At 34.1% G+C, this 141920-nt stretch overlaps 15 protein-coding genes, 1 long non-coding RNA gene and 1 other non-coding gene across 20 annotated transcripts in view; 10 read left to right on the forward strand and 7 right to left on the reverse strand.

Moving 5' to 3' along the window:
- Positions 1-1246, forward strand: part of LOC136062304 (uncharacterized) — a 5990-nt gene extending 4744 nt beyond the window's left edge. The window contains exons 2-3 of the mRNA XM_065761196.1: positions 140-259; positions 732-1246. Coding sequence (XP_065617268.1) covers positions 140-259; positions 732-1246 — 635 coding nt within the window. The remainder of the gene's footprint in view (positions 1-139; positions 260-731) is intronic.
- A 7175-nt stretch (positions 1247-8421) lies between these two features.
- On the reverse strand, positions 8422-11470 carry LOC136062115 (iron-sulfur assembly protein IscA-like 2, mitochondrial). The gene is made up of 4 exons (XM_065760805.1): positions 11127-11470; positions 10466-10596; positions 10245-10353; positions 8422-8751 (listed from the first exon to the last, which is right to left on the reverse strand). The coding sequence occupies exons 1-4, from the start codon at positions 11286-11288 to the stop codon at positions 8686-8688; spliced, it is 468 nt and encodes a 155-aa protein (XP_065616877.1). The 5' UTR covers positions 11289-11470; the 3' UTR covers positions 8422-8685.
- A 13260-nt stretch (positions 11471-24730) lies between these two features.
- LOC136062118 (glucosamine 6-phosphate N-acetyltransferase-like) lies at positions 24731-27550 on the forward strand. The gene is made up of 2 exons (XM_065760811.1): positions 24731-25175; positions 26861-27550. The coding sequence occupies exon 2, from the start codon at positions 26903-26905 to the stop codon at positions 27374-27376; it is 474 nt and encodes a 157-aa protein (XP_065616883.1). The 5' UTR covers positions 24731-25175; positions 26861-26902; the 3' UTR covers positions 27377-27550.
- Positions 27551-32613: 5063 nt separating this feature from the next.
- LOC112027329 (glucosamine 6-phosphate N-acetyltransferase) lies at positions 32614-35709 on the forward strand. Its single transcript, XM_024060011.2, has 2 exons — positions 32614-33369; positions 35054-35709. Exon 2 carries the CDS (start codon positions 35096-35098, stop codon positions 35567-35569), a length of 474 nt encoding a protein of 157 aa, XP_023915779.1. The 5' UTR covers positions 32614-33369; positions 35054-35095; the 3' UTR covers positions 35570-35709.
- Positions 35710-38147: 2438 nt separating this feature from the next.
- On the forward strand, positions 38148-42814 carry LOC112027060 (uncharacterized). Its single transcript, XM_024059735.2, has 5 exons — positions 38148-38542; positions 39738-39873; positions 39971-40711; positions 41239-41428; positions 42316-42814. The coding sequence occupies exons 1-5, from the start codon at positions 38466-38468 to the stop codon at positions 42339-42341; spliced, it is 1170 nt and encodes a 389-aa protein (XP_023915503.2). The 5' UTR covers positions 38148-38465; the 3' UTR covers positions 42342-42814.
- Positions 42815-45134: 2320 nt separating this feature from the next.
- LOC112024247 (uncharacterized protein At5g03900, chloroplastic) lies at positions 45135-54817 on the reverse strand. Its single transcript, XM_024056889.2, has 14 exons — positions 54280-54817; positions 53474-53581; positions 53269-53372; positions 53055-53138; positions 50827-50899; positions 50661-50726; positions 49611-49700; positions 48341-48406; positions 47904-48046; positions 47697-47783; positions 47526-47589; positions 46549-46692; positions 46036-46199; positions 45135-45678 (listed from the first exon to the last, which is right to left on the reverse strand). The coding sequence occupies exons 1-13, from the start codon at positions 54667-54669 to the stop codon at positions 46056-46058; spliced, it is 1563 nt and encodes a 520-aa protein (XP_023912657.2). The 5' UTR covers positions 54670-54817; the 3' UTR covers positions 45135-45678; positions 46036-46055.
- A 1835-nt stretch (positions 54818-56652) lies between these two features.
- LOC112024246 (external alternative NAD(P)H-ubiquinone oxidoreductase B2, mitochondrial) lies at positions 56653-62389 on the reverse strand. Its single transcript, XM_024056887.2, has 10 exons — positions 62229-62389; positions 60688-60958; positions 60053-60259; positions 59690-59940; positions 59355-59574; positions 59135-59239; positions 58297-58563; positions 58083-58204; positions 57276-57395; positions 56653-57194 (listed from the first exon to the last, which is right to left on the reverse strand). Exons 1-10 carry the CDS (start codon positions 62324-62326, stop codon positions 57107-57109), a joined length of 1749 nt encoding a protein of 582 aa, XP_023912655.1. The 5' UTR covers positions 62327-62389; the 3' UTR covers positions 56653-57106.
- Positions 62390-64457: 2068 nt separating this feature from the next.
- LOC112024248 (pentatricopeptide repeat-containing protein At2g36240) lies at positions 64458-68836 on the reverse strand. Its single transcript, XM_024056890.2, has 3 exons — positions 66641-68836; positions 64919-65042; positions 64458-64812 (listed from the first exon to the last, which is right to left on the reverse strand). The coding sequence occupies exon 1, from the start codon at positions 68753-68755 to the stop codon at positions 67274-67276; it is 1482 nt and encodes a 493-aa protein (XP_023912658.1). The 5' UTR covers positions 68756-68836; the 3' UTR covers positions 64458-64812; positions 64919-65042; positions 66641-67273.
- Positions 68837-73350: 4514 nt separating this feature from the next.
- LOC136062129 (1-(5-phosphoribosyl)-5-[(5-phosphoribosylamino)methylideneamino] imidazole-4-carboxamide isomerase, chloroplastic-like) lies at positions 73351-81841 on the forward strand. Its single transcript, XM_065760837.1, has 8 exons — positions 73351-73482; positions 73607-73799; positions 74223-74430; positions 74999-75084; positions 76355-76456; positions 78064-78197; positions 78475-78523; positions 81407-81841. Exons 2-8 carry the CDS (start codon positions 73611-73613, stop codon positions 81581-81583), a joined length of 945 nt encoding a protein of 314 aa, XP_065616909.1. The 5' UTR covers positions 73351-73482; positions 73607-73610; the 3' UTR covers positions 81584-81841.
- Positions 81842-82891: 1050 nt separating this feature from the next.
- On the forward strand, positions 82892-87613 carry LOC112006463 (heme-binding-like protein At3g10130, chloroplastic). 4 transcript variants are annotated; one of them, XM_024038737.2, is made up of 9 exons: positions 82892-83166; positions 83282-83368; positions 84109-84179; positions 84577-84678; positions 84773-84877; positions 85231-85366; positions 86295-86404; positions 86505-86605; positions 87306-87613. In XM_024038737.2, exons 1-8 carry the CDS (start codon positions 82956-82958, stop codon positions 86577-86579), a joined length of 897 nt encoding a protein of 298 aa, XP_023894505.2. In that variant the 5' UTR covers positions 82892-82955; the 3' UTR covers positions 86580-86605; positions 87306-87613. The 4 variants fall into 4 exon arrangements, with proteins under 4 accessions (XP_023894505.2, XP_065616915.1, XP_023894506.2 ...); XM_065760843.1 differs by lacking the exon at positions 87306-87613 and having other exon boundaries at positions 86505-86725; XM_024038738.2 differs by lacking the exon at positions 87306-87613 and having other exon boundaries at positions 82893-83166; positions 85234-85366; positions 86505-86725.
- Positions 87614-92239: 4626 nt separating this feature from the next.
- LOC136062306 (uncharacterized) lies at positions 92240-94402 on the reverse strand. The gene is made up of 4 exons (XM_065761202.1): positions 94192-94402; positions 94008-94105; positions 93135-93857; positions 92240-93058 (listed from the first exon to the last, which is right to left on the reverse strand). Exons 1-4 carry the CDS (start codon positions 94400-94402, stop codon positions 92240-92242), a joined length of 1851 nt encoding a protein of 616 aa, XP_065617274.1.
- A 2194-nt stretch (positions 94403-96596) lies between these two features.
- Positions 96597-102949, forward strand: LOC111998359 (uncharacterized). The gene is made up of 12 exons (XM_024030461.2): positions 96597-96985; positions 97537-97601; positions 98281-98353; positions 98540-98558; positions 99089-99208; positions 99929-99998; positions 100377-100420; positions 100517-100558; positions 100890-100949; positions 101117-101184; positions 102519-102576; positions 102693-102949. Exons 1-12 carry the CDS (start codon positions 96675-96677, stop codon positions 102783-102785), a joined length of 1023 nt encoding a protein of 340 aa, XP_023886229.2. The 5' UTR covers positions 96597-96674; the 3' UTR covers positions 102786-102949.
- On the forward strand, positions 101863-102011 carry LOC111998369 (small nucleolar RNA snoR145). Its single transcript, XR_002881456.1, has one exon. It is a non-coding gene; the product is annotated as a small nucleolar RNA snoR145 (small nucleolar RNA).
- A 9435-nt stretch (positions 102950-112384) lies between the features above and the next one.
- LOC111998365 (alpha carbonic anhydrase 1, chloroplastic) lies at positions 112385-120286 on the forward strand (the record flags this gene model as incomplete). Its single annotated transcript, XM_065761205.1, has 5 exons — positions 112385-112618; positions 118694-118800; positions 119409-119511; positions 119640-119822; positions 119932-120286. Coding segments are annotated over 5 exons (762 nt in total), but the record flags the coding sequence as incomplete, so codon positions are not given.
- Positions 120287-123557: 3271 nt separating this feature from the next.
- Positions 123558-124827, reverse strand: LOC111998367 (uncharacterized). The gene has a single exon (XM_024030470.2). It carries the CDS (start codon positions 124710-124712, stop codon positions 123867-123869), a length of 846 nt encoding a protein of 281 aa, XP_023886238.1. The 5' UTR covers positions 124713-124827; the 3' UTR covers positions 123558-123866.
- Positions 124828-137561: 12734 nt separating this feature from the next.
- On the forward strand, positions 137562-139290 carry LOC111998366 (uncharacterized). The gene has a single exon (XM_024030469.2). The coding sequence runs from the start codon at positions 137689-137691 to the stop codon at positions 138895-138897; it is 1209 nt and encodes a 402-aa protein (XP_023886237.1). The 5' UTR covers positions 137562-137688; the 3' UTR covers positions 138898-139290.
- A 1368-nt stretch (positions 139291-140658) lies between these two features.
- The window catches only part of LOC136062398 (uncharacterized), a 5225-nt gene continuing 3963 nt past the window's right edge, over positions 140659-141920 (reverse strand). Inside the window, exon 3 of the long non-coding RNA XR_010624155.1 lies at positions 140659-141086. This is a non-coding gene — a long non-coding RNA (uncharacterized LOC136062398). The remainder of the gene's footprint in view (positions 141087-141920) is intronic.

A 141920-nucleotide genomic window follows, 5' to 3' on the forward strand; every position in this document is an offset into this window, starting at 1 on the left:
GTCTTTGTAATTAGTTTTTCCTTTCTGTTTCTTCTTTTCTTTTCTTTTTGGTAATTTCTGTTTTGTTTTGTGCTAGTTTGCATAAAGTAGTTTATTGAATATACTTCTTTCTTACTTATCATTGATGATGTGACTGCAGGTGAGTTTTCAAAATTGGTCACTCATCAAGAATCCTTGCAGTCGGTTAATGAAACAAAAGCAATCGTGAAGTTTCAACTCAAAAAGGTTCTTTGTATGGGGTTTGCTGTTGGAAATTGCAGTATGGAGGAAAGATCTTCCAGAATGTCCACTTTGACATATTTCTTTTGTTTTCATAATGACTGTTGTTATTGTCAAAATTTGTAACATTATCTACACGATTTCTTAATTGCACCTATTTTCAAGCCCTTATTCCATATAGAAAATAGGCCAAATCAAGGTCCATGGCGAATAATAATAATGGATGCATGTCATTCTCATTTCTTAACAACAACAATAATAATAAGAACAACTACACATTAGAAAGAATGAAAATGACAACTTTTAAGAGATTTTTATAGAGATAACAAACAACAATAGAACAGCAATCAAATCATAAATTAATTCCTCGCATATAACATGTGAGATACTTCAAAAGCTTGAGGCCCTTAATTTTGAAATTTGATTGTAATACAGCCAACACAATGGTTTATTCTTCTAATTTTTTTGAATATTGCATACCTTGTAATTGAATTAAACTATTAACTACCTAGGGAACTTAGACTATTCATTTGTAGTTGGGATTTGGGGGATTGAGGGAATGGTTGGCAATGTCGGTTTTGGTAGAGTTGGAATAATTGGGATAGACGGAATTGTGGGTTTTGGGAGTGTTGGCAATGAAGGCAATGGCGGAGGTGTTGGCAATGGGGGCAAAGGTGGCAATACCGGCTTTGGCAATGAGGGCAAGGTTGGCTGTGTGGGAATGACTGGTAATGTGGATTTTGGAAGAGTTGGGATAGTGGGAAGAGGTGGAATTGTGGGTTGTGGGAATGTTGGCAATGAAGGTAAAGGCGGCAGTGTTGGCTTTGGCAACGTTGGAAATGAAGGCAAAAGTGGCATTGTTGGCTTTGGCAATGAAGGCAAAGGTGGCAATGTTAGTTTTGGCAAAGTGGAAATGGATGGAATTGTGGTATGTGGGAATGTTGACAATAAAGGCAAAGGTGGAAGTGTTGGAAACAAGGGCAAATGTGGCAATGTCAGCTTAGGCAAGGTTGGCATAAAGGGTTGATCAATAGATTGTAAAAGTACACGAGTTGCAAGGCTAACATTAATGTTTGAGATGGACATTGTAATGAATATAAAGAAGATGAAGTACTTGAAAATTGTCATACTATTGGAGTACTTTGTGTTACAAGATTGGAAGAAAAAGTCTCAGTTGTGTAACAGCAAAGGTAACAACAAAGGAGGTAATGGTTGGTGGGGGTGATAATGGTGAGTGGTATATATTGAGGTACCGATAATAAATGTGTACAACTTGCAATTTATTTTTCATTTAATAAATATGACCATTGAATGGAAAGTTACTAAGGCCTCTTATTAAAGTTTCAAATGTATTTATTATTTTAATCTTAAGAGTTACAAAATTTTAAATTCTGCTTGAGACTTATTCAATCCGCTTAACTCATGTAACTCTTTAGCCCATAGTGCCTATTAATACTCTTTAACTTACACACACCCTCTGCCAAAAATATGGTGAAACTGATGGTCATTTTTGTTGTTGCACTTTCGCTAAAAGAATACAGAAAAGACTATCTGACAAGTGTAAATTTGCTGTAAAATATAGAAGAACTTGAGCACGCATATTAAATGGACTAGTAAGAGCATTCACATCAGCTCGTCTAAAAGATTCCGTTTATTTTACACAAAAAAACCTACTTTTTCTATTTTACACCATCACTTTTACAAAACACCCACATCAGTTTGTCTATTCTATACCTTCTTTTATTTAAATAATATTTTCTCACATTTTTTTATTATTATTCACAACTACCGTGGCCCCACCAACTTTGACACACACTATATCTGATCTCTATCTCTTTCTTTTTCTTTTTCACTTTCTTCTTTTTGTCTTTTCCTTCTCCTTCTTTCTTCTTCTCCATTTTTTCTTCAGCGTCTTCGTCTTTCTTCTTCTCCAATTTTTCTTCTTCTTTCTTTTTATTTTCCTTCTCCTTCTTTCTTCTTCTACATTTTCTTCTTGTTCTTTTGCAATTTCGGTCTGATTTGTTGCTCTTTCTCTATACCCATCTCTCTGCCTCTATACCCATTTCTGAATCAACTCTCCCTTTCAGTCTAAATCCACACCATCTCGATCACAAGCTCCGATCCACACCATCTCGGTCACAAGCACAAGCACCGATCTCGGTCACAAGCACCGATCTCCTTAGCTTCGATCAGGCTCCAATCAGGCAAGACCCATATCCACAAGCTCCGATCAAGTGAGACCCACGATCGTTCCAATCAAGCACTGATCGTTCCGATAAGCACCGATCTGTCTCTTTGTTGTTTGTCCATTTGGGTTCGTGTATCTCTGTGTTTTTTTTTTTTTAAGCAAGTGTATTTCTGTGTTGATTTGTCTATGTGGATGTGTTTGTGTGTGGATGTGATTGTGTGCATCTGAGGAAAAAGAAGAAGATGAGAAGTTAGTTTACTGAGTTTGTTGAGTCGGAGAAGAGAGAGAAAAAAAAGGAGCGAACGAAAATCATTAAAATAATCTTTACACGAGCTACAGTAACCGTGTAAATGTACACGATTACTGTAGCTCGTGTAAAAATATACACATTTTTACACAATTTTAGAAGGACTGATGGAGAGCATTTTTGAGCCAAAATGTATAAAATTTGCACTGTAGATCTATTTTAGAAAAGTTTAACTGATCTGATGTGAATGCTCTAATGGCTGCTGTTGTTTACTATACTATGAAGGAAAGTTGGAGTCAGAATCAGTCTTCTTAGGCAGGTTGGTTAGAAAGAAAGACTGTCCCTTTTTTTTTTACAGCTAAAGGACCATTCAATGTAACTCCTGTGCTTCTTGTTTTAATGAGATTTCTTCTCTATAAAGCAAAAAAATAAACAATTTCTCTTAATCAAGCAAGCGAGAGAGAGATGCTACATGCATCTGATACATAAGAAACCACCTTCTAGTCTAGGCAATCTTTTTAATCAATAGTTGGATTTCCCTTATGTGTACAGCCGATTGCCTAGTTATCTTAAGTTTTGTTCTGATGTTGATGAATGTCACAGCAAAAAAGGTATAGCTTGGAGAATGACCAAAGCTAGTAAGCTACCAAAATTAGCAACATAAAATGGAATGGCAGTCATTTTGGATTTTTTTTTTAAATAAATAAATTTCAATAAGCCTAAGGACACATCTAATTTTACATTTAGCTAATGTGTCAAGTTATGATTGGTGCATAATAAAATAATGTCAATGGTGGATCTATGTAAAAGTGATACTACTCTTATCATAAGTTGACAACACAATAATATGGTTTGAAATTGGGTGTGTATGTAGAATTGTTGAATAAAGCTCAATAATTTCAATGTTTTTTTGTGCCCAAATTATGTGGTTTGGATTGGATAATTGTGTTTTGTGTGAGCGTGTGTTGAATCTATTAGTTGTTTACTAAATTTAGCTATATAACTATTTATGAGAAGTCTCAATTGTTTCTTGAATAGTTCTTTTAGGATATAATTGTGGTTATGGGGATGCCAACTTAGGCTAATTGCTTACATAAACAATGGGGAAGTAACTTGGAAAAAAAAAAATATATATATATATATATATTTGACTTAATCTAATCTAATATAAAAAAAAAAAAAAAAAACAAAAACAAAAACAAAAACAAACAACTTAAATGGGGGTAAAGAACTTTTAAAAAACTATGGGATAATTACAGAATACCCACTAATGGTTTAGCCCAAATTTAACTTACCCATCCATGGTTTCATTTTTGACACTTTACTCACCTAAGGTTACTCCCATTTAGTCTTTGTTACCCACCTCTGTTAAAAAAAATGGGTAAATAAGTCTTTTTACACCCATTTTATGTCTCTCTCCTCCCAAAACAAGAAAAATAAAAAATAAAGCAAAAGAAAAACAAGATTAAAATATGGTATTAGTTTCTCACAATTCACAAACATGAAGAATATACACTCAGAAAACAAATACAAATCAAATCAAGCAATATCATTGTTGAGAGTCATTTCTGTAAAGCCAAGCCCAACCCAGCAAAACAGGCAATAAAGGTGGCAAGCATGAAATAAGACTGTTAGGCCCAAGCGGCAGGAAAGGTAGGACACAGTCCCATAACATGAATAAATGGGTCTTGAGGAAGCAAGCGGGCCCAATGGGCCCGGAAAGTAAGAAAAGACACCCATGGGCAACGTATGTTATGAAAAAGTAAGAATGGGCCGCAGCAGGCCCAAAGCAATGTAAACAAAGAAAGTAGGGGATAATGGCAAGCCCATGAACCCCAAGGATGAGAACGAGGAAATTGGGCCGAGGAAGCCCAATTGAGTTAGTAAATGCCCATGGGATACAAAATTAGTAAATGGACCAAGGGAGTCCAAAAGAAGTAAAAGGGCCGGATAAGCCCAAGTGAAAAGAGAGGGACGCTGGAGCCCACGAGCAAGGATATCAATGGCCATATTAAGCCACTGGGGGAAAGAAAGGAACGGCAGGCCTGAAAAGAGCCCTAGCAGGAACAAATTGCCATGGCAGGAAAGGCCAAACAACACGGTGGGAAAAGAATTGGGTTGAAAAGGAACACAAGGCCCAGCACACGGCAAAGCCCAAGCCTTATGGGGATAGGAAATCAGAGCAGCAACTCGCGGGAAGCCAGAAGCGGACAGCATGCAAATGCAAGCAATGTCTCCAGCCCACGGCAGATGCATGAACAGCAAGCAACCTTCAGACGTAAACCACGCGCAAGACCCAGACACCACCAGCTTGTACCCAGCCAATACAGGGCATGGTAAGGTCATGGGTCAGAGGTAAGAGGGCATGGTTTGGAGGTGGGGAGAGGGGAAGACCTGTTTTGAGGTCCCTACTCAGACTATTTTGGGGAGTACATCCTGCTGGGATGGCATATCACCCAAAAGAGGCAAGGCTGAGTGGGGACCAATGGGTGCATGCCGTGAGGGATAGGAGAGAGAAACATCACCGCGGCAGGACAAGGTGCCGCGGCAGACTAACAGACAAATCGTTGTCTGTGTCTGTGGCAGAGGGGCTCGCAGACAGCAGTAAGGGTCTGCGAGTGCGCCCAGATCAGATGAAAAACGGTTAGAGGGTAGAATAGTAAAGAATCAATCTAGGCAGGCTCTATAAAAGGGCGCCTCTGCCATGTGCAAAAACAACTAGAGTCAGGAGAGCAATACTATGCAACTTAACAAAGGAATACTCTGTAACTTGCTTAGAAAAACAGAGGAAGGTAATACTAAAAACGATGAAAGTGGAAAATCACTAAGAAAGGACTAGGAAAGAAAGAGCGAAAGAGAGAAAAAATGGAGCGAGTGAGAGTGGCATGCACCGATAGGCCCCTTCCCTTCTCTCCCTCTCGAATCACTGCTCTCTTCTACAGTTATTTTGAGAAGTCCCCATTCAGGCCCGCCTCTCTCAAACCTATTAACTTCCACGGCAGGAATCTCGTTTTCCTTTCCTCGGAGGTTAATCGCGTTGAGAAGGGGCATTCTTTCTCTTTGGCCTTACTCCTGCGGGCCAAAACTGAATTTATTTACATAAACTATGGATTAAATCTTCATTACTATTTGCCCTTACTGTTCATTTGTCAAAGATTGTTGAATGTTATTGTAGTTTGGTCATTTCTTGTTAAAAGAACTATCTGGTCATTCCAGAACATATATTTTGTTTTGTCAATTGTATCTGCCTGTCGCAAACTTTTCTCTGAAACAGCTCAGTCTGCGGTAAGTACTCTCCTGGCAGGCGAGGCATTAGTTCGCGCACAAACCAGCCAAGTTGAGTTTCAGTTGGCCCGGTCTCGACTCCTGCAACCCAAAACACTTGGGCCTACATTCACCAAGGACCAGCCTAGCCCAACATAGCAAAAAAGACCCCTACAATCATCAAAGTACAAATCACAGATCTATCAAAAGATAACCCCAAAACCCAAGTCAAAATACAAACATCAACACACCCACACACATCCAAACCCACGGATCCATCAGTAACCATGCCTCAAATCCCATTTTTCAAACCCCAACAACCAAAAGAAACTCAATCCCTAAATCAAATAAACAAAGAAGAAGAAAAATATAGCACAACATTTGATTCCACGTTTTATACCAGATTGGCTTCAAAATTAAGCCCACAAAAAAAGAGTCACAAATTGCTAGCAACACATTGAAAATTAACATGCAGAGAGAGAGAAAAATCACAATTTCAACTTCTCTGTTGAAAAAAAAAAAAAAAAAAACCTTAGAGAACTTTAATGGAACTTAAGAACAAATGAATTCAAACCCAGGCATATATTTGAAACCCCAATTTCAAATCTAGACATATATTTCAGGGACTTCTCAAACCTAGAAAAATTAAACTCAAATCAACCACTCCATAGATCTCATCCTCTCTCTATCTTCCCCCTCTCTCTCTTTTGTCCATCCATCCAATATATCATTGAAATATTTGTAAATAGTGGAAAAATCCAACCATCAAATTCCAATTTACCCTCAATACATATATTATTAGAGTGAGTTAGCATTGGGAGGTAGAGGTACTGGTGGGCAAAGAAGACGCCATGGCGGAGGAATACGTGGGCGCTACGGGAGGTAAGAAGCTCGACGCGATTGATGAGGGAAAGGTCAAGTCTTTGACAGCCAAACTTATCAATGAGCTTGTCATAGTCGATCTTGCCTCCGTCTTTGTCCAACACTATGCTCCTATCTCCGCCGCTTTTCTATCCATCAATCCCAAGACCCACAGTGAGCTACTACCCACGGCCCCACGAACTCAGGTCCACCCACAACACCACGACCCCACGCTGATTTGAAGCCCACCCAATAGTGAGAAACACAAACGGATTAAGACTGAAAGTGTTCCCAAACATGAACAAGTTGGTAATGCTCAAAACCCAAAATCTGTAGGTATCCTTCTTCCTCGATTTCCTTGCATGATGAAAACCCAGATGATTCGCGGACTAATAATTCAAGTGGGTGCCATTGTAGCATCTAAGATCTCAGGTGGGTGAGCAAGTGTTAAAGAGTGCGTGGGAGAGGAGTGTTTGATCTGATTTCTTGTTTTATTTTTTTATGAAACTTGTTAGAATAACGGAAAAATTAGAGGTGGATTACGAAGCATAAACGAAATGAACCACGGGTGGGTAAAGTGTCAAAAATGAAATCACGGGTAAGTAAATTAAATTCGGGCTTAAAAAACTCAATTTTGAAAGCCAAAATATTGTTTCATTTTCATCATTAAATAACTTTTACAACTGCACTTGAATTTTCAGACACCTATGCAAAACGTGACACCAAAACTTAGCCTCAACTGCATCACTCATGGCATGTAAGATAATTTATGACACCTTATAATCATACAAAGATCAGCATTAAGAAACATAGAAATAAATGGGGGCAAAGTTTATCGTACAAAGTAGGTAATTCTCTAGAAATATCTCATGCAATCATGCAATCTACCACATTTTAGCTTACTGCACAATCAGAACCACATAAAGTTTAAGTGACCTAAATAAAGTCAAGATTGTGAACCTTGAACCTTGTTGAGTTACACTTTCAAAAATAGGGTTGGTATAAATAAATATTAAAAAAAAGCACCGTAATTGGAAAAAAATTCAGAAAGACATATTCTTGAATTTACTTCTCCTAGGTCCTTTTCAAGTTTCAAAGATATCAAAAACCAACTTTTGTGCTATGAACAAAATTTAAACTTTTATAATTACATATGCCTACAGCAAAGAAAGGCTTTAGATTTTGGTATTCCAGGATCCAGGTTGCCCCTTTACATGGGCCAGAATGGTGCCTTGCACCATGCTAAATGCTATCAAAGACGCAAGGGAGGGCTTAGCATGGTATAATTTGTGAAATTGTGTATCAAAAGCACCCATTAAATGTGTAACAAGCATTTAGGGTGTTATTTGTGTAATCATCTATCAAAAGCACCCATTATATGTGCAACTAGCATTCTTTTAAGCATTCATACAAAATAATAATAATAATAATAATAATAAAGAAGCATTTAAGTCATTACAAAATGAATAGCAAAGACTTGAGAGATTAGATTTATTTATATTTAGTATAGCTTGGAAAATGACCTAAGCTACAAAAGAATGCAAAAGATAATGGAATGCAATCATTTGAATTGCTTCTCTCTTTTTCTTTTTCTTTTTCTTTTTTTTTTTTTGCATCAAAGCAAAAGTTCTTTACAAAAAGGTTCTGCAAGTACATGTATTCTTTATTTATTAGAAATTGTCAAACCTCCGAGTAAGATGAAAAATACAAGAGGAGCTCAATGACGAATGAGTGGCTACAAGTTACAACTATGTTCTTACATGATTAATAGTATACAGAAATAGATATTCCTGTGAAGCCAAATAATTGTTATTGAAAAGAAAATAAAATTAGCAACCAATTGGAGCCTAATGTAAATGACCTCTGAGCGCAGGAAGAGAATATGGGGAAGGAACTTGAAAGAACACTACAGTTTCACCATGAAAGAACTTTTACAACTGCACCCGCCCACTGCACTTGGATTTTCAGTCACCTGCACACAACACCAGATGGTAGCCACAGCTTTATCACTAGTATGACATAAGATATTTGTTGACACCTTATGATCAAACAAGAATCAGCACTAAGAAACAAAAATGAAATGGGGTGCAAAGTTTATCATAGAGTCAAGACCAAGAAGGACCTTGAAACTTGTTGAGTTACAAGCTAAATACCTAACCCTATGGTTTTTAAATTGGCTCCAATTTACTGAAGGTTCATAATTTTGTGCAATTCTATTGAAAGAAAAGGATTTGTCCCTTCAAATTATGCAGAAAATAAATAAAGACCATTATTGTATCACTTATTCACATTCAAAAATTGTAACTTTGTAAGTTGTGCTTTAGCAAAGTCTAGAAATAAAATTATTCCACATCATTGAACTGCATGACATGATGCTTCTAGAATTTTGTGGAATCCGATTGCTTAAGAGCATCTTCAGGAAGACCAAAACCAGTATAATGAACCACGTCGACTTAGAGAGTTAAGTTTTTTCTCTGAGCCAATTAAGATAGTACTAGGACCCGAATTCCAAGTCAAAAACAGGAAATGGTTATAATTTTCTTTTTCTTGATAGGTGGAAATGGTTATAATATTCACTTTTGTATAATCCAAACAGCCTCTGCAGATGAACTTCGTTAGCCTTTCTTAGATATCTTTTGGCTACTACTGCACACCTAGTAGAGTATGAACTTAAGCTCATAATTTATTAAATAGTTTTTTTTTTTTTTTGATAAGTAATAATTTATTAAATAGTTTAGGTGATTATATGTTATGTATAAAATGTTTATGCTATCATAGATCAAGTCTATCTTGTACAAGGTCCCAAAATTTCCCTCAAAACTCATTGCACATTTATGCACTTCAATAGATAATATAACAAGAAACACTGAACAAAGAATATTTCTATCAAAAGATATTTCTATGGAGCTTTGTCTTTAGAACTTTTGGGATTTCATGGGTTCCCTCACGATCAGTGGCAGATTTCCCCTTTTGGTTGGTGGAATTGGTTGGGGAAGCACTCATCTAACATTTGAAATTTAGTTCTATTGTGTTTGATGGGCTGTATTTGGAGGGAACGTAATCGGCAGACCTTTAAGGACTTAGATAGATCCAATGATCAGCTGCTTGCTCTTTTCACTGGTTCCCTTTTTGATTGGTCTAAGGCTTGGGGACTCACATCTAGTGATTCTCTCTCTTTGTTCCTTAACTCTCTTTGTCTTTGTAATTAGTTTTTCCTTTTCGTTTCTGCTTTTCTTTTCTTTTTTGTAATTTCTGTTTTGCTTTGTGCTGGTTTGCATAAAGCAGTTTATTGAATATACTTCATTCTTACTTATCAAAGTAAAAAAAGAAGATATTTCACAATTATTATGCTAATTCATTGATAAAACCTCTCCAAAACAATGAGTCACCCTGTTGTGATCACAAGTATATATGCAATGTGTGCATTCAGATATCCAAAAACACAACAAAACTAAATTGACTTACCACAAAAGCCGCTCGGATCAGCTCCTCAACATAATCAACAGTCGCTCCTTTTATGAAATCATATGAAATATTATCGACCACCAACTTAACTCCTTCCTTCTCAAAAACTCTACAAACATTTTTAGATAAGAGATTAAAGTGTTAAAAGTAAAAAATTAAATGTAGTTATTATACTAGTTTACAATTAAAACCAAAAAGGTAACCAAAACGCATACGCATACCGGTCATCTGAGTTGGCTTTGTCATCCAAATCAAATACATATTGGAACCCAGAACAACCACCAGTTTCCACACACAAACGAAGCATCTTTTCATTACCCGATGCTTCACTAGCTTGCAGCTCTTTCATTCTCTGCAGAAATTAACATCTAAAGGCATCAACTTTCTGACAACAAATATGGAAAACCAAGAAATTTTTGCCTCAGGAAATTTCAATTCCTACATTTTAAAAAAGAATATAGGTTCTGAGTTCCATTGATGCTTATATAAAACTCAGAATTCCCTAAAACTGTGCAGTAACTAACATCAAAAATGAAAAACCCAGAAAATTTTCTCCTAGGAAATTTCAGTTTCAACGGTTATGATATTAATTTTTTGTTCCCTACTTTTATTATATAGAATATATGTTCTGGGTTTCATTAATGTTTTAATAAAACACATAGACCACAAAAATCCCATTTCATATTCTTCTTCCAAAAACTCCACACTTCCAATGTTTTTTGATGAGTCATTCATATCCATGAAACAGACAAATCCAATAAATATCACAAATTTGAAAGACCCAATGCATAAAATTGAAGCAAAAACAAAACCCAGATCGCAAATTTGTGAAATAGACCAAAAAAAAAATTTGAGAGAGAGAGAGAGAGAGAGAGAGCATACTCGGACGCAATTTTCGGTCAAATGAATATCATCAGGGGAAGGAGATGGATCAGAAGGAAGGGGTTGTTGAAGAGCAGAAGAGGAAGAACTGAGAAGCCTTTGGTTCTGTCGGATTCGACCAACCAAGTAAGGTGTTAGACGCTGAAACAGTAATCTCTGCATCTCTTTCTCTCTCTCTTTCTTTCTTTCTCAGAGACACATATGTTATATGTGTAGCTAAACTAGCTTTGTTTTGCTGATTTTCTATTTTTGGGTTCCAAGAATTTCGGTGCTGAGAGATTCTTGACCAAACCCTTTTCTCTCTCGCTTTTACAAACACAGACACAAATCCAAACCCAACTTCTTGTAGTTTTTGTGGCTTGTGCCAAACAAACACCCTCACGCCCATGTCAGCAAAACATGTCGTTCTTCTCGCTACTAAACTGCTTGTCGTTCTTTATACTAAATTTAAAAACTTTCCATTTTCGATCCAGGACCAGACCGGCTTTTAAAAAGAGTCAGGTATAAACACCATTTTGGTCCTTATATTTTGAGGTCACAGTCAATTTAGTCCTTACATTTTGGTAGCAGTCAATTTGGTCTCTACTGTTAATTCACTAACAAAAAATGCTAACGTGACTAACGGTGTGAACAGTAGACACATTTAATACTGATGTGACAAATAAAATAATAAAAATAATATTTAATACATATTTTAAAATGCCACATTGGCATTTTCCCAATTTTAATAAAATAAAAATAATTTCAATTTTAAAAATGAAAAATGAAAAATAAAATCTCATATTTTCTTTGTATCTTCGTGCACTTTCTTGGCAACCAAACACAAAAATACCAATATCAGATTACTAAATCAACCCAAAGACTCAATTCATTCGAGACACCACAACACTCATAAACCTTTTAACGTAGTTTATACCTCACCATCTCAATTACAAATGTAAACAACCAAAACTACAGCCAATAGACCCACTATGTTGTCATCAAACCAATTTTGAAACTCAAAAAACCCCCCACACTCTAATATCACCAAACAAACTTTGAGACTAAAACGGCCCACACACCAGTTAGAGCCATTTTCTGTAATGACTATGATAGGAATAGTTTTCTAGGTTACCAAATAATCAATGAGAAAGCATGGATGACGACATTTTTCATTGTAAGCGGTTTTCCTCAAGAAAATGTATCTTTCGATAAGAAAAACCAGGTGTGCAACGACACCATTTGCGGAATCACTGAACAGAAAAAGCATGGTGGCTAAGATAAATCCCATGATTTTGTGTTTGGTAGCCATGAAAATGAAACAAAATCTAGGATTCCTAATTTTGTTTCCCAATTTTAAAATTGCGAAATTAAAATTAAAATTATTTGTATTAAAATTGGAGAAATGCCAACGTGGTATTTTAAAATATTTATTAAATATTATTTTTATTATATTATTTGCCACCTCAGTATTAAATGTGTCAATTGTTCACACCGTTATTCACGTAAACATTTTCTGTTCATGAGTTAACAGTAAAGACTAGGTTGACTGCAAGTTGAAAATAGCAGGGACTAAATTGATTGCTACTAAAATGTAGGGACTAAATTGACTATGATTCCAAAATGTAGGAACTAAAATGGTGTTTTCGCCAAAGAGTTAAAAAAGTAGTGGTGGCAATTCGTGTTCAAGTGTTAGGTTTGTGTTGAGTCGACTCATGAATATTTGACTAAATAAGTCGACATTAACCCAACATGTTTATTAAATGAGTTATAATTTCTTGACCCTAGCACAACCTGTTTATTAAACGGATCAATCGTGTCGACTCGTTTATCAAATTTTATTAAAGTGAAAGAAAAAAAAAATACAAATTTAGCATTAATCTTGTTAGAGTCATATTTTCTATGTATTGACTAATCCTTTGACAAAACGCACTTTACTTGTAATTGGATAAATCTAAGTTTGGTTTAATGTATCAAGAAGTGTGTTGTTCAAACATAACAAGTGTTATCATTAAAGACATGAAATTGATCCAATAAACAAGTGAAGAAAAGTTGTTTTTATTAAAACTTGACACTAGCTGCTATCGAGGCTTAATGAGAGAGCTTGACACAAGTTCGATCTATCGAGACTTACGAATTTGAATTCTTAGATCTGAATTTCAGCCCATGATGACTAGAATGATTAGGGTTTCTCTCTCTACAATCCTAGTCATAGATAAGGTTTATTTTAAAAGTCATTAAGTAGGGAAACAAAGACTTAGAACTCATATACTCAGTGAGAAGCTACTGCGTTTGTGCGCCTTAGGGTGTAACCAAAAGCTTCCTAATCTTCAATGTCTATGAAGTGAAGAACTTTGCAACCAATAACAATCAATTAAATTGCTGGAGTTAGTCACATACTAGAATCCATGCAAAGGAGCTAGTCACAGATTGGAAATTTGTGCAAAGCGAAAAAGTCTACTACGAGATCAAGTCCAATTGAGTATCGAAACGAAAGTTCAATTGTAGGTTGGTATTTTGGGATAGGCCAGGATAGTGGTAAGATTCCTCATACTTGTAACCGCTTGATTATTGATTAGTGAATTCTTAGGAGTGGTGACCTAAAATTCACCCGGTGGGGTTTTTGTCTTGCGAGAGGTTTTTCCCATCTGTCAACAAATCACCGTGTTATTTATTTTTCACCACATATTAGTTTATTTGGTGATTTGTTAGTACCTCCACGATTTGCATGTAATTTAACCTAATTAATCAACTTGGGTAATTGAATTAATTAACCGGGGTCAATCTATAACTCAACAAACCCAATTGATTTGAACTATAAAAAACCAAACAAATAGTTTTATTTTTAATATTAAATTCAGAATTAATAAGTAACTGCATCATAAATAATCATTCAAAATTAAATAATATCTTAATATTAAAAATAATTAATCGCAATATGTCAAACAAAAAAACCACAACAATTAATAAGTTTTATATATCTGGAATTTTAAGGGGTATATTAATAAAATGACATTTAAATAAATGGGTCAAACAAGTGTTGTGGGTTGGACATGAACACAACACATATATTAAATGAGCAAGTCATGTCAACCCGAATATATGAATCTAATAAGTCTTAACCCATAATTTATTAATTTTGTGTCATGTTGTGTGAGTTTGTGGGTCATGTCAAGTTCACGAGTCATATCAGATTTTGCCACCATTAAAAAAAACCCTAGTTACCAATGAAAAAGGTTATTTCTCCAAAATGTCTTGGACCTACAGGGATTAGCACAAGGCTCACTGTATTCCCCCCCCCCCACCCCCCTCCCCCAAAAAAAAAAAAATCCAAAACCCAAACACAGGTTGCAATCACTCAGTTCTGTCTTTAATTGTTAAGTCTCTCTCTCTAGCGTATAATCTTGAATGAATATTTCACACTTCCTTTATACCTGACCCTGTCATCTTCTTGTGGAGATGTACAACTGAGCTAAGCTATCTTAGTTGTCTGCTTCTTTTCGTTGAGACTCTGATTGAAAATGAATGTGGGTTCAACTGAATTTGTTTGTACCAAGGCTGTAAGGTAGGTTCCCTTTCCATGCCAAAATAAGTTTGAGGCTACTGCTAGGAACTTTACATTAGCAGTTTGGAAGTGGTGACTGAACAAATGTAGACATTGTGGTTGGTCCAAATTATGTATTATATATATATATATATATATTTTTAGTAAGTTACACACACACTGGACAAGTCTTGAACCCACGACCTCACACTCCCCCTAAAAAGTTATAAGGGAGGAGGTGCCAATTGAACTAGAGCTCATTGGCAGTTGGCAGAAATTATATTTGTAAAAAGGAGATACGATTGCTCTTTTAAGACTACTCTTTAGAGTTCCATTTTTGTGTTTGATTTCTACATCTTTCTAAATTTCTAATGACTCTCTAGTGGCATTTTTAGTTCATCTAACTGAAAAGTATGAAACTTTTCCTTGGGAAAAAGAAAAGAAAAGAAAAGAATAGAAAAAATCTGTCAAGCGCATTGTTTTTATCTGATGTTGTCTATTGGATGTTCATCCTTGTTACTTACGTCGCAATTGGTTAATGTGTTTGATTGTGTTAAGTTACTTTTGAAATGTAAAGTTTATTTAGAATTGGTGATTTTGTTGTGATCTTTTGGAAGTAAGTAATCTTTCACCTTAGTTAGCGACCTTTTGAATTAAACATGTTGTTTGTTTAATGAATAGTTAAATATTTCTCATAATCAAATCTGTGGTTTGATTATTTTAGTTTATGCATCAAATTGTTCAAAGAGAAAGAAAATCAAATTTATTTCATTTATAGATGATGCCACAAAATGAGATGTTACCATTTAAATTAAGGCTGTTCATTCTGCAGCTAGTTATCATCCTCTCTTGACACTTTGACTTTCCCACTCAAATAAGTACCAATTAAATATGTTAGGGCTCACCATAATGCTTAGAGATGAGTTTGTTCGTTAGTATAAAAGGTATCATAGACATTGTCATCCAAACCGCCTCATGTTCCATAGAGCGACTTAATGTTCAGAGCATTTTATTCTTTTGTTTTAATAATCCCACCCCCCTCCACCCCAAATCACTTGCAACCTTTATTTCTTGTGTTTGGTGATTGGGCTAAATGCCTAAACCACTTTAAGCTTGTTTTCTTGACTGTATCGAATTAACATCTCACCTTCGTGGCCCTGTGGGTTTTGATTCTTCAAAAAAGGTTGATATTTTACTCAGACTAATGTGGGATTTCGTTTTGGTGCATGACTTTAGCAACCTGCATGTTGTGTGTTACTCATGTTGAAACAGGTAAATGTAAATGAGTTTCTTTATTCAGTTTATTTTGATTGTATGGTCAAATATTGAAGGGTCAATATTTGATTGTAGATTGTAGAAGATGCAGAGCTTATGTTAATTTCTAAACTCTGCTTTGTTTTGTCTTTCTAATTCCACTTTTAAGTGAATAAGAAAAAAAAGTCAATAAATAAATGGCTATAGTGAGGTATCGGTATTCGGTAGCAATGTGGCTTTAGTTATGGTTTTCCCTCCTTCCATCAGAAGAGCTCATACAAAACATTTTGCTATATCTAGTTTTACCCAAAATCATTCAATTAAAATTAGTCAGCAAATCCATTGCTCAAATTATATCTGACCAATATTTTATTAAAGAATGGTTCAATAATCTTGGGCCAAATCAACCATTTACCACTTTTCGCAGACATTATTAGCAACATAACACTGTTTGCAAAACAAGTAGGAAAATACCACTTTTTGAAACTTGAGTTCATGAAACTCGAGTTTGTTATGTAAATTGAGTTTTAAAAACTCGAGTTTCATAAAAAAAAAAACTTGTGTTGACGTGATTTTTTTATTGAAAAAATGTCACATGGAACTCGAGCTTGCTAAACTCAAGTTCCATGCAACACAATACTCATGCTTAGCAAGCTCGAGTTCTTTGTAAATACAAAACTCGAGCTTAAATGCTCCTTCCCCCACCCCCCTGTCTACAGTAGTCGAGCTTACCAAGAGTTCCTTGTAATATGGAACTCGAGTTCCCTGTGCCTTCTCTTTTTTTTTTTATTTTTTTTTTATAATCAAAAAATAAACATAAACATAAAAATAAGTATTTTTTTTTCATTTGAACGCACAAACATATGTTTTTATTTATTTAAATAGAAGCATTGTAAAATATAGAAATTTTAATTTCAAAATATGAATTTTTAGGCCATTGAGATCCCTTGTTCATTCATTTTTAACACACTCATCAATTTCTAACTTCTCGAAAGCGTTATGGTCAAATTGGCTAAAATATTGGGGTTTACAATGAGAAATTAGAACAACATGTAAAAGAAAAATCTCACTCCATTTTTAGCCATGGGCGCACTGAAAGAAGTTTAAGCTACATATTGTTATTTTTATCAATCGAATTACCGTATCATCAATTGATTGATAAGTATTGCAGAAAGAGTGGACTACTCAGATATAATGAAGAACTTACATTTTACCACATCTGGATATGTAAGTTCTATACTTGCAAAGAGCAAATTTTATTAATGTAGAAATAGATTTTATTAATGCAGGAAAATAGATTCGATTATTGTGAAATTTAAGAACCTATCCAATGATCTTACCCATTTGCATCGAATCAAACAGATGATATCTAACATTGGATTTTTAATCCTTTTCATCAATTTGGCGCAGCAATTAATGGAGTTTTCAAGGAGCACATACCAAATAACTAAATGTGTTCTTCTTGCAATTTATGCAATTCCGTGAGGCCTCTATCTCCGTCAAAAAAATTTGGTATCCAAATACGGAAAAAAGGTTAATAAAGAAAACACATCGAAGAAGAAAGCAAGCATTGAAACATTTAGACAATCTGTCATGTCTGGAAGGTTTCTACTAGTTGGTGTCGCCACTACATTGATAAAATCTATTTCTACATTAATAAAATTTTCTCTCTACAAGTTAGAACTTACATATCCAGATGTGGTAAAATGTAAGTTCTTCTTTATATTTGAGTGGTCCACTCTTTCTGCAATACTTATAAATCATTTGACCATACGCCAATTCGATTGATAATTAACAATACGTAGCTTAAACTTCTTTCGGTGTGCCCATGGCTAAAAATCGAGTGAGATTTTTCTTTTACATGTTGTTCTAATTTCTCATTTTAACCCCCAATATTTCAACCAATTTGACCATAACGCTTCCGAGAAGTTAAAAATTGACGAGTGTGTTAAAAATGAATGAACAAGGGGTATGAGTGCCCTAAAAATTCATATTTTGAAATTAAAATTTCTATATTTAACAATGCGTCTATTTAAATAAATAAAAACATATGTTTGTGCGCTCAAATGAAAAAAAAAACTACTTATTATTATGTTTATGTTTATTTGTTGATTATCAAAAAAAAAAATATATATATATATATATATAAGGAACTCAAACTTACCAAACTTGAGTTCTATTTTACAAGGAACTCGAGCTTCGTAAGCTCGAGTACCATAGAAGGAAAATAAAAAGAGCATTTAAGCTCGAGTTTTGTATTTACAAAGAACTCAAGCTTGCTTAGCTCAAATATTAAACTTAAGGAATACCAGGTTACTAATTTATTCTCATGTCCTTGCTTGGCGTTGGGAATTAATCCTAATTTCAACCACATGTGTACACAGTGGGGAAAAAGGCCTCTGCACATCATAAAAAAGTCATTCCTTATAAGCAAATCTTCATGTGCTTCCTTAGGCAATGTGGAATTCCATGGAATGCAAGACCCCCTTTGTAGATCACTACATGTATAACCTTGACTCACTGTACTATCTCAGCTATCCATTTAAATTAAATTCCTCCACCAAATTTTACTATATAACAGTGACGTGACTAAATGTTTCAATGTACTTTTTACTTTGTGTGTAATTGACTTAGATGGCGAGCGAGGAAACAATAGGAAGTACTGGTCAAACCATTGAACTTACTGCGAGGAAGAATCAGACTATGATTCAGTTGAACTAGAAGATGCTCCTCATATGATGAAGACTCGGAAAAGGAAAGCTAAGCAGAGGAAGACTTCAGTTGCTTGGGCATTTTTTGAGATGCTTCCTACAAAGGGTGATGAGAAGCCCAAAAACAGATGCAAGAAGTGTGGAGTTGTTTATGTTGCTTCAGGTACCCATGGCACTAGAAATTTAAAGTGCCATTTGAAAACATGTCCAATAAGAGACACAAGGGATGTTGGCCAAATTGTACTTGGTTAAAATTACGGACAGATGTCAGTGAGTTCCTCCAAATTTGATCTTGCAAGATTTAGGGGATTGTTGCTGTTGTTATGGAACCTGAACTTTTAATTTGGAACTTGGCCTTGTAATTTTATTTTATGGAAGCACTTTTATTACTTTTTTATTGTTTTTTTTATGAAATTACTTTTTTGTTGTTATGTTTAGATCTCCAATTGTATTTACATTTAATTATTGGTGGCTTTGTTTGGCATCTAGTGTTATGTAATTCATGTAATTTATAAACATAATATAATATATGAAAATTGCTGACAGATTAGATTTTATTTTGTCCAGTAGTTGAACTTGAGGTAAAAGGTTAAAGTCTTGAATCTTACCATGCTATTCTGGTCTAATTGTGAAATTCTTCTTTTTTAAATCCTCGTTTCCAATCAGTGTGTACAAAATAATGATACAGATTCGAAATCATTTGTAAATTTTAGTTTTACATTGTCAGATCACATAATACAAAGTTACAAACACGAACGCTTAAGGCTATTGTTCCATCTATTCCTGTATAAAAAGCAAGGCATGATTCTTTGATAGTTCTCAAGTTATTCTCATATGCTTACTTTTGTAGATTTGAATGAAGCGAATGTTTCAAGAAATAGCATTAGTTTTCAAAAACTAAAGGAAAGTCTGACCTAGCTTAGAAGCCTGGAATTATAATTGTACATTTTTATCAAAGCATGAAACAATTCTAGGACTCACAAAAAACAAGAAAAAGAGGTAGATATTTGACCTGAAATCTTGTAGCTTAATTGGTTGATGATATTTATTTTATAGTGTTTTTAATGGAAACATCTCAGATTCATATCTTTCATCCTGTTGTGACTATCAAAAATAATAAAAAATAAATACAAGGTTGACATTTGAATGGTGTTACGTAACTTTTGTGGATAACTTAGAATCATATACTTGCTTAGGTTTCTATTAGTAGTGTTCCAAAGAGTTTGACAGGCTTGGTATTTGACACATCATCTAGAGCAGATGCAAAATTTATGTTATTCTTATGGATGAATTAAGTACATAATTTTTTTTTCCCAACATTTCTCACATTTTACTGATGCAATAAGTCATGATTGATTGGAAATAAATAACATCACATGAGCCTACACTTTTATTATGCATCAATTACAATATGAAAAAAAAAAAAAAAAATAAAAATAAGTTTTTTTTTTTTTTTTTTAATTTGAACGCACAAACATATGTTTTTATTTATTTAAATAGAAGCATTGTAAAATATAGAAATTTTAATTTCAAAATATGAATTTTTAGGCCATTCAGATCCCTTGTTCATTCATTTTTAACACACTCATCAATTTCTAACTTCTCGAAAGCGTTATGGTCAAATTGGTTAAAATATTGGGGTTTACAATGAGAAATTAGAACAACATGTAAAAGAAAAATCTCACTCCATTTTTAGCCATGGGCGCACTGAAAGAAGTTTAAGCTACATATTGTTATTTTATCAATCGAATTACCGTATGATCAAATGATTGATAAGTATTGCAGAAAGAGTGGACCACTCAGATATAATGAAGAACTTACGTTTTACCACATCTGGATATGTAAGTTCTATACTTGCAAAGAGCAAATTTTATTAATGTAGAAATAGATTTTATCAATGCAGGAAAATAAATTCGATTATTGTGAAATTTAAGAACCTATCCAACGATCTTACCCATTTGCATCGAATCAAACAGATTATATCTAACATTGGATTTTTAATCCTTTTCATCAATTTGGCGCAGCAATTAACGGAGTTTTCAAGGAGCACATACCAAATAAATAAATGTGTTCTTCTTGCAATTTATGCAATTCCGTGAGGCCTCTATCTCCGTTAAAACAATTTGGTATCCAAATACGGAAAAAAGGTTAATGAAGAAAACACATCGAAGAAGAAAGCAAGCACTGAAACATTTAGACAATCCGTCATGTCTAGAAAGTTTTTGCTAGTTGGTGTCGCCACTGCATTGATAAAATCTATTTCTACATTAATAAAAATTTTCTCTCTACAAGTTAGAACTTACGTATCCAGATGTGGTAAAACGTAAGTTCTTCTTTATATTTGAGTGGTCCACTCTTTCTGCAATAATTATCAATCATTTGACCATACGGCAATTCGATTGATAAGTAACAATATGTAGCTTAAACTTCTTTTGGTGTGCCCATGGCTAAAAATGGAGTGAGATTTTTCTTTTACATGTTGTTCTAATTTCTCATTGTAACCCCCAATATTTCAACCAATTTGACCATAACACTTCCGAGAAGTTAAAAATTGACGAGTGTGTTAAAAATGAATGAACAAGGGGTATGAGTGCCCTAAAAATTCATATTTTGAAATTAAAATTTCTATATTTAACAATGCGTCTATTTAAATAAATAAAAACATATGTTTGTGTGCTCAAATGAAAAAACTACTTATTATTATGTTTATGTTTATTTGTTGATTATCAAAAAAAAAAAATATATATATATATATAAGGAACTCAAGCTTACCAAACTTGAGTTCCATTTTACAAGGAACTCGAGCTTCGTAAGCTCGAGTACCATAGAAGGAAAATAAAAAGAGCATTTAAGCTCGAGTTTTGTATTTACAAAGAACTCGAGCTTGCTTAGCTCAAATATTATGTTGCATGGAACTCGAGTTTAGCAAGCTCGAGTTCCCTGTGGAAAAAAAAAAAAAAAATCTCATGTTCTCTGGTATCAATAACTTAAGTAATACCAAGTTACTAATTTATTCTCATGTCCTTGCTTGGTGTTGGGAATTAATCCTAATTTCAACCACGTGTACACAGTGGGGAAAAAGGCCTCTGTACATCATAAAAAAGTCATTCTTTATAAGCAAATCTTCATGTGTTTCCTTAGGCGATGTGGGATTCTATGGAATGTAAGACCCCCTTTTTAGATCACTACATGTATAACCTTGACTCACTGTACTATTCTCTTCTATCCATTTAAATTAAATTCCTCCACCAAATTTTACTATATAACAATGACGTGACTAAATGTTTCAATGTACTTTTTACTTTGTGTGTAATTGACTTAGATGGCGAGCGAGGAAACAATAGGAAGTACTGGTCAAACCATTGAACTTACTTCGAGGAAGAATCAGACTATGATGATTCAGTTGAACTAGAAGATGCTCCTCATATGATGAAGACTCGGAAAAGGAAAGCTAAGCAGAGGAAGACTTCAGTTGCTTGAGCATTTTTTGAGATGGTTCCTACAAAGGGTGATGAGAAGCCCAAAAACAGATGCAAGAAGTGTGGAGTTGTTTATGTTGCTTCAGGTACCCATGGCACTAGAAATTTAAAGTGCCTTTTGAAAACATGTCCAATAAGAGACACAAGGGATGTTGGCCAAATTGTACTTGGTTAAAATTACGGACAGATGTCAGTGAGTTCCTCAAAATTTGATCTTGCAAGATTTAGGGATTGTTGTTGTGGTTATGGAACCTGAACTTTTAATTTGGAACTTGGCCTTGTAATTTTATTTTATGGAAGCACTTTTATTACTTTTTTATTGTTTTTTTTTATGAAATTACTTTTTTGTTGTTATGTTTAGATCTCCAATTGTATTTACATTTAATTATTGGTGGCTTTGTTTGGAATCTAGTGTTATGTAATTCATGTAATTTATAAACATAATATAATATATGAAAATTGCTAACAGGTTAGATTTTATTTTGTCCAGTAGTTGAACTTGAGGTAAAAGGTTAAAGTCTTGAATCTTACCATGCTATTCTGGTCTAATTGTGAAATTCTTCTTTTTTAAATCCTCGTTTCCAATCAGTGTGTACAAAATAATGATACAGATTCGAAATCATTTGTAAATTTTAGTTTTACATTGTCAGATCACATAATACAAACACGAACACTTAAGGCTATTGTTCCATCTATTCCTGTATAAAAAGCAAGGCATGATTCTTTGATAGTTCTCAAGTTATTCTCATATGCTTACTTTTGTAGATTTGAATGAAGCGAATGTTTCAAGAAATAGCATTGGTTTTCAAAAACTAAAGGAAAGTCTGACCTAGCTTAGAAGCCTGGAATTATAATTGTACATTTTTATCAAAGCATGAAACAATTCTAGGACTCACAAAAAACAAGAAAAAGAGGTAGATATTTGACCTGAAATCTTGTAGCTCAATTGGTTGATGATATTTTATAGTGTTTTTAACGGAAACATCTCAGATTCATATCTTTCATCCTGTTCTGACTATCAAAAATAATAAAAAATAAATACAAGGTTGACATTTGAATGGTGTTACGTAACTTTTGTGGATAACTGAGAATCATATACTTGCTTAGGTTTCTATTAGTAGTGTTCCAAAGAGTTTGACAGGCTTGGTATTTGACACATCATCTAGAGCAGATGCAAAATTTATGTTATTCTTATGGATGAATTAAGTACATAATTTTTTTTCCCAACATTTCTCACATTTTACTGATGCAATAAGTCATGATTGATTGGAAATAAATAACATCACATGAGCCTACACTTTTATTATGCAACAATTACAATATGAAAAAAAAAAAATTGTATTTGTTATTTGGCATCTCTCCTCAAAATGTACTTTTTAGGCATTAAATTGCATTTTACAAGAAATTGAGGTTTAGATAATATATTTGGCTCCTAATTATACTTTTACAAAATATTGAAGCAAAAATGAGACATTTTACATTCTAATTATAATTTCTAGTAAGAGAGTTGGTACTCGTTGAAGAAATCCTTTCAAGTCCTAACTGAGGTGGTATTATACTTCTTCTCCACCAAAAAAAAAAAAAAAAAGTAGAATTTTACTATGGGTCCGGTTAATGTGTGCCCTAAGGGTATACGTTAAGCTTTCTATTTTTGAAAATATTTTCTCAAAAATTGAAAAAACTGTCATTATTTTTTCAATTTTCAAAAAAAAATTTTCAAAAATGAAAATTAATGTGTGCCCTAAGGGCACACATTAGTAAAATCCTTTTACTATTATGTATAACATGATGCATGCAAAGTCCTCACATATAAATGGATCCCACACTCATTTTTATTGTTATTTTTTCCTTTTGAAGAATCAGTCTCATACTATTTTATTTGAGAAACAAACTTACAGTTCAATACACGCTTTACTTACACTTTCTTACCAAACTCATACATATTATACTTAACTCAAAATAAATATATAAATCCTAAGTATTTTTAATAAAAACATTTAGATTTATATCTTCCATCTCATTGTAACTATCGAATTATCCGAAAATACATAATAAACCCTCGTGATTTTTTTTTTGTGCCAAAGACACCCATTTCTAAAATAAAAAATTATATATTATTCTTTTTTTTTTTTAATTCTTTGTTATATTAAAAATATATATTTTTCTTTTCTTAAAAGAGTAAGGGGGTGTTTGGTAGAGTAGTTTGAAAATTATTGTTTGTAATTTTTTAAAATATGTGTGAATAAAAAAATATGTTGAAATGTATAAAATGCTGTTTAAAAACTAAAAAAATGTTGTTTGAAAACACAAACCAAACGGGCTGTAAACATTAGGTCCGCGTAAAGCAGCTCTTTTAACCCACATAACCACAAATATCCCAAAACTCAAGTGTATTTTTCTCATCGATCGTCCATTTCATCTCTGTTGCTCTCTCCCTCTCATCAAAACCCAGCGCCGATCTGCTAGAGCTTCTTTAACGGTTGACCAAAGCATTTAAGCTTTATATTCCAGATTCTGACATATCATTTGTGAGCACTGGAAGGCCAAGCACAGATTGCATGTTTCCTTCTTTTTTTGACAATATAGAATCCAGATTGAGCAGCAAACACAATCAACAAAACCCCCCTAATCATTCTGTGCATCTAGCAACAAAAACCCCAACACCCAACCAACAAAAAACCCAGCAAATCCAACAAATTTTAGCAGAAAATAAATTTTTCGCAGCCAACCGACACAAACCAATCAGAAAACGAAAACCCAATACACCAATATGAATTTGAGATTGAGAAATCAAACAAAAAAAAATTACCTTCCGTGGTGTGTGAAATTATGGTGATTCCTTCTCTCTCCTCTTCTCTTTCTCTCGAGTCAAGAAGTTTCGTAGATTCTGTTCGCTCAGAAAGCAAAACCAATTTGACCAAGAAGCTTGAAGCCAAAGATTAATGCATCAGATATATTTGTAATGAGAAAAATTTTCAGATACAATGTGAAAAGGGAGGGGAATTTTTTTGACTCTCTGCTTCCATTTGGTATTTGCCAAAGCTTCTCGAGTGACTGTGTCCTCAAATCGGAGCAAGACTCGGTACGTTCTCTCTCGTTCGAAACTGGGTCTTTCATTTTACTCCATATTTGTATATATATATATATATATTGTTGTAAAATATTTGCATATATTGTTTGTTTCGGTTTGATTGACAGTAATTGATTGATGTTAGCTTCCAATATCTTGTACCCATCACAAGTTTTAATCTGCATAATTGCATTTAGATGAGAACAAGTTTTATTCTTGCATATCTTGTTATTCTTGCTTTTCTCCTCCTTGTGGTTTGCCTGTGCTTTGTGTGCTTATGCTATTGTGAATGGGTATTTGATGGGTTGCGGGTTTTGATGCTTGTTTACTATAATTCTCTGGTTGGTTGCTGAGAAATAGAGGAATGTAATGTGTTTTAAATTTTTAGATATTGGGCCCTTTTGTTATAACTCTGTGTTTGATTGCTGGAAAAAAAAAAAATGAAGGAATATGATGGAAAATTGGTTTTTTATGTGTAAATCTTGGATCCGTCTCTGTCTAATTTTTTTTTGGCGTTGATATGAAGGTATCAATGTTGGTGTTGGTGGTGTTGATAATAGGGAGGTTCACATTACCCATTAGGAGTGAGAGAATAGCAAACATGATTTGGGAATGCTCATTATCATTGATGCACTATATTTATGATGTAAACTTTTCATGATATAATGTTTTTTATTCACAATATTTTACATTTTTATGTTTGGATTTTATGTAATGGATGTGAATTTAAATGCATGTCAATTTTTATGTATCATTTTCCATTCATGACCGAATTTATAAAATATTGGTCAGTGATTGTGCACACATGCAATTAACTACAATTTTCAATTTGTGTTATTTTATGCTGTGTGACTATATATGCAAGTAAAATTGATGATTATCTTTAAAAATGTTATCATTGCCACCCTATTTAATTTTGGTATTATTGGCAAAAAATGCTTTCTACACCTTAAAACCAAACACAATTTCATTCAGCATAATTACATTTTTGTAAATGTTTCAGCATAATACCAAACACAAACTTTTAGAAAAATACATTCATTTATAATACATTTTTTTCTAAATGCATTATGCAATCACAAACACATTGCATTTTTTTATCAATAAAACTTTTATTGCCTATCAAAAAAAAAAAAAAAATTCCCTTATTAGAGTTACCAAATGCAGCCTTATTGATTAGAAATCCCCTTCTAGATATGTTATATTTGTGAATGCAGGTCCTACTAGTGTTCTAGATCTGTTATGATTGCTTGTGTGTTAAATGCAAACTTTGTGATAGTATTGATGCATATGCTATTTGCCGTTTTTTAGAGGAGGATGGTAGGTTTGCACTCCATGCTTCTTCAAAGGGCTGCTTTGAACATCTATTTGTTGATAGAGCTGTTCCCCTAAATAATTTTGCAATTCAACCATCCATATGTTATTTTGACTCGTGTGGTCAATGTAACAGTTATTTGAGTTTTATAGGCCATGACTTGGACTTTATTTTTCATAAACCAGCAGTGCTTAAGCTTTTAAACAGGGGAGGCAAGGCCTTCTTTCTGTACTTAGTTTGGAGGGCCTGGTTATGCTGAGCAATTTGATTAGAACCATGCACTTATATATTACACTCGCTATTTTTGTGCTTCCAAAGAAATATTTCTAACTCTTTACGGATCTAATGCTTTCTTGTTATTTATTCTAATGAATGGTTCCAGTTCCTAATAAGTTAGGCAAAGAACTGAAGTACTTTCGAAAAGATGCATGCCAGTAACTCATCTAGTGAAGAAGAGAAGTTTCAGGTCCGAAAATTACAGATCTCAGACAAAAACAAGGGTTTCATAGAGCTACTGAGGCAACTAACTGTTTGTGACTCTGTATCTGACAAAGACTTTGAAGATCGATTTCGGGAGCTCAGCGCCCTTGGAGATGACCACATTATTTCTGTTATAGAAGATGAATCTTCTGGGAAAATTATTGCAACTGGGAGCATTTTCATTGAGAAAAAGTTTTTGAGGAATTGTGCTAAAGTCGGGCACATTGAAGATGTTGTGGTTGACTCCAATGCTCGAGGGTTGAAATTAGGCAAGAAAATTATTGCGTTCCTCACAGAGCATGCTCATTTGATGGGATGTTATAAGGTGATTCTTGACTGCAGTTTGGAGAATAAAGCGTTCTATGAGAAATGTGGCTTTAAACAGAAAGAAATTCAGATGGTTAAGTACTTTATTTGATTTTTTTTTGTATCACTTACAAACCATTTTGGCAGCCGTTGTTGTCTAATTGTATTTCGAGAAAAAAAATTTTCAATTGGAATGAGGCAAACTCTCTCTGTGCATGGTGTCTAATTCAGATTACTTATTTTATTGCAGTTGATTTTGTTGGGTCAAGAAGTAAATCCGTTACAAGATATAGTTTTTCTGTAGTTATTAGTATCAAAATGCTTGATTATTGGCACAAAAAAAAAAATCACGAGGGTTTATTATTTATTTTCGAATAATTCGATAGTTACATCGAGATGAGAGATATAAATATGAATGTTTCTATTAAAAATACTTAGGATTTATATATTTATTATTTATTTATTTTGAGTTAAGTATAATATGTATGAGTTTGGTAAGAAAGTGTAAGTAAAGCGTGTATTGAACTGTAAGTTTGTTTCTCAAATAAAATAGTATGAGACTGATTCTTCAAAAGGAAAAAATAACAATAAAAATGAGTGTGGGATCCATTTATTTGTGAGGACTTTGAATGCATCATGTTATACATAATAGTAAAAGGATTTTACTAATATGTGCCCTTAGGGCACACATTAATTTTTATTTTTGAAAAAAAAATTTCAAAATTAAAAAAATAATAACTACTTTTTCAATTTTCGAGAAAATATTTCCAAAAATAGAAAGCTTATTAACCGGACCCATAGTAAAATTCTACTTTTTTTTTTTTTGGTGGAGAAGAAGTATAATACCACCTCAGTTAGGACTTGAAACGATTTCTTCAACGAGTACCAACTCTCTTACTAGAAATTATAATTAGAATGTAAAATGTCTCATTTTTGCTTCAATATTTTGTAAAAGTATAATTAGGAGCCAAATATATTATCTAAACCTCAATTTCTTGTAAAATGCAATTTAATGCCTAAAAAGTACATTTTGAGGAGAGATGCCAAATAACAAATACAATTTTTTTTTTTTTTTCATATTGTAATTGATGCATAATAAAAGTGTAGGCTCATGTGATGTTATTTATTTCCAATCAATCATGACTTATTGCATCAGTAAAATGTGAGAAATGTTGGGAAAAAAAAATTATGTACTTAATTCATCCATAAGAATAACATAAATTTTGCATCTGCTCTAGATGATGTGTCAAATACCAAGCCTGTCAAACTCTTTGGAACACTACTAATAGAAACCTAAGCAAGTATATGATTCTAAGTTATCCACAAAAGTTACGTAACACCATTCAAATGTCAACCTTGTATTTATTTTTTATTATTTTTGATAGTCACAACAGGATGAAAGATATGAATCTGAGATGTTTCCATTAAAAACACTATAAAATAAATATCATCAACCAATTAAGCTACAAGATTTCAGGTCAAATATCTACCTCTTTTTCTTGTTTTTTGTGAGTCCTAGAATTGTTTCATGCTTTGATAAAAATGTACAATTATAATTCCAGGCTTCTAAGCTAGGTCAGACTTTCCTTTAGTTTTTGAAAACTAATGCTATTTCTTGAAACATTCGCTTCATTCAAATCTACAAAAGTAAGCATATGAGAATAACTTGAGAACTATCAAAGAATCATGCCTTGCTTTTTATACAGGAATAGATGGAACAATAGCCTTAAGCGTTCGTGTTTGTAACTTTGTATTATGTGATCTGACAATGTAAAACTAAAATTTACAAATGATTTCGAATCTGTATCATTATTTTGTACACACTGATTGGAAACGAGGATTTAAAAAAGAAGAATTTCACAATTAGACCAGAATAGCATGGTAAGATTCAAGACTTTAACCTTTTACCTCAAGTTCAACTACTGGACAAAATAAAATCTAATCTGTCAGCAATTTTCATATATTATATTATGTTTATAAATTACATGAATTACATAACACTAGATGCCAAACAAAGCCACCAATAATTAAATGTAAATACAATTGGAGATCTAAACATAACAACAAAAAAGTAATTTCATAAAAAAAACAATAAAAAAGTAATAAAAGTGCTTCCATAAAATAAAATTACAAGGCCAAGTTCCAAATTAAAAGTTCAGGTTCCATAACAACAGCAACAATCCCTAAATCTTGCAAGATCAAATTTGGAGGAACTCACTGACATCTGTCCGTAATTTTAACCAAGTACAATTTGGCCAACATCCCTTGTGTCTCTTATTGGACATGTTTTCAAATGGCACTTTAAATTTCTAGTGCCATGGGTACCTGAAGCAACATAAACAACTCCACACTTCTTGCATCTGTTTTTGGGCTTCTCATCACCCTTTGTAGGAAGCATCTCAAAAAATGCCCAAGCAACTGAAGTCTTCCTCTGCTTAGCTTTCCTTTTCCGAGTCTTCATCATATGAGGAGCATCTTCTAGTTCAACTGAATCATAGTCTGATTCTTCCTCGCAGTAAGTTCAATGGTTTGACCAGTACTTCCTATTGTTTCCTCGCTCGCCATCTAAGTCAATTACACACAAAGTAAAAAGTACATTGAAACATTTAGTCACGTCACTGTTATATAGTAAAATTTGGTGGAGGAATTTAATTTAAATGGATAGCTGAGATAGTACAGTGAGTCAAGGTTATACATGTAGTGATCTACAAAGGGGGTCTTGCATTCCATGGAATTCCACATTGCCTAAGGAAGCACATGAAGATTTGCTTATAAGGAATGACTTTTTTATGATGTGCAGAGGCCTTTTCCCCACTGTGTACACATGTGGTTGAAATTAGGATTAATTCCCAACGCCAAGCAAGGACATGAGAATAAATTAGTAACCTGGTATTCCTTAAGTTTAATATTTGAGCTAAGCAAGCTTGAGTTCTTTGTAAATACAAAACTCGAGCTTAAATGCTCTTTTTATTTTCCTTCTATGGTACTCGAGCTTACGAAGCTCGAGTTCCTTGTAAAATAGAACTCAAGTTTGGTAAGTTTGAGTTCCTTATATATATATATATATATATTTTTTTTTTGATAATCAACAAATAAACATAAACATAATAATAAGTAGTTTTTTTTTTCATTTGAGCGCACAAACATATGTTTTTATTTATTTAAATAGACGCATTGTTAAATATAGAAATTTTAATTTCAAAATATGAATTTTTAGGGCACTCATACCCCTTGTTCATTCATTTTTAACACACTCGTCAATTTTTAACTTCTCGGAAGCGTTATGGTCAAATTGGTTGAAATATTGGGGGTTAAAATGAGAAATTAGAACAACATGTAAAAGAAAAATCTCACTCGATTTTTAGCCATGGGCACACCGAAAGAAGTTTAAGCTACGTATTGTTAATTATCAATCGAATTGGCGTATGGTCAAATGATTTATAAGTATTGCAGAAAGAGTGGACCACTCAAATATAAAGAAGAACTTACATTTTACCACATCTGGATATGTAAGTTCTAACTTGTAGAGAGAAAATTTTATTAATGTAGAAATAGATTTTATCAATGTAGTGGCGACACCAACTAGTAGAAACCTTCCAGACATGACAGATTGTCTAAATGTTTCAATGCTTGCTTTCTTCTTCGATGTGTTTTCTTTATTAACCTTTTTTCCGTATTTGGATACCAAATTTTTTTGACGGAGATAGAGGCCTCACGGAATTGCATAAATTGCAAGAAGAACACATTTAGTTATTTGGTATGTGCTCCTTGAAAACTCCATTAATTGCTGCGCCAAATTGATGAAAAGGATTAAAAATCCAATGTTAGATATCATCTGTTTGATTCGATGCAAATGGGTAAGATCATTGGATAGGTTCTTAAATTTCACAATAATCGAATCTATTTTCCTGCATTAATAAAATCTATTTCTACATTAATAAAATTTGCTCTTTGCAAGTATAGAACTTACATATCCAGATGTGGTAAAATGTAAGTTCTTCATTATATCTGAGTAGTCCACTCTTTCTGCAATACTTATCAATCAATTGATGATACGGTAATTCGATTGATAAAAATAACAATATGTAGCTTAAACTTCTTTCAGTGCGCCCATGGCTAAAAATGGAGTGAGATTTTTCTTTTACATGTTGTTCTAATTTCTCATTGTAAACCCCAATATTTTAGCCAATTTGACCATAACGCTTTCGAGAAGTTAGAAATTGATGAGTGTGTTAAAAATGAATGAACAAGGGATCTCAATGGCCTAAAAATTCATATTTTGAAATTAAAATTTCTATATTTTACAATGCTTCTATTTAAATAAATAAAAACATATGTTTGTGCGTTCAAATGAAAAAAAAATACTTATTTTTATGTTTATGTTTATTTTTTGATTATAAAAAAAAAATAAAAAAAAAAAGAGAAGGCACAGGGAACTCGAGTTCCATATTACAAGGAACTCTTGGTAAGCTCGACTACTGTAGACAGGGGGGTGGGGAAGGAGCATTTAAGCTCGAGTTTTGTATTTACAAAGAACTCGAGCTTGCTAAGCATGAGTATTGTGTTGCATGGAACTTGAGTTTAGCAAGCTCGAGTTTCATGTGACATTTTTTCAATAAAAAATCATGTCAACACAAGTTTTTTTTTTTATGAAACTCGAGTTTTTAAAACTCAATTTACATAGCAAACTCGAGTTTCATGAACTCAAGTTTCAAAAAGTGGTATTTTCCTACTTGTTTTGCAAATAGTGTTATGTTGCTAATAATTTCTGCGAAAAGTGGTAAATGGTTGATTTGGCCCAAGATTATTGAACCATTCTTTAATAAAATATTGGTCAGATATAATTTGAGCAATGGATTTGTTGACTAATTTTAATTGAATGATTTTGGGTAAAACTAGATATAGCAAAATGTTTTGTATGAGCTCTCTGATGGAAGGAGGGAAAACCATAACTAAAGCCGCATTGCTACCGAATACCGATACCTCACTATAGCCATTTATTTATTGACTTTTTTTTCTTGTTCACTTAAAAGTGGAATTAGAAAGACAAAACAAAGCAGAGTTTAGAAATTACATAAGCTCTGCATCTTCTACAATCTACAATCAAATATTGACCCTTCAATATTTGACCATACAATCAAAATAAACTGAATAAAGAAACTCATTTACATTTACCTGTTTCAACATGAGTAACACACAACATGCAGGTTGCTAAAGTCATGCACCAAAACGAAATCCCATAGACACCCATTTCTAAAATAAAAAATTATATATTATTCTTTTTTTTTTTAATTCTTTGTTATATTAAAAATATATATTTTTCTTTCCTTAAAAGAGTAAACATTAGGTCCGCGTAAAGCAGCTCTTTTAACCCACACGATTATAACCCACAAATTATCCCAAAACTCAAGTGTATTTTTCTCTCTGATCCCTTTCATCTCTGTTGCTCTCTCCCTCTCATCAAAACCCAGCGCCGATCTGCTAGAGCTTCTTTAACGGTTGACCAAAGCATTTAAGCTTTATATTCCAGATTCTGACATATCATTTGTGAGCACTGGAAGGCCAAGCACAGATTGCATGTTTCCTTCTTTTTTTTGACAATATAGAATCCAGATTGAGTCAGCAAACACAATCAACAAAACCCCCCTAATCATTCTGTGCATCTAGCAACAAAAACCCCAACATCCCAACCAACAAAAAACCCAGCAAATCCAACAAATTTTAGCAGAAAATAAATTTTTCGCAGCCAACCGACACAAACCAATCAGAAAACGAAAACCCAATACACCAATATGAATTTGAGATTGAGAAATCAAACAAAAAAAAATTACCTTCCGTGGTGTGTGAAATTATGGTGATTCCTTCTCTCTCGCTCTCTCTTTCTCTCGAGTCAAGAAGTTTTCGTAGATTCTGTTCGCTCAGAAAGCAAAACCAATTTGACCAAGAAGCTTGAAGCCAAAGATTAATGCATCAGATATATTTGTAATGAGAGAAATTTTCAGATACAATGTGAAAAGGGAGGGGAATTTTTTTGACTCTCTGCTTCCATTTGGTATTTGCCAAAGCTTCTCGAGTGACTGTGTCCTCAAATCGGAGCAAGACTCGGTACGCTCTCTCTCGTTCGAAAATGGGTCTTTCATTTTACTCCATATTTGATATATATATATATATATTGTTGTAAAATATTTGCATATCTTGTTTGTTTCGGTTTGATTGACAGTAATTGATTGATGTTAGCTTCCAATCTCTTGTACCCATCACAAGTTTTAATCTGCATAATTGCATTTAGATGAGAACAAGTTTTATTCTTGCATATCTTGTTATTCTTGCTTTTCTCCTCCTTGTGTTTGCTGTGCTTTGTTGTTATGCTATTTGTGAATGGGTATTTGATGGGTTGCGGGTTTTGATGCTTGTTTACTGTAATTCTCTGGTTGGTTGCTGAGAAATAGAGGAATGTAATGTGTTTTCAATTTTTAGATATTGGGCCCTTTTGTTATAACTCTGTGTTTGATTGCTGGAAAAAAAAAATGAAGGAATATGATGGAAAATTGGTTTTTTTATGTGTAAATCTTGGATCCGTCTCTGTCTAATTTTTTTTTGGTGTTGATATGAAGGTATCAATGTTGGTGTTGGTGGTGTTGATAATAGGGAGGTTCACATTACCCATTAGGAGTGAGAGAGAATAGCAAACATGATTTGGGAATGCTCATTATCATTGATGCACTATATTTATGATGTAAACTTTTCATGATATAATGTTTTTTATTCACAATATTTTACATTTTTATGTTTGGATTTTATGTAATGGATGTGAATTTAAATGCATGTCAATTTTTATGTATCATTTTCCATTCATGACCGAATTTATAAAATATTGGTCAGTGATTGTGCACACATGCAATTAACTACAATTTTCAATTTGTGTTATTTTATGCTGTGTGACTATATATGCAAGTAAAATTGATGATTATCTTTAAAAATGTTATCATTGCCACCCTATTTAATTTTGGTATTATTGGCAAAAAATGCTTTCTACACCTTAAAACCAAACACAATTTCATTCAGCATAATTACATTTTTGTAAATGTTTCAGCATAATACCAAACACAAACTTTTAGAAAAATACATTCATTTATAATACATTTTTTTCTAAATGCATTATGCAATCACAAACACATTGCATTTTTGTTATCAATAAAACTTTTATTGCCTATCAAAAAAAAAAAAAAAAATTCCCTTATTAGAGTTACCAAATGCAGCCTTATTGATTAGAAATCCCCTTCTAGATATGTTATATTTGTGAATGCAGGTCCTACTAGTGTTCTAGATCTGTTATGATTGCTTGTGTGTTAAATGCAAACTTTGTGATAGTATTGATGCATATGCTATTTGCCGTTTTTTAGAGGAGGATGGTAGGTTTGCACTCCATGCTTCTTCAAAGGGCTGCTTTGAACATCTATTTGTTGATAGAGCTGTTCCCCTAAATAATTTTGCAATTCAACCATCCATATGTTATTTTGACTCATGTGGTCAATGTAACAGTTATTTGAGTTTTATAGGCCATGACTTGGACTTTATTTTTCATAAACCAGCAGTGCTTAAGCTTTTAAACAGGGGAGGCAAGGCCTTCTTTCTGTACTTAGTTTGGAGGGCCTGGTTATGCTGAGCAATTTGATTAGAACCATGCACTTATATATTACACTCGCTATTTTTGTGCTTCCAAAGAAATATTTCTAACTCTTTACGGATCTAATGCTTTCTTGTTATTTATTCTAATGAATGGTTCCAGTTCCTAATAAGTTAGGCAAAGAACTGAAGTACTTTCGAAAAGATGCATGCCAGTAACTCATCTAGTGAAGAAGAGAAGTTTCAGGTCCGAAAATTACAGATCTCAGACAAAAACAAGGGTTTCATAGAGCTACTGAGGCAACTAACTGTTTGTGACTCTGTATCTGACAAAGACTTTGAAGATCGATTTCGGGAGCTCAGCGCCCTTGGAGATGACCACATTATTTCTGTTATAGAAGATGAATCTTCTGGGAAAATTATTGCAACTGGGAGCATTTTCATTGAGAAAAAGTTTTTGAGGAATTGTGCTAAAGTCGGGCACATTGAAGATGTTGTGGTTGACTCCAATGCTCGAGGGTTGAAATTAGGCAAGAAAATTATTGCGTTCCTCACAGAGCATGCTCATTTGATGGGATGTTATAAGGTGATTCTTGACTGCAGTTTGGAGAATAAAGCGTTCTATGAGAAATGTGGCTTTAAACAGAAAGAAATTCAGATGGTTAAGTACTTTATTTGATTTTATTTTTGTATCACTTACAAACCATTTTTGGCAGCCGTTGTTGTCTAATTGTATTTCGAGAAAAAAAAATTTTCAATTGGAATGAGGCAAACTCTCTCTGTGCATGGTGTCTAATTCAGATTACTTATTTTATTGCAGTTGATTTTGTTGGGTCAAGAAGTAAATCCGTTACAAGATATAGTTTTTCTGTAGTTATTAGTATCAAAATGCTTGATTATAATGTGAATTTGACTATTTGAGTACATTGATATACCCTTAACATGTTCTTTATATTTGGAGTAGCAAGTTATAACCACCAAATTGTCAAGGCTGCTGTTATCTCTGGTTGCAAAGTGAACACGATGATAAATGTTGAAAGATTATTTTGCTTTGCTTCTTTTGCCTTTTATGCAGTGAAGACATAATTTGAAAACTGAAACCATCAATTTTTCCTTAGAATCAGATGCACAGTGATCAAAAAACGATTTGCTGCTGGCATGGTAAACGTGGCCCTATTAGCGTTAGCTGTGACAAACATGAATATTTCATTAAACCTGACCTTATTTTTCAGATTTCATTAAAGACTTGAATGCCAAAAATCATTGCAGCAATTGCTGTAGCTGGTACTGACCTATAAGCTTATTCAATATGACGTACAATTGTCTCAAAAGTTTTTTTTCTATAGGGTCAAAACTCAAAAGATAGTGCTTATTATGATGGTTAATCTTCATAAAAAAAACAGCTTCTCCGGGTGAAACAAATAGTCTTTTTGACTCTCGAAAAACAGCTGTACCTGGTGGAGAAAGTGTGACAAAGTGAAGCTTTTGTGCTGTTAAGGATCTTAAGGTCAACATGGTAAATTGCAATAACAATGTCTTGGTTGGTTTATTCATCTCTTTTTGAAAAATACGCTATCCTTCCAGAAAGATAGAGGAGACAATAAGACACTGTTGCAGAAATTGAACTTGAACTTTTTCCCCGTGACATTTGGGGTGTTTGTTTGAAGGTGAAAAAGAGTGAATGAAAACTTTTGGAGAGAAAATAGGAAAAAAATATTTTTTTTAAGTATTTTTGGTTAGGTGGAGAGAAAATAAAGAAAATAAATAGTGAAGTTCAAGTATTTTCTCCTTGGACTCACTAAAAAATTTTCCCAACCAAAATAGAGAAAAAATAAGAGAGAAAATGGTCAGACAAAAAACTCTGCTAAACGTTTTAGGTATTGTCCACAGTCTTTTTTTTCTTTTTTCTTTTTTTCGTTTTGTCATTTTTTTTTTACACGTTTTGTCTTTTTTTTTACGTGTCGGCTGATTCTTTTCTTTTTTCTTTTTTTGTTATAAATTTCCTTCTTTAGTTTTTTTTGTCCTTTTCCTTTTTTAATCTCCTTTAGTTTTTTTTTTTTGTCGTTTTTTTTTTTTTTTTTATAAATTTCCTTCTTTAGCTTTTTTTGTCCTTCTGTACATTTTTTATGCTTTTATTTTTTTTCATTTGTATTTTTTCTTATTTGTTATTGTATTTATTTTATTTATTAGGAGTATGAAAGTAAATTTATACAAACTATATTTTTTATTCCTCCATTTTTCTACTCTCAAACCAAACACTATGAGGGAAAACTAAAAACTTTCTATCATTTCTCCATTTTCTATCCTCCAATTTTTTCACCCTTCCAACCAAACAGACCTTTAGGTTGTGATTGCATTTATAGGGTGTTTGACAAACCACACAATTGGTTAGTTCTTATATAGTTTTGGAGCGCAAGTAATAGTCTATGAGTAATGACACTTCCATGGTATCTTCATGGTTTCTCAGTATGTGATCCGAAATCTATTTCTCATTCCTCCACTATCTACCTATTTCTAAAAAGAAAAAGAAAAAAATTAAAGTAGAATTTTTTTTTTCCACTCTAATTTCTACTCTCCAATGATCCAATTGTAACAGCCATTCTAATTTATACGCTCATAGCGAGCTTCTTGAGAACATTATGAAGAAATTCCTCTCCATAATTACATGATATATGTGAGATAGGAAAATTAAACACACATTTGAAGGAATTATCAAACTTATTAACCCCAAAAAAATAAGTTTTCACAATTCAATTAATCTATTAACTTGTAATTGAACTAAAAGTCATCAGCTTTCACGTGAACTTTTTATTGATACCATATTTATTATGCATCAATTATAAATTTGTAACAAGCACATCAATAAATAAATAAAACAAAATAAAATGTATTCCTGGATTTTTTGGGCTGGTTCCCAGTCTTTTTTTTTTTCCTTTTCATTTTTGTATTTATTAATAAATTGATAAATCTTACAAATTCTTTGGACGTGGCAAAATGTGATTAGGCCATGCATCCCACATAACGTGATCACATTAACACATGATGGCTACTTTTTTTTTATGGCTGCTCTTTCCTTGACTGGTACACCTCAGCTTGACTTTTCACTTTCGTTTCAATTATTTCACCTGCTTATTTTGTTTTTTTTTTTTGTTTTTTTTTGTTTTGTTTTTTTTTTTAAGCCTGCTTATTTAGTTATTACTTCACACCTTAAATGGAAACCAAAACAAACTGTTGGGTTGTGTATAAAACTTGAAAAAAAAAAAAAAATCATTTCTTTTTTTAACTTTAACGCACAAAACCCAAACCCTCCATTTTTATTTTCTCTCAAATCTCAACCATTCTTTGTAACTATTTCGAGATTCAAAATTTCCACTATATTCTATTGCTTTCAATTCCATTTCTACTCCATTACAAGTATTTGATCTTTTTATAAAAGAACGTGCCTTTCTTTATTGAGGAATATGTTTTTATAAATGATTCTAAGCTTTCATTATATTCCCATTTCCTTTCAAAGTTGAGGGTGAGAATTTTTTTTTTTCTTTTCTTTGTTTTTTTGGGTAAATGTAATTATTGACATGGGTTCGAGCTTGAATCAATGGGAATCAGACCCTTTGTTTTCTGCAGCCGAGGTTGTCCAAGACTCTGCAGACAGGTCAGTTTTTGCTTTCTATATTCGTTTTTGGAAGTGTTTTTATTGCTTTTGAAAGCAAGAAAGTTTCCCTTTTGAGAAGTTCTTTGTGGGTTTAATGAAAATCTGAGGTTTATGTGGCAAAAGGGTGTTCTGTTAAGCACTTAGATATAGATCAAGAACAAGAAAAGAAAAAAGTACTTGGGTAGTTGCACTCTTGAATTTGTGTGTGTGTGTGAATCTGTTGCTTTCCCATATTGTTTATAATCGTTCTTTTGGAAAATAAAGCAAGAAAGTTTGCTTTTTGAAACGGTTTTTGTGGGTTTAATGATAATCTGAGTTTTATGTGGCAAAAGGATGTTATGTTAAGCACTTAGATACAGATCAAAAAAGAAAAAGAAAAAGCACTTAGGGAGTTGCACTTTTGAGTTTGTGTGTGTGTGAATCTGTTGCTTTCCCATATTGTGTTCTTTTGGAAAATAAAGCAAGAAAGTTTGCTCTTTGAAACGTTTTTTTGTGGGTTTAATAATAAACTGAGGTTTATGTGGCAAAAAGGTGTTACGTTAAGCATTTGGGTAGTTGTACTTTTGAGCTTTGTTTTTTGGGTGAATTTATTGCTTTCCCAGATTGTTTATAATCGTTCTTTTGGTTTTAATGAAATATTAGGGAAATCTACAAGAAATAATAGGAATGAGTTGTGCAAGTCTTCTAGGGGTGCTAATATTGTCATATTATGTAGTGCAAGTTTAAGGATCATACATTGCTACTTGTTTTGATTTTAAGTATAGTAGATAAGATTCCCTATGGCTCAGCATTTGAATTTCTTTAAGGGGGGTTCGAAAATTTGCATGAGGTATAAGAAGATGCTTCCCTAATGGTTTTTTGGAACTTCACCACCAAAAACAACATTTGCTTTTTGGTTGCTTTCTTAATCTGAAATTTGAAAACTCTGGAGCAGTTTGGATTGAGGGCGAGGGAGGGGGAGTAGAATAGAAACAAACCATTAGAGTAGTTCTCTTAACACAACAAATAAATATGATAACTTCACACATTGCATATGCATTAGACACTTCCCTTTTTGTGTAATAGGTTCATCTTCCTAGAATATTAAGTTAATATGATTCAATTCCTTGCTTGGTTTAACATTTGGGATGATATTAATTTATCCTAGAATCTTTAGTTATATTGATCGAGTTCTCTGTTTTATTTTGGCATTTAGGATGGAATCAATTTTCCGACTTTTGTTGCATGAGCAAAGTCTTGTTCAAGTTGAACATCCAGACCCAAAGCTTCTTTTGTCACTTGATTATCATAGGCGCGATCTTGCAACAACCCTTGAAACAGCAAAATGGCAGGTATTTATTAACGTTGACCTCCATGTGCCTATGTATGTGTGTGTGTGTTTGATTCTGTACTTTCGTTTATCTTATTCTGGTTATTATCTCTAATCAGTTGGAAGATTTTGAAAGAGCAGTCAACTTGTCATCAATGAAAGACAAATCTCAAATGCGGGAAGACATAATTTCCGGACACAAGCAATTTGTCAGAGCCATCAGGGAACAAATCATTCATGTGGAGAAAAACGTGGAGGATACTTCATTGCGAGTTCCCATGAGAAATACTGAGTGGGTTAACTTGAATGAACAAGACAGAGATGGGTTAGCATTATTTCTTTCTGGGGGAAATCCCAATGAAAACTTCAATCGTTATGATTCAGAAGACAGTAGTATGTTGAAAAGATTTATTGATCCAACCACAGCATCAAGTTCAAAAGACAGTGCGTCTGGGCTCATTGAACACAGCGGCAGAGAAATTGAAAACCTGAACATTAATGGGGTTTTACATATCAACCACAACCTTGATCCCAGGAAGGAGAATAACCTGAGGAGGGTGGGCTCTCATTATTCTACAAAGTTGGGTTTTGAAGCACCAGATTGTCTTCAAGAGACCTCTTGTATCAGACATGGTGAAGATGAGAGTTGGGACCTGGAAGCTAATGAACGCAAACCTAAAAACTTCTTCCATGAGAACAAGTTGCGAGGAATCCAGAGCAGATTGAATGTATTTGGTTTCTTGAATAATTTATGGACAGCATCTATGAACAGGGTCACTAGGAATTATACGAAGAGGTTAAAAGATGGAGAAGAGCAAAGGGATTCCCCAACATATATTGACATTTCTCATGGTGCACAGGTAATTTTAACTAGACCATATTGATGACGCAACTAGACCATACCAGACATTTTATTTTGTCTTACTTTCTTGCTTGCTGTTATGGTAAAGGAAAGAATATAATTAAGAAGGTATAAGCTTGTAATCGCCAAGTTTCAACTTTTTATTATTGGATAATTAAGCAGATGCTAGGCAATGGTCCTTGGACCAAATGGTATTTCCTACACCCATAAATAAGAAGCGGAGGGCGAATTCACAGAATCCATGTTTTGTGGGTATGTGGGCTATATTTACCTAAGAAAAAAGGAAGAAAATAAAGTGGAAGATGCTATGGATTCAAAACCCCCATCAATTTAATGTGTTTTCAAATTCTTTTTAGTATGTGGGCTACACTCTTCTTTGTTTCAGTTGTGCATAAAGATAGAATATCACTTGACCATTTCTGATTTCAGCAGGATTGAATAAGATTTATATTTTGTGGATGGAAGTGCCAAGCCTTATCAAGATTTACATTTCTTCATGCTTATTGGTGTGGGTCTCTTTGACAGGGTCAGCATTTAGCTTCTGGATATAGCAATTCCCAAGGAATACACTCAAGCATGTTGACAAAGGTTACGATCTTGTGCAACTGGCTTGGGGCATGTTGGGCAAGATATCAAAGATCTCCCTTCTATGTTCAAGTTAATAAAAAATCAATTCCGTTGATATTGATGATATTATTTACAGTCATAATTTTAGGTAAGCACATTTGCACTTAAAATTCATTTTACTTTTCTACTTGTCGCTCGTATTAGTTATCAATCTAGTTAAATAACATAGAATTCTCTGTAGGAAAAAAAAGGTATTGTTTTGCCATGCTTATCTTCTGCATGAAATGCTTGCTCATGCAATCACTAAGTACCAATGCCTTAGAATTTTATTGCACTGTAATGCTTCTTTTTGCTTTAAGACTCTTTTTTTTTCCCCTATTCAATAAGCTTATTCATTTCTTTATGCTATTCGTACTATCATGGTATTTTATGCACCGCACCATTCTATCCCTATACTTCTTAATTGGTCAAAGGATATATTTATCATCTTAAGATCACATATTAGTGTTTTTTTTTTCAACTATTGTGATCCAAGGAGCACCAAAAATATTTCAGATTTTAATTTTGAATTTGAAATTATTTTTCTTCTTGAATTTGGTTTTTAATGTTGAGATTTTTATGGGATTTAATTGGACATTTCATATGGATGTAATCCTTGAATCCCTATTAAACTAGTGCTCTTGTAATCATGAAAGACATTAGAATTGGAATTAGAAATTCATGGTATGTGTTTCTCTTTGTATGGTGGTGATGTTAAACACACTTAGGTGATGATGCCTAAGGTTTTCAGGCAGATTCTAGGTGGTGAAGCCTAGCATTTTTTCTGTTTATTTTCTTTTCCTCTTTATCTCAATATTCCTACCCTTGTTCTACATCATGTTGTGACTTGAACCCTACAAGTATTGAGAATATTCAGAAAATATGAAGATTTTCATTTTCATGACTATGCAGATATATAATTAGATATCATTTCTTTTTCAGAGTTGATGTTAGATATAAAAACTGATCTCTGCTTAAATATGCTCTTTCATGCAGGTATGTTGGTATCCCGAATAGCTTAAGGGCTGTATTTTTTGGTACATACTACTATCCATGTATAGGGATGTCTTTGCAATGCCTTAGCGATGGTGGGAATTATTGGTTCTGAACTGCTAATTTTCCTACTTCCTGACATCCATTTTTCTTGCCTGGGTGCAAACAACTAATCTGTTCTCTGTAGACATTTCTGTACCTTTGGGCATCAATTTATACCATTCATTGATCATGTGATCACCATCGTTTCTACTAGCAATGCATATTTGAAAGTTTTAGACAGATTTATACAGCACTTGTCTGTAAAAAAACTGGTATTGGTTTTGCTAATGGGTGTTGGTGATGGGTTTTTACACAGGTTACAATTGCAGGCTTTGCTTTTAGCACTGCATGTGTTGATACAGTGGTTGGTTAGTCAGTGTCCATGCTATGTATTGTAATTAGTAGGAAAGGTCTATGGAGTTGTCACTTTCACAGTTAATGTTACTACCCTTCCTGGGCACTGTCTTGGGTCCAAAAAGGTTAAAATGTTGGGTACAATCTTTGTTGAAAGGAACTCCAGCTCTCACTTCTCATAGATTCATCCACCTGATAGATTTGAAATATGACTATAATAGCTTCAGCCCCTCCCCAGTTAGAGGTTCAATATTGTATAAGGGATATACAGTGTAAAATAGGTAAGGTAATTTATAGACAGGCTTTCACATGTGACTGGCCACATGGTCACAAAACAAGTATATAACAAAAACTATCAAATGATAACTTCATTTTACTTTATAAGGGCCTTGATAGAAGAGAGCAAATTGGAGAAAGGAATTTCATCTACCTCTCAATCATCTGGTCTTTATCTCTTAGATATACCAAATGGTGGCAATTGAATAGACACGTTCCAAACAGTTCTTTTTTTTTTGGGGGGGGGGAAAGTTCTAAGGGCAGATTTACCATTGCCACCACCCTCTAAAATCTATCTTTAATACAATATTGGTAATGCGGCGTGCTAGTTCAAATATGGCTGATGTTCAGGACTATATTGAAGCTTTGATGATTTAGCACACTAAAAAGTTTCCTCGCTCACATTGAATGTCATCTATATGACTATATCTATATAATATTTAAAAATTGAAGTGTATCATTTATTGTTGTTACACTCTTATTGAGCCATATTAGTGTTGCATTTTGGTCCATTCGGTCTACTTTGATCCATTTCAATTATAAGATCAATTAGTAGATAATTAAATGAGTTAATTTAATTATTTTGTCCAAATCTATTAGTACATGAAGTCATTTAAGCATTTTTTAATTTAATATTAATCAAACAATAAAATCTTTTAATAATGCATCTTATGAATGTTTTCATTTAAATTTTTAATATATAAAGAACATTTAAACGATATGGTTTATTCTTTCTCAAAAAAAAAAAATGATATAGTTTATTAGCTAAAAAATTTACAAAAGTGATATGATTGGTTAGTTTCACATCAATAGCAAAATAAACAAATTCCTAATTATTTTTTAGTTATAATGTAGTTAGTACAAATTTTACTACATATAAGTCTTATAAATCTATATAATATCTATAAATTAGCAAAGCATTTCAGTATACTTCTGTCCATTCATTCAACTAGGTCCAATTCGGTCCATTTCTGTGCACTTAGGTCCATTTAGTCCACTTAGGTCCATTTCAGTCTAATTTGGTCTATAAATTTTACTATTTATAAGTATTACAAATCTATATAATATTTACACATTAGCATAGTATTTCAATCCATTTAGATCTATTCAGTCCATTTTAGTCCATTTCAATCCACTTAGGTCCATTCAGTCTACTCCTGTCCAATTCAGTCCACTTCAGTTCATTTGGTTCACTTTGGTTCATTTCGGTCCATTTTGGACTAATTGGACCTTAAATGGATTCTTTTTTGTAGCTTGATTTTTTAGTTTTAGGCTTGATTTTTCCTTCTTAATTTTTGGGTTAAAAAGTATGATATTTTATTTTATTTGAGCCAAACTATTTAGTTTTTGACTAAAAAATACAAACAAAATAAGTACTAGAAATTAGAGATATGGACCCTAAAAAAGCAATAAATATTATAAACATAAAATATTCAAAAAAATACCTTAAAATTCAAGTTTCAATAATATAGGCATTATATTTATATTTGGAAAGAAAAAAGAAATACTACAATTCTAAACTTACATTCATTTAAATTTAATGTAATATTTTACATGTGTTCCTTGGAATAGGGGTGTATATATATTTTTTAAATATTTTGGATATGTTCAAATTAATCATCAAATTATGGTATATTTAAAATTTATTTAAAAAAAAAAAAAAAAACTTCTAATAACATTATAGGCATTATATTTATATTTGGAAAGAAAAAAGAAATACTACAATTCTAAACTTACATTCATTTAAATTTAATGTAATATTTTACATGTGTTCCTTGGAATAGGGGTGTATATATATTTTTTAAATATTTTGGATATGTTCAAATTAATCATCAAATTATGGTATATTTAAAATTTATTTAAAAAAAAAAAAAAAAACTTCTAATAACATCCTCTCCATTTATAAAACAACAATATAATTATGTAATTAAAATATTTTTATCATATATATATATAGGTAGGTTCGTATGTATGTATATATGTATTATTGTTGAATGCAAAATACATTATATCTTCCATTGCATAAAACTTATAAAAATAGAAAACATTTTCAAATAATACATGCACTATTTAACCTACAAATTTTACACTATATTCTTATAAAATAATTATATTACATTTTTTTACACATTGTGAAAGTTTGCAACTAGTTTGTATAAAAATTAGTGCTACATCCATTCTATTGCCTTTTTTTTTTCCTTTTTTTTTGGTGTGTAAGTCAGCATTCATTTCAATTCACTACAAAGAAGTAATAACTAATAGGTACAAATGAGAGTAGTACTCGTTCCCAGCGCCCCCTAACCCGGTTTTCGTCCCAACACTCTGGAACGAGTAACTCAACAAAAAATAATTACATTCTGACTTCTGAGATGAACTTCACAATCAAATGTATTAGGAAATCCTAAGTTTCAAATATGAAGCAAATGATACTATTAAATACTGTCATTGGCGTATGGTAATTTCACAGTAATGACCCATCTTCATTTGTATATGGCAATGGGAGGATATAGTAAATCCAATTGAAATTATATCACAAGGCATCATTGCTATCCAAGCAGCATTCCCTGTTACCTCAGGAGACTGCAGAATCCATCCTTCCCATGCTGCAATTACTACCAGTAGGACTCAACTTGGAGGTTCACACTAAGATGATACTCTAAAGTTCTCAATGAAGAATGCTGCGAGCTCAAGTACCTGAAATTACATATGCAACAATGGAGTAATTATTAAGTGAGAGAGCACCACGATGACAATAAAATCCAAGGATTCAGTTCCCTCGGAAATTTTAGCAATTACTAAATCTAGTTATACTTAGTTTTTGCACACCCAAAATGTTTTGTCTCATATTTAAATCTGTGCATCACAGCTAGTTAGCTAAGAAAAAATGGCTTGCAACACACCCCAGGAACCAACAAGCACCTATACAAAAATCTGCAGGGGACAGGTTACAAACCGTAGCATCATGCAAGTGCTTAACATTATATTCAAATGTATTATATGGACTACAATCTCTCTCGCTCTCTCATCAAAGGCCAGTAATGTTAACTTTACCGAGTTACAGTGGCCTTGGTTCAATCTGACTTCTCTATCTCTCGAAATCTCGTATCCCATTCCCGGGCCTCATAATCTTGCTCAATTAAGTCCCTGTCAGTGCTGTAGACAATTCGATCCTGCCCTATGACTGTTCTCTGGGCCATGTCCCGAGCACTAAGGAGCTGGATAATAAAATAATAATTAATCAAAAAAAAAAATTACAAGGAAAATCCAACACAGAGATGAAGACAATGATGTCATTCAAGTCGACCAAGTCCCACAGAGCACAATTAAATGTACAAGCCCCTATAAATAAAACTGAGACTAAAAATTGAATCTCAGTTGTAGTAATAATGGATGCACATGGCCGGTTTTTCATAAACACTATTCACATAGCATTAGGTAGATGGAGTTTTTTGGACTCGGTACAACCTTTTATTTAACCACCTGACACATCAGCAGCATAGAGAAAGTCTTTAACCTTTCTTTTCTTTTTTTTTTGGCCCCCTAGATAAACACTAATGCAGTTACCTTCCGCCTTAATGAGACATCAGGTGATTCAAGTGCTCGAGCACGCAGTTGCCTGGCTTGATTTCTCTTTTCTATTTGAGCATTCCTATTGCGGACGAGGAACCACCGGACCAAAGGAATTGCAAAGAAAGAACCAGCATAAATCTGCAGAGTTATCGTTCAATAAATAGATGCAAGCAAAGTTAAACCAACATTTGATAACATTGCCCAAAACCAAAGGCATCAATCTTATCTTTGCAAAAAAATGAGTGACACTAACACAATTGAAAAAAATTTAAAAATTGTTTAAAGGATACAATTTCAGCAAGTACTTGGATATGAGTTCACCAGCAAAAAACTTTTTTCTCATTGATTATAAGTTTTATACCATGAAAGCAAGTTTAGATTCCCAATAGTTGAAGAAAGCCAAACGTGTATGTGGCGAGTCACAGAGTCCATTACTGGATATGTAAAATTGCAACAAAGGACAGTAAATTCAAAAATTGCAACCCTCTGAACCACCAGCACGTCAGTGAAGTTTGCTTGATTGGTAACTGTAATTAATTGCAAATTTTAGATACCCATCAAATATGGAAGCAATGTGATAATGCCACAATGAGATTTGTTAAAAACTTGACAAAGCGCAAGAGTTGTTAGCCACCAATTTTTAACTGCAATAATATTACAAACTGATTACAATGGATACCTTCTTTTTGTGTGTGTGCGCGCTCACTCGCGTGTGAAAACAGACTAGAATGAATACTTGACATCAAGTGAATGGATACACACACACACAAATAACTGAAATCCATAATTATTCACCAAAGAGTAAATCGATCAAGCATATTTCTCTTGCCCTAAAAAACTCAAGGACTACTTTGACCTTTCCTCTGAAAACAAAATATAAATCACCCTCTCACTGTAAGTCATTAAATTCTTGAACGGCACAATCACAGAAAGCTGCTTATTCATTTTGAATTCGAGACAACAAATCATACCTGAAGGAGAGGAAATATGTCAGTGACGAATTTAATCAACCCGCTAGGTTTAACTGCCATATCCCTTCAAATAGAAGCAAAAATAAATAAATAAAAATAAGGTGGGGATATTAGAGCAACATATAGGAAAAGCCACCAAGTAAGAATTATTCACAAGATATCCATACTTACTTCAACATGGTTCCAAGAATAATAATACCAAAAAGGTTAAGTCCACCTAGACCAATTACCATTGCTCTTTCTGAAGTGCTAGTTTTGCTGCAAAGCAGGAAAAAGTATCCATATAATAATTGAATCACAGATGGAAATTTTTACCACTTTTTTTTTTTTTGGGGGGGGGGGGGGGGGGGGGGGGGGGGTGGTTAGACAATAAAGAACCTGAATTGCCATTTCCTCTCATTGAAAAACTTCTCAATCCCTCCAATCCAATCAGTCCATCTTCTTCCCACATATTCCTTTCGTCCACTCCTTTGAGAAGAAGCTGTACGCTGTAGAGACGGAAAACGATACAGAATATTTCCCTGCATTATAAGAAAACAGGTAAATGTAAATTAAACTTTTTCATGCCAGATAACAAGACGTGTGAAAATCTCACAGGTTGCAGTATCAGCATTAAGATATGAGAGCATGCATATCAACACTACCCATAATACAAATATGATTAATGTGATGTAATGTCATAGTTTCTTAATAGATGAACAATCCAAGGTCACAACAAACTGCATTCTGCAGACTTCTTCGTATTGAAACATATATTATCTGGACAAGAGAATAGAGACCATATAATTTTCTTTCAATAAATTGTTCTAACATACCTCTTCATCTATTTCAGGCTGACCATCAAACCGTAAAAGAACAGGTAAGATGTATGAATCATCATTCTGGAACCAACAAAAAAAGGAAATAAGTGAAAAAAATAAAATAAATAAATAGCATATATGCAATGTAAGAACTGAATGACTGATATTTTCAATTAGTCTATTAGGAGATTATTGATTGATGCCACGTCTAGGAATGAAGAAAAAGAACATTAAATATGTATCTTAATATTTGACAACTTGAATAATAGAAAATAAAAGATAGATAACTTAGAAATCAGTACCAAGCAAGAAAGAACAAACCAAGAAGTCAGCACCTAAGGTTGGTTGGAGTTAGCACCAACCCATTAGACAAATTTCAAGAGAAACTTTATTAAAAAAATCAAGTTGTTAATTGTTTCTGTAGGAATACAATATTGTGCTGATATATGACTTAACCCTGATCCTAATTGAGTTAGGAAATTGAAATTTTAATGCCTTGGGAAATCCCAATTATTGAATTACAAAAATAACCTTGACTCTAGAAAATTAATAAAAGACCAATACCCTAGTTAACTTTAAAAAATTTATGATTGACTTTTAAAATTAAATAAAACCGAATTAAAATAAAATATAAATTTGTGCTTCCCACATCAATATTACAGCTGGAGATATAAGAAAGCAACTAATATATAGAGATAACATCCAAACACAGTTTGAAACCTTCAATTATGCTCTTGAAAGGAGGAGAGGGGGAGGGAGGAAAAAATAGAGACTGCAACAAGCTAAAAGTATCAAGTCCGAGACATTAAGATACAGGTAGCATCAAAATTTAAATACTGACTTTCTGGGTGTATTTTTTAATGCCAACATGGGGAAATTTAAGTTTGATAGTCAATAAAGGTTTGGAAAAATAATAATTTTTAAAAAAAATTTGATTAAAAAAAATTATATATATATATATATATGATTTAAAAGTTAGTCAATAAAGGTTTGGAAAAATAATAATTTTTAAAAAAATTATTTGATTAAAAAAAATTATATATATATATATATATGATTTAAAAGATCCATGGGTCATAAAATGCAGAAAGAAGATAAATTAAGCATAGCCAAAAAAAGCAAGGTATCAAAGACTTTTTATTTGCAATGAGAGAGAGGCAATACTCCATCAATCTAATTACAATGACATACATATGAACGCACTAGCACTAGCACTCCAAATTCAAGGGCAAAAAGAACAAACACATAATTCATGACAAATAGGTTACATCAAACATGAACATACCGAAGTTGCCCCAGTACTTTCTACGTCAAGATATGGAGCAAGTTCTTCAGCTGTGACAACACCACCATTGGAGGATATGTATTGACCAATCTGCATATGCATATTAAGGAAAATGATTAAATTATTGCATTCTTCTTTCCTTTTCATTTTTTATTTTTCCAAGTTCTACATCCCCATGCAGACCTATAATTATATCTTTCCTTTTCTCTCCATTTTCTTTACTAAAACTCACGCCCCCATAAGTAGTCAAGCCTGTGACCTGACCCTCAATGCCTTACTTATCCAGAGAGGACACAATTTGGTCCAAAGAACATTGGCACCTTTTTTTCAAATTTTCATTTTTTTTAACATAAAACAATATATTATTATCTGTAATGTTTGTGTGTTTGTGTGTGTGTGTGTGTGTGTGTGAGAGAGAGACAGAGAGAGAGAGACAGAGAGAGACAGAGACAGAGAGATTCCATTGGTCTAAATTATAGGATTTGATTTGAATTTGAGGAGTTTAGGGATTTGATTGCTATTTTAGTTGAGTTGATTTCCTTCCTTATTTGATGTAAATTGGGACTATATATAGACAACACTAATTGGTATGTCAATTTTTTATGAATAAAATTCTATTAGAGATTTTCCCTAGTTAGGTGGTAATGTCAGGAAACTCTTAAGTGGTGAAGCCTAGAGTTCAGGCAGCTCCAGGTGCTAAAGACTAAGGTTGGTGTGTTCTTTATATTTCTTGCACACGAGCTCTTTTGAAACTTTGCATCAGAATAACTGTCTTAACTTTCCAATAAATATCATCACTAATTATAGCCCCGCTTCTTCTTTTTTGTTTGATAGGTTATTATAGCCTCACTAAACTGCTCTTTTTGGAATGAGACACACAAAGAAAAATGGAGGTATAACATACCACTCAAGAAAGGGAAGAGTTTGCTATAAAAAAAACCTAAATGATAAATGACTTTGACAAGGGAAAAAACTAATAGCAACAACAACAACCAATGAGCTTATATAAAATGTTAAAAGCAACAGACAAATTGAGTGCTCAAATATTACCAACTTCCATCTCTCTTCTTCAATTCCTTGATTTGGATCACCATCCCCAAACACGAATGAGAATATCTAAAAGATAATCATTTATAAAGTGAATATATATTTTCTTTTATCAACAGTAGGAGATAGCCAGCAACAAATAAAAATAAGAATCCTTTTAATCACATACAGATTCAATGAAGTTCATCTTGTTATCATCTGTTTGTATTCTTCGCCTCCTATAGTAATAAGGATCCCAGTACCTTGATAATATAAAACAACAAAGAGATTACATAAGGCTCTTGCACATTCAAGTGTTCACTTGCATGAAACTCAATTTGAAAGCCAATGTTCATCCTTTTTCAGACAGAAATATCATATATACGTATCTTTATCCTCAACTAATATCATCCATTTACCCCCAAAAAGTCTAATAAGAACAAATAAATTTTATGATCAACAGTTCACCACAATAAAAACAGCCAAATGATCCTCACATTTATCTGTCCCCAAAAATACTTCATCAGGGAGACATTTAAAAGACCACTCTCAAATATGCATGAATGATTAAACACTCAAGCTTACCATTATACCATATTATAAACACCAGACAATACCAATGAGCAAATCTCACAATAATTTTATAATAACCTTAAATTTTCACTTTGTGATCCCCTCAAATACCATTTGTCAGATCAACTGGACCATTTGAAACTAAATGGCCAACCAGTCAACCCTTGCCCCTGCATTTACACTCTTATGAAATGCAAGATCTGTAATACACCCCCCAAAAGTCTGAAAGTACAACCGGTGTCAGGGCTTAAGATTAGTCTAGGCAAGTCCGAATTGGTTCCAGTTGGAGTAGTGCCTAATATTGATTTGTTGCTAAATGTCCTTAGCTGCAAACTGGGCTCTCTGCCAATGAAATATCTGGGTCTTCCTTTAGGTGCTAAATTCAAGGATAAGACTATTTGGAATCCAATTCTAGAGAAAATGGAATGGAAATTGGCAGGTTGGAAACGCTTGTATCTATCAAAGGGAGGTAGAGTCACTCTTATCAAAAGCAGCCTTTCTAATTTACCCACTTACTTCCTTTCTCTTTTTCCTATTCCTACTAGTGTGGCTTACCGTATTGAGAAGCTTCAGCGGAATTTCTTATGGGGCGGCTTGGGTGATGAACCTAAATTGCATTTGGTTAAATAGGCTACTGTATGCACTCCTATTTCTTCAGGTGGTTTAGGCATAAGGAAGATAAGACTTTTCAATATAGCTCTTCTTGGGAAGTGGTTTTGGAGATTTGGGTTTGAGAAGGATGCCCTTTGGAGGCAAGTGATAGAGTTGAAATATGGATGTCTATGGGGGGGATGGTGTACCAGACCTGTTAAGGGCCCTTTCGGAGTTGGGTTATGGAAGAGTATCAGTTAGGGTTGGCCTTCTTTCTCTCGCCATATTCTGTATGATATTGGTGATGGGTCTAGGGTGAAGTTTTGGCTTGACCATTGGTGTGGAGAGACTCCTCTTGCTGTTAGCTACCCTGACCTATTCAGATTTTGCAGGAATAAGGAGACTAGTGTGGTTGAGCTCATGAAATCCCCCAATGGTGTCCTTTTTTGGGATGTGAGTTTCTTTAGGGGTGTGCATGTTCGAGAATTAGAGGCTTTATTAAGCTTCATGGAAACCATTTATGGTTCTTCTATAAGGGGGTTTGGTGAGGACAAGATGTGTTGGATACCTAACAAAGCTAAGGGGTTCTTGGTGAAAGATTATTATAAAATTCAAGTTGGTCCTACTATCTTTGGTTTCTCTTGGAGAAGTATTTGGAAGCAGAAGATTCTCTCTAGAGTAGCTTTCTTTGTATGGTCTGCTGCCTTACGGAAATGCTTGACGATTGATAATTTGTGAAAAAGGAAGGTGTGGATTTTGGATTGGTGCTACATGTGCAAGAGTAATGGTGAATCGGTTGACCATCTCTTCCTCCATTGTCCCGCTGCTATGGATCTTTGGTCTATGGTTTTGGGTTTATTTGGAGTATCTTGGGTTATGCCTCATACTGTTTTGGGGCTGTTAGAGTGTTGGCAAGGCAGCTCTGGTCGTCATCGAAATGGTTATATATGGTCCATCATTCCTCATGGCTTAATGTGGTGTCTTTGGAGGGAGAGGAATAATCGTTGTTTCGAAGATACTGAGAGATCTATTCCGGACCTCAAGCTTTTCTTTTTTAGAACTTTGTGGGATTAGTTGTTTGCTTTGGAAAACAAATCTTTCCCTTCTCTTTTTGTTTTCCTAGATTCTTGCAATTTTTGTTTTTGATCTGTTGGCTCCTTGTTCACTCCCTGTGTACTAGGGGGTTTCCCTTTTGATATCAATATATCTTATTACTTATCAAAAAAAAAAAAGTCTGAAAGTACAAAATATTACCAGAACAGGTCTGCTGGACTGAGGTAAAAAGTAAATCCTGAGTCATAGGATCGGCCTCCACGTCTTCCACGACTATCATCTTCACTGTCAACAAAATTCCACTATCATTGTCTTCATATTCAAGGGGTTTATTTTTCTTTTTAAAAAAAAAATGGACATCTTATCAAGATAAGAACATATGAAAGATTTGAAAAACTAAAATTCCAAAGATTACCTTCTACTACTAGAAAGAAGTGCAATAATCGTGGTATAAACAAGAACAATTGAAGCAATCAGTGCAGTACCAAAGGAAACCCTTACTAAATACTCAGTCGTGGCCTGTCAATTCAAATTTACACCAAGCACAAGTTAAAATAAAATAAACCATTATTTCCTAGTAAACCTAATCTCAACACCAAAATTGTAACAAGAATCAACACCTTGGCCTTCTCAAACAAAGGCTCAACTTTGATTCTAAATGACTTGGCCGCAAGCTTTGCGCGATAATCTTTTGGGAAAACATAGAGCACGTCACCCTCGTCCGATACCTGTTAGAGACCATCTTGAAAAAACAATCACGAAATCAAGAACTCCAATACTATATCTAACCAAGCAAATGTATCACCACTCCCAACTTAGACTCTACACATAATCTTACACTCCATTTGTTACCTAAAAAAAAAAAAAACCTTACGCTCTGTATGTTTCAGCAGAAAATGTATTCTTCACTTTTTAGTGTTTGGTAAGTCCGTAAACGCAAGTCAATGCAAAATGTTTTCTGTGCTCAACAGAAAATAAGCCCAATATAGCAGAAAATGTTTTCCGGAATGTTATTTATTCAACAGATCATCACAAAAAAACTCTTCCATTAGTAACTTCTCTCTCTTCGTTCACAGACCGTCCAACCATTGACTATTATTGACTGACCATTGACTTCTCTCAAAAATTACTTTTTTCTTTTTATCAAACAACTCACTTTCTCACTCAATTTTTTGCTTAGATGCAAATTTTGGGGTCTGTAATTTGGGGCTTGTTTTCATGAATGAAAGTCTTTGCTCATATAATTGAAAATGTTTTCAGGCTCAATTCCAAGGTAGCAACCAAATACATGAAAATTAATCAATTTATCCCAAACATACATTGTTTTCTATAAACTATTTTCCGTAGAAACAAACGGAGTGTTAAATAAATTCACTAGCACAATAACACAAACATTTCACATACATCCAAAAATGTGAGTGTGTACCTCCAAGAAGCCATTGGTGTCAGAAGCAAGCGCTTGCAAGGCCTTCTGAGCTTCATTCAACTTGAGGCCAGCTTTGCTCGCCACGTCACCAATGGTAACTCTACCTCCGCAAGCATCGACGGCGTCCATAGCTCGCTTTCTCACATCGGACGGCAACTTGTCACTCTCCACCGCACCTCCGGGCCTTATCGTCGAAGCGATATCGACGCTGCTCGCTTTCACAGCTCCGGCACGTGCCAAAACCCTAGGCTCCCGAACTTTCCAGGCGATTCTGAGAGAAACTGGTGGCGTTTGAAATTGGATTGGAGGTCTAGTGGAATTTGAGGGTCTTGAATTAGAGTAGAGGCCACAATTCGGTGATATGATGAAGCAAGTGGAAATTGAGGCCATTGAATTTGAAACTTTTTTGTTTTTTCTAAGTTTTGGCCATGGAAATGGAAGAGAGGGCTACGCACTTCAAAGTCCTGTACTGAACTGAAGTTGTGTCTCTGGGCTTGTGGTTCAGAATAGGTAGGAGCTTTGGATTTTTTTTTTTTTTTTTTTTCCTTGGATTGAGCTAAAAGCCTAAAAGTCAAATATTTAAATACCAGATAAGTCTTTTTATTTAAAATATATATATATATATATATAAATGTATAATTCTTTAAAGGTTGTAGTAATTAATTAAAGATTAAATCGAACTTGTGTACCTTCAACCTACACAATATTGTTATCCACAATTTTAATAATGTTATACAATTTTTCTATATAATTATGTGTAAACAAACGTGCATAGTTTTTTTTTTTTTTTTTTTAAAGGATATACTCAATTTTGTATGACTAATGTATGAATTTTTGAAAGATTAGAAGCAATTTTGTGTATCCCGTGTACACAATTTTTAAGCATGTACACATTTGATACCATTCAACGAATGGTGTAATGTTTCAAAGAATGTAGTCAATATACGCAATTTTATACTTCAACATACATACTTTTTGTTTCTCAAAAAAAAAAAAATTTAAATGTACACAATTCAATATATTTAACATTTGCAATTTTTCAAAGAATGTACATAAATATGTACAATTTTTTATATTAAAAATACCATTTTTCAAAAAAAATGTATGCAATTTTGTACATTCAATGTACACAGCTTTCAAAGAACCTATATAATTTTGAATATTTAACATTAACAATTTCTAAAATTGTACACAATGAAAGATTGTACACAATTTTGTACATTCAACGTACACAATTTTTACATTTAACATATACAAATTCTCAAAGATTGTATGCAATTCTATACATTCAACTTATACAATTTTTAAGAATATACACAATTCTATAACTTCAATGTACATAATTTTTTAAAGAATGTACGTAATTTTGTACATTCAAAGTATACAATTTTTTCAAAGAATGTACACAATTATGTATACTCAACATACAACATACACAATTTTTCAAAAAATATACAAAATTTTGTATATTTAAAGTATACAATTTTTAAGAATGTGCACAATTTTATATATTGAATGTACACATTTTTTTTTAAATGTACAAAATCCTGATTCCTGTACATTCAATGACCATAATTTTTCAATGAATTTACTAAATTGTCAATTCAATGTGTACATTTTTCAAAAAATGTACATAATTTTGTATACTAAACCTACACAATTTTTAAGAATGTACATATTTTGTATATGCAATCCACACATTTTTTAAAAACAATCCAAAGAGATGAATGGGGTCCCAAATAATGAGAGAGATGTAAAAAGCAGGTCCACTTAAACCTATTCCTAATCATAAATGGAATGTAACGACGTAGGGATCCATATGTAAACATAGTATCTATTTAGATATGCTTGAAAAACCCCTTCTCATAATTCGAATGTATATAACCTAACCTTATTCCGATTTGCCCCGGTATGGAATAAACTTATAATCTATAATCTAATGATCGAGTCGATTCCATGATTAAAGTTCATAACCCTAGCCCATTCCCATTTTGGGCAAAACAGATCTACTAATATTCCAATTAGGTATTCTGTATATTCAATCTACACATTTTTTAAAAACATACAAAATTGTGTACATTTAACGTATACTTATACAATTTTAAAGAATATACACAATTTATATACTTGCACTATGAAGTCCATATCACATTATACCCATTAAGCAACACTCCTTGTTCGAAAAATCAAATAATAACAAGAGCCTTGCAGCTCAAAGTTGGCACTTTTTGGTGTGTCTATAACATCCACCGATCAATCTTTCCTCCTCTTTCTAACTATCAAATTATCCACAAAAAAAAAAAAAAAAAAAAAAAAAAAAAAAATCAATGAAATGAAATGAATGAATAGTTCACACTCCGAAACCCAACCTTCTCTACAAAGCAATATCTCACAAGTCAGTCTCAAAAACTCATAACACCCCAGTTCAATTGCTCTTATGCCATTGCAATACCTTCATGAAACTTCCTCTCCCAAAAGAACCCCCTAATTTAAGATTTGAAACTAACCAATTTGGACTGCACCCTTCTCCTTAGACTCCCTAAACCCCAAAGCTAACCCGAGCCTTGAATTACATCAATAACTACTAATAAAAATACCAAACGCATAAAAACCTGGCTTAACCAATACTTAGTTCTGGTTAAAAACACCTTCAAACTACTAATAAATTTTCACTATGTGAATCACAAAGGACAAAATTGTGATAGATGAAAAACAAAACTTAGAATTCAAATCAATATCGATCAAAATTGCTAGGCCTCTATTGTCTAGACATGATAATTTTATGGTTGAACCAAATCTCTAATGTAGCATATGATCCATTCTAGTCTCAGATTTTGCTTGAGTCCCTTCCAAATATGAATCTCCTTCCCCAATCAGAGATCACCAGCATTCTCGTCCTCCAACTGACTAGCTTGCTGTAAGTTGATACAACCATCAGACAATGACAACATGGTAACAACTTAGATCATGGAAGCAAATGTGAATTATTAAATTACCTGGCATATACTGAGTACCAGAGCCACTGAGAGCTATGACCAATCGAGACCCAATCTCCAGGAAGTTGGAATGCAGTTTGTTCTCCTCCCAGTGGTGCAAATTGCCCCAAGTGCCTATACCTAGAATTGAAACCATCAAAAAGTTAGCTACATTGCGAGGATAATCTCCTGCCTACCTCATTGTGAAATTGGATGGATAAAACAAACACACATGCACACGCACACACTTATTTCATATTAATTATTGTGCTGATAACTTGAGAGTGCGAAAGTAAATACACTTTGTACACAAATTATCAAGTGCCTTGCTCCTATAATTACCAGATATCTTATATGAACCTAAAAGATTTTAGTTTACAAGGTTATTGTAATTTGCATGCAGAAAAGCCATTATCTAAGTGAGAGCTGAGACATAGCTGGGTCAGTGACTCAGTCTAGAGACTTGAAAATTCCAGAAATAGCAAGAAAAAGATTCAAAATACTTCCATAGCAAACCAGTCAAGATGACTTTACATAAAACTAGAACATGACTAGTTTGACACTGGCAGGTACATCAATGTAAAACAAGATTATGACTCGTTAGGTGCTGCCAGAGTTCAACTTTAAAATGTATTGTATATGGACATGTCTTTTGCTATCAAAACCTTAATTTACTATTCTCCATCTTATGTTCAATCACCTGTGACAAGTACTTCTAGTTTTTATTGACCGTATTAAGTCTGATGTTACAGCTTGCATAATGTCATACATATATTCCGTATTGCAGGGAAGATAAAAACAAAAAGTTGTGCAAAGTTCAGCTTGTACCTAAAGGGATGAAACCGATGACGTCCAGATTCCCTAAACCTGAGAGGACCTTCAGGATTCTTCTCACACTGTTCCATGCGATTGAAACAGTCTGCAAGGTACTGGCCTTGCTGATAAGCAACCTAGAATATTACAAGGACACAAGAAGTCAAGAAGTGAGAATGTTTTTAGCAGGAGGTCAAATAGGTTATGCAAAGGAAACTAAATCAAGTACCTGAGCTGTTGGAGGGAGATTTTTCATCTGAGAGTCCACTTCAGTCAGAGCTGTCTTAATGTTATCAATTTTGATGGGCTTGTTTTGGTCATTCTCTTGAGTATTCTTCAGCAACGCAGCAAAATTTTTCATCTTTTTCTTCTTCAAATAAAGCTTCACTTGAGGGTATCTCTCCAGGATGTCATCCATAACATCATGAAAGTCCTTTATATTTAAAGTACCAGATTTATTCTTGTCTGCTTTACTGAATATGGCGGAAATATCTTCCTGAAAACAAGTTGTTAATAATAAATGAAAGATTTAAAAAAATAATAAATCTAAAGAATTATAAAATGTCTTCCTCTCAGCTGACTTGGCGAATAAAAGATATTCATGATAACTTGTAATTAAATGTAAAAAGACATTAACAAAAATGTATGTAAATGAGTTAGCACATGTTGAATCCTCAATTAGAAATTTTTTGTAAACTGTTTCTTTACAAACTACAAAGTATTTACAAGGACTGAGTGTGTTTATTTGCACATAGGTGAACAGGTTGCTTCTTTGTTCAGTAAACTGATAGGGAGGAATTCTCTTAAACAAAATTGAGTTGAGAATTGCATATTACTCATTATATGTACTCGATATATATATATATATATATTTGGGGGGGAGACAAAAGAAAGAGAAATGACATAGCAATTGTTATACGCATTTTTTATAGGTAAATTGCACACGCATCCTGTAGGTCTTGAACCTACACCCCACCCCCCTTCCCTTCGAATGAATTATTATACACAATTTTGAGTGCTCTCTAAATTCAAAAATGCACAAATAAGTCAGGCTGTAGATATCATACCATGACTCTGCGCTGGTTTACTGTTGCACAATCCCCAAGGGCATATACGTTATCACATCCTTCCACCCTCAGCCATTCATCAGTAGCTAACACACGCCTGTTAGTCTGCTCAAAGGAATAGAAATTCAAACAATTAGAGTAAAAATAAAATACAAAGCTAACACCAGTTATGATTGGAAGTGAAGGGAAAAGAAATCAGTGTAGTTTAAGAGCAACACACCTGACCAATTTGCTTCATGAAATCCGCTATTTCAGGGCGAGTCCCAATACCAGTTGACCAGACAACCATTCCATAAGGTATGTTTACAACTTCGCCAGTTGCTCTTACTTTAGTAGATATTTCTTTATCGGATACTTTTACAACCATTGATCCTGTTTTCACATTAATACCATCTCTTTGAAACTTTTCTTCAGCAAATGCGGAAATTCTCTTGTCAAACCTGTAACGTTAGCAGCAACTGAAAGGATTAGAAAACAAACAGAGAAAGAGAAGCGAGGACTTTAAACAATTACACAGAATTAAATTGAAAATGTGAAAAAAGCAATGTGCCATACATGTTCAGAATATGATTGCCTGCTTCAACGAGGGTGATTTTCACAAAGTCTTTACTTTGAGGGTATAACTTGACTAAATCATCATAGACATAGTCATGAAGCTCTGCAGCAAATTCCACACCAGTTGGACCACCACCAACAACTACAAAATGCAAAATCCTTTTCTTCTCCTCTTCACTTATAGAAGGAAGGCTTGCCCTCTCAAAAGCATCAATCACTGTCTTACGGATTCCCAGAGCATCATCTACTTCCTACATAAAGTATTTTATTTTTTTAAGTTATAACAGAAACTTTAGATGAACTGCTAAATAAAAGAGTAAAATGCTGCTAGTATATTTTAATTTTTACTCCAAGTGAAGATACCTTCAAGAAGTGGGCATGCTCCATAACCCCAGGGGTGTTGAATGTATTTGATTGGGCTCCCATGGCTATCACCAGGTAGTCATAGTCTAAAGCAAATTCTTCTTTTCCATCAAAATTTTTGTCTTGACTAGATTGACAATAAACTTTCTTATTCTCTGCATCAATCTTGTAACATTTAGCTTCCTTGAAGTGGACATCATAGCTTTTCTGCCATGTCAAATCAAAGAAAGGTGTCATCTAAATAACTCCAGTTTCCCTGGAAAATGACTAGCTCAAAAGGCTTAAATTGCTTGACAATTTTTATAATCATAAGCATTCAGCTTTTAGCAGATTTGAACTATATTAACAATATTATACACATGCATACTATACCATACAGACGCAATATGATGCGGAAGGATTGGAAATTATTCAAATGACTTGCTTCTTACTAATCATTCTAGATAAAAGACTCATCCCATTCTCATGCATTTATTTTTTTTTCTATTTGAACTTGACTTTGTAACATACAATCTGATATAACACAGTAAAACTCAAGCATGTTTTTAAGGCTACAGAAAAATTTATGACAGAAATGTCAATAGAAACGGATGTAGATGGCATTGTTATTTCATATCTCATTCATTTAAGATTACCTTCTTGGTAATACTGCGAATGGGTTCAACAATGCTGCGTGCTTCTACTGTGCCACAAGTAACACTAGGTAACAAAGGAGTGAATGCAAAATAATTACGAGGTGACACCACGTGAACATCATATGAGGGGTTTTTCAATTCTTTCAAAAAGCTGGTGCCAGCCCATCCAGTTCCAACTACCACCACCTTCTTTTTCTTGAATTCACCTTGAATTGATTTAGCATACATAGATTTTTGTCTAGCATCAGAAAATGCCATAAGACCTCCACCACTGCAACAAATAGAAGGTCCAGATTAAGGGTATGAAAATTCAATAATAATAAGATAAAAATAAATAAATAAACCAATTAAACCACATAGCAACTAGAGTGGGAAAATACAATTTGATAATAACAACAATTGAGGAGGAAATTTTTTTTATTCCATTTCAAGATCCAGAAACAAGCATTAAATAGAAATCAATCAGTGATCGTGTTCAATAGTAGTAGTTGTTGTCAATTTTTTAGTCTGAGGTTAAAGATGTACAAATTCATAAAAATTAGGAGACCAGTCAACTAAATTTTAGTATCATTAGTTTGCAATGGTTATATTCACCACAAAAATCTTCTAGCTACTGACCCTGCTCTTTAAATGACTGTCCTTCATAATGCAAGATTTTTGGACAAGAAATCATGAATCACAGTCACATATTTAATTCAAGTATCACCAATTTCTTTTCTTTTATCTTTTTGGATCAAAGTCACTAGACCAAGCTGAATTCTATAACAACACACAATACAAAGCACTTAATTTTCCTGCAACATCCAAATAATGAGTGAATAGGTATAATAATTTTTCTTCTTGTATACAAGTCATGTAAATCATGCAAGTCAAACTAGATTTGATTTTAGTATTTCCTTCAGCTTTTAACCTTTATGGGCCCGTTTGGATTTGGGAGCCTAAAAGCGCTGAAACCCAAACGCTCATCTTAAATCCAAAACACCGTTTTGCAACATAAGTGCACCCTATAGGACAAAGCAAGAACCTGGGAATAGGATTAAGGACCTGACTAGAGACTGCCATATGATTTGGACAATGTTTAACAGTATATATCAATTTTTATTCATCCCACAAGATCAAACAATATAAAAAAACAATGACTATAAGAAATAAAATATCAGTAATTTCTAGATGAAACATAACACACTTTTTCTCTCTTTTTCCCATATACACAGGGCAAATCCTAAAAATAAAAAAAATAAAATAAAATAAACCCATTAACATAATATGAGGGAGTAATTTTTTTTTTCCACTTTATATGTAGTACACACACATAAATATAGCCAACTTGGTATTAAAAAATTTGTTTTGCATGCTAAATATTAAACAAATTCGATGAGTTTGACACCAACAACAACAATCTTTTCCATCAACTTCAGGAACTGCAAAGTTTGTAGTGAACACAAACCTTCAAAAACAGGCCATTCTAATAAGAAAATATAGTACTAAAACTCCTACAAACTAAAATATAAAAAATTCCATGAATGCAAAAAGCATTAGACCTGACGGCAGTGACGGCACAGACAACAAGAACTCTCCCGAGCATGGGGTGAGTTTGAAAAACCGTAGGGAACCTTTGAAAGAAAGAGTAACCACTCATTGTGAAAACCCTTTATTTTTCTTTTCCTATGTTTGGGGAAAAGAAAGAAAGGGTTTTGCAACAATGAGAAAAAGAGACGGTAACGATGTAGTGTGCACTTTATATATATGTAAGAAGAGGCAATGTCTGAGGAGTAACCCTCACGCAACAACGTAATAAACATTCTCAGGGTTTTGTGGGGGTTTATATATTTTTATTAATTAATTAATATTATTATTATTTTGGTTTTTTTTTTAGTTCTATTTGACTTGTCAAACTGGGTTGTAAAACTATTTGAAACGAGGTGTAACGGTGTAATTTTTTTTTTTTTTTTTTTTTTGGGGAACAAAACGTGGTGTAATAAATTGGGAAAGGATCCTCTGTATTATGTGACAGTGATACACTATCTCTAATAAGCCTAAAATGAAGGAAGCAGATTATTTTGATTGCTAATTTAGTATAAAAGACTTTTTTTTTTTTTAATAAGAAGAAGTGTAAAAGGCTTAAAAGTACACAGTTTTGACATTAAAGTGATTAATTTAATATAAATTATTATGGCAGTTTTATTTCTCAAAAAAATTATGGTTGTTGTTGGGGAATTTTATAGGGTATTTATGGTGGTATATTCACTGCTCCTGAAGTGCAATTAACTTGGTTCATGTGACATGACCATGACTTTACCCCACATTCCCTTAAAAGTTATCATGGCTTTTAAGTGGAGTTGTGGTGTGTTTTTGTGTTAGAATCTTTTTCTCTCTTCCTTGTTTGTGAGCATTTTCTCAACCAAAAAGAAAAACTTGGTTCATGTGACAAGAGGGAGTTACCCATTAGGCAAGAGGTATTTAATTATTGACTTTTGGTAGGATTTTTCTTCATTCTCTAATTATATCACTGATTTTTGCCAATAAAGAATACACTACTCTCTCTTACAGCATAAGAGCAGGTTCTCTCAATGAAATTTATGGAAAGTAAAAATAAAAAAATAAAAATTTTTTTTTTTTGGGGTGGGGGGGTAAATACAGATGCAATAAACTAAGAAAAGTTGGGGACAAGATAGATATTAGAATCCATGAGATTTCTCTTACAACACGCCCATAGGGAGAACAAAAAATAACTCGTAAGTCTAGCTGAAGAGATCGCCTTAAGCAAGCCAAGGCATCTATACTTTGGTTTGCTTCTCTGAAGGAATGCACAATTTGAGAGTTAGGCACTCTCCGCTAGAGCGACTTGCAATCATCCACATATGTATTCCATTCATGAATAGTATTAGTTGCGTCCCATGCAACTCCGCCCCGCCTATGGATTAGTTCTCTGTGTTGCCCTGCTCATTTGCTTGGCCTTCTATTCGTATGTTTTGAGTTGATGCCATGTGTTTTAACTTTTAACTTTTTTTTTATATGGACGCAGCTTAGATCCAATGCATCAGTGCACTAGATACGAGTTGATGCCATGTGTTTTAACTTTCAACTTTTTTTTTTTATATGGATGCAGCTTAGATCCAATGCATCAGTGCACTAGATACGATACGATGCAGACACATGTAACCTTTTTCTACATGGTCCAAATATTTTTATACATAATCCAAATATGCTAACTTTTGTTAAATGAACTTCGCAAATTTTCTTTCCAAAAAGCCAGTAGTTGAAGAAGATGCAACTTCATCAAATTGTTGGGGTCCTTTTATGGTATTCCCAGCGTTTTTGGGAGTATAAGAGCTAATGCGTAAATAGTGTTCAATATAACGTGAATAGCCAATGTGACAAAACTACTATTACATGTAACTCTGTTTAGTGCCAAACTGCCGATCCAAAACATTAAAAAAATTAAAAAGTTAAAAGATGAGTTATACGTTATCATGTGACGTGGCAAAACTTACCGTTAAGATGCTATCTTTTCCTTGTGCAAAGATACAAGGAAAATAACCAGAGCCCATCTAAGCATGAACATGTCAAACGAGAACTAATGAAGTTTAGTTTGGAATTCCAATGACTTTGGCACAATTGGTATTCAAAAAGCAAAAATGAAATATATAACTGGCATAAGAGCAACCACAGTTGTCACTATATAATTAACACAACTAAGAACTGCAAAACAAGAAGTCGATTCAAGTTTAGGAAGGCTGATGTATGTTTCAGTGTAATTGAGTTGTAAGTTGTAACTAAGTATTTCTTCTATCATTAAATTATTATCTGTATAGAACCCAGTGACATTGGTCATCATATATGAAAATATTTGTCAAAGTGATTATTTATCAAAGAGACATTAGGATTTTGTGTGTGTGTGTGTGGCAATAATAGACAATACATATCTTATCAAAAAAAAAATAATAGACAATACATATGCGACTGCAATTGCAAGAACAAATACAACTTGAGGTTATTTACAAATTTAAGGAATTAAGGGCCTCCCAAATGTTGCCTCAAATTCGGCTTGAATCTCTCCCAACAATGAATCTTCTCATCCAATCAGATACAACTAACATCCTTGTATGCCAGCTCAGTTGCTTGCTAAACATAGGAAAGAATTATAACAAATCAGATACAATGATGCACACGCTATTACCATCTCAAAAGACAAGCACATGTAAAAATACCAGAAGCAGAAGATAATTACCTTGCATATACAGAATGCCAGAGCAATGAGTGCCGTGGTGGCGTGGCCCATTGAAACCTAGTCTCCAGGTACCTCTGCAGCTGCCTGCTATCCTCCAAAGGTTAATTGCCCAAAATGCTTGTACCTTGCGGTCACAAGTTGCCAGCACCTCATTGGTTAGGGAGGGCCAAAATAAGTCGGCGAAAAACACAAGCAAAATAAAAATGTCTGTTTGGGAACAGATTATGCTTTACTTGATAAATGAAGAGAACTAAGATCCATGACAGATGAACACAATCACAAAAGAAAATTCTCTTAGACTGTGATTAATATCAGCAAATGCTTTACTTGATAACTTTGTCAAAAAATCTTTAACTATCTTGACAACCTTGGAAAGCTACTCAAATGGTAGGTATTCTCCAGACTCCAGTCACAGGTGATGACTACAAATGACACATGAGAACAGATAAGGAAGGAATAGTTTAGTTTTTTTTTTTTTTTGGGTGTAGGGGGTGGGACAACTTACTCCTCTGTAATTGGCTATTCACAACAGTATGCAGGTATCAAACATGCCAGATAGTTTTAAAGATCAATTTAAAAACTAGAATACTGAATTAATTGCTTGCTGCTCAGGTATTATGATCCAGTCATACAATCCTGATAGATCTTTTGCTTGACCATTTTCCAAACATACTTATCAAAAAATGATTTTTTTGCTTAGTGAAGCAGAAACAGTGAGAGAGTGAGAGGAGGGGAGGAAGATTAATGTGTCCAATGACAATGATATAGTTTGAATATGTCATTTTTGCTAAACAAAACAGACCTCTGTCTCTGAAATTGGCTAAACTATTTCTGTTAAATACTGTTAAAATTAATCATTCCACGTAGTGGGGTTTTGGATGTCTGAGAAATGAAAGGCTCCATTGAATTGTCATTAGCTGTCATGTCATACAGTGGCCATTTAGGATGATGTTTCTGTATGGTAAAAATTATAGGCTATATATATATTTGATAAGTAATTGAGATTTTATTGCACATGAAAGAAAATACTCCATGTTCAGGATGATGAGCATAAAGCACCTAGAGAAATACAAGCAAATCAATTAGAAGAACTAAGAGAGATTTGGAAATAAAGAATGGAAGTACAATTGGTAAAACCCCAAGGACTTCAATTGCAAAGTGTGAACCAGCAAGGACTTCAATTGCAATTCAGTTTCTGTGGAATTTAATTTGCCATAATCTTTGCAAAGTTTTTCTTCTGTTATTTGTTCTCTGATGTTTCTAAAGTCATAGCAGCAACAAACTAGGAAATAAGACCAATTAAACAATTGGACTGGACCTCACTTTCCAATATAGTAATGACATACCTTAATGATTCATTTAAAAATAAGTATTTAGAAGTAGTGATTTGCTAGAAGTATATGTCTTTCCTCCTTTTAAATATTTCTAGGTGCATAGCTGTCTAGGTGCTTTTTCTTTTTCTTTTTTTGGTTTAAATGGTTTGAATAAATAAAGGGAAAAGTAATTATATGCTCTATTGGTGAAATTTATGAATGCATTTGAGTTTAATTAATATGTAGAATTGAAATGTTTAGGTGTAAAATCTCATTTCAAATTCGTAAAGCAGCCACCTGTATACACAAAGATGAAATACATTTGTGTCCCATTATTTGGATAGCAAAAAGTCATAAATCTACTTCAAATTAACCCAAACAGCCAAGCCAGTATATGAAAGATACGTACCTGTACAGCAGCAGACAGACTTCATGTGCAAATCTACATGAGAAAGGAGTAACTTAAACCCTTCAACATCCATTTCCTTCTGATCATTCCCCTGGGGTTCTTTCAACAGATCTGTCACATCCCTCAGATGCTTGCATTTCACATAGAGATCCACTTGAGGATACCTTATGAGGATGTCATGTCATCTATCACATCTTGGAATTCTTTAACAGTTAAGGTACCAGAGTTGTCTTTGTGAGCAGCTTTAAATGTGCTCAAGATATCTTACAAAAGACAGAATGATAACAAAAATGTAATATTACTGTAGATTACAAATGTCAATTTAGACTTCAGAGACACGGTAAATATATCTCCTCTAAGTTCATCTCAAAAAACAATAATTTAGACACCATGTATGTTACTTTAAGACTAACAAAGGTGAATACAAGATGTATTGGTGCTAATGCAACCACGTAACCCACAATATCAACAATTTACCGGCACAAGGAGCTTGCTATCATCACCAAATACCTAAATCTCTGATGACTAAGACAAAAGAGGACATTTTCCTCATTATCAATCAAGAATTTACAATTGTTTCCAAACAAGTGCAAGCACTGAAATCAAAACCGTATTTGAAAGATGTTGATATACTCAGTTACCAATAACATTGGCTTGGCGCCGCACAGAACTTCTTGCATTAGCAAGTCCATCCATCAACCTATTATATGTAGCAATATCGGGTATGAACCCCCTATCCAACATCTCATCCACCACCACTTCCCCTTCCTTCTGCTTTCTCTCTCTTGTATAACCAGACACCAAAATACTATAGGTCATTCCATCTGAATCCAAACCCTTGCTTGAAGCCAGCAACCTCAATCTATTTGCTTCCACAGTTCTTCCCACATCGCAAAGACTTTGAAGGAGACAATTAAAGGTCACACTATCCGGAATTATACTCTCATTAAGCATCCTCTCTGTCAGTCTAAATGCTTCATCAATTCTCCCTAACCTCCTCAATCCTTCAATCAAAGTAGTACAAGCAATCAAGCTTGGAACATTTCCTTTCCCCCATAACTCATCCACAACCTCCAACGCTCTACCTGCATTTCCCTTCCTGCAAAGCGCCTCCATTAGACCATAATAATCATACCCATTAGGCAACACTCCTTTCCTCGAAAAATCAATCAATATTTCACACGCCTCTGAAACCCGACCTTCTCTACAAAGCCCATCAACCAAAATCTCACAAGTCACACTCGAAAACTCACACCCCAACTCAATCATCTCATAAGCCATTGAAACACCTTCATCGAACTTCCTCTCCCTAAAGAACCCCCTAATCAAAGTGTTAAAACTAACCACATTTGGACTACACCCCTTCTCCCTCATCTCCTTAAACAACTCCAAAGCTAACCTGAACCGCGAATTCCTACAATAACTACTAATCAAAATATTAAACGTATACACATCCGGCTTAACCCGGTCCTTAGTCATTGTATCAAACACCTTCAGTGCATTATCGTGCTTCCCACATTTCACAAACCCATGAATCAAAATGTTATAAAGCGCCACACTAGGCCTCCCATCAATCAGTTTTTTCATAGATTCAAAGGCAACAACAGCATCATCCAACTTCCCAACTCTACAATAAGCATTGATCGAAAATCTGAATATGGGTTCGGTTCGCGGGCAAGAGAAAATACCGTCGGAGCAAGGGCAGGGATTGGAGGCGAAGAATTGGAGGAGGGAGGAAAGGTCGGCGAAGCGGTGAGAGATGGCGAGAGTGCGAGCCATCCACTCGAAAGTGGAGTGGTCGTGGCGAAAGGAGTCGATGGTGGAGGCCCAGTTGAAGATGTGGAAGTCGAAGTGGGTGAAGGAAGGGTGGTGGTGGAGCTTGGATTTGAGGAAGTGGAGGAGGTGGGTGGGAGTGAAGGGTTGGGCGAGGTGGGCGGTGAGGTAGCGGAGGAGGTGGGTGTGGGTGTGGGTGTGGTGGTCGGAGAGAGTGAGGGTTGGGAGTGGGTTGAGATGGGTTGGTGGTGGTGGTGGTTGTGGGATTGGAGAGAGTGGCGGTGGTGTGGAGATTTGCAGAGCTTTTTTGGAATTGGCATTTAGGAGCTTCTTCAAACCCATTTCTCTTGACAATTGGCAGAATCAGCCAACAACACTACGCTCTGGAATGGCGGGATGGTATATGGGCACTTGGGTGGGTTTTGAATAATAGTCATCTATTCATTTGAACAAAACTTCAATACAAATCTTCATATATATCTCTAAAGGTACATTTCGAAAATTTTAATTGCATGTTTTTATTACATTTTTTATACTTGCAGAATTTTAAGAAGAACAGAAATCAATTGGTATAGCATCAAACAAATGTTAAAATTTCAAGTTTTGGTGATTTAAAATTATGTATAAAAAATAAGTTTATTGATCAAATAGTAAATAACTTTCAATTTAAACAAAATTTGATATACATGTTAAGAACATAAGAAATATAAAATTTAATGGTTAAATTTTCAAAATTCACAATATATATGGAAAATTTGAAGAGTATGAAGAGAAACTTTGTTTTATTCATTTATATAAATATATTTTTATTATTTGCTTGTTACCTACCTAACTCATTTAGGAGTAATTATTTGGTGTTGTAAGAGCACAACAAGTGCTTGTTCCACTCTTTAATATAATACTAAGTTTTACTGGTTAAATTCACGATGGACTAACTATTAAAGTGAGAAGGGAGAGCATGCAATACGAACAACTAGTTTGGACCGCCACAAGTAATATAGAAGGTTCACTAGTTGTAATTCCTATTCGTTAGGCCTACAAGAATTTGGCATAGACCATTACGAACAAAAATTAAGAATTTTGTGTAGAGCACTTGAAAGAACTTCCTCCCTACAAAGGATGATCTACATTGATTGGATGTGATCACAAATAATCTATACGAGTGTTGCCAATTCGTAAAAATTACTGACCACCTCTTAATATAATACTAAGTTTTACTGGTTAAATTCACGATGGACTAACTATTAAAGTGAGAAGGGAGAGCATGCAATACGAACAACTAGTTTGGACCGCCACAAGTAATATAGAAGGTTCACTAGTTGTAATTCCTATTCGTTAGGCCTACAAGAATTTGGCATAGACCATTACGAACAAAAATTAAGAATTTTGTGTAGAGCACTTGAAAGAACTTCCTCCCTACAAAGGATGATCTACATTGATTGGATGTGATCACAAATAATCTATACGAGTGTTGCCAATTCGTAAAAATTACTGACCACCTCTTATGTTTTTGCACTCGTGCATAGAAGGTTTGGACTTGCACGAGGTTTGGGGGGGTTTTTTAAAAAAATAACTACAAAACCCAAACAATATTATTAGTTAGGCAACGTTTCAAACATATTGCATTTCTAACAATTCGACTTCAGAAGAGTCGATTTTACTGTTCATAGCGTCTATTTTTTTAGAGAAATCGAGTCTTTTGTAGTTATTTTTTATACAAAAAAATTGACTTCAGAGAAGTCGGTGCCAATACAAAGGAAAACGACTCCAGTGGAGTCGTTTTCTTTGTATTGAAAACGACTTCACTGAAGTCGATTTCACTGTTTACAAATTCAAAAAACCGGACCTTCAAATCTTCAAAGAATCGGACCTTCAAATCGTCGCGCCTCGCCGTCGACATCACAACCTTCAAATCCAAAACGGACTGGATTCGTCGGCGCCTGGATTTGTCGTCGCCTCGCCGTCGGTGTTGATGGGTTCGTCGCGCCTGGGTTCGTCGGCGCCTGGGTTCGTCGGCGCGGCGCCTGCTTGCTCGTCGGTGGTTCGTTTGCTTCTTTTGTGTTGACAACTGAAGCTGCTGCCTGGGTTTGTTGGGCGGTTTGAATACAAACAAAACGACTCCAGTGGAGTCGTTTTGTTTGTATTGAAAACGACTTCAGTGGAGTCGTTTTCTTTGTATTGAAAGCGACTCCACCGAAGTCGATTTTTATGTATAAAAAACGAGTATAAAGGACTCGATTTCTCTATCTACGTGGCCCAAAAAATAGGCAATATGAACAGTGAAATCGACTCCTCTGAAGTCGAATTGTTAGAAATACAATATGTTTGAAACGTTGCCTAACTAATAATATTGTTTGGGTTTTGTAGTTATTTTTTTAAAAAACCCGGTTTGGGGTAGAGGGGCCTTTGCTAATGCACTCTCAAAAAGCTAGTGCGAGGGTCATTATCATAGTAAGAAAATTCATGCTCCTCTTAGGGCACTTGAGAATGAAGCTAAAGCTATGGAGATCGCAATTATATTTGCACATGATACAGGGCTACAATATGTAATTTTTAAAGGTGAATCTCAACTACTTTGTAGTGCATATGCAAGAGAGGACTATCGCTTCATCGGTAATTGAAATATCATTGTGGGTACACTAGTGCACTAGTGCCAACCAACCCACATTCCGGCATAACATGCTAAATCTCTAGATGACAAAAAAAAAAAAAAAAAACCTAGATAGAGGAAACCCAAAATTTCATGGAAATTATACTTGTCAATCATGTAACTAAGGGTGTTCAACACCCAACTTAGCCCAACAGGTTAAGCCACTATTGTACCGTTTGAATCAAGGTGAAGGGCTAGCAATGATTTATGGGGTGGCAATTGGAGATGCGTAGGGCTTTCTAACGTCGATTGATATAGTCATTGACGATGAATCTAGAATTCTAACAAGTACCGCACTAATCAATGTGTACACACACATGTATAAACCTGTATTTTACAACTTAAATATTTCTCCATTCCTCAACCTCTCTCACGAGTCTCTCTCTTCCAATCTCCGGTGGAGCCCCTTTGACCCAAATTAGAGATCCTCTATTAACTTTCATCCTCAAACTCTAGTTAATGAAATGCGAGTCTCGACTCTAATATTTATTGTAGCTTGTAGGTTTGATGTTTTTAATTTTTGATACATAGGTTTTTGATGTTTTAACCTATGGGTTTAGATCATAGATTTTTGGGTTTAGATCTTAGATTTTCAAGATTCTCTCTTTCTTATGGTGGAATCCAATGAAACTAGTTTTTGTTTCAACATAATTTATCCTTGACATTGTTGGAAAACCACACCAACGGCGTTACAGTGGTTCATGTTTTAAGGAAATAGACGATGTCGGCATGAACCCAAAACCCCCTATACTGACTACAACAATCAATTATCACCCTTAGATGTAACCATGTTTAATTCTTTCAATAAAATTTATAAGCTTCCCATAAAAAAAAAGTATTGGAGCTAAATATCACCCAAAAATATTCCACATATGGCTCCCAAGTTCTTTTTAATTTTCTATGAAATACTACAGGGCCTTAGGCTCCGTTTGTTTTGGCTTCAAACTGATTCCGGAAATGATTTTCCGGAAAATACGGTGTTTGGTTCTTATGAAAAATACAGTCAACGGAAAAAATGATTCACGTTGACCGGAAAATTAGCCATTTTGGACGGAAATCAATTTACACTCTCATTTTACCTTCAAAGCATTTCCGGAAAATACACCTGAAGAGAGAGAGAGTGAGAGAGAGCCCAAGCACACTCCACCTGAAGCACGTCCTCGCCGGTCAGATCGCCATCCTCGTCGCCGTCGCCGTCGCCTCCTTCGTCCTCGTCGCCTACTTCGTCTTTGATCTCGTCGCCTCCTTCGTCACCGATCGCGCAGCCCTCTCGATCGCGCCAAGATCGCGATCACGGCGCCAAGTTCGTGCCTGCGAGATCGCGCCGTCCTCCTCTGGGTCAGATCATCATCTCCGATCTCATCGTCGTCTCGATCGCGCCGCCCTCTCGATCTCATCGTCCTCCTCTGATTTTTTTTTTTTTTTTTTTTTCGTTGCGGTGGTGTGTATGGTGGATTTTCTGTGGGTTTTGTGTTGTTGTTGTTGTTTTTTTTTTTTGATGAACTGGTTGTTGTTGTTGTGGTTGTTGTGTTGTTGTTCTGGAATTTGCTGTTGCTGTTGTTGTTGCCGGAATTTGTTGCCGGAAATTGTGAAAAAATGGTAGGAAAATTGCATTTTCCTAATAGAACCAAACACATGAAAATATTTTCCACAACAATTTTTATAATACAACCAAACACTTGAAAATATTTTCCTTTTTCAGAAAATAGCATTTCCGGAAAATAAGTATTTTCCGGAAAATATTTTACGGGAACCAAACGGACCCTTAGTCAACAAGTTTGAAGAGAAACATGTTGTAACATTTTTTTTTTAATTCAAAATATTTATCCTTTTCTATCTCTTAATCCATTTCCTTTAAAAATTATAATAAATATTTTAATAAAATGCATTAAAAGGTGAGGGTGAAATGTAGTATATTTAAAAGGATACATTTAACTTTAAGTAATATTACATTTTTTAATAATTTTTCATTAGATGCAAATTTTAAAAAATTTACTATTAAATTGCATTTTTTTTATAACTTTTATGCCTACAAAATTTCAAGATTATTAGAGATCGATAACAATTCTCATCTATAGTAACTAGCATCTAATTGTTACAAAATTTATCTAAAATTTTAAGATAATTTGATAATTTTATATTTAAATTTTAAGTTTTGATATATTTAAATTATGTATAAAATATGAGCTTATAAATCAAATTGGTAGGTGTAAATTAATGGTGTAATCTTAATATTAATTCCATAAAAAATTACTATTATACTATATAAGATTTTTGATAATCAATAAAAAAAAAAATAAATAAATAAAAAACAGCCCACCAAAGGAGAAGGGAAAGGGTAGCCGTTCTGAATCAGCTGATCTCCGATTCCGTCCACTCCTTCAAACTTCAACAGTGCAACTGAAAACCCCAAACCTGGGTATTTCTTTTGTCTTTTTTTCCTTCACTTCTATTTCTTTCCTCATTAGCATTACGTTTTGTTTGTTTGTTTTTTGAATTTTTCCCCTACTACTACCATCTGAATCCATTGCAACAATGCACAGCACGATGATTCGGACCCTCCGTACAACACCAACATCAACCTCCGACCTGAGCTCGCTCCGACCTTTAGGTTCTTCTTTCCACAGCCGAAACAAGCATAGAATCGTCATAGCTATTCCTTGTGTTGGTTTCTCACGCTCACGCTTGTCTATTAGCTGTTCGGTTCGTTTCCGTCCTTGCATTGATATACACAAGGTACCAGAGCTAAATATTGGCCAAATTTTGTATTGGGTTCTCAATATTTTTGTCACTGATAATTTTTAGCACAAATTTTGACAGTGCCTATAAGGTGCTTGATAAAATGTCAAGGAAACACAGTTTAGAGATATTAAAGGTTTGGTAACTCTTATTCTGTTTTACGATAAAGGGTGTCTATTACATATTGTTTTGTCTAAAATATAATTTCTTTACTACTGGGTTTTTGGATTGTCAAAAGTGTATGAGGGAAGATAAATTCTTCTACTGTATGCGGTGGCCGATGTGTATAAATGGGGGTGGATGGCTATGATATGTGACTGATACATTTGGTTATACTCATGCAGTGGTTCTACTTTGAGGTCGGACCTTGAGTAATTTTACCTGATTGTTGTGTTTGAAATATGTGTTTTTTTTTATCAGGGTAAAGTGAAACAAATTGTTGGGTCAACCATTCAGGATTTGAAGGAGGATGGGTCAGCACCTGTTACCAATTTTGAATCAGATAAGTCAGCGGCTGAGTTTGCCAATTTGTATAAAGAAGATGGACTTACGGGTGGTCATGTCATCATGATTGGAGCAGATCCTTTGAGTAACACTGCAGCCATTGAAGCACTGCACGCTTATCCTGGTAGGTCTATGCTTTCATAAACTGGTGAATTTGTTTGCTGTCTTCTGATATGTTGTTTTTGTGGTTGCTTTTGTTGACTGATGCCATTGAAGACTAATTAAGTTCTTTCAACTTATATTGATGGAAACTCAAGTTCTTGATTATAATCTCTCTTTTTTTTTTCATAAAAAAAAAAATAATAATTAAAGAAGTAAAATCTATTAGGATGATTCTCTCATTTTGACTAGAGCATGATCAGATCCAGTTAGATTTAATGAGAATGACATTATGCTTTCTTTAGAATGATCTTTGTTTCGCAATTTATATGTGATCTATTTATCTTAAATAATTAGAACAGACATTCTGTTAGCTGATCAATTTTTCTCTAGGACTTTTTTATACATTTTTGGGATGTGATTTTGATTTTGCATTCGCACCGCTTTAAGTGCCTTATGTGAAGACATTCAACCCTTGGAACTGAGCACTTCAAGATAAAGTTGTTTTTTCTTTGATCTCTATAATTGATTATAAGTTTAAAACTTACAGACTTTTCCTCTGCTGAACTTACTGCGAGGACTGGTAAAAGTAGGCGGTTTGCAAATTGGGGGCGGAATCAATTCTGACAATTCGTTGAGTTACATAGAGGAAGGAGCTAGTCATGTCATTGTCACATCGGTATGTTATAAATTTTTCTTTACATTTCTGTTTAACACTTACATGTAAAACATGAATAACTACTTAATGATTCAATATAATTCTGATCTCTCTCTCTCTCTCATCAAAATGCATATGAAATTTCAAGTCTCATTCTTCATTTTTCCTTAGCATAGATTCCATTTATGAGTTTTTCTAATCTTAAGCATAAACACGGGAAAGCCTCATAGGCTGGCTCATTTGGGCCAGGAGTACTCCTGGTATCTGTTTAAATATTTCAAGCTGACTTACATGTGGTTTGTAGACTGCAACAGCAGCAACACCCCCACCCCCCAAAAGAATGGAAACCCAATAATCAGCATGGTAGGATATATTTGTTTGTTACCTTCTATGATTTATGAATTCTCCTTGAACTATGTCAATGCTATCAAAATGATAAAGACTCTTTTACATACTTTGTTCTAAAAGCCACTTCCTTCTATCTGTCATATGTATTGAGTTATTAGTGTTGAACATGATAGAAGGAATGTTTTTAAATAACCATTGAAGTGGTGCGAGGGTTAAATATAAGGGTACGTTTGGTACATTGAATGGAGATTACAACAGGAATTGTAATCTTTATTACTAGTAATAAACTGTGTTGTAATGTAATAACTAAACATATTCATTAGTTTGGTTGTAAGTTATAACATTAGAATGAAACTTAACATTTATTTTAGGAAATATCTTACTCATACAATTATATCTCCTTAAAAATTGTTATTTTTAAATTTAAAAGAGATATGTGTTATTTTTTATGATTTTTTATTTTTATAATTGTTAGATGTATATGGAAAGTTTGTTTATTTGGAAATATATTAAGTTTAAAAATTATTATATTTACTAAGGAATAACTAATACCACATTTTAAAGAAGAATAATTATTCCTCATTTTGAAGAATATCTATTCATATGGAATGACTATTCCTTGTAATAAAAATATAACCAAATTAAAGAATAACTAAACCATTGGAATAACTATTACATTACAACGCCTATTACAGTCTACCAAACATGCCCTAAGATTTGCATCCATACTCCTCACCTTGGGTAAAGACATATACTTTTCTCTGTATTGGAAGAGTGCTCATGTGATGAAACTGGATTTCATGTAATGGTGGTTAGAGCATAATGCTTGTGGAACAATGTTTACATGGAAAATAATACCAAGAATTTGAGATAATCTAAATAAAGAATTTCTCTGTATTAAAATTTTAAATTGATCATCATTTACATCTTGGTTTCATTACAGTATGTATTCAAGAATGGACAAATGGACCTCGAAAGGCTTAAAGATCTTGTTCGTGTTGTTGGAAAGCAGAGGCTTGTGCTGGACCTTAGTTGCAGAAAGAAGGTATTAGACAATTTCAAATTGAGCATTTATGCAGTGCGTAACTGGTTTTCCAGAGTGAAGTTTTAGTCAGAAATATCTTTAGGCATGAATATGTCGCATGTCTTACAAACTTATATTTGAACCAGGGTTTGTACTGGTTTTTTGTATTCATTACTTTAATGGTAACTAAGACATATCAGCAGTGTTGGTGAAAGCATGAGATGCACTTAAGTGCAAAGGTCTCTTGGAGCCTAGGCAAAGCAGAAGCATGCGCCTAATTGAAGTAAAGCCCATATATATATATATATTGAAGAAAAAGGTGTATAATAACTTCTGATAGAAGGATTCACAATATATAATCTATATTTCTACACCTATAAGAAAAAAAAGGATTCACAATATATAATAAAAAAATTAGAAGAAAACTAAAATAGTAAGATATTTAGCCTGTTAACTCAATTGGTTTGAGTCTTATGCAATTTATTTATTTTTTATTTTTTAATAGTAGTCTTATGCAATTGCATAAAGGTTATAGGTTCAAATTCTAAATAGCCTAGTTCAATTTCTTAAATTTTCTATGTAGTGAATTTGAAAACAATTAGTAATAGAAATTTAACAACCAAGTGATCAATTAGTCACATAAAATTTTAAAAAACTGTTTGTAGTAGTTTTTATTTCTTATTTTTCTTGATTTTTTTACTGTTTGGAGCTCTGCCTCATGTACACATCCCTTGTACTAGGGTTGCTTCATTTTCACTCTTTTATTAATGAAATATTTTCTTATAAAAAAACTTAAAATTTGGAAATAGCATTTTATATAATTCTTTTGTGCTTTACAAATTATACAATATCAAAATGAAGTATGTGGTTGAATCAAAATATACCCAAAAGGCAAAGACCAAAAAGCACTAGAATGGTATATGCCTAACATAATCATCAGTTCATCATTTGCGTTAAACATCAGACCATCATCAATTTCATCATAAGATTTGTAACTCTCATTTGCTGTTTGGTCCTTGTGATTTCTTTAATTTCTTCTAGAATGTATTATGTTGATGAATAATGAGAAGTTGACTTGTGTTGTGTATCGCATCATTAATGAGCTCTAGCTCAACTTGCACCTCCTCCCTTATAAGTTCTAGGGAGAGGGTGAGATCGTGGGTTCAAAACCCATTTTGTGCATGTGTAACTTACCAATAAAAAAGACCAAATCAAGGACCCTAAATGTACTTTTGAAAATAGCCTCTGTTTTAGCTGTCTGAAGTGCTTTGGCTGTAGAGCTTCGCATTTCACATTTTTAAGTGTGCTTTTATTAATGCTGTGTATCAGTGCCCTAGGCTCAGATTCTTACACATAGAAAAGCATACATTAAGAACCAAAAATAATAAGTTTGATAATTTTGTATAATTTTTTTCCCATTTGTTTGTTAGTTGATGGGATATGGTGAACTAGTGCTGATATGATAGCACCCATTAAATGACACTTCCTCTTCCTACAATAGTGGGATGGAGGGTAAGGTTGTGGATTTAAGACCTATGGAGTGTGTGTTTAACTTACCAATAAAACAAATTATTTGATAGTTATTCAGTTTCAATTATTACCTTATATGTGTTGATTTTGATTTGAAGGAAGGTAAATATGCAATTGTAACTGATAGATGGCAGAAGTTCACTGATGTATATCTTGACGGAAAAATATTGGATTTTCTTGCCCAATATGCGGATGAGTTTCTTGTCCATGGCGTTGATGTTGAAGGGAAAAAGTAAGTCCTAAATGTTGTTGTCCTTAATTCGACCATAACTTTTGTCTTATTCCGTACTTTCAAGCTCCTATCTTAGGATTCATAAGTATCTAATTACTTTCAGATATATTATTTGTTAGGGATCATTACTGTAATTGGGGTTTACGTTGCTTATGGTTGGCATGCCAAAGAAAGGAAATAAAAGGACTCTTTAATTGACAATAAAGATTGTATAATGTCTTTGATTTCCTAAAGAGTTCATCAATATAATATGATTTTGATTGTTTTTTGGTTGCAGGCTGGGAATTGATGAAGAGCTTGTGGCATTGCTTGGGAATCATTCACCGGTGGGTAATGTATTTGCTGCATTTATTAACTATAATTTGATTTGATGATTATCTTGCTACCTTCTCATTTCTTTGTTGCCATATGCTGAACTGATAATGCCCAAGGCACTGGATTTACCAAAATCTTTCTCATGCCTGAAGTACCTTCATTTGAACCATTCTGAAATAGCGTGCCTGTAAAACATGAGTGTGAGCCTGCTACTCACCTACAAAAGGGTAAAAGCTTGGGCATACTTCCTTAGCTACAGTAGATTAGGCACCCTAATTAAATTCAAACACTGCATTGAATTTAATTATTCTTGGAAAAAATAACACACTTTGTACATTATTGGTTAATGCAACCATGTGCTTGAATTATTCTTTGATGACGTGAAACCTCACCAAGGCAAGACCCTTTAGACCCATTCTTAGGGAGCAAACCACAGAGATATGACTCCACATGCTAGAACTATGTATCAGGTAATTTAGGAGAACTCCTATTGGGGATTTGAACCTAGGATGTTTGGGTCTACTGCTCATCCCAAGCCTTCCACCCCAAAAAAAAAAAAAAAATTTTTTTTTTTTTTTTTTTTTTTTTATAGGAGTCTTATGCAATTGCATAAAGGTTATAGGTTCAAATTCTAAATAGCCTAGTTCAATTTCTTAAATTTTCTATGTAGTGAATTTGAAAACAATTAGTAATAGAAATTTAACAACCAAGTGATCAATTAATCACATAAAATTTTAAAAAACTGTTTGTAGTAGTTTTTATTTCTTATTTTTCTTGATTTTTTTTACTGTTTGGAGCTCTGCCTCATGTACACATCCCTTGTACTAGGGTTGCTTCATTTTCACTCTTTTAATAATGAAATATTTTCTTATAAAAAAACTTAAAATTTAGAAATACTATTTTATATAATTCTTTTGTGCTTTACATATTATACAATATCAAAATGAAGTATGTGGTTGAATCAAAATATACCCAAAAGGCAAAGACCAAAAAGCACTAGAATGGTATATGCCTAACATAATCATCAGTTCATCATTTGCATTAAACATCAGACCATCATCAATTTCATCATAAGATTTGTAACTCTCATTTGCTGTTTGGTCCTTGTGATTTCTTTAATTTCTTCTAGAATGTATTATGTTGATGAATAATGAGAAGTTGACTTGTGTTGTGTATCGCATCATTAGTGAGCTCTAGCTCAACTTGCACCTCCTCCCTTATAAGTTCTAGGGAGAGGGTGAGATCGTGGGTTCAAAACCCATTTTGTGCATGTGTAACCTACTAATAAAAAAGACCAAATCAAGGACCCATATAAATGTACTTTTTGAAAATAGGCTCTGTTTTAGCTGTCTGAAGTGCTTTGGCTGTAGAGCTTCGCATTTCACATTTTTAAGTGTGCTTTTATTAATGCTGCATATCAGTGCCCTAGGCTCAGATTCTTACACATAGAAAAGCATACATTAAGAACCAAAAATAATAAGTTTGATAATTTTGTATAATTTTTTTCCCATTTGTTTGTTAGTTGATGGGATATGGTGAACTAGTGCTGATATGATAGCACCCATTAAATGACACTTCCTCTTCCTACAATAGTGGGATGGAGGGTAAGGTTGTGGATTTAAGACCTATGGAGTGTGTGTTTAACTTACCAATAAAACAAATTATTTGATAGTTATTCAGTTTCAAATATTACCTTATATGTGTTGATTTTGATTTGAAGGAAGGTAAATATGCAATTGTAACTGATAGATGGCAGAAGTTCACTGATGTATATCTTGACGGAAAAATATTGGATTTTCTTGCCCAATATGCGGATGAGTTTCTTGTCCATGGCGTTGATGTTGAAGGGAAAAAGTAAGTCCTAAATGTTGTTGTCCTTAATTCGACCATAACTTTTGTCTTATTCCGTACTTTCAAGCTCCTATCTTAGGATTCATAAGTATCTAATTACTTTCAGATATATTATTTGTTAGGGATCATTACTGTAATTGGGGTTTACGTTGCTTATGGTTGGCATGCCAAAGAAAGGAAATAAAAGGACTCTTTAATTGACAATAAAGATTGTATAATGTCTTTGATTTCCTAAAGAGTTCATCAATATAATATGATTTTGATTGTTTTTTGGTTGCAGGCTGGGAATTGATGAAGAGCTTGTGGCATTGCTTGGGAATCATTCACCGGTGGGTAATGTATTTGCTGCATTTATTAACTATAATTTGTCTTGATGATTATCTTGCTACCTTCTCATTTCTTTGTTGCCATATGCTGAACTGATAATGCCCAAGGCACTGGATTTACCAAAATCTTTCTCATGCCTGAAGTACCTTCATTTGAACCATTCTGAAATAGCGTGCCTGTAAAACATAAGTGTGAGCCTGCTACTCACCTACAAAAGGGTAAAAGCTTGGGCATACTTCCTTAGCTACAGTAGATTAGGCGCCCTAATTAAATTCAAACACCGCATTGAATTTAATTATTCTTGGAAAAAATAACACACTTTGTACATTATTGGTTAATGCAACCATGTGCTTGAATTATTTTTTGATGACGTGAAACTTCACCAAGGCAAGACCCTTTAGACCCATTCTTAGGGAGTAAACCACAGAGATATGACTCCACATGCTAGAACTATGTATCAGGTAATTTAGGAGAACTCCTATTGGGGATTTGAACCTAGGATGTTTGGGTCTACCGCTCATCCCAAGCCTTCCGCCCCCCCCAAAAAAAAAAAAAGCGAGCATGATACTTTTTTTTTTGGACCTATAGTTTGCAGCCTCTTGGAAGTCCGTCTGTAATGTATGAAGTCACTAGGCATGCATTCATACATTGTTCCTCTCCTATATGCATGCTATCTTACTTGAATAAATTGTTAATAAATCATGGTCTGGTGCCAGATTCCTGTAACTTATGCTGGTGGTGTGACGGTGATGGCTGATTTAGAGAGAATAAAGGTGGCTGGGATGGGACGTGTGGATGTTACCGTGGGCAGTGCTTTGGATATTTTTGGAGGCAATATGGCATACAAAGATGTAGTTGCTTGGCATTCTCAGCAGGAGGCTTTGACAGTTTAGGGCCTTCTATTGTGTTGTTTGTGTTTTTTAGTTCCATGTCAGCTTTCGCATCTCATATGCAATTTAAGCAAAGAGAATTAAGATAACTTATCAAATACTAAAAATTTGAAGGAGATTCCCAAGCTTCTGGACTTGTAGAATTGATGTTGGGACTTGAAGAGATGTTGGCAACCGGAAATTTAGAAGATTAATGAGAAAAGAAAGGAAAAACTAGAAAAACTATTGAAATAAATTAAGAATTGATTTGTCACTAGCTAAGTTTCCACTCTTGGTTTTAGTCCATGTGACCTGTATTGCCCTGAAGCCAGCAGCATTTTTCACTTACAGGGCCCTTTTTTTGGTTGAGAATAGTGTTCTGATCCAAAAAAGAATCTGAGTGTTAAATTCTAGTTCCCTCTTATTTTCGCAACAACACGCTTGTGGTTTCCAACGCATTTAAGGCTGTGCATTAATTTGATTAAATTCATTCAACCCACCAAAAAACAATGGAAAATCCAAGCATAGAATGTGTGTGGTTACTGCGTTAGCTTACTAGAAATTTCAGTATAATCTCAAATCCAAAAATTAAGCAATACAACGTTTTTCACGTGTTAAGATGCCAAATTATAATTGGTATCACTTTTGCATTAACTTATTGTAGACACTACTTCAATTATGCTCCATGGCCCATGCTATCTTAACATTTCTTGAAAAGATTTCTCGAGCGATTCGATTGATGGGATTTGGTATGATATTCATGAGATTGATATTTAAATATTTTTTCTTGCAACGTATTAATTTGACCCTATAAAGCAGGTAGTAAAAATGATAATTATAATTTGACAAGATTTTAGAAAACTAAATTTTACCAAAATTAAAAAAATAAAAAGTGGTATACGGTGAACCTACTTCATGCATTTCACTCAGCGCCACATACTAGACTTGCTCCTTAAAATAGGCTCAAAAGATAATTATTTAAAAATAAATAAAGAATTCAGGGAAGAAAATGCAAAATTCAAGAGTTATGGAACTTATATACTGAGTAAAATGTCATCATGGCAAAAGTATCCAATAATTACTACATGAGATTTGGCTTGATGGTAAAAGTCTTTGTCCCAGTAGTCAGAGAGAAGTGGTTCGAGTGATATTCCTAACAAAACTCATATAGTACATGTGATGTGAGTTGAGTCGACACTGAAGACCCATTTTTTATTCAGGAAAAAAAAAATCCAATAATCATAGTATATTTTTATTATTATTTATTTTTCAGAATTGCCGGGAAAAAATGAAAATTTTAACCACCACTTCTTTTATGAGTGACCCTCCTCAAATTCTCACTTCTCTCTGCAACAGAAATTCAAAACACACACACAAAACAAAAAAAAACAAAAAGATGCTTCTGTGCAAGCCTTCACTTCTCACTCTACCTCAGCTCAGAACCTCAACTTCCACTCCAAGAAACCCTAAAAGATCGCTCTCGATCATCACCACCAACTCAACTACACCGACACAGCGGCGAAGAACCATGTCCGCCTTCGAAGCCCGAATCTCTCTAGTCTTCGCTCTCGCTTCCCAAGCCTCCTCTCTCTCCCAGCGACGTAAATGTCCAATATCAAATCAATTCCTTTTTTTCAATTTAAATTTTTGAACAACCTAGGCTCTTAAGCATAGATTTCTATTTATTTAAGTTGGAATAATTTTTACGGGGTTTTTGTGCAGTTTTAGCGGATACAGCGACCGAGGTTGTCAAATACGTGTTCCCGAAGAGGTTCGAGAGTCGGACTCTCGAGGAAGCTTTAATGGCAGGTAGTTTTTTTTCTGTTTTTGAGCAGAGAAGTACAGTTGTTGCACACACTGATTTGATGATGGTTGTGTTCTTATTTTGATATTTGAGGATTGTTATTTTTTTTTTTGTTTTTTTTTGAAAAATGTATACAAAACAACATTAATTGAGGGAAAATACTAAAGTAGAGTGCTAATTTGACTAAAGCAGCTCTATATGAGTGTATGTGATTGGTACCACATTAATCACATTACAAGTAAATTTCTTAATTACTTTTTTGGTTTGTGTTTTAAAAGTGGAAAATGTTAAAGCTTCTGTTAATTTCACTATAAAATGTTATAAATTGACATGATGATAAATGTGGTTGCCTGATTGGTGAGGTCTATATAGTGAAATTTATGCTAGTTGTAGCTATTAAATGCATCTTAACTTGTGCGTTAAGGTTAAGATGTCCCAAAAGCTTTAAATTCAATATTTCTTGTAAGTGAGTGTGTCCCAAGATCACAGATCAATGAATCATGGGTACATGTGTAGATTTAAGGTGGTTGTGTATGCTTTTCTTAATATTTGTCCATAGTTTTATTTTATATTATTTTTTTAAAAAAAACATGATTTAATTATGTTGAATGCGTCTTGACTTGTTCCCTGTGGGTACATGTTAACAAATTCAAGTTTTGATTGTTGAATGTGAAATTTATGTTTTTGAGGTCTATATGTTATGGAATTATGGGATTTTGTGTTGTCTTTTGGGTTTTTGATGTAGTTCCGGACCTAGAGACGGTGAACTTCAAGGTTTTGAGTAGGGGAGATCTTTATGAGATAAGGGAAGTTGAGGTATGAATTTGCAACTACAGTATGTTCTTTACTCTGCCTCGTAGACTGATGATTATTTTGATTTGGATTTGGGAATGTTATGATAAAAACGAATAATTGATGGTCATGTTCATAAACACAATAGCAACAACGGATTATAAAATAATAAGATAACAATGAAAAGAATGATTACAATATTTACGCGTATAATGTCTAAATTGAGAGGTTAGGCTTTGGTGAGATGGCAAGTGCCATTCACCAAAAGTGATAGGTCGCGGGTTTGAGTCCTGGAATTAGTCTCTCCAATAAAATTGGGGGTAAGATTGCTTACCATAACCTCTCCCAGACCCCACAAAAGTCTAAGTTTTGTGCATTGGTTATGATAATATCTAAATTGGGGTTGTGATTGTGGAAACAGCCGTACTTTGTAGCAGAGACAACAATGCCTGGGAGGGCTGGATTTGACTTCAATGGAGCATCTCAATCCTTTAATGTATTAGCTGAGTACCTGTTTGGTAAGGTAGTCTTGATTTTGTAATGAATTGCTGTCATACTTTCTTGTAATGTACTTATCTTTTTTACTTTGCTTGATCTGGTGCCTTTGCTGTTTGTAGAATACAACAAAGGAGACAATGGAGATGACCACACCTGTTTTTACACGTAAGACCCAATCAGATGGAGAGAAAATGGAAATGACGACTCCTGTGATAACAAAGAGGGTATGATATTTTTTACATGCATCATAATTCATATGTTTAATAATTTTTGTAGTTTCTGATGATATGGAATTTTGATATGTTCTTGTATGTTTTAAATGGCACTCGTGGTGCCTATGTTGCTTTTCTTTTACATTTCTCTCAGAGTATGCTCTTTAAAAAAAAAAGAAAAAATCAATCTTGTCATATGGTCATAACTTGACCTGTCTAAAATGATTATATTTTGGTTTGGCATTACCTTGGACCAGCTGAAAATTACAGTCTATTAGCTGAAACTTATTCTTTTTTAATGATCTGATGTTATTTTGGTATATTTTATTTTTTATAATGATCTGATATTATTGCAAATGTTTTAGCAGGAAGATCAAGATAAGTGGAAGATGTCTTTTGTCATGCCCTCAAAGTATGGTGCCAATCTTCCGCTGCCTAAAGATTCGTCTGTGACAATCAGAGAGGTGCCAAGGAAAATTATTGCAGTTGTTGCCTTTTCAGGTCTGTCCTTCCCTTTATCTGATAACCCCTGAGCTATGTGGATATATAAAGTGGGTTAAGAATCTTTTAAATGTACCATCATTCCTAGTTATTAAATATTGGATGTTATTTGTTACCAAGGCTTTCCAACATTAGAACATTGGATCAGACTCGAGAGCATGTTGTTAAGTACACCTGATTGTATGTAAGTTTCTATGCATTTTGAGGTATGCATTAGTGATTGGGTTGAGATAGTGGAAACTCTGCAGCCAATTTGTTGTGAGTGTAGTCAATTATAGTGGGTTTTGCAACACAGAAAAAAAAGAAAAAAGATTAAAATAATCACGCATGGAACACAAAGATTTACGTTGTTCTGCCTTAAGCCTATGTCTGAGAACAAAATTGAGTTGAAAGTTTCACTGTTTCGCTAAAAAATGGGAAGATCACCAATGTAGCATAGATTCCCACAAAATCTGAACCCCAAATAAGCCCAAAGCTTTCTATCTCTCTAAATTCACAAGGCTATGGTATGAGGAAAAAACTAAAAGCTATGTATATATATAACCCCAAACTTGGCTTGTGATGCAAGGAGGTTGGTATACAATTCAAAGCCAAAGCAGAATCGTATTTCAAGATATAGCCAAAGTTGGCTAGATTGTTGCTGTGGCAAACACCCAAAATCCCCTTTTACCTCCTTTTCAGGGGGTGCAATCCAAATACAAGTCAATCTTGATTACTTGTAAAGACCATGGTGAATAATTCTATGTGATCCAACTGGAGTCCTGCACGTGATGCAACTCCACGAATTGGATCATAGTTGTAGTAAGTTCTGTTTAAATTGTGAGCTAATATAGTACTGTAATTATTTCAGAAACAGAGTAGCATATTATTCATTATCAAAGTGGATATGATATATATATAATAATTGTCCCTTCTTAATGTCTATTAGGATTTGTTACTGATGAAGAAGTTAAACAACGGGAATCAAAGTTACGAGAAGCTCTGAAAAATGATGCACAGTTTCAGATTAAAGAGCGTGGTTCAGTGGAAATTGCACAGGTGAGATCCCTACTGAAATGTTAAATACGAAAGGTCTCTCTAAACATTGATTTCTGGACACTTTGTTTGTGTCAATGACTTTCTGTATATATGGTTGCAGTATAATCCACCATTCACACTTCCATTCCAACGCCGCAATGAGATTGCTCTGGAAGTAGAAAAGAAAGAAAAATAGCAACATAGCAATTTTAGAATCTTGAGGTATAGTAAATTAACACACTTTCTGTAAAATAAACAAAAACAACTTTTTGGATATCCAGGCCATACATGTTCCATAATGTAATATCTTACATAATTGATTTGATGCTTTTGATATGTGTATATAGTGAAATATCCTTCTTGCTATTCCATTATGCATCATGACATGAGTAACAGTTCTCAGATGCTGGAATTTTGTTAAGATCATGTGTTTGGGTTTGGTGTTATTTTAGTTGCATTGCTCCTCAACTAAACATGAATCTTGTATGAGCATGGTTGTTTGTGAATAGCTGAATGCTAGAAAAACCTAATATTAGTGTTATGTGAATGTGAGTTGAATTGGGATCTTGAGATGAGAAATAAGAAAATTCTACAGAAGTGCATACCCCTAGCAATGACTAGTTTAAAGTAAGCAATATAATCAAGTCTAAGCACATATAGACTTCACCAAAGGATTTTTAGTTACCACAGTCGAATTACATTGGATTGTCAGGAAACCGTGAAATAACAAACAGAGAAATTCTAAAATAAAGCAGCAATGATTTCATATACAGCTTTACACGAATGTTAAAATAAACAACCTTGCATCTTACAATGCCCTTTTTGTCCTTTCATGTTTAAATGTTACCATCTGCACAAAGCAGCAATGATTTCATATACAGCTTTGTATAAACTAAAATTAAAAACTAAAATGTCATTACAGTGCAGGAAAATAATCTTAAATATTATTACATGTTCAACGTGCTGCTGTGCTGGTAGTCTGAGTAGGACACAACATAATCACAAAAGTTATCCAAAACAAGATGATCCTCCAAAAAAGACAATCAACTCCACTCATGACAGAAACCCTTCATGGCTTCGATTAGGACTTCACAACAGGGATTGTTTTGGAACCAAGTTTATTTCCTTGTAGTTCTTTTATTTGAGCCTCTTTGTTTTGGGGTTGTATTTCTGAACCGTGGTTATCTCCTCTCACTATTTCTCAACCAAATTTCATTTCAGCTTACATCATTTTCCTTTATCGTCTCTATATGTTAGGATGTCTTAATCTTAGTATAATTTCTTTTGGAGGTACAAAGCTTTCCTTCGGTATGCTACTATACTGTCCAAGTAAATTGTTAGGCATGAAGATAAAAAAATAAAATGAAAAATGTGCCAAATTGTGACTTAAATGAAATAAGTGGAGTAGAAATGTAGAATCATCTGTATTCCATCAGATTTGGCCAATATGAATTTTTCTACTATATAATTCTTATTAAGCTAAATTGAACAAACATAGGAAAGCATGTGGAGAAAATTACAGGAAAAACAAAACATAATTAACTTAATACAAACAGTCTATTGAACTTCAAATCACCTAAATTAGAATAATTCTAAGCGAAGAGATTACTCAAAAACTAAAAATTCCTACTAAAAGAACCATTCAAAAGATAAGGAATTCCTCTCTTCACCTAAAAAGCATTTACATTGAGTGAACTCATCCTAACATGTCCATAGAAATATCCCAAAGCCCCTCAATGTGGAAAGTTAAGCACATTAGGTACCTGTATAATATATAAACACATAAAAATCGCATTCCTGCACTGCCCCACACTAGTACTAAGGACGATGCATAATATTTCAAAATCGTATCCAGAAATGTATACTGTCACTGTGAAAAAAAAATGTGTGACTAACGTTGCTCAAAGCTTCAAATCATATACAGGTAATGTCTGGTCCGAAAGGCTGAGTTAGACGTAGACCTGTAATGTCTCTAACTGATCAGGACTTCTATGGGGACGATTACGGAGCTAAGTTTGTCTCTTGTGGTTCTTTCTTTCAGCCTCTTTGTCCGTATTAGTTTTGCTTTCACCAGTCGTGTTTATTTTGTGTTACAAAATCTCATTCATTGGATTTTCTTAAAAGTTTTAACCCAAAGTGTCCGACATAAAATTTTCAGTTGGGAAGAGCGGTGAATTGAACTAATGTCTCCAATAGAAACACTAGTGTGTAGCTCGTGCATATGCACAGATACAATTAAAAATATTAAAAATAATCACAATTATATTATTAAAATTAGTATTTTTTTAGAAGATGTTCAAATTATATATGGTATTAATTTATAGTAGATATTTTTTTAAACATATATTTCTAAAATATGTAATGATTTCTCATTATATATATATATATATATGTATGTATGTATGTATGTATGATTTAAAATTTAATTAGTTTTAGATTTTTCGGTTTTTGCACTCAATAATTTATTTGCCACAAAAATTAAAAACTTAGATGGACATATGGTAAAAAATTGGACTTCAATTGAAATCCAATTTAGAATCTAATTGGATTTGGACTCTTCAATTTTTATACTCAATAATTCGCTTGGCATATGAAAGAGCTTTACACACATATATACTTAGATCAGGCTAGAGTATAATTTCTATCTTGTATAAAAAAAAAAAAAAAAAAAAATTGCTTGGCACAAAATTAAAAATAAAATGGGACATGTGGGGCCAGAAAATCGGGTGGCCTCGACCCACTTCAACCCAGGCCCAAATGGCCCATGCCGAGGACGCATGATGGGTTCGAGGATGACCCTATCCTCGGTCGTCCGAGACCTCAGTACGAAGAAGGAGCAAGCCCTGGGCGAACTGTCACCTCGGCATTGAATACGCTCACCTAACCCTTCTGGCCGCATTAATGAGGATGTAACCCCTTGGCAGGGCAACATCGATCAGGGTGAACCACTTGAGCACGGATATGACCTTTGATGGGATAGACGGTCAGGTGGAAGGCCAATAGATGACCAACAAGAGGAGGAAGAGGGGGATATATAAGAGGGAGAAAAGCCTCCTTGGCCATGGGCCGAGGAGCATCCCCCAGTTGTAAACTGTTCTAAGTATTTTTTCAATAAAAGGGAAAGGAGTTCATGCTTCGTGAACGCCGGCCAGCGCCTAAACCTTCGATCCACTCTCTACAAATTCATTGTTCTGGGTTCGTTGGGCCTTTGACCCATACTCTTTGGGCTTGGGCAACAAAAACAGACCTTACAATTGGCGCTGTCTGTGGGAAAGATTAGTGCGCCGGCCAGCGCAACAGGCGATTGCTCTAAATAATCATCCTACGGAAGATCAGTGATGATAGGAAAAAAAAAAAAAACACTGCAGAAAGATAAAAGTTCGAGACAGAAGATTCAACAGCAAAGAAAGAAAGCTTGATATTATTTCATAAAAAGAAAAGTTACAAATTACAATCAGAGGCTCAGGCAGGCGTGTTTTTAAAACTATTCCTACCAGCTAGTTCTACAATCAGAGGCCCAGGTGGACCTGTCCTAAAACTAGCTAGAGGAAAGTGTCAACCCGTGCTTTTACTGGCATCAAGAGAATGGGAGAACTTAACAATAAAAGCAGGGAAGGGGGGGGCTGGCTTGTTTCAAGGCCACCAACAACTCCTTTCTTGGTGCGGCGGAGCTTGAACAAAGCGAGGAGCAGATGCAGGGGCACCGGGACGCCTTCCCCCGTGATGTTCCCTTGATTCTCTCCACTCCTCACGAGCGTTGGCCGTTGGAGACGGCAACACTCGGGCACCAGCCATGACATAGGTTCGCGTGCCTCCTCCGTCGGGGGTGCGCTCCGGGGAGAGACGTTAGGTACTTCAGCGACGTCCCTCCTGGCCACCGCGTACGGCACTGTCAGTGTTACACCCAGACTCTGCCGCGCCGGAAGCCCAACGGGGGCTGCGGTCACAGCGGCTCTTGGCACGGATGTCCTCACACCCGCCCAAAGCCGCCCCATATCTACCAACTCCGGTCACAATTCCGGCGAGGTTATTAAAGGGGCTTGGGGAGCTACAAGGGTGTGTTTTTTCTGTTTGCGTTGGGAAGTTCATGGAGTATGGAGAAACCATCCCCCTGGAAAGCCTTATATAGAGGATGAAGGTTAGTGAGAATTAATCCACGCAGAATTCGAAAAGAGAGTTACCAGCAGGGCTAATAATGAGGCCACCAAATTCCAAGAGGACCGTAGACCGTTGGATTTGTGCTAATTCACGAGGACATTAATGAAGGCGCATCTCGTGCACCGAAACGTCAAGCGCGGAACACGAACGGCCAAGGGACGCTTCGTAAGTGAAGAAGATGGGGGCTCGAGCTGGAAGCGAGATCAACGCCACGTGTAAGATCATAATCCGACCCAAGGAGGAATCATCACCAACAGAGCGGTTCGAGGACAAACCCCTATTTACAGAGAAATGAAAGCGTTAGACAGAACCAAGGCACTGCATGGTCCTCGGACTCAGGCCTATGGGGAAACTACTCGCTTCTATATACCTGGGTACTAGACAGAACCAAGGTATTGCATGGTTCTCGGACTCAAACCTATGGGGAAACTAGATACTTACAGAGAAATGAAAGCGTTAGACAAAACCAAGGCACTACATGGTCCTCAGACTCAGGCCTATGGGGAAACTACTCGCTCCTATATACCTGGGTACTAGACAGAACCAAGGTATTGCATGGTCCTCAGACTTAAACCTATGGGGAAACTAGATACTTACAGAGAAATGAAAGCGTTAGACAGAACCAAGGCACTGCATGGTCCTCGGACTCAGGCCTATGGGGAAACTACTCGCTCCTATATACCTGGGTACTAGACAGAACCAAGGTATTGCATGGTCCTCGGACTCAAACCTATGGGGAAACTAGATACTTACAGAGAAATGAAAGCGTTAGACAGAACCAAGGCACTGCATGGTCCTCGGACTCAGGCCTATGGGGAAACTACTCGCTCCTATATACCTGGGTACTAGATAGAACCAAGGTATTGCGTGGTCCTCGGACTCAAACCTATGGAGAAACTAGATACTTACAGAGAAATGAAAGCGTTAGACAGAACCAAGGCACTGCATGATCCTCGGACTCAGGCCTATGGGGAAACTACTCACTCCTATATACCTGGGTACTAGACAGAACCAAGGTATTGCATGGTCCTCGGACTCAAACCTATGGGGAAACTAGATACTTACAGAGAAATGAAAGCGTTGGACAGAACCAAGGCACTGCATGGTCCTCAGACTCAGGCCTATAGGGAAACTACTCGCCCCTCTATGCTTGGGTACTAGACAGAACCAAGGTATTGCATGGTCCTCGGACTTAACCTATGGGAAAACTAGATACTTACAGAGAGATGAAAGCGCTGGACAGAACCAAGGCACTGTATGGTCCTCGGACTCAGGCCTACAGGGAAACCAACCGCTCAATCAGACTAGTGTGCCGAACAAAACAGGGGCATCGCATGGCCCTCGGACTCAGGCATACAGGGAGGCTAACTACAGAATATCCCAGGTTAGGAAAGGACCAAGCCCCACCTAGCCCTTGAGATGCAAGAGAGCTGCCCATGCATACGTTCTCTCTCCTTATCATCGTTATTGGCGCGATTGGCCGACATACAATTCAAGCTAAAATCGTACAAATCTAAGGAAAAGAGGTAAAGCAGGCAGTGCGTACACAAATAAGCAATTCAAATGAAGGGAGATTAAATTCGCATTACAACAATGAGTTCATAAAAATTGCATGGCAAGAGCCACAATACATAAAGGAAAAGCACAACAAAATAAAATGACAACGTGAAAGTAGGACAAGCTGCGACGCCGGGGAGTCTACTCCTTTTGGTCAAGCTGAACAGGGGCAACCCCTGACCCCTCCGAGCCCTGGCCTGATGGGATTGCCTGCGGGGGTACGACGAGTGCAGCTGCTTCCTCAGTAGTGGGGGTTGGATCATTGGAAGGGATCTCCACTACCTCTTGGGGCACCTCCTCGCTCGAAGGCTCGCCCAGCTCAGCTGCCCGCACCTCTTCAACAATCTCCCCAACCTTAGGGTCCTTAGGGGCGGCCTCGCGGATAGCGGGGGGGTAATACACGTTCTCTGCCTTCCACTGATCGGACGTGGCCTCCACCCCAGCTTGTTTGAGAGCCTCAGCCCAGACCTGGGAACAATATCGCCTACATACCTTCGGGACTTGAGCCTTGTAGGCGGCCTCTACCGCAGCCATCCCATCAGCATAAGCTGCGGTCTCAGCCTCCTCCTTGGCGTGCTTGGCCATCTCCCTGCCATGGTCAGCCTCGTCTTTAGCTCGCTGAGCCTGGTCTCTGACCCATTCTGCCCCTCTCTGGGCCCCCTCGGCCTTTGTTACCTTAGTCTGCAGATCAGCGACCAGATCCCTTGCGATCTGCAATTGGTCCTGCGCCTCGCCCAGGCGCCTCGTTTGCTCATTGGCCTGGTTCTGGGCACCCTCAAGACCGGACAGGGCATTGTCCCGCTCCCTGGTCACCACCTTCAAATCCTCTCGGGCCTTGGCGAGGTCAGTCTCGGAATTCTTCAGAGTCCGAGTAGCTTGAAAGCGCCAGTCACGCTCCCGTTCGAGGGTCTCCTTTTGGTCGTTTGCAGCCCCCTCCAACATAAAGATAGCCTGGACAGCCTGCCAGAATAACCAATGTGCTATAAGCCCAATAAAAGAAAACGAGTGGGAGAAGAGTCGAGGTTACAACGCTTACCATCCCCACATATCGCTTAAGGCTGAGGAAGACCTGCTCGCTCGTCAAAGTGTTAAGCTCAGCCATGTCCGCCAGGAGCAGCAGGCTCCTCTCCAGCGCATCAGCCACGCGCGCACCTTCACCCTCATTGAAGTTCCTGAGGGAGGCGTTATCCCTCAAGGGCTCCCTACGGAGCATCGGGGCTGGGAGCCAGGCCTGGACCTCGGAAGAGGTGGTGTCGACGACCTGCCTCTCCTGGCTCTGGTCGCCTATCTTAAGTTGCTTGGATGGCCGCAGAGTAGTTTCCACCTCCTGTGAGGACACCGTCCTATCATCTACGATCCTTTTACCCTTATCCTTCTTCTTCTTGGGGCCAGTAGGCACGGACCCAGAGGGCGAGCGCGTCTGAGAAGGAGAAGGAGGGAGCTTCTGCCGAGCGGAAGTCGACCTAGCCTTTGGAGGTGGAGTAAGAGGTTTCTGTTGGGACTCTCCCGGCTGGCCCTCAATCAGGTCCAGCAAGTTGGTAGTGGGCTTCCTCTTGTAACCCATTGACGGCCGAGAAGTGGCTTCTGAAGCAAGGAGGTCTGCTTCGGTCAGATTGGGATCACCCAAGTCTCCGAGAGGGTCCTCGGACTGATCAAGCTGGCCAAAAATGTCGAACGCGTCCCCTTCCCCCACTGGAGCTTCCTCGGCTGCCTCAGCGAACGGTTGGGAAGAGGAGGGGACGGCTATTGTGACAGCTTCCTGGTCGGAGGGCCCTTCGGGGAACGAAAATCCGTCCTCGGTCACGGTAATCCTCTGAAGCCGAGGATCGCCGGCGAGGATGACGTGCTTCGGAACCGGGAACGATTTCTGGGTAGGTTTATAACCCAAAATTATGTGGGCGGCCCTAACCTGGTTGTCGTCCTTGTTTATATACACCGACGCCCTCAGTACCTTTTGCAAATCTTCCCGGTTGACCAGATGGAAGTGACGCTGAAAGGCGTGCGGGTCTGCAAACGGAAAGCACCACCGCGTTAGTAAAAAGGAAAGAAAAAAGACGAGAACTTGAAACCCTATCTGTCTCCCACTGCCCCACCTGGTATTCCCTCTGTTGTTGAGCAGTGAAGTCCATCGTGCCACTCCCTTGACACGATGAGGAAATCCTCGTAGAACCCCTTACTGGACTCAAGGAGGCACTGAATGAGCCGCACCCTGTCGTCTCTCGTCTTCAGGTAATACGACTTGCCCTTGAGAAGCTGAAGGTTATAACACCAGTTCACGTCGTGGTGGGTCAACCTCAGCCCCATCTTCTCGTTCAGGGCGTCCACACAACCCAGAATCCTAAAGACGTTTATCCCACACTGGGTGGGGGCCAACCGGAAGTGCATGAGGTAATCCCTCATCACTGGCCCCATGGGGATCGTCATCCCCCCTTCAAGGAAGGCGACTATGGGAATCACCACCTCGCCCTCCTGCCTGTGTATGCGTCACTCCTCGTCCTCACAATATTTCAGGCCTACATTGCCGGGAATTCTGCGGTCGGTGATGAATTTCTCCATCGCCTCCGCAGTATCTACGTATTTCTTAAACCTACCCATCCCAGTCGACGCCTAAAAGAACTAAGAAAAAACAGGCGAAGCAGAAAAAAGGGTAAAGAGAAAGAGAGGTCAAAGAGAGACAGAGCGACTTATTGGAAAGAGGAAGGGCTCCTCGGACAGGCTTTTGTGCTGGAGGTGCTAGTGAGGGTGTGGCTAAACTCAGGAGGGGCGCACGAATATTCTTGACTACAAATGAGGAACAGGGAGAAGCGGTTCGTACGGGTATTTATACCCCAATTCGAGGAACCATGCGGGTTTTCCCGCCCATAAATGCAGGACGAATCTCCACCGTTGGATGGGTAACGCCTCATTAGACGTGGGAAACACAGAGCCGCCTGAATTTAATGATGGGCACATTACGTGCTCCAAAACGTCAGCGACGTGCCTTTGACAGGTGAATGGACTCCAGCACTGACGAGGAGTGGGGGGGGGGGGATAAGGCCAAGGATGTCAAAATCCTTCTCCCCGCCCGAGGATGCGTGCAGCAAGATTTTGTGGGGCCAGAAAATCGGGTGGCCTCGGCCCACTTCAACCCAGGCCCAAATGGCCCATGCCGAGGACGCATGATGGGTCCGAGGATGACCCTATCCTCGGTCGTCCGAGACCTCAGTACGAAGAAGGAGCAAGCCCTGGGCGAACTGTCACCTCGGCATTGAATACGCTCACCTAACCCTTCTGGCCGCATTAATGAGGATGTAACCCCTTGGCAGGGCAACATCGATCAGGGTGAACCACTTGAGCACGGATATGACCTTTGATGGGATGGACGGTCAGGTGGAAGGCCAATAGATGACCAACAAGAGGAGGAAGAGGGGGATATATAAGAGGGAGAAAAGCCTCCTCGGCCATGGACCGAGGAGCATCCCCCAGTTGTAAACTGTTCTAAGTATTTTTTCAATAAAAGGGAAAGGAGTTCATGCTTCGTGAACGCCGGCCAGCGCCTAAACCTTCGATCCACTCTCTACAAATTCATTGTTCTGGGTTCGTTGGGCCTTTGACCCATACTCTTTGGGCTTGGGCAACAAAAACAGACCCTACAGTACATGTGTAGCGAAATTGAGAATTCAATTAGAATCTAATTGGATTTTCACTAAGCTTTGACTATATATATATATATATATATTAGGTGTTAGTTAAATTATAAAACTCTTAGATTGCGTTTGGATACTTGAATTTGGATTTGAATTTGAAAGTGATAAATTTGAAATACCTTAATTCCAAATTTATAAATATTTAAGTATGTTATATGAATTTCTAAAATTATATGGTTTTAGAAGTTATTTCAAATTCAAGAATATTATGGTTTAAATTTTTTGGTGAATCTATTAAATCGAAATCCTTAATCCTTTATAAACTATCCAAACAAAGTATTTAGTTTTTAATTATCCAAATTCAAATCTATGTGCTCAAATCATGTCATCCAAACACGTCCGTGTACAATGCATCCCCATAAATTCATAGAATTTAAGAACTATATAATAAAGTTACCTAACCATTAAGATGAGAGAAGAGGGATAGAAAAAAGAAAAAAAGAAAAAGAGAAAGAAAGGTAGCCTACCACCAATCCTCTATTATAAGCATAACATTGACTAAAAACTTAATCTACGTTTTTATGTCACAATTGTCTTTTATGTTACAATTATCTTATTTGTCAAATTATTTGTTACTTTTATATAAATTTACTTTTTTTTCCTCGTTACTTATAATCTGTTAGATCGGCAATTGTGTCATTTTATGTGATATGAATAAAAAGAGTTGGACCCTCCGGCACATATTAGGCCACGAGTGGAATGGTCATGTCTCAAATCCCAATCATAGTCAGTACCAAGTACACAGTACACACACTCTCACTCACATGCAATGCTAAGTTAAAGTTGTTCAATCACGAGTTATAAATATCCAGACACAAACCACCAAAAAACATTCGCTCTCTTTCCCTCCTCCACTCTTTTTTGGCCAAACTGCAAAGCAAAAAAAAACCATGGCCACAGCTCTCAACCTTTCACCACCAATTTCACTTCTGAGGCCACTCTCGTACCGCAAAATACCCAAGATCACCACCACCATTAGAGCATCAACAAGCTCCTCTGAAACCTCTCCTCCTCTTACTACTTCCACCAAAGACCAAGGACTTTCCTCCTCACCATCATCATCTGTAACTTTTGCTCCTCCTCCTGATTTCAAGCCACCGGTGCCGCAGCGCTTCGGTGTCAGACCCGACAAGAGATGGGAAGTCTTCACCGCTTCTCTTGGCTTGTTTTTTCGCCTTGGGACTGGTGTTTTCGTTTCTGGGTCAGTTTGCTTTTTTTTTTTTTATTTGGTTGCTTTTGTTTTTTCTGTTTCCCATAATTTATATTTTAGAGTTGAATGGGCCAAATTATCTTGTGTGTGCTTGGTTTACAAAAAAAATTCTATCCTCTAGAGTCTTTGACGGTAAAAAATGTAACATCTTTGTCGTTTGTTTATTTTGAGGATGAACCTTATATAGGATGCTAGTGTTGTAAATTCACCTTCTAAAAAGATAAATTTTTGGAACACGAAGGAATTTGAAAGGGACTATTAGGCACCAAATAGAATTCACTAGGAATTGAAAGGATTAAGAATTGGATGATAACATTTCTGAGGAAACAAGCAAGTGCATAGACAGGACAATATTGTTATACTATTTGGAAAACCATACAAATCTAGCTTCAAAATCAACTCACGTTAACATTTGCAGATATTTATGTTATAAAATCTACATTGTTGAAAGTGTTTTATCATACATCATTATCTCTTGAATGTAGCTGTGGACACTTAAATAGATTTCCTAATTTTGTTACTTTGGTTTTATACCATGGCAGGTATTCTGTGTCCTTTGTTCCCAAAAATGAGATTCCACCTGGCCAGTACGCTCTTGATGCTGGCGGTAACTTGAATTTCACTATGGCTGCTTCTTTGTCATCTTATAATTTGTTACATTTGTGTGCTTGTAGTTAAAATGCTAGTAGAAGTGAATGTTCCTACCAAATGTAGAAAAATGATACGATGCCCTGAGTTTATATGCATCTATATTGGGCACTATTCAAGAATTCTGATGTGTTTTTTGTGGTGTTTTCTGTCAACCCTATACAAAGTTCCACATAGTTTTCTGATAGGAATTTTCTGTCACATTCATGCTATAAGTGTCATTATTGAATCTTATTAAGTATTCTTGTTTGGTTTACAAAAGAAGAGGACATTTTCTACGATTTTGAGATATTTTACGTCTCCCAAAAGTTTAAGTTGTTTTTGTATTTATATGTTGAATATGTAGACAATTTACTGGACGATGGCGCTTGTGAATCCTTGTAATAGTTAGAAACACAATGATGCAACTTGTAGTTCACTTGGTACCATCAAACTGCAGATCACTTTTGAGATTTACTCTGAAAACCCTTATGTAATTGTTTCTGCCATTTTATGCCAATATTTTCTGTGGCTGACTAAGTATACTCTGTTTGTTAATAGCACAAATCTGAAAGGATATTTTAATGCCAATATAACTCTCTGTAGATAACTCTACCCATCTGTCTTCCTGATTTCTTCGTTCTTGGACCAAATTACAGATTCCAAGGCAAAAGAGACTTCAAAATTAGGCCCTCGGCCAGAGAAGCCTATTGAGATATATGAGTTTGAAGGGTATCATTTTCTTCTTCACTGAATTCGTTGGCAGTAATTGACCTTGATGCTAACTTTCTTTTCCAGGCCTTTTTATCTTCTTATATTATTCCCCTTGTAATTTGTTATATGCCCATGTGATGAACAAAGACTGACAGCATCTTTTTCCCCTTCCTTCATATATGGATTATCATGGATCATGTAAAGCTGTCCATTTTGTCGGAAGGTAATATCAGCATCCTAGGATTTCTGTTTGATTTTTAGTGATATATTAAATGATTTTCCTTATCCTTTTGTAGTGCATAATTTTGTTAAAATTGTATATGATGGAAATAATATCCCACTTGAAACTACCTCACACTTCATGTGCATGACTGCTGTATTGCACACATAACTATTGGATGGTGGTGTCATGTCTTAGATGACAGAATGATCTCAGGCAATAGGCAATAAGTTTAGCTTTTAAAATAAAATCTTATGGTTTTTAGGTGAAAGTGTAATTGTATATATCTTCTGAAAGATGGAACACTATTGAGATGGCTGCTGACCAACAAAACAAAATGCGCAGCTTCTCAAGAATGTGGTTGGACATGAGCCAAGTATGTTGTTTAAGGGCCATAGAAATGTTGGACATTAGGAGCATCATATATGTTTTACCAAGAGATCCAAAAGATTTCTCTATCAGAGCCTTTTTCCCCTGAAATTACTTTCTGTGACTTTTTTTAATGGTTTGGACTAACAATTAATTTTGTACAGGTTAGGGAAATCGTTGCAGTGTTGGATATTGATGTTCTATTTTATCCTTGCCCAAAAAATGGTCCAAACTTTCGCCCCAAAGTTGCTCAGATGGGTGGAAAACAGCAGTTCCCTTACATGGTAAGATTTATTTATTTATTTATTTATAATATGGTTTGTTCATTTGTTCCCCTCCTCATCCACACTTCCAAAAGGAAAGAGTACTCATAATTTAAATGGGAAAATTAATTTAGAAGCAAGAGAAATCCTAAGTTTTAATGTCTTGACATAGGGCTTTGGAACATGATTGAGAGTTACAAAAAGAGATAAAGAAACTTCCCTTATTTTTTAATCAGTGTCTAGTTTCTCATAACTTCTTTTTTACCAAGTCATCAAACGTTGCTGGTATTATTTCTGGACTTTGAAACTGTCACAAATGAAATTCGATTCTGGTTTGCCAATGTTTTTGGAAAGGAAAAATAAGGAAAATAAAGAGAAATTGATTTGAGATTTGATTGATGAAAAAAACCAATGTGAAAGGCTGTGAATCAAATTCCTTTATAGATGTTTAATCTCGTCTCTAAATATACATCACCTTTGAATAGATAATTGGCTCAAAATTAATTAAATAGCTTTTTAAAATAAAGATAAGGTAAAACACTATATTATTTTTACTAAAGTGGGTAAGAAATCCTTACCATACTTTTTCCTAGTCAAACCATCTATGTTACATCTTTTAATTTCTTGATTTTCTTTTGTATTTTCTATCTTCCGTGACATCATGTCCTGGGTTTAACTTATTACGATTGGGTAGTATCTTCAAGTGGGAGCTAAGCTGCAAGCTTCTTTCTCCTGTTGCAGGTGGATCCAAACACAGGAGTTGCAATGTACGAATCAGATGACATAATTAAGTATTTGGTTGGAAAATATGGTGTGTAGTCACATTGACTTGCGCTCAATTGGTGCATTTTGTATTGTCAATTGTTTTTTCATTTTTTGATTCAGTTATTTCATATAACAAGAGGACCATATATTTGAAGCATACTACTCAATATTTAGTATGAAAAACTTGAGAATGTCCTCTATGTGAAGTTCTAAATTTTTTTAATTTGATATATTTTCCTGTTCTAGATGAGCTTTTTCCATCCATGCCTTGTTAGGTACTACCACAACTTATTTTTGGTTTCTCTTAACTTTGGAAACTTCTATTTTTCTTGAATGAGAAATTGAATATGACTTGTTACTTTGTTATTTCTGCTGTATACCACAAATAGTTTACAATTAATGCTGTTTGGTTTCTTTTGTGTAGGTGATGGAAATGTTCCTCTCATGTTGTCACTTGGTCTACTGACGGTTAGCTTATGTTTCTTTTGTAGTAATTCTTCTCAATCTGTATGAAGAGTTTTCTGAAGTATATATTATTCATTGCTTTCTGTTTTGCTCTTGTAGACTTTGACTGCAGGCCTTGCAATGATTGGTCGCATGGGGAAGGTAAATTGAATTTGAACTCATTGCTTGCAATAGTCTCAAATTTGTTTTCCCAATGTCTAAGAAGATGCTCTTTTGACATGCATGTTAGACTTTAATATATAATTTTTTTTTTCACAGTTTTTTTTTCTTTTCTTTAAATTGGAATAACAATAAACTCTTTTCACGTGCATTTTCTGTCTATGGCAGGTCAATATTTCTTCTAGTGAAAGTTCTATAAAGTTTAATTCTTTCTTATGTGAATCTTAGATTATCAAGATTATTGGTTTAACTATCAGCTATATAGGTAATAGCTAGTAAATCTTGCTTTGACCATCTCTCATTTATTATGCAGGGGTCTTCTTACATTCCATCAAAACTGCCACCTAAACCACTTGAAATATGGGCATATGAGGTTTGTAGACTTTTGAATGATAATTTTTGAGTTGGGTTCAAAATCAGTTTCTTAGGCGCCTTATTTAGAAATTCTTTTTAACTTCATTGTAGCATACATGATGATATAGTGTAGCTATTTTGTTTACTTATAAAACTTAATTTAAAATGTTAATTCTTTCCTTACAGGGTTCCCCCTTTTGTAAACTTGTACGTGAAGTACTTGTAGAGTTAGAGTTACCACACTTACTTCGCAGGTAGGTCCATCTGTGGTGATCTATTTGGTTAGCTACCTCATAAATGAGTCTTTGTTTCAGTTGTTTTAAATGATGTGATGCCTTTTCAGTTATGCACATTCATGTGCCTGCTGTCTTTTATTATGTTGGCAATTTGGTGCGATTTCTAGAATTCAGTCTGAAAATTATGATTGTAGTTGTACCTACGAAACTCTTATGATGAAAACAAGAACAGGTGTAAATGTTAATACCTATATCTAAAGAAATAATTGCAAAATTTCCAATTAAAAAAACTGTTTCCAGTTGTAGGTTGGGATAATATGGTTGTTTCAAGCATCCTACAAAGTACAAACTGTGTGGTTTTGAAAATTTATAAACTTGTACATGTGCTTGTACACTATCAAGAATGAGATTCTCTCCATTTTTTTTTTTAGTATCAAATGCATTTCATTTGCAAATTTTTTTTAATGCTTGCTACATATGTACTAAGTCTCTAAATCATTCATTGCCATCTAACATATTTCTTAATTGTCATAACATTTCATATTTTACTGTTAATATTTACCCTCTCTCTCTCTCTCTCTCTCTCACGCACACATACACACACCACACATTCACACAAAATTCTTTTGATGAAAACAAGAATTTGTGTATATTTTAGTACTCATATCTAATGAAACAGTTTGAAAATGTATTATATAGCAAAGGTCCCAGCAGAGAGGGGGGGATCTCTATAATTGTAGCCTCTCTAACACATATACAAATACCTTCACAGAGTCATATGCTGAATCGTAGGATGCCCAAAAAGCTTTTGTTTTGGACCATTCTGAACCCTTGGCTACGTTCAAATATTTTATCTTTCTCTTACCTATCAAAAAAAAAAAAAAAAACAGTTACAAAAATTCCTATGAAGTTAAACTGTATCCAGTTTCCCCTGTAGATTGGGATAATATGGTTGTTTCAAGACTCCTACAAAGCACAAACTCTTGTATGTATGTGCTTAGCATTGGGCTCGTACTTTATAGAATGGTATTCTCTCATATTTTTTTAGTATCAATGCAATGCATGTGCATTTAATATTTTATATGCTTGCTACATATATACTAAGTTTCTAAATCATTCATCACTGTCAATCATTTAAACTTCAATATTATCATGAGTGTTTTGTCCTTCCCAGTTCAAGTTGTGTTTGGTAATCTTCATACTTTATTATGTTTCTGAGTTAGAAATTGTTTTCATCAGTTTTTATGGGGATTTTATTGATTGGGGTTGCTTTTCATGTCTTTCCTTTGCATCCATAGTTTTATATATACTGAATCATGACCGATACATTTCCATACTGTTTCTCCTTTTAGTTGTGCTCGTGGCAGCCCAAAACGGCAGATACTATATGAGAAAGCTGGACACTTTCAGGTATTTTTAAGTTCCTTTCCTCAGAGTCTATCATATCTTCTTTATGAGAAGTATTCCACTTGCTGCATGATATGGCATCAGACAGAAGACATGAGTTTTACAACAATTTTTGGCAGGTACCTTATCTAGAAGATCCAAATACTGGGGTGCAAATGTTTGAAAGTGCAGAAATCGTGGAGTATATAAAAGCAACTTATGCTGTTCAATAAGCAATGCTTTTCAAAGGTTTAGAGATTTTGTTCTTTTTTCACTTATACATCTCTTTCTTCACTTTTCTTTTGAAAATGTATGTTTACCTTGTTCCAATATATATACTCTGAGATGTAATTATTGTATATTATCATATTCTTTCTAGTGGAATTAAGTGCGTCAATTTGGTGTGGGCTGTACTAGACCAAGTGGTTGATAACATGGTGCCGCGATCTTGTGTTCAATTTTTATTAATGTATGTATAGGAGGATGGTTTAGTATTTTCAGTTGATTGCATAACTCCTGCTACAAAATCTATTGCCCTCCAAATAGGCAGAGTAGTGATAACATCTATGTCTTTGACTCTTTGGCATTTTACTAAAGAAGTGGGTCAAAAGAGATCCCATCCAGTTTTCTCTGATTAAAATGAGAAACCCTGCTCAAATTCAGAACTCTTTTCTTATAAAGTTGTACTTGTGGTGAACCCATTAGTAAAGCATGCCATGTTGAGGGCTGCAAAGTCAGGAGGCAGTTTAGTATCTATAATGAGACCCATGAGAAGAGCATTTTCTCATGTAGGACAAATTGCGGGAATCAGTAGAGTTAGGAGAAATTGTGGGTCTATGGTTTAGAATTGTAGATGAAAGTGTTAAGATTCAAAATTTGCTAGGTTTTATGAGTTTTTTAATGCCTATTTTGTAGAAGAAAGCATGCGTGGGGTTTTAGGGTTTTGATAGGTAAAAGAAGGTCTTGATTTGGGGTTGCAAGGAATAAGGAAAAGAGAGGATTGTATGGTGTTCAGGGGCTAGGGGCTGGGCAAATAGTGCTCGTGAACAAAACCATGAGAATGAGGAGAAGTGATGCAGGATGTGGAAGCGTCAAATCCACTTGGAATCCACTAGAGAATAGAAAGACAAAAGTCTGAATTTTATTCATTGAATAATTGTTCAAAAAACGTGTACAAACTAAGAGGCCTATTTAAGGGCTTCGTAAAACTTGACCAACGAGAAAATATATTCTAAAATAACTTCTAATTGATACCTAATCATAACAGGAATCAAATTTGACCTAAAATGCATTTAAAGCACCTAAAAACAAGGAAATAAATCACCTAAACTTAAAATAACGTTTTTTACATAAAAATACCAAAATTTAAATAATTACAAAAATTAAATTGTAGATTCTGTCCCACATCAGACCCCTCTACTTGAAACAAACTTGTCTTCGAGTTCATTTTTGAAATCTGAAATCTTCCATGCCAAGAGAACAAATACTTTGAATACTTTATCTTCCTTATTTTCTTGCCAAACTTGAAAGTCATCAATTGAGTAACTTGAACTTCTCATTCCTTGATCTTCATGCAATTAACAATATTCACCAAATAAGAGTCAATAATCACATCAAATCTTTCCACCCCAATAAAATCAATAAACTTTGTTTCAGTGTCTCTCACAAAAATAATAGGAGGTTGAATGTTGCAATCATCTAACTTGACTTCAACGAGATCGTTGACATCCTCTAGAATTTCTTCTTTAATGGTCTCTACTATCTCGACCTCAAGATTTTTCTCTATAATAGGGTCTTCATTAATCTCCTCCACAATCTTGATTTTAGGTTCTTCTTCTATAATAAGATCTTCATGAACTTCCTCATAAACTTCTATATTTTCTTCAAGAAAAATGTGTTGTTCAACAAACAATTCTTCTCTTAATGGTAGAATATATGGTTCGCCAAAATAATTCAAGTGTGAACTTCTTGGCAAAAAATAATCTTGCTTTGTATATAACATAATTTTATCACAACCAAAAGGACAAATTTTGATAGCAAGCATCTTTTTCATCCTTGGCCATGAACGAATTTTTCCTTTACCTTGTCAGATTCTATCAATCTATGTTCTTTCCCACCAACGTAAGGCATACTCTCTAAGTTTATACAAAGCAAGTTTAACTTTTTTCTCATCACAAATATTCTCATAGTCAAATAAATCCTCTAGATCAAGTAACCAATCTAGAAAATCTGTTTTATAAAAATAACCATTAAAACTTTCAATTCTCTTATAAGGTTTATATGAAGTTTGTTTACCAATAGGTTACTCGTAAGTTATGTCTCCACGACAATTATTCCTATTGTTTCCATGCTCTAACGACGGCATCTTAGCAAAGATATTTGTGAGTGCTAGCTGTATATCATGTAATACTTGTTAAGTTTTTTGTCACTGGAATTGCTACCGTCGCATACATTAGCCACCAGACTAGGATAAATCAAGGCTCTGATACCAATTGATGCAGGATGCGGAAGCGTCAAGAAGTGGAACACAAAAACGTTTGCTTATGAAAATAACCTCGAATCCATGAAGATTCCTTGAATTCACAAGGAGAAAGGGTCTAGAATCCACCAGAAAATAGAAAGGCAAAAGTTTAAATTTTATTGATTGAATAATTGTTCAAAAAACATGTACAGACTAAGGGGCAGACTCCGTAAAACTTGACAGACAAGAAAATATATTCTAAAATAACTCATAATTGATATCTAACCATATTAGGAACCAAATTTGACCTAAAAAACATTAAAAGGATCTAAAAACAAGGAAATAAATCACCCTAAACCTAAAATAACGTTTTTTACATAAAAATACCAAAATTTAAATAATTACAAAAATTAAATTGTAAATTCTATCCTACATCAAGAAGGAAAGAAAGAAGAGAAAGGGAGAATATAAATTGAGAAAAAGAACAATAAGACCAATGTGCCTTAATACTCACAAACTCAATATTTGATTAACCAACTCCATCTCCCTTTGGGTACATTAAGAGTCTGTTTGGGAATAGTTTATTTAGTTGAAACTGAAATTTTTTTGCTGAAAGTACTGTAGATAAAACTAAAAAGTAGATGAAACAATACAGTGAGACCTATAAATAGTACCAAAAAGTGCAATGGGACTCATGAATAGTAGCAAAAATAAGCTAAATAATAAAAAAAGTTGACTTTTTAAGTCAATGCCAAACACAACCTAAGTATACATACACTCCAACACATGTATATATGACTGTTTAAATTTTTTTACTCGTAACATTTTAGGGCTCCTGGTTTGACTAGTACATTAAACACGTAATAATATACTAACTTGGACTCGAAGGAAATAAAGCCTAAAATACTACGGATCTCTGAGAAAATTGACTCTAATAAAATAAAACCAAAATAAAAACTATTTCAGCTCTAAATGACTTAGACCTTGATCTTTAAAATACCACCCTACTTTTGTTTCAATTGGACTTCACATGGGGAACCCATAAAACAATTGTTGAATAGGAAAATTTACAAAAAGTAATCGAAAATCAATCTTCCATGACTGCTTCGTTTCTCCGTTACTCTAACATTGTTGAATGTCTGAACTCACAACTTTCTGCTAGGTGTTTGTTAACAAAAAATTTTATTTGCTATTATTTGGTTAATTCTATCTCTTTTTTTTTTTTTTCCCAAGTGGCCTACTTTTGCTTGCTTTATGCTCAAGATATTTAATCAGAAAGTGTCATTGATAGCAACATCAATAAATAAAATAAAAAAAGAAGGAAAAAAGGGAAAAAGAAGAGAGGTTAAAGTAGTTGCAGGGAGAATAGAAGAGTTGGAAAAGGAAGATAAAGGAAGGAATTATCACTTTAAAGTGATGGTGGAACGATGGATACGGCTCATGTTAGAATGAATCATGTGGCCCCGAATGGTGTTATATGGACGAAAATGACTTAAAGACTCCAAATTATTGGAATCTATAAGCGTTTGTTATGGAGGATATTGGCTCTACTTTACTTTTGAGCAGAAATGTGGTAGGCTTGCATTTCTTATTCATTGTGGACTATAGATAATAACAAACAGGAAGCCCATTGAGTAGAGGTGGTGGAGATGTTATCAACCCCAAATGGATAGAACGAGGCACTTTTATTGATTAGTAAACTTCACTGACAACCTACTTTGAGAGTAAAAAAGTGACCTACTTTGAGAGGAAAAAAGAGTTAGGAATCAACTTAGTCCAGCCCCTTGTGATTGGAGTTAGGACATTTTCAAGTAGACTTAGCTAGTGACACCACTTTTATTATGCACTAATCATAGCTAGTTAACGGTTATAAAAAAGGGGCCAAGAGCCTTGTAGCTCCATTGATTGACACCTCTAGGTGTTTCCAATAGAGACATCGAGGATTCAAATCTCCCTTCCCCCATCTAATGAATTATCAATAAACAGTTATGAAAAAAAGTTGTGTCTTCTCGTTTCATATATTTTTCCAAAATATTTAGAAGCATATTTTGTTACATCAACAGGAGAATCAATAATGTGCTACCAGATTTTGCAAAGTGTAGTCTATGGTCCTCATATGGTGGGGGAATTGAAAGTATATCCAAGACCTTTCCACAACTGTAGTGGAGAATCTCTATCTATGTTTTTGAAGCTCAGAAGAAAAGAGTTGTCCTGGCTCCTTCTCTCTCTGTCCACTTTATGTGACTCTGGGAGGTTGAAGCATTACATGTTCATCAATGACATCTTGTCATGCTCTCACTTTTCATAAAGAAAAGAGGTGCATCAACTGCATGGTGATGAGGCATCTGATTCCTGATCTTTGTGTACACTATTAATTAATACAAGCACGCATGTGCGACTCTGTTTCTTGGTCTTTGCCTCCTCTGACTCCGACTTTTGTCTGTCAGAGTGTAATCATACAGAATTGCAGATAAATGGACTAGCAACTATTGAATATTGATCTTTCAATTTCAAATACTCATCATGAATTTTGTACTCATCAAGTAATCATATTGTTCCAATATTCCTATATTCTTAAAATCAATTTTGTTTAAGAAAGCAAGATTGAAAATAATTGATGTGATAATATGTTAAATTTATTGCTCAATAAACCTCATTGTCTTCCCCCACCCCCCCTTCTAAAACTCAAGTGGCTGGTCTGGTAGTTCTTTAATCCTGAGTTTAGTCTCTTAACCAACACCCTGAAGCCACTTTTAAGAATTCATTTTGATAATCATGAGCTTCAGGAAAACCCTAAAGTTAGTTGCCATCATGAGGAGTCGAGGAGAACAACCACCCACATTTCACCTTTGTTTGTTAATATACATGTTTTCTGCAAGATTTCATTGATCAAGAAAGAAACAACTATTGAAATTTGTACTTCACTATTATGATTATAATGTAATTCAACATCCTGACTTCAAAATTTTGTCAAAAATTTCTTAATCATACCAATAACCTACCAACTTGTTTATAAGGTGGATACCTATATTTATTATTCCAATTCCTACTGCAACTCTGAAAGAGAAATTGCTGTGAAATTTAAAATGTTGAATTCCACTTTGATAGATGATTGAACTAAAATGTATTTAAAAAAATTATTTTATATTTATTTGGCTAATATTAAATATGTTTATTTTATTCATTATGAATTAAATTAATTCTGAATTTTAGTACTTAATTTTAAATGGTGAAAAGTTTTTGTATCATGTTTTGACTCTCCAATCATAAAATTCTAGATCCGCCAAGAGTCTTATACCTCAATTAACACATCGTGGTATTGATGGAGATGTCTAAGGTTTAAATCTTTCCTTTCTGTCATAAGTTGTAACCAACAATTTATCAAAATGAAAATCTGGATTCATGGAGCTCCAGATTGTACATTAACAAAAAGCTTGCTCTATGCTCGAGTATTAAAATACTGTTTTCTGCAAAAACTATATATAGTTAAAGTTTTAGTGGATCTTGTATTGTCTCCTGGCATATCAGAAAGGACAAGAAGCACAAGCTTAAATATCTTGAGACACATGTGACTGAGAGTCCGCTAACAGTAACATTGCGACACGGGGACTTACTTTGGCTTGTGGTGCGTGCTGTACCTGTAGGCTTTTTTGTTTAACAGGAACCAAACCATGTAAAACATTATACCACGGGAAGGTGATATCTTTCTTTCAAAAATAATAAAGCTGTTGTTGGGGCCTATCGGATATTCAATTGGAATTTCTCTTTAATTGGAATTTCAACACAATATTATTTTATTGTGTTGAAAACTAAAATAGATCCACTGTTATAGTATGTCTAGGTAAAATAGATAAAGTAACTTTTTGTTGAGCCAAATAGCTAAATTTTTAGCTCCACTGCTGTGGATGCTCAAGAAACTCTTTGAAATTAAGAAGATAATTTCAAGGACATGATCTGGAGTTATTATCTTGCTTAATTCCATGGCTTTCTCAGTCTTGAGAATCACACCATTTGCATTGACCAAAAATGGAGTTCTAATAATAGCATTGATGAAAATGGAGAACTTGAACAACTACTTTGGACATGTGTTTCATGGTTCTCTAGCTTCAATGAAAGTGTTCCATAATCCATTGGCCATGTGTTGTATGCACTTGAAAGACTTTATAATGCTGCAAATGAAGCGCGTTGCCCACGAGCAATTGGCCCTGAGAACAACGTGTATGACTAGCCATGGAACCAAACCTTGGCTTCTTTCAGAGGTATCGGACAATTTGAAGCATGAACATATATACTTAAATATGTCCTAATAAGAGCAGAAGCAAAACTCAGTTAAGGAATACAGTAGCAGAGACAGGAATATATCATATACTCTTGAGTTATGTTTATTATTCAAAAATTTCGATAAATTACTACTGGTCATCAAATGTTAATGAGTCTTAACTACGTATGAGTTTGAAATTTTTAAGTGAGAAGTAGAGTGGAAATATGGTTTAAACTTAAGTTCACTTATTCTAATACCATGGTAAACCTCTAGTGATCCAAAAATTTTAAGTTATTGAAAAGGAATAAATTAATAATTTAACCATTATTCTAACAATTTCTTAGTCCATTTATTTAAATTCTGTTTGCTCTACACCAGAACTCATATTAAATTTATTGACCCTCTTTTCAATTAAATCTTTTACAACCAATTATTAAACAAAGAGTTCATAACAAAAGTTCACGATATTTTCAAATTAGCATACCACCTCATATATTATTTATTTATTTTTTAAAATAAACATATTATGGTGGGCGTACTGATAGGCATTAAGTGTAGACAAATTTAGGAATGTTATAAAATTGTTATGAAATTTTGGTGTGTTTTTAGCTTTATTGCAAACAGATCATGCTCTGAAATTGAGCCATTCAACATTGCATGGGCACACAAAAACGAGTTTAGCTACGTATGAGTTGTGCATCATTTACACACGACTGTCAACCTCTTGAACTTTGTGCTTTAATATAAAATTCATTTCTCTGCCACGAGCTTCAACAGATTTCAGTTCCTCAACACAGTAGTGGATGGTAGGAGAAACAGAAAATTGATTATTTTTTGAAAGGCCTAAATGTTGATGTGTATCACGTAAATGCTATTTATAGTGCACTACCAAATTCCTTAGTGGATGGTCGGAAAAACCAGAAACTAATGGTGTTGGAGACCCCAAAAAGAATAAAAAAGAAACTAATGGTGTTGAGGGCATGAACTGTGTTTTCGTTTCCTTGGTGGGCATTCAAATTAAATACACACAATTTGATCATATTACTCTGCCTACCCTTCACTTGGGAGAAAATTGATTGGATCTCTGTCTAATAATGTACAACATTACAATCCCAATTATAGTATTGAATCTATTGACCCTCCTAATAACACTTTTTCTGGTGCTTTTGAGTTGTGCCTATGTGGACTTGGATATGTGGTTTCAGTTTCGGACACCAGTCCCAATAAAAGCCAATGCAATTATTATCTACTACTACCATTGCTTTTTTTTTTTTGTTAAACACTACTACCCTTGCTTCNTAGTGATCCAAAAATTTTAAGTTATTGAAAAGGAATAAATTAATAATTTAACCATTATTCTAACAATTTCTTAGTCCATTTATTTAAATTCTGTTTGCTCTACACCAGAACTCATATTAAATTTATTGACCCTCTTTTCAATTAAATCTTTTACAACCAATTATTAAACAAAGAGTTCATAACAAAAGTTCACGATATTTTCAAATTAGCATACCACCTCATATATTATTTATTTATTTTTTAAAATAAACATATTATGGTGGGCGTACTGATAGGCATTAAGTGTAGACAAATTTAGGAATGTTATAAAATTGTTATGAAATTTTGGTGTGTTTTTAGCTTTATTGCAAACAGATCATGCTCTGAAATTGAGCCATTCAACATTGCATGGGCACACAAAAACGAGTTTAGCTACGTATGAGTTGTGCATCATTTACACACGACTGTCAACCTCTTGAACTTTGTGCTTTAATATAAAATTCATTTCTCTGCCACGAGCTTCAACAGATTTCAGTTCCTCAACACATTAGTGGATGGTAGGAGAAACAGAAAATTGATTATTTTTTGAAAGGCCTAAATGTTGATGTGTATCACGTAAATGCTATTTATAGTGCACTACCAAATTCCTTAGTGGATGGTCGGAAAAACCAGAAACTAATGGTGTTGGAGACCCCAAAAAGAATAAAAAAGAAACTAATGGTGTTGAGGGCATGAACTGTGTTTTCGTTTCCTTGGTGGGCATTCAAATTAAATACACACAATTTGATCATATTACTCTGCCTACCCTTCACTTGGGAGAAAATTGATTGGATCTCTGTCTAATAATGTACAACATTACAATCCCAATTATAGTATTGAATCTATTGACCCTCCTAATAACACTTTTTCTGGTGCTTTTGAGTTGTGCCTATGTGGACTTGGATATGTGGTTTCAGTTTCGGACACCAGTCCCAATAAAAGCCAATGCAATTATTATCTACTACTACCATTGCTTTTTTTTTTTTGTTAAACACTACTACCCTTGCTTCCACCAAATTCCGTATGACTTTTATAGAGAACCATGTTTTACCAACTTTTAAACACAAAATAAAATTTTGCAAAAAAATATTTATAACTTTTTTTTTTCAATTTTATTGTAAAAAGCTTACAAATTTACGTAATAACAATTTATCATCATATTAACGTACTAAATAAAATTTTTAATTACTTGTTTATTTTATATTTAAAAATTCAATTATTAATTTGTAAGATTTATTAAGTAAAATTTATATAGGAAAGTTGATGGATATCTTAAGAGTATTGGTTTATAAAATATTTTTAAAAACTCTTTATGTTTTTTTTTCCAGCTAAGTCATTTCATATGGACTGAACGTTTCTCTTTTGGGAAAGGATAGAATGAACATATTTATTCATCCATATTTTGGAGAATATAGGCCAAATGCTCATTTTTAATAGCGACTAATGTTGGAAAGTATGTCATATGAAAATTAAAGAGAACAAAGGAGAATTGTAGAAAATGCAAGTGTAATAAGGAGAAAAGAAAGAGAAGAATATATGAGGTTCGGCTTAACAGCCTACTACGCCATTAAACCTAAAAGATCTTGACTCACTTGACTTGAGATAACACACTACAAGAGAACCCATATTTATGATGGGACTACATATAATAGTCAATCATAATTTGAATTGAAATTGCATATAAATTGTCTCAATCCCATAATTTTCTCTTGCAAATCAATCTCTTGATTTGGTTTTCATTAACATAGAAAGTGAAATTTACTTTCCAAACAGCTAATATATTTTATGATTGAAAACTTTCCAATGTAACAGAGATTAATTCAATTTCATTTGGTTATAACGGAGTCCATGGCCCTGAAAAGTGGGGAAGCTTGAGTCCATTATTCTCGGCATGCTCAAATGGGAAAAGGCAGTCCCCTGTGAACATAGTGAAGAACAGAGTTGTTCGTAACAAGAATTTGAAACCCTTAACCAGAGATTACAGTACTGCAAATGCCACACTGGTCAACAATGGGTTTAACATTGGGGTATGTTCTTAATTAAACTTCGAAATGGTTTTTCTTCTTTGCATCTTTTTTTTTGGTTAAGTTATATAAATTTACATTATAATTAGCTTTTTGTTGATTTTCTGAAAATATGCAAAAGGATACTATTTTTAAGACAATTATTAATATAAACCATTTAAAAAAAAATTTGACACTATTATTATAAAGAGATGATATGTTTACAACATTTTTACAACAAATCCTAAATGGCAGGTTTTTACTAATTGTTATTGTTGGGGCAAAAAAGTACTCTTAGTATTAGTTTCAAATTTGAACCAATAACAACTAACCACCTATGATTTGTTGTAAAAATGTTGTAAAATTGTTGTAAACGTAGCATCTCTTATTTATAAAAGAATATAAAAAGCCGTCAAAAAAATTACAGTAAGGGTATGTTTGGTACACTGTAATGATTATTACATGGGAATAGGAATAAATATTACAAGGAATACATTAAGTTGGAATGTAATAAGTATTACTATTCATTTGTTTAGTAACCATTTAAGAATAAAATTCTGAATATGCATCCACAATTTAGTAAAGTATAAAAAAATGTGTAATTAAATCATTTTTAAGTCAAATTTCCTTATTTTAGGGTGTTCAAAATAGAGTTAATAATTAATAACAAGGAAAATTTATTTTCTTTCCTTTTGAAGATGTGGCAACTAATGGCTTTTTAGGAAATTTTTAAAAAAAGTTATTACGGTGAATGAATAGATATTCAATACTTTTAATAAGAAATAATTATTCCTCATTTTGAAGAATAACTATTCATAAGGAATAACTATTATTTATAATAAAAACATAACCAAACAACCGAATAGTTATGCCATAAGAATATTTATTACATTACAATGTCTATTACAGTCTACCAAATGTGTCATAATTGTTTTTTCTTTTCCTAAAATTTTTTTTAAAAAAAATCATAAACTAATATCCTTAAAGTATCTATTAATTTTATATAAAGAAATATAGGTTCAAGTTACACCTGCTGTAACTCTACAAAAGTTACACATTTTTTAAACTATAAATTTCTAAGAAATCTAATGATTAAAAAATGTATTGCTTTCCATATTAGCTAACCTAATTAATTTGATAGAATATTATATTATTTTCTTTTCTACTTTCTTTCTCTCTCCTAATCAATTAATCCCTAACCTTGCACAAGAGCATATTCTCAACGTTCTTGAGTTGTTCATGGTAATACATATAACTTTGTTTGTGACAGTGAAGCAAAATCCAGGAATAATAGAAGCCTGAATACCTCAAAATAGTTAACCATAGATGATTAGAGCATTTACAAAGTTCGTATATTTATTGCTAGTCTTTTATCCAACAAAGTTGCACATAGTGGTTGACGGAAAAAAATAAAAATAAGGTCCAATGCATCTAGTAGCTTAGCTCTAGGATAAACCAAATCATACTAAATCAATTCGATACCCATATATAAATCCAACCAAATTAGGAATCTATTGAGATGTTATTAGGTATGATATGATGTATTGAATTTTAATAAATTTTAAATAAAATGCTAATGTGGCAATCACTTATTGGATGGTGTAAAACATAGGTTTTACACCCCATCTTTATAGAATTTAATCTCTTAATTTTATATAAAGAAATATGGGTTCAAGTTACACCTGCTGTAACTCTACAAAAGTTACACATTTTTTAAACTATAAATTTCTAAGAAATCTAATGATTAGAAAATTTATTGCTTTCCATATTAGCTAACCTAATTAATTTGATAGAATATATATTATTTTCTTTTCTACTTTCTTTCTCTCTCCTAATCAATTAATCCCTAACCTTGCACAAGAGCATATTCTCAACGTTCTTGAGTTGTTCATGGTAATACATATAACTTTGTTTGTGACAGTGAAGCAAAATCCAGGAATAATAGAAGCCTGAATACCTCAAAATAGTTAACCATAGATGATTAGAGCATTTACAAAGTTCGTATATTTATTGCTAGTCTTTTATCCAACAAAGTTGCACATAGTGGTTGACGGAAAAAAATAAATAAGGTCCAATGCATCTAGTAGCTTAGCTCTAGGACTTTTTTTTTTTTTGGGGGGGGAGGGGGGGGGGGGGGGGGGGGGAAGTCACCTTCTTTCAATTGAACAAGTTGCTGACAGTGTGTTATTATCAAAAATTTGAAGATTTATGGCCAAGAAATTATGGGCTGTCAAAACAATACTTAGTTCCTCCAGTTAAAGTCAAAAAGTAGTATCTCTTGTTTCATTGCTGATATCCACAACTTAATTAACTAAATATTTTGGAGATGACCGAATAAGATTGAACTATCAAAATTTGATCTGCAACTCAAGAACATTGAGAATATGCTCTTGTATAAGATTAGGGATGAATTGATCAGGAGAGAGAAAGAAAGTAGAAAAGAAAATAATATAATATTCTATCAAATTAATTAGGTTAGTTAATATGAACAGTAATTAATTTTAAAGATGACATTAATTATAGTGATTTTCTAACAATTAAATTTCTTAAAAATTTACGGTTTAAAAAATGTGTAACTTTTGTAAAATTACACCAAGTGTAACTTGAATCCATCTTTTATATATATATATATATATAAAGCTATGCATGTTTCCCAAAAAAAAAAAAAAGAAGGTAATTCATAAATATTTNTTTTTTTTTTTTTTGGGGGGGAGGGGGGGGGGGGGGGGGGGGAAGTCACCTTCTTTCAATTGACAAAGTTGCTGACAGTTGCTGACATGATAAAGATTTATGCCAAGAAATTATGGCTGTCAAAACAATACTGGTTCCTCCAGTTAAAGTCAAAAAGTAGATCTCTTGTTTCATTGCGATATCCACACTTAATTACTAAATATTTTGGAGATAACCAAATAAGATTGAACTATCAAAATTTGATCTGCAACTCAAGAACATTGAGAATATGCTCTTGTAATAGAGATTGAGGGTATGTGATCAGGAGAGAGAAAGAAAGTAGAAAAGAAAATATATAATATTCTATCAAATTAATTAGGTTAGTAATATGAACAAAATTAATTTTAAAGAATGACATTAATTATAGTAATTTTTTTTTTTTTGAGAATCGATTATAGTGATTTTCTTAATTATATATACTCCATATATTTAGCCCATGAGTGCACATGTTCGGACATTTTTACTTACGTAAACTTACAAATTTGTAGTACTATATATATGATTTCAATAATATTTACCTTCTATCTAACCAATGCAATATACTCTGTTTGAAATTTCTACTATTGCCAATGTATTTCCGCCGCCATTGCATAAAACTTCCACCCACGACGTCGAGCACATGTATTGCTTGCCCTGCGCGTAATGCCAAAGGGCAAAATGAAATAAACTATCAAAACCTACCTAATACCCAAACAGACAAAAACATGACAATATTCTTATCATCTTATGGCTAGTGACACTATTCAATATCCCAATAAGAAGAATCTGTCCTCAAAATTTCAAGAGAGAAAAAAAAAATCCCTAATCAAATTGCACGAGGAGACATGGAATTATGGACACATGCAATGCAAGAATAACCAGACTTGACTCCTCCGCCACACAATTATGTCAAACTTGATAACGGTCTCTCTAGCAGCTTGCCCAAGGGCGCATGACCTAAAAAACAAGGCTCATCAATACGAAAAAAGCAACATTATTATTTTCAAGCTTTCTACCTAATCCCCTTGCCTGGAGGATCAAAACTCAAAAGTCAAGATGGTGGAAACCCTATTTCAATCATTATTGCACATTCCCTATATCATTAGAGATTTATGTTTTTTCAACTAATATACAAATTTGCTTAATCTATCCTACGTTCTCATTCCTTTCCCTCTAATTGTTTATGTTACACCCATGTGTTTCTTCTTCTCCTTGGAGATCATTATTACTCAAACTAATTATGTCCAAGTTCTTTTTAATACAATTATTCAATAGTTACTATTTTGGAGAAAATATATGTATCGGTTAATAAAAATTAACCCTAACATATACATATTATTGATATATATGAGTCTACATGCAATTTACTCTTTTGCCCCAGTTGTATACTCATAACACTCTCCCTCAAGCTAGAGAGTATATATCATACTATCCTAACTTGTTACATAATAACCCAAACGAGTCTTACATAAAGCTTTGGTAAACACATTAGCAAAGCAATTACATCTTCTACTTTCTCTCGAGTAATATATATATATAGAGAGAGAGACACACACACACACACACACACACAGAAGTGGGCTTACTAATATATTCAAAATTTGGCTTTGGAATCCAATGTCCTAATTGAATTCAGTCTTCAGTGGATCGTTTGATTCTTTGTCTCTCTATGATGGATTTTCATTTTGTAGCCTTATAAGTTAATCCTAAGCAGCCAAAATGTCCAGAAAGGCCTATTGTTGAAAATCAAGATGGGCCTTCACCTAAATGAAAGTAATATTTTGGGCCAGCAATTGGATTGTGCTTTTGACAATGAAGATATTGGCTGATAGTGATTGAGTACTTGACCAATGCTAATCCTTGGGTAAGGCCAGCGACAAGAGTTGACGGGAGTTAGTTGGTCTCTTACTACTACTAGTAACTAGTACTATATATATAAGGACCTTTAATTTAGCAAGAAAAGAGGTCCTAGTGTCCAAATTTTGACTGAGCAGCTGCTAGACATTCTCTACTAACTTATCTGTTTTTTTTTTTTTTTTTTTTTTTTTTTTTTCAATTACTTTTTGTGAGTTTTTTTTTTTTTGGGTAGAAAACGCAAGGGTGTAAAATTAAAAAAAAAAAAAAGACTTTATGTGGCTCACATCTAAGTGATAAATGAAAACTCATGTCTTAAAGATTTTATTTATGAAAAATGATGGTTCTATAATCGTTAGTTGAGTAGATTCGTCCAAACAAGTCAGCAACCTCGTCCTTGTACCTACAATATCGTGAAAGGAATCCTCTTTGGGTGGTCACTAGTGTGGTATCGCCATGGAGTCTCTGATGGTAAAGTTAGCGTATGAAGGCTAAAAGAAAATATGAGAACTAGAAGTATCAGAACTGCGGCGTATGTGTATATCAGCATGCACCTTGTCTGGTTCTGAGGAGTGTTTATATATGACTCCATTACTTCTAGCCGTTGTGGCCTTTATTGTGGTTTTAGTGCTTCTTTTGTAACCTTTGGGCTCATTAATGTAGGCTTTGATAAGCTTCCAAAGGTCTAACAACTAGTTTGTAACTGTTCAAGATATCTCTTATGAAATGAGTGATTCTTAGCAAAATACAAATACTAAATATAAAATTTTATAGACTGATCAATCAATTTTTAAATGCAAAATAGAAAGGTAATATTAAAAAAAAATTATTATTATTATCATTATATCATTGTGATCTCAATCACATTTATTGTCGTGTGTTTCTAATATTGTATAAAACTTTGTTACTCTAAAGGAAAAATATCACGTTGTTTTTCGCATTGAAGGGTTGAATGTCCAGCCTTTTTTTTTTTTTTTTTTTTGAGACACAATTTTTTTTTTTTTATTGATACAAAAATTTTCTGAGAAACAAATGAATGTCTAGCCTAGATACTTTTTTTTTTCTTTAAGAAACAGTCTAGCCAAGATACTTAAAAGTTATTATTTATTTATATTTTAAAGAAGGTAATTCATAAATATTTTACCTTTGTATTGTCCTCAAGTGCAAGTCCCTACAAGGATGCAGGGGTGCCATATATAAGCCCTCCACAAGAAACATTTGATGCCTAAATAATAATGAGATTCCATTTTAGCTTGAAGATGTAGAACCTTTTGGAATATCATGATGATAGAGAGTAAAATAATTTAATCATTCTTGACTATCCAATTTACTCAAATGTTTTTGTTTTTATTTTTATTGCACAATAATGATATGGTAGAAACAATCTAGAAATTGGATACTCTAAAACCTTTGTATTAGAAACATCAAAAACAAAAGTGATAAAAGAGACTAATGAATAATGAATAATAAATAATCTAATGCCCCTATGTTTCACAACTGCTACTGATCCAATGCGTGTGCCCTTTGCCTATGCAGTTGTTTTTTGAGGAAAATGTGGGAGTCTTGGTTGCAGATGGGAAGAACTTCAGCTTGAAGCAAATGCACTGGCATTCTCCTTCTGAGCACAGGATTAATGGAGAACAGTATGCTCTCTCTCTCTCTCTCTCATGCGCACATAAGACACAAACACTTATAAATTAGGTGTGAAACTGAATAAAATTGCGTTTAGATTTGAGGATTTAAAATCAAAGAATTGGAAGAAGAGTTCGTATAAATTTAACAATTCATGACAATTCCTTGTTTTAAGAGTAAGAGCTTTTGAAATATCTTCTTACATTTACATTTCAAATTTAATTTAATACTAATAAAACTTAAATCCATCTAAATTTTATTAATAAAAATTGTTATTTTATACTATACCCAAATCACTTAAATTAAAAATTAAAATCCAAATTCTTTTATTCATATAGTTCTATCAAAATGAACAATAAAGTATACTGATCCACAAGAGTCTATTGATGTAAAACCTTATGTGCTGTTTAATGGGCTCAGCTGTGGGATTGACGAGAGCAACTTTGAGCCCAAAACCCAAAAGGTTTCATCTTTTACAGCCAGCTAAAACTTTTAGCTAGAGGAACTTGTCTCTGCATAATGTTGAAAAGCTTTTATCACAAAATCATGTTAGAACTTTCTGTTACTCTCTCATCTACTGTTACTACTTGCAATATTACTAAACAATTGATAACTACAGATTTCCAACTGAGCTTCATATGGTCCACAAGGCAGCTGATGGCAGCTTCGCAGTTGTGTCAATCCTCTTCCAATATGGTGATGCTGATCCCCTACTTTCCAAGGTAAATTTTTTTTTTTTTTTTGATATATCCTTTTGAGTTGAATTAGCACTTCACAATTTAAACATAATTCCAAACCAAAACAAGGAAATGGGAATTTTAATGTTTATTATGATGGTTTATGGTTGCAGATTAAGGACGAATTGAATGAACTGGCTAAGGAAGCGTGTGCAAAGAATGAAGAGTCTCATATTCCTGTCAAGGCCTTGGATACAAAGCACATCGAGAAAAAGACCCGCAAGTATTACAGATACATTGGTTCTCTCACCACTCCTCCATGCACCGAGAATGTCACCTGGAGCATCCTCGGCAAGGTAATTAATTGATTGTTCATGCCATTCATGAACAAATCACACACAAGCGTGCACGCGCACACACATACATATAACAACAGATGGTTTGATATGGCAAATGAACTTGCAGGTGAGATCAATATCAAAGGAGCAGGTCGAGCTTCTTCAGGCACCATTGGACTCTACTTGCAAGAAAAACTCAAGGCCTTTGCAAGAACTGAATGGGCGACAGATTGAGCTATTTGCTGAGCTTGGCGACAGTTAATCTTACAATCATTTTCACCATCTAATTGACATTAATATCTTCTGTAAAGGGGACCAAAAGGAATGAAACCAACAAAAAAAAAATCGCTCTATGTTTTCTAAGCTTATAGATGAATATTCAGAGGTGCCAATTAACCAGTAGAGCTACAAACCTTTTGGCTTCATCTATTAACACATTATGTACATTAGGAAATAGAAATCTACTTGAGTAATTTTCTGTCTGGTTTAAAGTCCTGCATTATTCATAACTATTGATTTAAAGTCCAGTGGACTGCAATCCAGGTTTTATACCACCATAACTTTTAGTGACCTCAAAGGGTGACATATCACATTCTTATCCACTTCCATTCCTATCCACACACCCTAAATCGGGACCATATATAATCATCTTTTACAGCAACAAGAAATGTTCAGCAATCTTGGGAGGAATAAAGGGGTCAATTTCATTCTTATCATTTTTCTCAACTATTATTATTATTTTTTTTTAATAAAAGATTGCTGATAAACAAGATTATTTGAACTTAAAATGACTTATTCAATAGTGCATCAAGTTGATACTTGATTTTCCATGCTGCTATTCTTCATTATTTGTCAAACTACGACCTACACAGAAAGTCCTCTCCATCAATCTCATTCATCACTAGAGTTGAACAAGCTTACTGCATAAACGTCAATAATGACTGTCTTAGTGATTTGCTCAAGTACCATTAGTCAAAAATGGAAACCTGTCCTTTTTTTTTATTCTTTCTTTTTTTTTATTTTTATTTTAAGGATCCATTTGTTAACAAAGTTTCCCATAAGCAAATCAAAGCTTCAATAGGTCATCGCCACATCTCCATAAGCAAGCCTGTTTTTTCAAAATAGTATTTGTTTTTTTTTCTTTTTCGGTGAGAGTTAATGAGGGAAAATTGAACATAATTTTGACCATGGTTTTTTTATATATATATAAATTCTAGTTGCAGATTTCTGGTTTTCTGGGTGACTAATTTAAAGAGAATACTTTTTTTTTTTTTTTTTGATAAACAATTTAAAGAGAATACATGATGTTAGGTGAGGCTGTCACTCTCAATTGGAAATAGATGATTAGTATGATGCCAATCTAGTCAATATTCTACTACAGTCTAGACCATTCACAAAGTGGCATCCACGATTCCACATTAGTAGTCAATGGCGCCGTTGCCCTTACAGTGAATCGGTGACTAAATCCTCATCTATGACTTGAACAGTGAGTGAAGGCCACCATAAAAAACACACGAGCAAAGACTAAATTAGTAAATTTACACTTGAAAACAAATCAATGACTTCATGATGTTAGGTGAGGCTGTCACTCTCAATTGGAAATAGATGATTAGTATGATGCCAATCTAGTCAATATTCTACTACAGTCTAGACCATTCACAAAGTGGCATCCACGATTCCACATTAGTAGTCAATGGCGCCGTTGCCCTTACAGTGAATCGGTGACTAAATCCTCATCTATGACTTGAACAGTGAGTGAAGGCCACCATAAAAAACACACGAGCAAAGACTAAATTAGTAAATTTACACTTGAAAACAAATCAATGACTGTACATGTAGAACATGACACATTGAGTTGAATTTTAATGCAGCAAATGGGTTCAAACAAAAAGAATCGGGTTAAAAGTGTCTCCAACAACAACAACAACCAAAAAAAAAAAAAAGTTTTTAAGGACGTTAGTTTACGAACTATTTTAAAATTTTTGTTATGGAAAAAGAAAATTACAATTAATTGTTTTGACGGTTTTTTATATTTTTTATAAAAATAATGTTAAAACTTTCTTAAAATGATTTAATAACAATTGCCTTAAAAACACCCATTAATGTGACAAAAAAAAAAGTGAAATATCACAAGCTATGCTAACTAGTTTTGATTTTCAATTAAAAAAATATAATAATTGCGTTGGATAGTTTTGCGTATAGAATTGCAACTATTTGTTGGATAAGAGTAACGACTTTCCCAACTAACATGATTTCAATGAATTAAGCAAGAGAGTTATTAAAGTTTATCGCTTTACTTAATAAGTCATCATTCATGAGATCATCTTCGAATTTAATGAAGTTATCCAATTTTTTGAGTAAAAAATTTGTGAGTTATTTCCGCAAACTATGTTTTAGGGATAATTTTAAATTAAATCAGTAGTTTCTTGAGAAATTATTTAAATAAGCAGTTTTAAAGGTTTCAAATTAAATCCTTTATAAAGTAGAATTTATAATTTGATTAGTTTTATATGAACTAACTACTTTTAAATTCGTAACAATTTAAATATTAAACTTTTCGGTTTTGATTTTCAATAATAACATTTAAAGAAACTAGTTTATGCTCGTTTGTTTAGAAAACAAATTAAGTTCAAGCCATAAGTTTGGGCTCGATTATTAAATGAGTCAAATTCAAACATAATAATATATGTGACTAAGCAAGTGAACATGAAAACTTGATTTGATTATATACAAATAATTTTTTATATATATACTTGTTTAAAAATATATTTATATATACTTGAGATTGTATAAATTTGTCAATAGGTTAATATGATTTTAAATGATTATTTGCAGTAAAAATTAATAGAATTGTAAAGAATAAGTTAATCAAGTAACTCGTAAATAAGCTTGAACTTGAACATAAACTATTGTTTGGTGATGAGCTCGAGCTTAGCTTGTATTAGAAAGAAAAAAAAAAAAAAATTAAGCGCACAAACTTGAAATTTTAAAACTAAAGCTTGGCTTGTTTACTGCACTTTTAACATGAGATTTTAACAATTTTTTTCCCTATTTCTCTTGCATAAGAGGGGTTGTTTCTCTGTGTGAAACTTTTCTTTTGGCATTTGCTAAATCTACTTTTCATTAAGACAAAATTTATACCATCTGATGTATATATCAAAACTTAATACCTTAAAATAGTGAGTGAAATGTCCTAAAACCAAGTCAAATAAGTTAGTTTATAACTACCAAAAAAAAAAGAAATTATTAATGTTGTTGAAAGGGACTTAAACCCGAGTATTGTTTTTTAGCCGATTTGAGCAAAATAGAATTCAAATCCAAATATCATTTAATAAGGACTTTTACAAAGGAAAAAAATTTACAGCTACTCATTCAACAACACTCAATATATATTTACAAAACCTGAGAGCCTACATGCACAAACTTGAAATTTTAAAACTAAAGCTTGGCTTGTTTACTGCACTTTTAACATGAGATTTTAACAATTTTTTTCCCTATTTCTCTTGCATAAGAGGGGTTGTTTCTCTGTGTGAAACTTTTCTTTTGGCATTTGCTAAATCTACTTTTCATTAAGACAAAATTTATACCATCTGATGTATATATCAAAACTTAATACCTTAAAATAGTGAGTGAAATGTCCTAAAACCAAGTCAAATAAGTTAGTTTATAACTACCAAAAAAAAAAGAAATTATTAATGTTGTTGAAAGGGACTTAAACCCGAGTATTGTTTTTTAGCCGATTTGAGCAAAATAGAATTCAAATCCAAATATCATTTAATAAGGACTTTTACAAAGGAAAAAAATTTACAGCTACTCATTCAACAACACTCAATATATATTTACAAAACCTGAGAGCCTACAATACAAATTTAAAATAAAAATAAAAATAAAAATAAAAACTGTGTAAAAAATTGTACTGGTGACGATCACCTTTCACCCCGAGGAAGGGGAAACCGTTATTCAACGTGCCACGTCATCTCAACGACAAATTTTAGAACAAATTATGGGCCCCACAGATATTCCCAATCGCGACCGCTAGAAAGTTGGACTCATCCAATCAGATCAAGCCACGTCATCGGCCCAAGCGTCTGATCTTCTTCCAGATGCGAACCGGTTCATTCCGCCCAAACCGGGCGTTTCAATCTCCGATACGCTCCCTCTCGGCGCGTCAAAATCGGAAGCCGTACTGTCACGCGCTCTAATCGCCGAACTCTTCCTCGGAGGCGATTCGGACTCAATCTGCGGCGCGTGAACTTTAGGCGCCGGTTTGTCTCGCCGACCGGCTCGGAAAAGAGCCCGAAAAGTGGCGAAGAATCCGGTTTTTCGTTTCCCGGGCGATTTTTCTATCTCGGCAATCCGTTCGGAGGAGAGTTGCCGGTTCCTTAGTCTCCGATTTCGGTCTCTCTTCGATCTCACCCTTCCCATGCAAGAAACCTTCGGCGACGATGGTTCAACCACCGAAGACTCCGATTTGCCTACCGATCCGGACCGTTTGGGAAACAACCGGGTATTTCCCTGCTTGTTGTTCCGGCGACTCTTCGTGTCGACGAAACAAGACTTCTGAGGCTTCGGCAAGCCGAGAATCGAAGCTTTGGACTTCAAGTTGAGGTTGAGAGAGAACCGCTGAGAATTCGAGTTCGCACTCGGATTCAGATTCGGATTCAAGTTCGTCGAGTTTACGTTACCTTTTCCCGAATCTTTTCGCTCGTAAAAAGCGTGCTGGTCGAACCAGTCAAGCTCAGCGTCTTTCGAGAGCCAAAACGATTCCGGCGGGAAATCCGGAGGTACCTCTGGTTGATCCGACTGCTCCGGCCGGTGTTCTCCGTCGGCGAGCGTTTCACAGGCGATTTTCCGATCGGAGCCGCCGGCACAGGCTGTAACTAGGTTCTCCAGATCCACTTGTGGCATCGTCAAGAACACAAGAACTCTGCAATGAAATTGAGAAAGCAAATAGAGAGAGAGAGAGAGAGAGAGAGAGAGAGATAATGTTGAAGAAGAAGGAGAAGTGGTTGGAAACTTTGAAACTTGAAAGAGAGGATTTTATATAATAGAAAGAAACAAAGAAACAATTTTTTTTTTTTTTTTTTTTTTTTTTATGTATATATATATCTTTTTTCTTTCGTCAAAATAATACGAAATTGAACCCTACGAAACGTCGTTTTACTTTAATTATTATATATACTGTTTAAATAAAAAAAACATTAATTCCCTTTTGTGAATGAGCTTTTAGCTTAGTCCAGCGTGGCTGCTTATTTTGGAAGAATGTGTGAACGACCATGACTTTTTTTTTTTTTTTTTTTGACCGACAACAGCTTTGTTGATAATATTTTTATAATAAATTTTATGTAGCAAATTGTTACGAGTTGTAATTAATGGAGCAAAAATGTAATTTAAGTAATAAATTTAAATTAGAACTAATAATAACTAATTACTTGTAAATAATAAGGCATATGTTAATAAACTATTTATCATTAATCGATTTTGTTAAAGCTTTATTTATAAATTAAGTCTAACTTTTTTTTTTTTTAGGTACAGTATTGAATGCATCTTGTTTTCTTAAGCATAATTTGGTTAAATCCAACTTATTTTTATCATACCAAGATTAAACCTCAATCTATATTTAATTTGTTATTTTTGACTTCCAAGTTTTTTTTTTTTAATTATAGGATTTAAAATGTAAAATATTTTTCCTCATTATGTAAATGCCTAAATAGGCCCTTGGATTAATTCAATGTAACTGCTTTGCTTTGAAGAATGTGGTAAATAATTTCTCTTGCTTCGTCATGCAAGCATCATGACTTTTTCAAATTTTTCCTAACACATTGTATGATTTATAGATCGCATTGTTTACTCATTAATATATGTACTATATTAGGAACCATTTGTTATAGCTTAATTTATAAATCAACTCAACTTATTTTATTAGGAACGGTTTTTAATGCATCTTATTTTCTTGATTATAATTTAGTTAAATTCAACTTACTTTTATAAATATAAATTTTTTGTACAAAATAATATAAATGCTCTAATATTCATTTTTGGATTCAGGTCTTCTAGATTTTTTAAGGTACTCTACCAATAGATTTTTTTAAATTCTAGCCACTCTTTTATGATTTAATGGTCTAGATTCTGTCATGTCAGTATTTCACTAACAATACTTTTAAAATAATAAAATAATGTTGCAAACAAAATAATTAAGATTATTGTTAGTAGAATACTGATATGGCAAAATCTAAACCATTAAAGCATTAAAAAATGGTTAAGATTTAAGAAAATTTATTTGATAAAGTACCTTAAGAAATCTAGAGGATCTAAACCCTTCATTTTTACTTCCAAATAATTTTATGATCGTTTCTATCCTTTATCTCAAAAATTCATCATTCACTTCTAATGCAAAAGAAACATTTGGGATGCTAATATGGACAGGATATTTACCTGTAGGTCCTGTACGCCAATTTAATAAATTGTTGCTTTGAATTTCAGCCTTCTATTTGTTGCTAAATTGAAAGGTAATTAATGAAGAGATAAATCTTCTAAATAACATGAATGGTTCAACTAAACCTAAAACAATCTAACCACAAAATTATATATTTTTTTTTTAAATCCAAAAAAAATAATAAAATAATATAATATAATGACCACTTGGTGCCAGATCTTATATATGTATATAACAACTCAAATTTTCTGTGCCCCATACTTGTTAGTTTATTTATACTATATAATAACAAATAATTCTGGAAATCCCCTAATTATAGGAGCCAGAGATTTGCCATCTTGTCCCCGTTCCTCCAGTGAATCCAGCCTATTAGAAATACGTGCCACCGTCATGTTCTAAAAATAATGACAATAAAAATGATTGACTGAATAATTGTACGTTGATTGAACTTTCAATTAATGTGCAATAATCAAAGTTCTAGTTTTTTCCTTGTAATTTACGAGATAGATTCCCTTTCTATGCCTTTATAGCCATAGGTGATATTTATCTCTAAAGCTATGGCGGCAACATTAAGCTTTGCTAATCGGTGGCTTTAGATACATAACAAAACTGTTTCAACTAAAAAAATAATTATTTTTATTTTATTTTATTTTACAATAAGTGGTGGTGGCTTAGGAGGGGATGTACCATCAACAAAGAGTGATTGATTCAAGTTGAGAGAGACTAAACATAACTTGTGTTTAGGATATCGTATTCATATCATGCTGATGTCATATTAACCGTTTTATGTTATATTTTTTAAAAAAATGACTCGCGTCACTATATTGTATTAGTGTCCATGCTTCTTAGGACATATACCAACAAAGAAGAGTGAGCTAATTCAAATTGCGAGAACTAAACATGATAGAAGAATAACTAAAAACAATTAGCAAAAGTAGTAAAATTTAGGAAATATTATTCTAGATATAATAGAATTACACACATATCCCAACCCCCCTCCCCCACCCCCCAAAAAAAGATGTGACCAATCTTGATTAATTTGCTGAAAATCTATAACATTGTTTGAACTTTTGGGACCAAAGTTTATGGTTTTTTTTTCTTTCTTTCTTTCTTTTGCTTTTGGTAATAATTTAATGGGGGGGGGGGGGGGGGGGGGGAGAGGAGTTTGAGACACAATTCTCCCAAATAGAGATTGGACAATGTATAGCATTGAAAATTTGAAACACAAACTTTTTTAGGGGGCAATTCTAAGTTTCAAGTACAAATTTTTGTGGCAAAAAAGAGGCCAACGTATGCAGAATATGAATAAAAAGATTAAATTAACTAATACACTTTCTATATTTCAATGTGAGCTGCAATCCATAGTTAGTCTTGACTAGGCTCCAACAACTAACAACTCTCGTGACTAATGAATGAGTCGTATCACGTATTTGATGTCCTTGGGGGACTTATTTAAAGGAAGCAATTTTATATGGAGTATGGAAAAAAAATTGTCTTTACAAATGGTAAAAGCCACAATAGATATCTCTGGCTATATTTAATTTTAGAGAAATGATGTGTCTATAACATTTTTTACAACAAATTTTAAATGACAGATTGTTACTGGTTGTTATTGTTGGAGCAAAAAAGTAATGTTAGTGTTAGGTTCAAATTTGAATTAATAACAACTAACCACTTGTGATTTGTTGTAAAAATATTGTAAACGTAGCATCTTTCTTAATTTTATTATATATAATAAAGAATGTTGAAAAGGATGTGAGCGATTCTATTTTTACCAATTACTATTCACCTTCAATAATAAAATAAAATAAATAAATGAGAGAAGAGAAAGAAGAATCGAACTTATACACCTTTTTTTTGGATGTTTGTTTATAATAATGTAGTTGGTACAAAGCAAAAAAATAAAATAGTTAAACTAATGTTAGGTCTCACACCACTTCAACGTAAGGAGAGAACTTCAAAAGTTTGGATTAGTAGTTCTTAAGATTAAGTTTGAAACTTCTTGTCAATATTTTAAAGTTACCTACATAAAATTCTTCTTTATAATAACTTGATACATGTGGGACAGAAATTCTATACACCTAAAGCAATAATCTAATATTCGAAAATATCTAAACACCGTTGCTTGTCAAAAAAAAAAATTGAGGGAGAATAGAATGGATCTTTGAAGTTTTTTCACTTTTTCAAAGGCAATTAATACTATTGGTTTTTAAGGGTCAAAATAGTTAGATGGCAATAGGGAGCACTGAACAATAGGAGGAGATATTTTATAATAACATGTCCCACTTTTTCTTTTCTTTTTTGATAACTACGTTCTTTTGGAATTGTGTGGGTATGAGTATGACGCACATGCATACGTGGGGTGCGCACATGCCCCACTTAAAAATTTGATTGATATGAAATAACATGAAAAATATAGATATAAAAAAATTTTGATTGAAAAAAATGTACAAATCTAATGTAAATTTATGAAGTATTGTAATTTTAACAAAAGTTATGTATTATTTGTTAAGAGTATTGTGACTCAATTGATTGATATTTGTAAGAATTTTTAACAAAAATTTAGGATTAAATCTCTCACCTCTTAATTATCAAATTATAAAATAAAATAAAAGTTATGTATTGTGTAATATGGAACTAATAAATTAGTTAATTTTTTTTTTAAAGAGTTTCAACTTATGGCGTCCACTCTAGATAATAATTATTTATCATCAGACCAAGACACTAATCAATTTTTTATATAAGCAAAGATTGAACTCCATGTATTTTATTCAACTATAACATGTGCTCACTAACATCTCTAGGTTTTTTATGCTCCACTCTCAATTAAAGAAGTGACAGTGACCCATCATTCTATTAGTCCAACTTACGTATGAACTATGCAAAGAAACAATTTTGGCAATGATTCTTTAATTACAATGATTTGAGCATTCTTGCTTTGTATTTGACTAGCAAGAGGATGCTGAGATTATCAAAAAGACCTATATTTTTAGTTACACTATATATATAAATGCTGTACTAATCCATTATATTTTGTTATTCTGTTTTACTTGTAGTTTCCTTTACTCTTCTTGAGCATATATTCAGTCATGCACACCTAGTTAGGTATGATAATTGTTGTGGTAGCTAGGAGGAATATTATTTAGAGGTTGATTAGGTACGACCTGTTACAAATATTGGTGTAAGAAAAGTCTTCCAAATATCATATATGGGGCATCACAACAAATGAAGCTTTATAAATAGATGACCTATTTGTTGCTTCCTGCTGTAAACATTGACATACATTATTGAAAGATTGAGTTTTATGAGAAAGAGGAAATGGAGTACAAGAATTCCTTGTGTCATTGATGTCCCATTGGTCTTCATGTGTAATTATATCAAATGGTGGTGATGGAAGCATGGTCTCTCAGCTTGAGAAGAACTAATAATAGAATACATATGAGTGTTATACAAGTATGTGTGTTATATAAGTATACGTTAACAGAAGAAGAATATGACAATTTTTTTCTCAGTATTTTTTTTTTCCAAACCAATTACACCATGAATGCAACTATTTTTTACTAATTTTTTCATATTTTTTTGAGGTGATAAGCTATGATTGGTGGATAATATTTCTAAACTTTCACACAAACTCACCACTATAATTATTTGTATTATCCACCAATCATAACTTTGGCCTCATATTGAAAATTTTGTGTCTATGAAGTATGAACCTTCTCTTTTATATTTTGTGTATATGGTAGTAATATATAGTAATTAAGATTCAATAATAGGATCTTTTTATGTCTTAAAAAATGATATTTTCAAAAATCATGATTTTAATATGTAATAATACGTTCGGTAAGAAATCAAATCCCTAGCTAGTAGTAAAGACAAGGTTTACCAACACCTTGGAATTTAGATCCAGAATTTAGCCCATCTTTAACATCTACCACCAAATCTTGTGGCTGGTCTTCACTAACCTCAATATCTTTTTTTTTTTTTTTTTTTAACAGACTAACCTCAATATCTTAGATTCTAGAGGATTATAACCAAACACAATAATGAACAGATTGACACCCCTATTTTAAGGAGATGACCTGATATTAGGGGCATAAAATCCATCGTTTGTAAAACTTTGAAAGTTGCAACAGTCCTGTGATATGTTGCCACTTCCCCAAAATCCATTTTCTTTTTCTTTTTTTAATTCCTTTTTTATTGGCAGGTAAAAGATATGGATTCTATTATTAGGTGGATCATTTTCAGATATCCCACAAAGTCAGCAATTGATAATAACTAATAAACAACGTGAAAATCGGATATCATGACAAATCTGAGGAACCATTCATGTTGCTGCCTTTTCACTCAATTCCTTTCTTTGTGAATGTGCAATTGTGCATGCAATGTATGCACTAATTAATAATGAGAATTGCAACGTCTATAATATTTTTACAATACATTATTACAACAAAAATAAATATAGATGTTTATTTATTGGTTTTTTTTTTTTGAAAAGATAGTTTTAATTTAAATCCACAACTTAAATTACTTTTTTTCCTACCTATAACAACCTACCATTTAAAATTTGTTGTGAAAATGTTATGGCTCAATCCAACATTCTCTAATGGGTGAGTGCCCCAATGGTCTCACCCATGGGGGTCCGCCACAATAGTTGCTCCTGCTCACCCATTTTGTTCATCAAAAAAAAAAAAAAAAAAAAAAAAGATTGTTGATGGAAAAATTCTTATTGGTTGTCATAAAAAAAAAAAAAAAAAAAAAAAAAAAAGATTGTTGATGGAAAAATTCTTATTGGTTGTCATCTAAGCGCACTACTAGTATCACTTATTTATTTATTTATCAATAACCGTTAGCGGTTTATAAAAAAGTTGGTGGGTTTAACATTTTTCTAATACAAATTTTCTATATCACTTTTTGTGTTTCACATTATCTTTCACCAATCACAACTTATCATGTAGCTTTAGCTTTTGACATTGCAAGATTTCAAGCATTATTTTCTGTCTCTCATGTCAGATTTTCTCTTCCCATGAGTAATAAACAGAAATGGATTTTCTACTCTAGCCATCAATTTTTAAACGCCCACAGAATTTTGATTTAATTTTAGTTGGGGATGTGGTTGGGGTGACAATTTGATTAAATTATTCAAAAAAATGTTCATAATTTTAAGGACACTATAATTACCTTTTGGTCCAACACATATTCATTACAACCGTGCCTAACAACTATGAATTTCTTTACAATCTCCACCTCAAGTAATATTTGAATTCAAGACAATTAAAACTTTTAGAGGTTATTTTATAATACCATTCATCACGGCCGGTGCTCAATTTCAGTTTCTTCATCATTCTTATTGGGTATTCAATCAATTCAGTTGGATTTCTAATTTTTGTGCCATGAAAACTAATCCAAACAATTATGATTATCTTCCATATTTCAACTCACTAGAATAAATGTGCCTTAAGGAGTGGGACGAATAAATGTGCCCTGTGGAGTAAGGACTGACTTTTCTCCTACTAGCACCAAGCAAGGACTGACTTTTCTCCTACTGACTTTTCGTCGCTCTCTCACAATGAGTCAATGACTAGCATAATGAAACCTGTTTTTTTCGGATTAAGGTAACGAAACTGATACCATATTTATACAATTATACTTACTAAGCCAAAGAGAGAGAAAAAAAAATGTATTCCTTTTGTAAGGAAATCATTTTTATTTGTTTTTAAGAAAAAATTAGACACACAAAACAAGTTTCTACGGTTGTCAATTATGACTAATGTTGCCGAGAATCGTATAGCTCAAATAATAATTCTTGGTGTTTTAACGAAATGTCAAGAGTTTAAATCTCCACTCTCCCATTCTAACTATTGAATCATCAAAAAATATTATGACTAATATTTTATCATTTTTAATGACATATACATGAGCACTTTATTAGTAAATTAAGATTAATTTTTTAGGTGAGGCCATATTGACTATGACAGCATGGCATATAAGTATGGAGCCAAGATTTCGAGTTAGGGGAGGCTAATGATCTGTGGACTATGGTTGTTTGGGTTGATTTGTGATTGTAATGTTGTTTGGTCTAATACGTGGAAGAGGCCAAGTTTTATTTTTCTTGAACCCAATTTGAATTAGGCCTCTCGGCCCCTTTGTGTTTTGCATGTTGATTTTTTTTATCATGTTATATTATTTTTCTAAAGTACGGAGGAGCAAATTCCACCTAGAAAGAAGTTGAATTTTTTTTTTTTTGGGATGAAAAAAGAAGAAGAAGTTGATTTAAACAAATGTATTCTTTTCCATAATTAAGCCTAAGACTTCAATCCCAATAGAACACCGACTTTGTACCTAGATACCCAATATTGACCATCTCTCTTTCTTTGGTTTCAAGAAAACCATAATTCCTATCAAAAACAAAACAAAACCATAATTGTTTCTCAAAATAAAAAAACCATAATTAAATTAAACTAATGTTTTAATTTATCCTTGTCATACATAAGAGGTTTGTAAAAGTCCCAATCTAAATTAGACCAAGCCATGTAGGAGAAAGGAAAAATAAACAAAGAAAAAAGTGGAGATAGTGTTGTGGTTGCCTGTTGGTCCAAGAAGCTTAAGTCAAACCACAACTCCACAAGGTCTACAATATAATAGTAATACAGATAAAGAATATACAGAATGTTTTCTCTTTGGCTTCAATTCCAAACAAAGCCGCCGCCGAAAAGGTAAAACTTATGTGAGCAATGATGAAGCTTCTTTGTTCTTCTTCTTTTTCTCATCTTCCAGAAGATAAAAAGGCTATACAGCAAAAGCTTTCTAATAAAGAAAGATAGAGATTAAAAGAAAGAAAGAAAAAAAAATACATAAAGTTCTCATGCATTCCACAATGCTACTGCAGAAAGCTATAGTAATCAAATTTCAAAGAAAAATGTTGGGAATATTGATCATTGATAATATATACATTTTTTTTTTAATGATAGTGACTCTTAATTAGGTAGTGTTGTTGTTTGAATATTATGGAATTTGATATATCAACCTGTTTTCTAAATAAATGAATAGCTTCAAAAGGAGGAAAGAGCCGAAATAGTGGTTTTTGACTCGTAAGGTTTAGCTAGATTGCTAGTGTCATATCTCTTTTGTGTTGCCCATTACATTTCAATAACAATTGAAAGTGAAATGAAACACTTTCTTCTAACAATAACATTTCAATAACACTTTCGGTGGATCTTTTAACATCAAGTCTTTGAGTACCATTATCAACCAAAAAAAAAAAAAGACTTTTGAGTAGCAACCATGTGAATTTAACCCACTAGCAAGCTCTACCCAATCCAACCCAACCAAACCTCTAGAATATATATATATATATATATATTGGTTGAATCTGATTTTAAATTGTTATTGAAATTTGGGTTGAGTTAGATTCGAGTTGGTAAAATATTCAAAACCAAAGTAACCTGATTCAATATATATGTATTTTAAATGTGTTAGTTTGATTTATTTTGAATTTTGAAACTTAGATTAATTTGTTAGATTTATTTTAGTATTCAGAATTTTTTTTTAGTAATGGTATACTTTTTTTTTTTTTTTTTGAAATATTGAGTAATAGTATTTTGAAATTTTTAATTTTGACGAAATAGGACTCAATTGTATAATTATAATAATTGATTGAATAATGGATTTAAAAAGTTAAAAAAAGCAAAACCAATTTTTTTATAGGCTAGATAAAATAGCTCCAACCTGACTACCTAATCCAACCTAACCCACTCTCTACAAGTTTGGTTGGAGTGGAGTTAGATTTTAGAGTATCATGGGGTTGTGTTGTGTGTTGGGTTAGAGACTTTTCAACCATAGGGTCCGGTTTTGTTGAAAATATCCCACGAGTTGGAAAGATACCCCCTAATGAAAACTGTGATTAAATTCAATGTGCCAAGTGAATTTATAGTTGCAAATCCTTACCAAGGGAATAGTAGTTTCTAGCTTCTGCAAATTATTCATTGGGAGAAGTGCAGCCGTAACATGCTATATTCTTCTATCATAGTGAGTAATATTATGCACACAAAAAATTTCACAACATTATTTGCAATAGTTGAAGTAGCACATTTTTACTAATTTTAATTTAAGCTTATAATTGACATCACTTTTTTACTTATCATTAACAATTTATCGCCTCAACTGTTGTCAAATTTTTTTTTATTTTTTTTTGGTGTGTGGGTATTTATAGATTTTCTCATTACTCAAAACATTGCAAGCATAAGGTATAAGATATGTACTTTTTTTCCCACCTATCTAATCATACACAGTCTATTCAATGCTAATTGTAGAAGTAGTGAACAAGGTGGATGCACAAGATATTGGCAAAGGAGTAGATCTGCAAAATTTTATCTGGATGATCTTTATGATTTTGTGTGTGGAGAGAGAGAGAGAGAGAGATTGATGTGGTTTGCATAAACATTTGGCCTGTTTGATAAGAAATTTCTAGTAATATTATTTGTATTTTTTAAAAATATATGTGGGTGAAAAGTGTGCGAGAACATGAGACTTATTTCTGTACTTATAGTCGGCAGTGTAAAAAGGGTCACAAAGCCACACTATGTTTATAATATGTAAAAGGTATCTAGAAGCTCATGTTTTAGATGAGATTCATATGCATTTTCAGATAAAAACAAAGTCATTCTTGGGAAAAGAATCAAGCTGGGACCTGAGTGAGACCTATACTCCCGTGAAATGACTAGAAGAATGAGTAGGGGGACCTCACGATTTCTTTTCATTTATTTATTTCTTAATCATCTCATGATGATGATGAAGATTTTGTGCATTGAGTGACTAAGGAGTGGCAATTAATCTAAGCAACCCTTCAAATTTAGCAACTTAATTTCTAAAGAGTCTTCTCACATAAAAGGACTCTTTGTTTGTTGTTTTTGTTTTATGAGTGTTGTAAAGTTTATCCAATAGAAATAGGAATTACATCATGAGATAGAGCATGTTTTAAGAAACACGGGTTCTTCCCGATCCATATAACAAAATTATTTTAAGTCTTGAACATGTTAACTAACAAATAAGTTGGTTTGTCGCCTTGACGAATCTTGCGAGAATAAGACAGTTTTTTCTAATAATTGCTTGTAATTTTAGATGAATAAAGTGGAGCCGACCCATGAATCAGGGTAATTCATGAAGAAAAATTGGTTGCTGTAACTACAAGAAGGATAGGCAAGTTATTGGGGGGTACCACTAGGATATTATAATTTTCTGGATATGTGTCCCCATCTTTTGCTCAAGTTGCCTAAGATTTCAACGACATTGGGACTGGAAGGCCTCAACAACTTCAAAGACAAGTAGATGTTAGATAACTACTGGTGACTAGTCCCAGTGCCGTAAGTTTACAGTTCATATTTGATATTTCTCTTTCGGCAGCAGTAACACTAGTTGCCTAGGATTAGGACAACATAGGTGTACAATAATTATTGAGTTAGATTGACTGGTATTCATTGCACTCGCAAAAAAAAGTTAACGAATTTTTTAAGAACATTAGTTTAAAAACACTTTCAGAAACATTTTAGGAAAAAATGCTAAAGTAATTAAATTTTCTTTTTACAATTGTTTATATTTTTTATGAAAATTGTGTTAAAATTTTTCTGCAATTGCCTAAAGAACACTTATTAATATAACTCAAAAATTAATATTGCAACCATCTTAATTTAACACACTCATAAATTATGATTTTTTTTTTAATATATAAATAGCACTACTCGATCTGAAATCAATTGGGTCTCTTCTCATTTGTAACCTGGGCTAGCCCATCAGCTAGAAAGCCACAATTGCTAAAAATCTTATGCCTAATTTCATTAAGATTGATCCTAATTGCAAGGACAATTATGTTCAAAGAATTCTTTGAGGTTTTGGCTTCAACACTGACATATTGGTCCACCTTGACCTTATCTTTTAGTTCAGGTTCACCTGGACAGCTACCAAATTGGTTCGCCTTATCAATAGTAGCAAAAAAAATCAATCAGATTCAGAGCACTGCTAGAAGGACAATAATCAAGATCCACACATTGCTGTTCAATGTCAGATCCACGCATTGATGTTTTGCTTTCTTTCTATTTTATATCCAGAAAAAGAGATTCAGCTGCTTCACAATCTGACATTGAAAAAAAGGGCAAAGAAAAAGAATTTTAGAGCACATAAGTATTATAAATAACCTACTTCCACCATGTTACCTTTTATATTGTTAAAATAATTTATTCTAGATCAAATTCTAAAACTAAAACTAAAGTTAAAAAAAATAAATGATTTAAAAAAAAAGTTTTAAAAAATGACCATTTATTTTTAATACAAAAAAAAAGATATTACAATTTTTTTAAATATCAAATATATATATATATATTATAATTTTAAAAACTTAATTGTGGATTTTTTTTTTTTGGAGAACTACATTTTTTTTTTTTTTGAGAATCAGAGAACTACTTAATTGTGGGCTTTCATTTGACAAAATCTTGACCAAACATTCATACCACCTGAATTCGTTTCTGAAGTACCAAGTGGTTCGGCTGAATTTATGTCAAAAAGATATTAGTTTGCAAATCCCCACTTTTTTTTTCCTTTTTGGGATGCACCCACTTGGGTTTTGTGTCCAACCCAAAAAAAAACTTGTGTCATACTATCAGTTATATTACAAAGAAGGGTGTGACTTATGTCCAGTGAAAATTATATGTTGGATTGTGAACACGTGTCCACTTATGGATATGTGTCCGAATTCGAACATGTCCAGTAGAAATTTTCACTAGACATAAGCCGTGTCCTACAAAGAAAATATCAAAATTTTGCATTTTAAAAATATCAAACTAAAAACTCAAAATTTTTTGCATCTTCATTTTATGCATTACAAATTCTCTTGGTCTTTGGCAGTTGGGGTGGATCAAAACAAGTGCATCCATAATTGGAGTGTACACCAAAAAGTTATCCAATTGTAAAAAGGGTTTTATCAAGGGCACACGTTAATAAACTATTTTAGAAAATTTTTTATAAAAAAATGAAAAAAATTACTAACTTTTTGACAGCTTTTTTAATTCCCCTTAAATTTTTTTCAAAAATGAATGATATTAATGTGTACTCTTAAACCCTTGTAAAAAGAAATGAAGTAAAGCACACAATTGCACAAAAAAAAATGAAAAAAAGCAAATGAAAAAAGCTACGAGTGCTTAAATAATAAAAAATTGTAACTGCAGGGGCTTCTGACAAAATAATATCTCTTGCGCAAGATGTCCATTCGAATTTTTTCGACCGTTGGGCCCAAGCACACAAGGTAACCGTTATATTCAAAAAACCAAGAGAGAGAAACCAAAAAAAAAACTCCCATACCGTTGCATCGCTCTCACTTTACAGTTTTTTCTTCAAATCCAAAACCCCACAAACAAAAACTGAGGAAAAAACAGAGCAAAAGCAAACCCCACTGATCAACCAATGGGTTGTGCTTCTTCAAAACTGTTCAGAAAAGAACTCAAGCGAGAGTTATTTTTCAACAATGGCGGCGGAGAGTCTTTGAACCACGTTGTGTCTCTCACTTCGAGCACCTATGGGGTTCTCAACTTGGACGATGAGAAACCCATCAAAGAGTGTGTCTCAGAGACCAAGAAATTGCAGAGATCTCCTCCTCCTCATCCCCCTCGTTCTCGTCGTGAAGAGCCAGAGGTTATTAATGCTTGGGAACTCATGGAAGGTCTTGAAGAAGAAGGAATACCCATTCCAAAGAAGAGCCCGAAACCCCGGGTTTTTCTTCGTGGGTTTACTGATTTTGATTCCAGGCTTAGTCCAGCGAAGTTCTCTGGTTCTCCTAAGAAAGCGAAGAGATTTTCTGGGAAAGAGAATAAAGGAAGGGTTAGTTTGTTTCGGTCTGATTGTAGCCCTAAAAGGGTTCTGAAAAGTAAGAATTTTTCTGAGAATTCTTGTACGGCGGTGTTGAATTTCAGCTATCCGGTGAAAGGGTCTCCGATTGGGGCTAAAAAAGTAGAGTCTCCTGGGAGTGACTTGGGGTATTTGTCTAGGAGGCAGAGTTATAGTCCTCTGTTTGATCCGGAACTCGTTGCAAATTATGAGAGAGAATTGTCTGAAGAGGAAGAACAAATCAAGAGGATGGTTTCTCCCAGTGCAAAATTGCGTAGAGCAAGAAATACCCAAGTATTGGAGTCTAGTCTTCTTCATTCTTTTGTGATGAAGTGCCCTCCGGGTGGTGAAAACGCGGTCGTTATATACACAACAACATTGAGAGGGATCAGGAAGACTTTTGAAGACTGCAACAAAGTCCGGTCCATCATTGAATCATATTGTATTCAGGTGTTGGAGAGGGATATATCGATGGATTCGGGGCTGAAGGAGGAACTGAGGGGACTAATGGGTACAAAGGATGTGAGAGTTCCACTTGTGTTTGTGAAGGGAAGGTTGATTGGTGGAGTTGATGAGGTGGTGAAGTTGGAAGAGGAAGGGCAATTGAGTACATTATTTGATGGGATTCCAAGGGCTCTTGGTGGATGTGAAGGTTGTGCTGGTGTGAGATTTGTGATGTGCATGAATTGTAGTGGAAGTTGTAAGGTTTTGGATGTGGAGCAAAAGAAGATGGTGAGGTGTGGTGGGTGCAATGAGAATGGGTTGATTCAGTGCCCTATTTGTTGTTAATATTTTATTCAACCATAATCTTGGGTTGATTTGGGTATTTGGGTTAGCCCTTGGTTGATTAACCACCCTTTGGATGTGAAGGATAGCTTGAAGATGGTCTTTTGGGTAATGGGGTTCTAAAGTGGGTTTTAGGCCTCTTCTTTATGCTGATGTTTTGATTTGGTAATGCTTGCTTGTATTACTGATATTTGCTTTTTTTTATTTGACTGATGTAGTTCAACATTCTTACACTCGTGATGAACTTTATGGAGAATTTTTTTTTATAAGTTCTTGTAACTGATTTTTATATTGATGTTGATTTTGGGGGTGTTTGAATTCTATAAGTGAGTTGCTGTACTGATTTTAAGCATTTGATATGTGAATGTTTAATGTGATAAATATACCTTATCTCTATAGCATGAGAATGTGTTCCATTCTGATAATTTTGATAGGATGCTTGTTAATTTCGATCTTGCTATATGTCAAAGTTCAGTCACTGCCAAGTTTTGCTAAGTTATCATCATCAATGGTTTTCACCCTTCAAATGGTTAACTCAGTTGTATAGAAATAGCAGAAATCATCAAGTTTTATAGGAAAGGTTGGTTTAACTGCGTTACTAATCTTGAGGTTTTAACTAGTCACTCTCACCATTTTTGCAAGTTAATACCAGACTCTTTTCTTTCTTTCTTTATTTTTTTATTATTTTCATTTTATATAAACCGGGCTATTTTAACTTCCTTTAGAGCATCTTTAGCAGATTTATCAAATTTTTGTACTGTTTGGAGAATAAACAGTGATTTTTATCTTTATCTACTCACTTTTTCAAATATACATTCCAATAGATTCTCTATCTCATTCTCTATCTCATTTAAATATTATTTTTTCATTCATTATTTATTCTTCTTTTAACAACTACACATCTTCCAACATTTTTTTATTCTACACATAATTATTATAATAGAAAAAATGTATTTGAAGAATGAACAGTAGCCCGTCAGACTTGATGGGTTACTGTTCATTAGCCGAAAAAAAAATCCAGCTATACCGAAGCTGCTGGAGCATATACAGTATACAAAATCTCCAAATTTTAGCTAATAAAAGCCGGATATTGATGCTCTTGAAGATGCTCTTACGTATATCATATACCGTTCAAGTAGTTTTTTTTTTTTTTTTTTTTTTTGGGATAACACCGTTCAAGTAGTTGTTATGTATAAAAAATAAATAAATAAATAAAAAATAAATAAAAAAACTGAAAAGTACTCAAATTTTTTGACCATTTGAAAAATCAAGCACATTAGGCACCACCGTAAATCTGTAATATCAACTCCAGAAGGATTTACATTGGAAATAAATTTTGGGATCATTGCAAGGAGTAATTGATGGGTTTTTGCACAGTCATCATTTTTGGAAAAAAAAATGTGAATTTGTAGTATCCGTGCATTACTTTTTTTACAAGACAAAGATAATCAATTGACTCCAATCGGAGGGTAATTGAGATTGTAATAAGGAGCAACTGGTGGATATTTGCAAGTTACCTGCCTCTGAAGCAATTTTTCTAGTTGAAACAGATCCACATATTGGTAACAAAGAAAATCAACCGTGTCATCCACACCAAAAATTATATACCAAGCCTGGATCAAGTGCTAAGTCAGGATTTAAATGTCCCGATCCAAAGTCAAATGGTGATGCATCATTTCCTTTCGATGATTGAATTATACCTCCTGTACTATCTCTAATTACAACAGTTTAAAAAATAAATAAAAAATGTAAAACCATATAAGCTTTAAATAAAAAACCAATTAATCATGAATATTTAAAAAATGATAGAGCTAACATAACTGACAGATCAGAAAAATAACTCATAAGTGTAACAAACATTATAAAAAGAAAAAGAACTTAAAAGCATGACAACCACAAAGCTATAAAGAGCGTAAGTACTATACTCCAATGTATATGATTTTTTATATGTAGGTCACGACTCATGAAAAAGGGAGAAATAATATCAGTAACCTATTGTCATAATTGCTGATTTTATTGCAGCAGGACTCCAATCTCTATGAATGGATTTTATGGTTGCTGCAATACCAGCAGCATGAGGACAAACCATAGATGTACCCAAATCCATTTCAAAGAAAAATCGCATCAGCATTTTCACCATTTTGAGGAGGGTAAGCTGCCAAAATATTGACCCCTGGTGCAGTAATGTCAGGCTGCAAACACAATTTCAGAAATATAAACATCATATTATAAAAGCATTGATATAATGAAGTCTTGAGTAATACATATATTGCATCATAAACATTAGAAAAATAATAATGTAGGGCCCGTGGGCCTGATAGCCTCGGCCCATCGGATAGTAGGCCCAAGGACAACGCCGAGGAGGACTGACCAGCCAAGGCTAAGTCAGGCAAAACCTCTGTTGTGACCCACGCCGAGGACCTGTTCGTCCTCGGCATTCTAAGGATAACTTTTGGGAGGGGACAAGCCCAGAGCAAGCTGTCACATTCGCACTTAATGCATTCACCTAACCCCTCTAGCCGCATTAATGGGGATATAACCCCTTGGCAGGGCAACGTTGATCAGAGTGAACCACTTGAGTACTGATAAGGCCTCTGATGGAACGGACGGCCAGAAGAAAGGCAAATGGATGATCAACAGATGGAATAAGGAGATAGGCAGATGGAAACTATATAAGAAAAGCAAGTAAAGTAAGAAGGGGGGGGGGAAAAGAAAGAAGAAAATGGTCTTCTCGGCCATGGGCCGAGGAGCATCCCCCCATTTGTAAAGAAACTCTTAGTATTTTTTATAAAGAAAGTTCATGCATGGTGATCGACGGCTAGTACCTAAACCTTTAACCCACTCTCTATAAATTTATTGTTTGGGCTTGTTGGCCTGAAAACCCATCAAAACTCAGGGTCAATCCAAACTGAGTCCCTACAATTGGCGCCGTCTGTGGGGAGGATTAGGGTGCTGGCCGGCGCACCAGGCGAGTGTTCTAAGTCTTCGTTTTACAGTAGGTTGAAAAATATATATATATATATATA

The sequence above is a fragment of the Quercus suber genome, unplaced genomic scaffold (genome assembly GCF_002906115.3).
Source record: "Quercus suber isolate HL8 unplaced genomic scaffold, Cork oak 2.0 scaffold_18, whole genome shotgun sequence".
NCBI classification, from domain to species: domain Eukaryota; kingdom Viridiplantae; phylum Streptophyta; class Magnoliopsida; order Fagales; family Fagaceae; genus Quercus; species Quercus suber.

What these genes read in the sequence shown, in the direction of transcription:
- LOC136062115 (XM_065760805.1), bottom strand. Translation starts at nt 11,288, where the DNA reads ATGCAGAGATTACTGTTTCAGCGTCTAACACCTTACTTGGTTGGTCGA. An exon ending in TGACCGAAAATTGCGTCCGA is followed by an intron (nt 10,597 to 11,126) that starts GTATGCTCTCTC and finishes TAATTTCTGCAG; the next exon opens with AGAATGAAAGAGCTGCAAGC. An exon ending in TGATCCGAGCGGCTTTTGTG is followed by an intron (nt 8,752 to 10,244) that starts GTAAGTCAATTT and finishes TGTTGTGTGCAG; the next exon opens with GTGACTGAAAATCCAAGTGC.
- LOC136062118 (XM_065760811.1), top strand. Translation starts at nt 26,903, where the DNA reads ATGCATGCCAGTAACTCATCTAGTGAAGAAGAGAAGTTTCAGGTCCGA.
- LOC112027329 (XM_024060011.2), top strand. Translation starts at nt 35,096, where the DNA reads ATGCATGCCAGTAACTCATCTAGTGAAGAAGAGAAGTTTCAGGTCCGA.
- LOC112027060 (XM_024059735.2), top strand. Translation starts at nt 38,466, where the DNA reads ATGGGTTCGAGCTTGAATCAATGGGAATCAGACCCTTTGTTTTCTGCA. An exon ending in TTGAAACAGCAAAATGGCAG is followed by an intron (nt 39,874 to 39,970) that starts GTATTTATTAAC and finishes ATCTCTAATCAG; the next exon opens with TTGGAAGATTTTGAAAGAGC. An exon ending in ACATTTCTCATGGTGCACAG is followed by an intron (nt 40,712 to 41,238) that starts GTAATTTTAACT and finishes TCTCTTTGACAG; the next exon opens with GGTCAGCATTTAGCTTCTGG.
- LOC112024247 (XM_024056889.2), bottom strand. Translation starts at nt 54,669, where the DNA reads ATGGCCTCAATTTCCACTTGCTTCATCATATCACCGAATTGTGGCCTC. An exon ending in AGTCCAGCAGACCTGTTCTG is followed by an intron (nt 50,900 to 53,054) that starts GTAATATTTTGT and finishes TATATTATCAAG; the next exon opens with GTACTGGGATCCTTATTACT. An exon ending in ATGTCTCATTAAGGCGGAAG is followed by an intron (nt 46,200 to 46,548) that starts GTAACTGCATTA and finishes TTTATTATCCAG; the next exon opens with CTCCTTAGTGCTCGGGACAT.
- LOC112024246 (XM_024056887.2), bottom strand. Translation starts at nt 62,326, where the DNA reads ATGAGTGGTTACTCTTTCTTTCAAAGGTTCCCTACGGTTTTTCAAACT. An exon ending in GGCAATCATATTCTGAACAT is followed by an intron (nt 59,575 to 59,689) that starts GTATGGCACATT and finishes CTAACGTTACAG; the next exon opens with GTTTGACAAGAGAATTTCCG. An exon ending in TCATGAAGCAAATTGGTCAG is followed by an intron (nt 59,240 to 59,354) that starts GTGTGTTGCTCT and finishes TCCTTTGAGCAG; the next exon opens with ACTAACAGGCGTGTGTTAGC.
- LOC112024248 (XM_024056890.2), bottom strand. Translation starts at nt 68,755, where the DNA reads ATGGGTTTGAAGAAGCTCCTAAATGCCAATTCCAAAAAAGCTCTGCAA.
- LOC136062129 (XM_065760837.1), top strand. Translation starts at nt 73,611, where the DNA reads ATGATTCGGACCCTCCGTACAACACCAACATCAACCTCCGACCTGAGC. An exon ending in ACCTTAGTTGCAGAAAGAAG is followed by an intron (nt 76,457 to 78,063) that starts GTATTAGACAAT and finishes TTTGATTTGAAG; the next exon opens with GAAGGTAAATATGCAATTGT. An exon ending in TGCTTGGGAATCATTCACCG is followed by an intron (nt 78,524 to 81,406) that starts GTGGGTAATGTA and finishes GTCTGGTGCCAG; the next exon opens with ATTCCTGTAACTTATGCTGG.
- LOC112006463 (XM_024038737.2), top strand. Translation starts at nt 82,956, where the DNA reads ATGCTTCTGTGCAAGCCTTCACTTCTCACTCTACCTCAGCTCAGAACC. An exon ending in CGAGGAAGCTTTAATGGCAG is followed by an intron (nt 83,369 to 84,108) that starts GTAGTTTTTTTT and finishes TTTTTGATGTAG; the next exon opens with TTCCGGACCTAGAGACGGTG. An exon ending in GTTCAGTGGAAATTGCACAG is followed by an intron (nt 86,405 to 86,504) that starts GTGAGATCCCTA and finishes ATATGGTTGCAG; the next exon opens with TATAATCCACCATTCACACT.
- LOC136062306 (XM_065761202.1), bottom strand. Translation starts at nt 94,402, where the DNA reads ATGGGGCTGAGGTTGACCCACCACGACGTGAACTGGTGTTATAACCTT. An exon ending in AACAACAGAGGGAATACCAG is followed by an intron (nt 94,106 to 94,191) that starts GTGGGGCAGTGG and finishes TTCCGTTTGCAG; the next exon opens with ACCCGCACGCCTTTCAGCGT. An exon ending in TTAAGCGATATGTGGGGATG is followed by an intron (nt 93,059 to 93,134) that starts GTAAGCGTTGTA and finishes TTATTCTGGCAG; the next exon opens with GCTGTCCAGGCTATCTTTAT.
- LOC111998359 (XM_024030461.2), top strand. Translation starts at nt 96,675, where the DNA reads ATGGCCACAGCTCTCAACCTTTCACCACCAATTTCACTTCTGAGGCCA. An exon ending in GTATTTGGTTGGAAAATATG is followed by an intron (nt 99,999 to 100,376) that starts GTGTGTAGTCAC and finishes TCTTTTGTGTAG; the next exon opens with GTGATGGAAATGTTCCTCTC. An exon ending in TGATTGGTCGCATGGGGAAG is followed by an intron (nt 100,559 to 100,889) that starts GTAAATTGAATT and finishes TTTATTATGCAG; the next exon opens with GGGTCTTCTTACATTCCATC.
- LOC111998367 (XM_024030470.2), bottom strand. Translation starts at nt 124,712, where the DNA reads ATGCCACAAGTGGATCTGGAGAACCTAGTTACAGCCTGTGCCGGCGGC.
- LOC111998366 (XM_024030469.2), top strand. Translation starts at nt 137,689, where the DNA reads ATGGGTTGTGCTTCTTCAAAACTGTTCAGAAAAGAACTCAAGCGAGAG.